The 144179-nt window shown below is 46.1% G+C and overlaps 2 protein-coding genes, 1 long non-coding RNA gene and 3 pseudogenes across 11 annotated transcripts; 1 reads left to right on the top strand and 5 right to left on the bottom strand.

The window, feature by feature from the left end:
- The first annotated feature begins 46396 nt into the window (after positions 1 to 46396).
- LOC107975629 (protein capicua homolog) lies at positions 46397 to 66318 on the top strand (annotated as a pseudogene).
- Positions 60034 to 73889, bottom strand: LOC112208115 (uncharacterized). Its single transcript, XM_063815925.1, has 3 exons — positions 73794 to 73889; positions 66697 to 72365; positions 60034 to 61303 (listed from the first exon to the last, which is right to left on the bottom strand). Exons 1-2 carry the CDS (start codon positions 73887 to 73889, stop codon positions 71061 to 71063), a joined length of 1401 nt encoding a protein of 466 aa, XP_063671995.1. The 3' UTR covers positions 60034 to 61303; positions 66697 to 71060.
- On the bottom strand, positions 68446 to 69479 carry LOC134810540 (putative uncharacterized protein FLJ44672). The gene is given in 3 exon segments (XM_063815404.1): positions 68446 to 68617; positions 68619 to 68784; positions 68948 to 69479. Coding segments are annotated over 3 exon segments (870 nt in total).
- LOC107972046 (putative uncharacterized protein FLJ44672) lies at positions 70337 to 70947 on the bottom strand (annotated as a pseudogene).
- A 172-nt stretch (positions 73890 to 74061) lies between the features above and the next one.
- LOC134810616 (putative uncharacterized protein FLJ44672) lies at positions 74062 to 75092 on the bottom strand (annotated as a pseudogene).
- A 2337-nt stretch (positions 75093 to 77429) lies between these two features.
- LOC107975830 (uncharacterized) lies at positions 77430 to 126055 on the bottom strand. Of its 9 annotated transcripts, XR_002942454.3 has the most exons (16): positions 125880 to 126055; positions 118217 to 118545; positions 114623 to 114809; positions 113465 to 113575; positions 112035 to 112127; positions 111694 to 111736; positions 106054 to 111422; positions 104565 to 104631; positions 101709 to 101766; positions 101119 to 101223; positions 95054 to 95177; positions 93375 to 93498; positions 91558 to 91622; positions 91142 to 91284; positions 79838 to 79960; positions 77430 to 79105 (listed from the first exon to the last, which is right to left on the bottom strand). It is a non-coding gene; the product is annotated as an uncharacterized LOC107975830 (long non-coding RNA). The 9 variants fall into 9 exon arrangements; XR_010158870.1 differs by lacking the exon at positions 91142 to 91284; XR_010158871.1 differs by lacking the exon at positions 91142 to 91284 and having other exon boundaries at positions 79842 to 79960.
- Between the last annotated feature and the right edge of the window lie 18124 nt (positions 126056 to 144179).

The following is a 144179-nucleotide window of genomic DNA, read 5'->3' as shown; positions in this document are numbered from 1 at the left end:
AGACAGGAGGATCGCTTGAGGCCAGAAATTTGAGACCAGTCTGGACAACATAGTGAGACTCCATCTCTACGAATCTAAAAATGAAAATAAAAGTATCTGGGTGTCATGGTGCACACCTGTATTCCCAGCTACTTGGGAGGCTGAAGTGGGATGATCACTGGAGCCCAGAAGTTGGAGGCTGCAATGAGCTATAATTGCACCACTGCACTCCATCCTGGGTGACAGAGCAAGACTCCAACTCTAAAAAAAAAAAAAAACTAAAAATAAAAAAAAAACACAAAAATTAAAAACCTCTGATCAAATTGGCTCTCAGGTCAAAACCCACTGCTGCTTTCCGCTGAGAATAAAGCTGAAGTTAGTTCCTGCAACTTCCCACATGGTCCTCCCACTCTTCCTTCTACCCCACGTCATCCTCCAATCTCATCTTCTATTCCTTTCCCATATTTCACTCTATGCAGCCACACATTCTTGTTGCTCATTAAGGACTCCAGGCTCTCTCCTGCCTCCGTCTTTTCATTTGCTGTTCCCTCTGCTTGGAATGCTGTTCCCTGCATATTCCTGACTCACTCCCTCATCTCCTTCCAGTCTTTACCCAAATGTCACTTCAGTGAGGACTTCCCTGACCACCATCTTTTAATAACTGTCTCCCACTTAGCTGTCATTCCATGTCCCCATTCCTTGCTCCACTTTTCCCCAGAAAGCACTTATTGCCACCTAATATGCTGAGTAATTTACTGACCCTTTTTTTTTTTCCTTCTGAGACGGAGTCTCACTCTGTCACACAGGCTGGAGTGCAATAGCATGATCTCAGCTCTCTGCAACCTCCGCCACCTGGGTTCAAGCAAGTCTCCTGCCTCAGCCTCCTGAGTAGCTGAGATTACAGGTGTGCACCATCACGCCTGGCTAATATTTGTATTATTAGTAGAGACGGGGTTTCACCATGTTGGTCAGGCTGGTCTCAAACTCCTGACCTTGTAATCCGCCTGCCTCGGCCTCCCAGAGTGCTGGGATTACAGGCGTGAGCCACTGCAGGTGGCCTTACTGACTCGTTTAGCATAGTTTCTTCCATGCTCACATGACTGTAAGCTCTTTGACATGATGGTTTTGTATGAACAACTTTATTGAGATATAATTTACATACCATAATATTTACCCTCTCACAGTACACAATTCCACAGCTTTGAGTATCATAACAGAGTCATGTTATCATCACCACTATCTAATTTGATTGTTTGATTGATCGACTGGACTTTGGAGATCCTTTATTGCTCCCACACAGGGAAATTGAAACCTAGAGAAATCGAGTGATTGCCCAAGGTCACCTGGCTGACTAATGACAAAAAAACTGAGCTGGAATCCAGGACTTTAGTTCTCAGTCCAGAGCTCTGCCAACCACAGCATTTCAGATTTCTACTTCGATGATGCCCTGGTTTTTTATTTAGTCCTATAAGTTAAAGACATACTTGGTTAGCCAATTTTTCTTTTTTCTTTTTTCTTTTTTTTTTTTGAGACGAAGTTTCACTCTTGTTGCCCAGGCTGGAGTGCAATGGTGTGATCTTGGCTCACCACAACCTCCGCCTCCCAGGTTCAAGTGATTCTCCAGCCTCAGCCTCCCGAATAGCTGGGATTACACCTGTGCCATCATGCCCAGCTAATTTTTTTTTTTTTTTGAGACGGAGTCTTGCTCTGTCGCCCACGCTGGAGTGCAGTGGTGTGATCTCGGCTCACTGCAAGCTCTGCCTCCTGGGTTCACGCCATTCTCCTGCCTCAGCCTCCCAAGTTGCTGGGACTACAGGCACCCGCCACCATGCCCAGCTAATTTTTTGTATTTTTAGTAGAGGTGGGGTTTCACCATGTTAGCCAGGATGGTTTTGATCTCCTGACCTCGTTATTCACCCGCCTCGGCCTCCCAAAGTGCTGGGATTACAGGCGTGAGCCACTGTGCCCAGCCGCTAATTTTGTATTTTTAATAGAGACGGGGTTTCTCCATGTTGGTCAGGCTGGTCTCGAACCGCTGACCTCAGGTGATCTGCCCACCTCGGCCTCCCAAAGTGCTGGGATTACAGGCCTGAGCCACTGTGCTAAGCTGTCAAAGATTTTTATAACCCCCATAAAGCATTCTCCCTTCTCTGGAAAACCACTTTTTTTTCTCTAACAGTTTTGTGACCCAACTTAATTTTAGAAAAACAAAAATAAAAACACTGTGCTTTGCTGTAGTTTAAAAAACTATTAAACCTATTTAAAACCTATTAAAAAATAAACTATTTAAGACCTATTTTAAAAATGCCATTGCCTTGAAAATGGTCAGTGGGTAAAGCCTGACATAAATCCTGTAAAGGGAAAAAAGGATGAAGAAGCTGAGGTCCCCAAATCACCCAGCTTCGTGACTGATGGTGCTAACATTTGTTGACTGACATGGAAGATTCTAGTAGTTGTTTGTAGACTCAGAAGCTTCTTTGAGCTGGAAGGAACCTTGGTAATTGTCTACGAGGAAACAGAGCCCCAGAAAAAGCAAGCCTTGTGACCAGAGTCATGGGGCAGAGCTAGGGCAGAAACACGTGCCTTCCGATCCTTAGCCTGATGATGTTCTAGGACAGAATGCTTTCAAGGATCCAAGGAAAAGGCTTTTCATTTAAATTGAGTGAGTGCAAATTGAGAAGTTATTAGGTTGGTGCAAAAGTAATTGCAGTTTTTGCCATTGCTTTTAATGCACCAACCTAATATGCTGAAATTACTTTTGCACCAACCTAATATGTTGAAAGTCAGAGTATATTTGCAGTGATAAACACTGTTGAACCCTTATTATGATCCAGGAACTTCTCTATGCCTTGAAATGGACTGAGCATCTTTCTCTGGGCTGTTGGTCAGCTTTCACCAGGTTATGTTGCAGCAACAACCCCGAAATCTCATTGGCTTACAGCAACAGAGGTTTCCTTCTTGTGCGTTCTATGTTGTTTGTGATGGCTTGGGATCTGCCCATATGGTTTCTTCAATGCAGGATCCAGGGCCATCATGGAATCTGGCAGTATTTGAAGGACTGTCAAACTTTTTTTTTTACTTTTTTTTTGAGATGGAGTTTCTCTCTTGTTGCCCAGGCTGGAGCGCAATGGCATGATCCCAGCTCACTGCAACCTCTGCCTTCCAGGTTCAAGAGATTCTCCTGCCTCAGCCTCCTGAGTTTCTGGGATTACAGGCACCTGCCACGACACCCAGCTAATTTTTGTATTTTTAGTAGAGACCGAGTTTCACTACGTTGGCCAGGCTGGTTTTGAACCTCTGTCTCCTGCGTTCAAGCAATTCTCCTGCCTCAGCCTCCGGAGTAGCTGGGATTACAGGCATCATAACCATGCCCGGCTAAATTTTTTTGTATTTTTATGGTTTTATTTTTATTTATTTTATTTTATTTTGAGACAGAGTTTTGCTCTTGTAGCCCAGGCTGGAGTGCAATGGTGCAATCTTGGCTCACTGCAACCTCCACCTCCCAGGTTCAAGCAGTTCTCCTGCCTCAGCCTCCCAAGTAGCTGGAATTACAGGCATGTGCCACCATGCCCAGCTAATTTTGTATTTTGAGTAGAGGCAGGGTTTCTCCATGTTGGTCAGGATGGTCTTGAACTCCCAACCTCAGGTGATCTGCCCGCCTCAGTCTCCCAAAGTGCTGGGATTTGTGGCAAGAGCAACTGCACCCAGCCTCTTTTGTATTTTTAATAGACATAGGGTTTCACCATGTTGGCCAGACTAGCTGAGTATCTTCTGATGTGCTTATTAGCCATTTGTATATCTTCTTTGGAGAAATCTCTATTCAAGTCCTCTACCTATGTTTTAAATGGATAGTCTTTTATTGTGAAGTTATAAGAATTCTTTATACATACTGGATACAAGTCCCTTACCAGATATATAATTTGCAATTATATTTTTCTATTATATGGCCACCTTTTCACTTTTTTTTTTCTTTCTCTGAGACAAGGTCTTGCTCTGTCACCCAGACCAGAGTGCAATGGTGCAATCAGGGCTCACTGTAGCCTTGACCTCCATGTGGTTGGATAACATACTGTGCATGATTTTAATCTTTTAAAAACTATGGAGACTTCCTTATGTGTTAATGTATGGCCTCTCCTGAGAATGTGCCATATGTACTTGAGAAGAATGTGTGTTCTGGTATTGTTGGGTAGAGAGTTTTAGGTGGTTTGCAATGCTGTTCCAGTTCCTATTTCTTTGCTTCTTTGATCTTCTGCCTGGTTGTTCTATTCATTATTGAAAGTGGGTAATCACATCTCGCACTTTTATTGGTAAATCTATTTTTCTCCTAGATTTTCTCAGTTTTTTGCCTCAGGTATTTCAGAACTCTGTTATTAGGTGCCTAACTGTTTATAATTGCCATATCTTCTTGATGAATTGATCCTTTTGTCATCGTAAAATGTCCTTATTTGCCCTAGTAACAACTTTTGTCTTAAAGTCTTTTTTTTTTTTTTTTTTTTGAGATGGAGTCTTGCTCTGTTACCTGGGCTGGAGTGCAGTGGCACGATCTCAGCTCACTGCAACATCTGACTCCCAGGTTCAAGCGATTCTCCTGCCTCAGCCTCCTGGGTAGCTGGGATTACAGGTGCATGCCACCACACCTGGCTAATTTTTTTTGTATTTTTAGTGGAGACAGGGTTTCACCATGTTGGCCAGGCTGGTCTTGAACTCCTGATGACCTCAGGTGACCCGCCTGCCTTGGGCTCCCTACATGCTGGGATTACAAGTGTGAGCCACTGACCTCAGCCTTAAAGTCTGTTTTGTCTGCTATCAGTGTAGCCATTCCAGACCTCTTTGGCTAGTGTTCATATAGTCTATCTTTTTCATCCTTTGACTTGCTTATTTGTGTCTTTGAGTCTAGGGTGTATCTTTTACAGACAGCATATACTTGGATCATTTTTTAAAGTCCATCAAGGGCAATGAGCTTTGTTTATTTGTTTCTTACTGTATTAATAGCACCTAAAACCGTGTGAGGCTTTTTTTTTAAGAAGTCTCGTTCTATCGCCCAGGGTGGAGTGCACTGGTGTGATCTCGGCTCAATGCAACCTCCGCCTTGCGGGTTCAAGTGATTCTCCTGCCTCAGCCTCCTAAGTAGCTAAGATTACAGGCACCTGCCCTCACCCCTGGCTAATTTTTTTATTTTTAGTAGAGACAGAGTTTCACCACGTTGGCCAGGTTGTTCTCAAACTCCTGACTTCACGTGATCTGCCCACCCTGGCCTCCCAAAGTGCTGGGATTACAGGCTTGAGCCACAGCGCCCAGCCAAGGCTCTTAATAGGTACTCTATGGCCATCTGTTGAGGAAAGGAATACATCCTCATATGTGAAATGGGATGACAGATCCCTCTCTCACTAATGTACAGAGTTATGGGGGTCATCAAATATAATCACTTAAGTTCAAGTCTCTTTAAAATGCTAATATGTTATGTAAATTTAAGTGAATAGTAAAATCCTATTTAACTCTAAGCCCTAGGCAAAGTTCCAGAACTCTAATTGGGTCATGTTTAGAAGGCAAAATTGTTTCCAGAAAGGGGTCCGGATCCATACCCCAAGAAAGCATTCTTGGATTTCACACACAAAGAATTCAGGACGAGTCCATAGAGTAAAATGAAAGCAAGTTTATTAAGGAAGTAAAGAAATAAAAGAATGGCTACTCCATATACAGAGTAGGGCGTTCCCGAAAGTAAGAGGAGGAACGCATCCACCCTAGGTACAATACTTGCTTATACACAGGATTAAAAATTTTTTAAAAAGATTATGGGGAGATGTGCTCTGCTACAAGGGTTTGTGGTAATGGATTAATTTTCTTAATGACTATATTTTGCAAGAATCGATATTATTATCTTTAAAGCAAAATTAGGAATGCTTCTGTTCTCAAGACAGTGGGATATCAGGACACCCTTATGTCTGGGTCTGTTTAGTAAACATTATCAATCTGTTCCCTTAACCATGAACATCTAGAGCCTAGGAATGCCTAACTTTTTGTTGTTGTTGTTTTTGTTTTTTAGAGACGGAGTCTCGCTCTGTCACCCAGGCTGGAGTGCAGTGGTGCAGTCTTGGCTCACTGCAACCTCCGCCTCCTGGGTTCAAGCAGTTCTCCTTCCTCAGCCTCCCGAGCAGCTGGGACTACAGGCACCTGCCACAACGCCCGGCTAATTTTTGTATTTTTAGTAGAGACAGAGTTTCTCCATGTTGGCCAGGCTGGTCTCCAACTCCTGACCTTGTAATCTGCCCACCTCGGCCTCCCAAAGTGCTGGGATTACAGGCATGACCCACATGCCTGGCCAGGAATACCTAACTTTATGGGAATGCAGTCCAGCAAGTCCCAGTCTCATTTTTTTCTAGCCCTCACTCAAGATGAAGTCACTCTGGTTCGAATGCCTCTGACAAAATTGCTATGTTTGCAAAATAACAGACAATAAAAGTTATGTCTGGGCTTGCCTCTTCCTCTCCAGTCAACTCCATCATCAACCTTTCTGGGCTCTTCTTTCTTGGGTTCAATTTCTCTGTTCCCTCTGTTCTCCCATGAAGCCAGATTCAAAGTTAGTGCAAGCGTACGGCCTTTATAAGCTCCAAGCCAGTCCTCAAATAGGTCATTCCAATCCCTTACTCTCACACACCTGCTATGGTTAGAATTGGGATAAAGGGGCTAGGAGAGACCCTGCTTGGACCTTGATCCAAAATGACAGGTTTCAGTACAGTGTTCCAGAAATTCTCTTAATGGTTTATTGGGCACCAACTCAATAAATAAGGTAGCCCTAGGATGCCTTAGCACCTCTTATTGGTTCTTGTAACCCTCCTTACTACTCTATAAATAATTACTTCATTAGATGCCTTTCAGTGTATTTGTGGAGGATTTTCTTTTCTGATTCCTGTCTCCAACTCTCACTGGGCTTCCTCTCTTTCTCTCTCAGGCTGCCGGGGATGGTAGTTTCCCACTGCTGCTACTTCCCCAGTGCACCAATAGACCCTGTTGTTCCCTTAATTCTATGTATATTTCTTGGTTTCTAATGTAACCTCATCTCCCTGTGACTTCCCTCTAAGGGAACTTCCCTCTAAGGCCAACCAGTCTTGTCATAAAAGCAGTCCACCCAGGGCCTTCTCTGGTGCCTGAAATCTGACCAAAAGGTGACTTCATCACTCATTCCTCACCCAACAGTTATTGAAGAAATAAATATGCCAGTGTTTTTTTTTTTATAACAAAACTCCTGAAAAGAGGGGTCTTTGTAGTCTCTGATTTTTTTCATCTCAACCCCATGGTAAGGTTTGGCTGTGTTCCCACCCAAATTTCATCTTCAATTGCAGCTCCCATATTTCCCACGTGTTGTGGGAGGGACCCAGTGGGAGATAATTGAATTGTGGGGGTGGTTTCTCTTAAACTGTTCTCATGGTAGTGAACAAGTCTCACAAGAGCTGATGATTTTATAAGGGGTTTCCCCTTTTGCTTGGCTCTTTCATTCCTTCTTTGCCTGCTGCCATGTAAGATGTGCCTTTCACCTTCCTCCATGATTGTGAGGTCTCTCCAGCCACGTGCAACTGTGAGTCCATTAAACTTCTTTTTTTATATATATATAAATTACCCAGTCTTAGGTATGTCTTTATCAGCAGTGTGAGAGCAGACTAATACATCCCACTGCTCCATCATATTTTCATTCCCACTCTTCCACAAATGCTATTTGTGTCAATATCATTACTGACCTCCACGTTGCTAAATGCATGGACCAATTCTCAGTCTTATTCTGACTTGATGATGGGCAGCATTGACAAAATCGATTCCTCTTTCCTCCTTGAAACACCATTCCAAGGTTTAGGGAAACCTCTAAACCATGGAAGGCCTGGGGCTCAATGGGCCTCTCTCCTTCTCCAATGATCTTCATTCATTCCCTTGGTGAATTTATCCAGCCATGTGGCTTACATACAATCTGCATACTGATCTATAATTTCCATCTGCATCCTGGGCCTCTCCCTGGAATTTCAGCTGCACATATCTACCTTTGCTATATCTTCACTTAAGTCTCTCATGGACATCTCAGGTCAAACTCCTAATTTTCCATATTTCAATAAGTGGCAACTTGATCGTCTGATGCTTAGCCTAAAAACCTTGACATTATCTTTGGCTTCTTTCTTTCTCACACCCCACATCAGTAAATCTTGTCACATCTACCTTCAAAATATATTCCAGTTCTGACCTCTTCCCACCATCTCTACTGCTACCATTGCAGGACAAGGGTACAAGCCATTGACATGTAAATATGTCCTTGTTCAAATAGATGTCCCTTGACACAAATCTCCCTCCAGCTACCACCCAAAGGATGGTTAATTTTCTCTCATTATTTTGGTCTCAGCTCTCTTATAAATTTTTATATTTTTTATTTATGAGACAGGGCCCTACTCTGTCACCCAGGCTGGAGTGCAATGGCATGATCATACCTCACTACATCCTCCAATTCCTGGGCTCAAGCGATCCTCTCATCTCAGCCTCCTGAGTAGCTGGGACTACTGGCATGTGCCACCATGCCTTGCTAATTGTTTTAATCTTTTGTAGAGGTGGGGTCTCTCTGTGTTGCCCAGGCTAGTCTTGAACTCCTGGGCTCAACTGATCCTCTTGCCTCAGTGTCCCAAAGTGCTGGGATTACAAATGTGAGTCACCATGCTCAGTCCCCACTCTCTTTAGAGAAGTCTTCACTGACACACCCATCTAAGGTTGCTCCCACTTTATCACCATCTTGCTCCAGCCATTACACAATTTTTATTGCTTCCCTTTTATCACTATGTAAAACATATATTTTACATATTTATTTTTTTTTGTTTGTTTCCCTTCAGTCTTGTAAATGTGTGTAACTTCTACGCTATGAAGTACCAAGAGCCTGGTACAGGGCTCACTCATATTATGACTGTCAACAAATATGCGTTATATTATCAAGTAAGTACTCTTTAAAGCCATTCTTTTCTAAGAATGCTATAACGAATATACTAATGTATATTAGTGGTTTCCTTCAGCCTCATGGTATTGTGGTCGGAAGGAAATGAGATGACATGTTGAAAGCACTTTGTCAACTACAAAACATTATCTGAATATAAAAAGGTGTTCGCATTAATAAACATTCAAGGTTTCCTAAAACAAATGTCTTCCCTGAAGGAGGAGGATCCTTATATTTGATATTTTTCTGGCCAAGGCAATCTCATAAACTGACAAGGACACACGTGAGCACTCAAGATTAAGGGCAAAATTTACATCCTATGTTTATGTTACATTGTTCTGTAATGCTTGTTTTGGCTTTATTGTGTGAGTTTAAAATGTCAAAGTATAAAAAACTCAGTAGGGGATGGCCCCTACTTAATGGAACAGCCAGGTTCCTCTGCTTTGACATTGTTCCCCAGAGTTTGCTGGGTGACTTCCCAGGAGCCTTATAACTGCATATGCCAATGTCAAGTGTATGGTGAAAATAGTCTTGGCTCAAATATTTTCCCCTAGGCATTCTATTTTTTTTAAATCTTAGGAAAAAGAGAAAATATACATACAAACTCTGTAGTATGAATGTATGTGGGGTTTTTCCCCCTCCTCTTTATCACTTTAAGGAAAGCTTCTCCTTTACAGACATAGTCAAGAGTAAGGTTGAGGGAACATTAAAGGGGAGAAATGCTACCTTCTTTTTGTTTTAAAATTTTATGGCTGGGTGCGGTGGCTCACGCCTGTGATCCCAGCACTTTGGGAGGCTGAGGCTAGGAGGATCACCTGAGGCTAGGAGTTCAAGACCAGCCTGGCCAACATGGTGAAACCTCATGTCTACTAAAAATACAAAAATTAGCTGGATGTGGTGGCATACGCCTGTAGTCCCATCTACTCTGGAGACTGAGGCAGCGAGACTCCTGTGTCACCGGGGCTGGAGTGCAATGGCACAATCTCGGCTCAATGCAACCTCCACATCCCAGTTCAAGTGATTCTTGGGCCTCAGCCCCCTGAGTAGCTGAGATTACAGGTGCCAGCCACCACACCCAGCTAATTTTTTGTATATTTAGTAGAGATGGGGTTTCACCATCTTGGCTAGGCTGGTCTTGAACTCCTGACCTCGTGATCCACCCACCTTGGCCTCCCAAAGTGGTGGGATTACAGGTGTGAGCCACCGCACCCAGCCAAAAAATTTTTATTCCAAGTGTTTGACCTTTGGATTTTCTGGGCTTTTTTGGTCAGCCCAGTGTATCTAGGTCAGGCATCTCAGATGTGGTTTTGTCATACACCATGGGCCGTGTCCAGGCATCCATCAGCCCACACCTCTGTTTCTGGCCCACCGAATACACTCACATCTATACACAAAGTACCTACATGGCATTCATGCTTCTCTTGTCGCCTCTCCAGTAAAATGTTCCAGCAAAAGACAGCAAGAGCCTGTGAGCACATCCCCACCACATACTTCCTTGGAATAAAGTATCCTGACTCAGAGACAGACATGATGCACAGTAAATTATGTTCAGCCATCCCGTAGGATTTCAGCCACTGTAGCTCTCTGAAAAGACAGAATTTGTGGCAAACGGTAATGAAGAGGGTATGTGTTTCCTCCCCATTTATAGAAGCTAAATCTATTTTTCCTTAAGGGTGAGGTCATAACCACAGTATTTGCAGCAATCCCTTCCATCTTAGTAGACAACATGTTTTTCTGAAAACACATTCCACAGACCATGAGAGATGCAAGGTGGTCTCTAATAGAAGGGACTGGTGGTCAAGTAAGTACAGATACTCTGCATACCATAGTGCCCTGTAGGAGATAGTCAATGCATAATAACAGAGTAAAGCCTCTGAGATTTTTCTGCAAGGGAAAAAAAATCACTTAATCTTGCATAACTCTATACTTCCTCAATTTATATCATAGAACTCTTGACACTTATTTCTCTTAAAACCAGTGTTCTATCGAATGGCCTTTGGGAAACACTGTTGTGGACTCTTAGATTTGTGAGCAAATCTAATTAACTTTATTTCAGACCTTGAAATGTGAGAAAGGGCTAATTGGTGTTGCATTTTCTTACCAAGCTGTCTCACAATGACTCTGCACCAAATTAAGCCATAAGTGCGAGCATGTTCCTAAACAGCAGGGCAGAAAGCTTCACCAAAGCCTCCTGCTCATGATGAAGAAATATCATGTTCTTAACATTAGAATTGCAGATATTTTTCACATAAGTGCATTCCAACCATATAACTTTACATTTAGGGAAACATCCTTCAGATGAACTGCATATTTTACAAATTCAACCACAGAATTAATCATGTTCTATCCTTGCTTTATTTTAAAGAGGAAAAAATGTCAGAAAGTAAAGACAGTTTTTGTTTGTTTGCTTGTTTTTTCAGATGGAGTTTCACTCTTGTCGCCCAGGCTGGAGTGCAGTGGCACAATCTCAATCTCGGCTCACTGCAACCTCCACCTCCTGGGCTCAAGCAATTCTCCTGCCTCACCCTCCCAAGTAGCTGGGATTACAGGTGCCCACCACGCCTGGCATATTTTTGTGTTTTTAGTAGAGATGGGGTTTCACCATGTTGGCCAGCTGGGCTCGAACTCCCAACCTCAGGTGATCCACTCGCCTTGGCATCCCAAAATGCTGGAATTACAGGCATGAGCCACTGAGCCCAGCCAAGGCATTTGTTTTGAAAACAAATATAAAATCAAATTTCCCCAGGAAGGAGACGATGGAGAGGAGTTTTGAGGTATCATTAGAAGAGAATAAGATGAAGTGGGAAAAGGCATTCTGAAAGGGAAGCCTGGGATGTAGTGTCCCGCTATGGCTGGAGTGGGAACTGAGGCTGGGAAGAAGGCAGCTGCTAGACCACAGGAAGATCTTGGTGCTAATTTAGGAGATTTGAACACTTTCCTATAAGAGGAGGCTTTGACAACTGTTATTAGGAGAGAAATGTGACCTGATTTCCATTTTAGAGCCGTCAACCTGGCTGCCTGCTAAGTTGAAAGTTGAGTTGGAAGAAATGCAGATTGGAATCAGGCAGACAGATTAGGAAGCTACCGCAATAGTCCATGCAAGAAATGGCAATAACCTGAACTGAGGAAGTGGCATAATGAAACTGGAGAGGAAGGGATGGATGGTAGGTGATATGGTTTCCCTGTGTCTCCACCCAAATCTCATCTTGAATTGTAATAATCCCCAGGTGTCAAGGGTGGGGCCATGTGGAGATAATTGAATCATGGGGGTGGTTTCCCCCATACTGTTCTCATGGTACTGAGTAAGTGTCATGAGATCTGATAGTTTTACAAATGGGAGTTCCCCCACACACGCTCTCTCTTGTCTGCCACCATGTAAGACGTCCCCTTGCTCGTCCTTTGTCTTCTGCCATGATTGTGAAGCCTCCCCAGCCATGTAGAACTGAGTTCATTAAACCTCTTTCCTTTGTAAATTACCCAGTCTTGGGTATGTCTTTATTAGCAGCATGAAAACAGACTAATACAGCAGGAGGTATCTGCTTGTCAGAAGGGTTGAAGGAGATATGGGCTAAATTCAGTGAGTGGATAGCTGCTATTGGCTCACTTTCCTCTGTGTGCATCAGTATAAGAGCTCTGCACTGGGATCAGGAAGCCCAGTGTCTCCTCCAGTGCTGCCACTGTTTGCCTTTTAGAACCATTCACCTCCTAGGGTCAGGCTCTGCTTGGTAAAATAAGACACAGCAGCTAACTCCCACCCCTGACATCCTGGTAACTCATTCTATGTCTTAATTAAGGTCCCTATAAAATTAGAAATTATTGTATACTTGCCATTTTCTGCCTTCTTTATACATTGCTCTGATTCTCTATCACAGTCTAAAAACATAAAAACATCACCCCCAACATATGTGGTTTAAAACAACAATTTGGCCAGGCACAGGGGCTCACGCCTGTAATCCCAGCACTTTGGGAGGCCGAGGCGGGTGGATCACGAGGTCAAGAGATCAAGACCATTCTGGACAGTACGGTAAAACCCCGTCTCCACTAAAAATACAAAAATTAGCTGGGGTGGTGGTACATGCCTGTAGTCCCAGCTACTTGGGAGGCTGAGGCAGGAGAATCGCTTGAACCTGGGGGGTGTAGACTACAGTTAGCCGAGATTGTGCCACTGCATGCCAGCCTGGTGACAGAGCAAGACTCTGTCTTAAAAAAAAAAAATTTTATTGGCTGAGCGCAGTGGCTCACACCTGTAATCCCAGCACTTTGGGAGGCTGAGGCAGGCAGATCACAAGGTCAGGAGATTGAGACCAGCCTGAACAACATGGTGAAACCCCGTCTCTACTAAAAATACAAAAATTAGCTGGGCGTGGTGGCAGGCACTTGTAATCCCAGCTACTCGGGAGGCTGAGGCAGGAGAATCACTTGAACCCGGGAGGCGGAGGTTGCAGTAAGCTGAGATCGCACCATTGCACTCCAGCCTGGGTGACAGAAGGAGACTCCATCTCAAAAAACAAAACAATTTATTGATTGTTCATGGTTCTCTGGGTTGACAGGGCTCAACTAGGGACTCTCACTTAGTTTTCTCATGTGCTGGGGCTGTAGTCATCTGAGCTGACGTGGACATCCAAGATAGCACACTCACATGGCTGGCAATTGACACTGGCCATTGGTTGAGAGTTCAACAAGAGCCACTGCCCAGTGTGCTTACATATTGCCTTTCCACATGGCTTGGGCTTCTCACAGCATTGCAGCTGGGTTCCCAAAGTGAACAACCTACAAGCAAGCTTTCAAAGAGACCCCAGCAGAATCTGCAAGGTTTATTTTGACCTATCTTTGGAAGGCCCAGAGTGTCACATTCACTGAATTGCATTGGTTAAGCAAGTAACTAAGGTCAACCAGATTTATAGGAAGGAAAATTAAACTCCACTTCTTGTTGAGAAAATGGTAAAGTCATGTTACAGGAAAACATATGGAAAAGGAAACACTGTTGCTGCCATTTTTGAAAAATACAATCTGCCATATAGATATTTGAAAACATAACCATTTTTCCCACTAACTCTTTGAGAATGGAAACATTGGCTTATTTTATTTTTATCCTCCCTCTTTGTTCTATATCCCAATCTGCATGCCTACTCCATGTCAAGACTAATATCATAAATGTTTTATTTAAAAAAATGGGTTTTGTTAAGTTTGAATAGAGAGGGTGGAAGGGTAACCTGTACTTTATTAAGTGAGGAGAACAAAGAGCATATAAATCTTTACAAGATTATGTTAGAGGTGTGAACAAACCTTTCTTTGTAATTTTATTTTTTAGAGATTGGGTCTTTCTCTGTCACCTAGGCTGGAGTGCTGTAGTGCAATCACAGCTCACTGCAACCTCAAACTCCTGGACACCAGCAATCTTCCCACCTCAGCCTTCTGAGTAGCTGGGACTACAGGCATGCACTACCGGGCTTGGCTAATTTTTATTTTTATTTTCTTGGAGATATTTTATTTCTTGCTATGTTGTCCAGACTGGTCTCAAACTCCTGGCCTCAAGTGATCCTCTCGCCTCAGCCTCCCAAAAATGCTGGAATTACAGGCTCAAGCTATGGCATCCAGCCCGAGCTTTTCTTGTCTCAGTTTATGGATTGGCTGTGTATTATCAGGGTTGTCCAGTGAAACAAAATCAATAGGAGAGATACAGAGATGATAGACAGATGGAGAGATAGCGAGATGGTCAGGAGATAGACAGACACATATCTATATAGATAGCAAAACTAAAATAAAATGTCGAGTGCAGTAGAGGAGATATGGGGGTGCTCAGAGCACAGAGTGAACAACTGCTCTGAGGTCTGACAACACCCACAATGAGAAATGGCACATGGCCTCTCAGCCCATCACTTGACAGAGCCATCTATGTGCCCTACTCCCATCAGTCCATCTGAAATACCCAAGACTCATTGTTCCATTGCTCCCTAAAGATCTCTAGGCAAGATCATCACCTCTTACTTGTTGAATCCAGTATCTATCAACCCTGGCTATATAATAGAATTACCTAGGGGAGCCTTAAGACATAATCATACTAAGCCGGGTACGATGGCTTACACCTGTAATGCCAGCACTTAGCCAAAGTGGGCAGATCACCTGAGGTTGGGAGTTCAAGACCAGCCTGACGAACATGGAGAAACCCCACGTCTACTAAAAATACAAAATTAGCCAGGCGTGGTGGCACATGCCTGTAATTCCAGCTACTCGGGAGCCTGAGGCAGGAGAATTGCTTGATCCCGGGAGGCAGAGGTTGCAGTGAGGTGAGATTGTGCCATTGCACTCCAGCCTGGGAAACAAGAGCAAAACTCCACCTCAAAAAAAAAAAAAAAAAGACATACTAGACATTCTGAGTATCCCAGGAAGTCTGCCTGGTAGAGGAAGCGGAGCCACATCAGAGAGAGGCTGTGTGAGTGCCTCATGAGAGCAGGAGCCTAAGAGATGAACAGAATGCCCTAGAGAGCATGGCCCACATCAGATGAGGGTTCAATGCTGGAATTTCTCTAATAAATGCCCATCTCAACCCTAATCTCACTGAGGAAGAACTGGAGTCTAGGCATCTGCTCTCTGAAGAGCACAATAGCAGAAACATCAGCACTATTCTTTCTTCTTCCTCTCCATGGTAGTCTGAAAAATATCTCTCACCTCTCAAAGAGATCTGGGTCCTGTTCCCTGGAACTTGCAAATGTTATTTATTTATTTATTTATTTATTTATTTATTTTTCGAGATGGAATCTCACTCTGTCACCCAGGCTGGAGTGCAGTGGCACGATCTTGGCTCACTGCAACCTCTGCCTCCGGGTTAAAATGATTCTCATGTCTCAGCCCCTCAAGTAGTTGGGACTACAGGCGTGCACCACCACACTCAGCTAATTTTTGTATTTTTAGTATAGACAGGGTTTCACCATGTTGGCCAGGACGGTCTCGATCTCCTGACCTCAAGTGATCTGCCTACCTCAGCCTCCCAAAGTGTTGGGATTACAGGCGTGAGCCACCGTGTCCGGCCTGCAAATGTTATCTTATTTGAGAAAAGTGTGGCTGGTCACGGTGGCACACAGCTGTAATCCCAGCACTTTGAGAGGCTGAAGTGGGAGGATTGCTTGAGCCCAGGGTTTCAAGACCAGCCTGGGCAACATAGCGAGACCTCGTCTACAAAAAAAAAATACATATATACACACACACACACACACACACACACATATAAATACATATACAATATAATACATATATTATATACATATACAACACACATATTATATATAAATACATACACAATACATATATTATATATAAATACATACACAATACATATAAATACATACACAATACATATATATAAATACATACACAATACATATATTATATATAAATACATATACAATACATATATTATATATAAATACATATATAATACATATATTATATATAAATACATATACAATACATATAATATATAAATACATATATAATACATATATAAATATATATAATATAATACGTATATATAAATACATATATAATACATATATAAATACATATATAATACATATATTATATAAATACATATATAATATAATACATATATAAATACATATATAATACATATATTATATAAATACATATATAATACATATATTATATAAATACATATATAATACATATATTATGTATATGTATTTTATATATATGTGTGTGTGTATGTATGTATGTATGTATTAGCTGGACATGATAGTGCATGTCTGTAGTCCCAGCTACTTGGGAGGCTGAGGTGGAAGGGTGACTTGAGCCTGGAAGTTTGAGGCTGCCATGAGCTCTGATCACACCACTGGACTCCAGCTTGGGTGACAAAGCGAGACTCTGTCTCAGACAAAAAAAAAAAAAAAAAGTCTTTGCAGATATGATTAATTTAAGGTTGTTTGAGATAAGGAGATTGTCCTGGGTTAGCCAGGTAGGGCCTAAATGCAATCACGAGTGTCCTTATCAGAAGAAAACAGAGGGACAATTACACACAGAAGAGACAGAGTCAGTGTGACCAACAGGAGCAGAGATTGAGTGATGCAGCCATAAGCCAAGGAAAGCCTGCAGCCACAGAAGCTGGAAGAGGCCAGGAATGGATAATCTCCAGAGCACTGGAAGGAGCTCAGCCCTGCTGACACATTGATTTCTGCCCAGTGCTACCGAATTCAGACTTCTGGACTCTAGAACCATTAGAAAATTCATTTCTGTTGTTTTAAGCTACTAAGTTTGTGGTCACTTGTTACAGCAGCCACAGGGAACTAATACACTCCCCTCTGCAACCCTGGAAGAGCTATGCTTCTTAAAAAGTAGAGCCAGGGCTGCGCACAGTGGCTCATGTCTGTAATCTCAGCACTTTGGGAGGCTGAATGGGGCAGATCATTCAAGGTCAGGAGTTTGAGACCAGCCTGGCAAACATGGCGAAATCGTCTCTACTGAAAATATAAAAAGTAGCCAGGTGTGGTCGTGGGCACCTGTAATCCCAGCTAGTTGGGCGGCTGAGGCAGGAGAATCACTTGATCCTGGGAGGCGGAGGCTGCAGTGAGCCAAGATCACACCACTGCACTTTGACCTGGGTGACAGAGCAAGACTCTGTCTCCAAAAAAAAAAAAAAAAAAAAAAAAAAAAAAAAAAAAATGTAGAGAAAAAGGACAGAAAGTAGCAGGGAAGAAGCAATGTATGAGTGGCACCCCTGGATCCATCCATCCTGAGCTGGTAGCAAGGAAAGTAGCTATTTGAATTACATTCAATTCATCAATATCTGGAATAAAAAATAAGGAAGTTTTTATTTAGGGCAGACTGGGCTCTTTAGATATCTAAAAGTAAGGCTGAGGGTTCTTTCTCTGGCCTCAGGTGCTCTCCTCTCATGCATGTGTAGATCAGGACTCAACCAGACTTCGAGAGACTCCACCACCTATCTCTGGAGTTCTGTGTACAACTCCTATCTCTCTGGTACTCTGCATCACAAATGATGGTGACCTTCCCTCCCCGCCAACCCCCATCTTGTCCTCTCAATTCTAAGATACCAGGCTCTATTTGGCTTCCCCATCCCTGCTCTGTAGCCTGAAAAGCAGCTCCAGATAATAAATTGGGGCAACCACAGAGCTCAGTAAGTTTGTTTCCCACCTTTCAGTGACCACAGTCTTGCATTGCCTGTTACCTAACTCCTGCAAATTGGTATTTCGTATATTGTCCAGTTTTCTAGTTGCTTAAAATAGCAAGGTAAATCCAGTCCTTGTTATTCCATCACTGCTGGACAGAATATATACTGTAAATCAAGTAACAGTTTCTCAATTTTGTATCTTGTTGTTATCGCTGTTTTGAGACAGGGTCTCACTCTCACTCAGGCTGGAGTGCAGTGGCTCATAACTCACTGCAGCCTCAAACTCCTGGGCTCAAGGCATCTTCCCACATAGGCCTCCCAAAGCGCTGAGATTACAGGCATTTGCCAGCCACTACGCCCTCAATTTAGTATCTAAAGCCTTAATCTTCATTCAGCTCTACCTCTTTATAATAGCAGACAATATTTTTCTTCCTTTTTTCTTAGAATTTGCTCTTCTTAGTTTGACACTAAACTCTTAATTTTCCTACCTCTTTGATTATGATTTCTGATTCTTGAATCCTGAAAGTTCTAGGCAAGTTTAGGCAAGTTTCCAAAATCTTATTCTTGCCACATTTTCTTCTCCATCTGTGTAGGATCTCACCCTGTATAATCTCAACAAGTCCCACAAATTCATTCATGACCTCTTTTGCTGCTAACTCTTAACAGAAGTACTATGTGACTGGCACTGGACTTCTTCATTCACAGAAGGGAAAAAAGGTGAATACCAAATATAATTTCTACCACATTTTAAAGTTTATAAATGTACTTTTTTTTTTTTTTTTTTTTTAGCAGAGTCTTGCTCTGTCACCCAGGCCGGAGTTCAGTGGCGCAATCTTGGCTCACTGCAACCTCTGCCTCCGGGGTTCAAGCGATTCTTGTGCCTCAGTCTTCTGCGTAGCTGGGACTACAGGCATGTACCACCAGGCCCAGCTCTAATTTTTGTATTTTTAGTGGAGAAGGGGTTTCACCTGTTGGCCAGGCTGGTCTCAAACTCCTCACCTTAAGTGATCTGCCAGCCTCAGCCTCCCAAAGTGCTGGGATTACAGGCGTGAGCCAACACACCCAGCTATATATGTACTTTTATACACACACAACCAGAGGAAAAAACAAAAGTTAATTCACTTAAAATGTTAAGAATGATGATCTATTTTATGGGTAACACTTTCCTGTATTTTCAATACACACACACACACACGAAGCTATTTTTTAAGTCCCCATTTCTAGCTCATAACTCCAGCTGTTTTCACAGGCCAGAATCTCACATTATTTTCAAAGCAAGTCACATATCTTCCGCCTAGAGCCTGCCTTTCTCCCTCTGTGCCAGTTAATGATACCCAGTCCTCCCATAAGCTTCAGAGTCATTTCAACTTGTTCTTCTGTTCCCACATCTTGTCAAAAAGCCTACTGGAAACAATGAATTTCATTCCATGAGAAACAATATTACTGCAGAAGGCTCTAGAATAATCATCTCAAAGCAGCACTAAAAAGCTAGCAGAATGAAAAGCCCCTTTTTTCCAGGTCAGAGATGTGAGGACACTCAGCAAAGAGGAAGCCATGCCCTTGGCATAGAAGCAGCTTGTTCCTGGGATAAAGAGGTGGATTTGGAAGAGTAGGCCAAAGTTGGACAATAAGCCAAGGGGGGAAACTGTGGAGCAGAGTCAAGAGGCTGGGGACTTGAGCCTGCATTTTGGGTGGTACCCATAGATGAGAAAAGGAGAAACATGTCATAAACCAGGCTTCAAATGGTGCTTTGGCAGAAAGTTGTTTTGCTGCCCAAACTGGCATTTAATATTGGTTGAAATGAATAAGACACACTAACCATCAACCTTTTACCATGTTAATTAACCAGCTTGGAATAAGGTCTTTTTTTTTTTTACTTTAATGCTCTTTAGTATACATATGTAACAAATCTGCACATTGTGCACATGTACCCTGAAACTTAAAGTATAATAATAATAAAATTTAAAAAAGTAATAAAAAATATTTATAAGCCTGTTAAATTATAAAATCACTAAACAAGAAAAAAAAAGAAAATGGGTAAAAAACAAAGAAAGAACAGAATTCAAAAGTCACAAAATAGTATGGACCTTGAGAACATTGTGCTAAATGAAACAAACCAGTTACAAAAGGACAAACACTATATGATTCCACTTGCATGAGCTATCCAGAGTAGTCAAATTCATAGAAACAGAAAGTAGAATGGTGACCACCAAGGGTAGGGGAGGTATTAAGTACTTGTCTAATGTCTATGAAAAAGTTTTGGAGGCTGTTTGTACAACAATATGAATATACTTAACACTACTGAACTGTACCCTTAAATATGTTTAAGATGGTAAGTATTTTATCACAATTTAAAATTTTTAAAAATTTTAAGTCACAAATTAGTATAGAAAGTGTCACCCAATTCTGCCTTCTGGCCACTCAGTTCCACTCCTCAGAGACAGCCAGTGTTAGTATATCTTCCCATCTTTCCAAATATATTCTAACTATATCTAATATATTCTAACTTTATCTCAAAAGGCATATATTTGCAAGCATATATATGCCTTTTGAGATAAAACACACCCATACACAAATAGTGACATACTACACGTACTGTTCATGCACTTTGGTCTTTTCATTTAATATAGCTTAGAGCCTTTTCTAAATTACTTCATATACAACTGCCTTACTCATTTTAAGAGCTGCTACTAATTCACTGTATGACTATATCGATTATTTTACCAGTTCCCTACTTATGGGTAATTAGGTTTTGTATGAACTTTTGTGCTTATAAACACAGTGAAGAATACCTTTGTGCTATTTTTAACCCCCACATAGACAAGAGTGTGTGTGTGTGCATATGTATGTATATATATACGTGTATGTGTGTGTATATACATATATATATATATATATATATACATATATATATATATATATATATATATATATATATACACACATGTTATATGCCTAGGATGAAACTGTTAAAATGGAAGTTAAGTGCATTCTTTATGTGTGACTGCATGTATGTACACTATTTATTTACATAAAAATGTGTATTGAAGTATAGCATACATTCAGAACAGTACATAATTCTGAAGTTCATAGCTTGATGAATTTTCCCAATATAATCCTACCTAACACACAGATTTAAAAAAACACACACACACAAGATTATAAGCCTCCAAAAGCCCCTTGTCTCAATCCAGTGTGAGCTCCCCAAGAGTAATACTACCCTGACTTCTAACATCACAATTTTGTCTGTTTTTATACTTATATTTTTGTGCATGGCTCTTTCACCCAACATTATGTTTGTGAGTCATTCATATTAGGTGAGTTGGAATTCATTCATTCCTATTGCTCTATAATATCCCATTGTGTAAATACATCACATCTTATCTAAACTTATCTATACTACACAAAATATGTGCATTATTAAATTTTAATGGATATTATCCAATTGCTCTCCATAGAGTTTAGAATCTTACCATTAATATACGGAAGTAGCTATTTTCCTACACCTTAGCCAACAGCTAATCAAACTTCTTCATCTTGGTTAATTGGATATTTCTTAAATGCTTTCAGTATAGTTTCAATTTGCTTTTCTCTTATACCGACTGAAAGAGAACCATTTCATACATTTAGGAGCCACCTGTCATTCCTTTAAACTGTCTCTGAATGTGCTCACTTGTCTACTGAGTTGTTAGTCTTTTCTATCAGCAAGTGATCCTGCTTTTTAAAGGAAATTAGCCCTTTGAACATGCTGCATGGCAACTATTTTTTCCCAGTTTGTCACTGGAGTCCCAATTTTGTTTATACTAGTTTTTGCCAAGCCTAGGTTGTCTGGCTTATGTTTTTGTTTTTGTTTTTTTGAGACGAGGAGTCTCACTCTGTTACCCAGGCTTTAGTGCAGTGCAGTGCAGTGGCAGGATCTCCGCTCACTGCAACCTCCGCCTCCCAGGTTCAAGTGATTCTCCTGCCTCAGCCTCCTAAGTAGCTGGGATTACAGGCATGTACCACCACACCCAGCTAATTTTGGTATTTTTAGTAGAGTTGGAGTTTCACCATGTTGGCCAGGCTGGTCTCGAACTCCTGGCCTCAAGTGATCCACCTGCCTCAGCCTCTCAAAGTGCTGGGATTACAGGCATGAGCCACCAAGCCCAGCAGCTTGTTGGTTTTTAGGCAAATTCATCAACATTTTTTCTGTATGCAAGGGCTCAAGTTGAATGATGAAGAATCATGAGAGAGAAGGAGGGAGGGAGGAAGGAAGGAAAATAGGAGAGGAACCTATTATACTGCTGATAGGAGTGTAGGCTGTTACAATCATTCCGGAAAACCCAATATATACCAAAACAAAACAAATATACATCCTATGACCCAGCAGTTCCACTCAATTCCAACAGAAAATGAGTATGTCCACCAAACATGTACAAAATGTTTTTAGCAGTTTTATTCATTTTAGCCAAAATACAGAATCAACCAAAATTTCCATCAACAGTAAAACAGATAAAATGTGATAATTTAACACAACATAATCCTACACAATAAAAAAGTATTGCAATATACAACATAAATAAATCTCATAGACATGTTAAGCAAAAGAAGTGAGATAGTGACTGAGTGCGGTGGCTCATGTCTGTAATCCTAGCACTTTAGGAGGCCAAGGTGGGTGGATCACTTGAGGTCAGTAGTTCAAAAACCGCCTGGCCAACATGGTGAAACCCTCATATCTACTAAAAAGACAAACAAACAAACAAAACAAAACAAAATTAGCCAAGCTTGGTGGCAGGCACCTGTAATCCCAGCTATTCAGGAGGCTGACAGGAGAATCATGGAACCCAGGAGGGAGAGGTTGCAGTGAGCCAAGGTCATGCCATTGTACTCCAGCCTGGGTGACAGAGGGAGACTCCATCTCAAAAAATAAAAAAAAAGGAAGTGAGATAGCAAGCTGGTTCTCTTTTTTCCCGTTTTCCTGAATAGCCACAGAGTTCATCCAATACGGTTTACTGAAGAATTCCCTATTTTCATCACATATAACACTGTTTACCACACAAAACATTTCTATAGATGAGGCTACTTCAGTGCTCTCAATTCTGTGCCAGTGATCCAAGGCTCAAATTGGTTTGCCTTCAACATACCCTTTAATATTTGACAGCACTAATACCCCCTTCATGAACAGATTTTCATAATTTTGGTGAAAATTTTCATTTTTGCTCTTTCATATAAACTTAAGAATCAAGTTTTGAAAAGCCTATTGAGATATTAATTGGGATTACTTTAAATTCACAAATTTTGTGTGTGTGTGTGTGTGTGTGTGTGTGTGTATATATATATTTTTTTATTTTTTTCCAGAGATGGCTTCTCACTATATTGCCCAGGCTGGTCTCCAACTCCTGGCCTCAAGTGATCCTCCCACCTTGGCCTCCCAAAGTGCTGAATTATAGGCATGAGCCACTCTGCCTGGCCTGTTTCACTAAATTTAAGACATTTTCAATGTAAGATGCACAGATATTTCAGGCCAATTGAAAGAGCTTAAAACTTAAATGCTTCTGTTTTCATATCACATCTGACTTGTGCTCATAATGAAAGTTATGTAAAATAAATTGGTTAAGATGCTCCTAATCTAACTTCATAATTACCACATGGCCAGAAGTACCAAGAAAATGTCATCAGTTTTAAGGCACACTTACCTTTAGAAATCGTAAAAGATTTTAAAAAATTGTCTTTCTAACAATATAAAATACAGCAACTTAGAGGGAATACTGACATCTTATAAATGTGAGTGTTATCCTACTGAAGGACAAAATATGTTTTAGCATTTTTTAAATTCTTTTATGAGCTTCAGTGAAGTTTTGCAATATTTTTCAGGAATATCTTTCATTTTCTTGCTAATTCTTAAGTTTCTCTTACTTTTTCTTTGTAGAGATAGGGTCTCACCATGTTGCCCAAGCTGGTCTCAAACTCCTGGGCTCAAGTGATCCTCCTGCCTTGGCCTCCCAATGTGCTGGGATTACAGGCATGAGCCGCTGTGCCTGACCAGTTTATTTCTAAGTAGAATTTTTTCCTTCAAAAATTCTGTTGGGAAAATATGCAAATATAATTTATACAGAAAATTATATAACAATATTGAGAAAAAAAATTAAAGACCAAAACACATGGAGAAATAATGTTTATAATCAGAGGATTCAATGGTATAAAGATTTCAAATTCCCATTATAGTAGGTGTAGCAAAAAAAAAAAAAAATCAATTCTTCCCAGACCGATTCAACACAATTCCAATCAAAATCCTAACAGGTATTCTTGTGGAACATCACAGCTGATTCTAAAATATATGTGGAAATGGACAGGGCCCAGGATATCAAGACATAAAACTAGATGAGTGATTCTCAAACTTTTTGGTTTGACATTCCTGGAAAATACTGAGACTCTAAAATGCTTTTGTTAACATGGGTAATAGCTATTATATTTATTACATGAGAAATTAAAACAGGAATTATTTATTTATTTTTTGAGATAGAGTCTCCCTCTGTCACCCAGGCTGGAGTGCAGTGGCATTATCTCAGCTGACTGCAACCTCTGCCTCCCAGCTTCAAGTGATTATCCTGCCTCAGCCTCCCAAGTAGCGGGATTACAGGCATGCGCCACCACATTTGGCTAATTTTGTATTTTTAGTAGAGACGGGGTTTCACTATGTTGCCCAGGCTGGTCTCAAACTCCTGACCTCAGGTGATCCACCTGCCTCAGCCTCCCAAATTGCTGAGATTACAGGTGTGAGCCACTGTGCCCGGCCAAAACAGGAAAGTTTTAAATATTAATTCATTCATTTAAAAATAACAAGAAATCTATTATATGCTAACATAACACTTCAATGAAAAATAACTTTTGCAAAACAAATTTAAAAAATGAGTGAGAAGAGTAGGACTGTTTGACATTTTTGGAAATCTCCTTAATGTCTGGCTTGATGGGAGACAGCTGGGTTCTCTTATCTACTTCTATATACAATCTGTTGCAACACTGCATTTCATGTGGCCTCTGGAAAAATCGTACACCTGTGAGAGAATGAGTGTGAGGCAAAAAACAACCAAATGTTACTATAAAAATAGTTTTGACCTGGCCAAGACCCCACTCTGAGAGGGTCTCAGGAAACGCCCATAGTCCTGTGACCACACTTTGAGAACTGCTAAAATACAGTACTTAAGACAATGGGTGACTGGCAAAGGACAGACAAATAGAAGACAGGAATAGAAGAGACAGGCAAATCCTTGTATACACAATCACCTGATTTATGACCAAGGTAGCTCTACTGAGCAGGAGGAGACGGCCTTTTCAATAAATGGAACTAAACATCATCATCATCATGTCATCTAGGAAAACAAACTGACCCCATCTCACAACACACACAAAAATTCCAGAGATTGTTGATCTAAATGTGAAAGGCAAAACAGTAACAGAAAATAATATAGATTATCTTCACACCAGGATACAAAAACGTCTAATTACAAAGGAAAAGACAGAAACATTCAACTACATTAAAATTAAGAATTTCTGTTAATCAGAGAAATGCAAACCAAAACTACAATGAGATATCATCTCACTCCAGTTTAAATGGCTTTTATCAAAAAGACAGGTAACGCACTTTGGGAGGCTGAGACAGGTGGATCACGAGGTCAAGAGAGTGAGACCTTCCTGGCCAAAATGGTGAAACCTCATCTCTATTAAAGTACAAAAATTAGCTGAGTGTGGTGGTGGGTGCCCGTAGTCCCAGTTCCTTGGGAGGCTGAGGCGGGTGGATCACGAGGTCAAGAGATCGAGACCATCCTGGCCAAAATGGTGAAACCCCGTCTCTACTAAAAGTACAAAAATTAGCTGAGCATGGTGGTGGGTGCCTGTAGTCCCAGCTCCTTGGGAGGCTGAGGCAGGAGAATCACTTGAACCCAGGAGAGGAAGGCTGCAGTAAGCCGAGATCGCGCCACTGCACTCCAGCCTGGTGACAGAGCGAGACCCCATCTCAAAAACCAACAAGCAAACAAACAAAAAGACTGGTAATGACAGATGACGGCAAGGATGTGGAAAAAGGGGAACCCTCATACACTGTTGTTGGGAATGTAAATTAGTACAATCACTATGTGGAGGGTCCTCAAGAAAACTGAAAATAGAACTACCATGTGATCCAGCAATCCCACTGCTGGGTACACACCAAAAAGAAAGGAAATCAGTGTATCAAAGACATTTCTGCACTCCTATGTTTATTGCAGCACTATTCACAATAGCCAAAATATGGAATTAACCTAAATGTCCATCAACAGATGAATGGATAAAGAAAATGTGGCACTTACACACAATGCAGTACTATTCAGCCATCAAAATGAATGCAGTCCTGTCATTTGCAACAACATAGATAAAACTGGAGGACATTATGTTAAGTGAAATAAGCCAGACACAGAAAGACAAACATTGCATGTTCTCACCCATATGTGGAAGCTAAAGAAAAAAAATTGAACCCATGTAGATAGAGGACAGGAAAGGAAGTGGGAAGAGAAGTGGGAAACAAAGAGTGATTGGTGAATGGGTACAAAAATATAGTTTAAAAAAATGAGTAAGTCTAGTGTTCAGCAGCACAATAGGGCAACTATAGTTAACAATAATTTTATATTTCAAGATGACTAAAAGACTAGAATTAGAATATCCCTAACATGAAGAAATGATAAATGCTGGCTGGGCACGGTGGCTCACATCTGTAATCCCAGCACTTTAAGAGGCTGAGGCAAGCAGATCACCTGAGGTCGGATGTTCGAGACCAGTCTGACCAACACGGAGAAACTCCATCTCTACTAAAAATACAATATTAGCCAGGCGTGGTGGTGCACGCTTGTAATCCCAGCTACTTGGGAGGCTGAGGCAGGAAAATATCTTGAACCCGGGAGGCGGAGGTTGTGGTGAGCCAAGACTGCACCATTGCACTCCAGCCTCGGCAACAAGAGCGAAACTCCATCTCAAAAAAAAAAAAAAAAAAAAAAAAGACAAATGCTTCAGGTGGTGGGGTAATCTACCCTAATTTGATAATTATGCATTGTATGCTTGCATCAAAATCACATCTACCCCATAAATATGTATGTCTATTGTGTAACCATAATAATTACAAATAAAAATTTTAAAAAGTTTCTGTTAGTGAAGAGATACCTCTAAGAGAATAAAAAGGAAAGGCTAGCCACTAGCTAGTAATAGGTATCTGCAACACAGATATGTGGCAGGGAGGGGAGGGGATCAATATATTTATCCCTTATACAAACCAATAAAACAAAGAACACCTACCAGAAAATTAGCCAAAAGACTTAAATGAGCTCTTCATACAGAAGACATCCAAATGGCCAAAAAACATATAAAAGGCTGCTCAACCTCATTAGTAACCAGGGAAGTGCTTAAAACCAAAGTGGAGTGTTAACTAGTACAACCACTTTGGGAAACTGTTGACATTTCTAATAAACACTCACCTACCCCAAGACCCAAAAATCCACTCCTAGATATATACCCAAGAGAAATGAGTATATATGAGAATGTTCATAGCAGCTTAATTCACAATAGCCAAAACCTAGAAACAATCAGTAAGAAAATGAATAAACAAAGAGTAATATAATCATACAACAGAACTCAGCAAGAAAAAAAGAGTAACTGATACAGCCAACAACTTGGATAAAGTGCAAAAAAAAAAAAAAAAATTATGCTGGGCAAAAGAAGCCAGACACAGGAGAGTCCATACTCTCTGAGCCCAATTATATGAAGTTCAAAAACAGGCAAAATGCATGTATAGTGGCCAAAATCAAAACAGTGTGGTTAGAATAGCAGCTTCTTTCTGGAAAGGAACATGAGAGAACTCTCTGGAGTGATGGAAATATTCTATATCTTCATCTGGGTAGTGATTAGATATTTATATGTAAAATATTTTTCAGGCTATACATTTTTACATTTTATTGTGTATTACACCTACCTCAATTACACCCAAAAACCCATTATGTACCTACCAGAATGGTTAATAAAATTTAACTGATTGACAATTCTAAGCCTTGGCAAAGAGGTGGATAAACAGGAATGCTCACATATTGTTGGCAGGAATTTAAACTAGTGCAACCACTTTGGAAAATAATCTGGCATTACTGAGTAAAACTGAAGATACACAAAAATGTTTATAGCAGCAGTATTCACAATTGCTGCAAACTGGAGACAAATATCCATCAAAAAGAGAATGAAGGCTGGGCGTGATGGCTCACTTCTGTAATCCCAGCACTTTGGGAGGCTGAGGCAGGTGGATCACCTGAAGTGAGGAGTTTGAGACCAGCCTGGCCAACATGGTGAAACCCCATCTCTACTAAAAATACAGTAATTAGCTGGACATGGTGGTGCGCACCTGTAGTCCCAGCTACTTGGGAGGCTGAGGCAGGAGGATCACTTGAACCTGGGAGGCGGAGGTTGCAGTGAGCTGAGATCACGCCATTGCACTCCAGCCTGGGTGACAATAGTGAAACTCAGTCTCCAAAAAAAAGAGAGTGAATACATCAATTGTGTTATATTCATAAGAGTATCATTCAGCAATGACTAATGTACAAACTACAGCTCCATAAAACACAGGTGAGACCAGGCACAGTGGCTCACACCTGTAATCCCAGCACTTTGGGAGGCCGAGGCGGGTGGATCACAAGGTCCGGAGATCGAGACCATCCTGGCTAACACGGTGAAACCCCATCTCTACTAAAAATACAAAAACTTAGCCGGGCATGGTGGCAGGCACCTGTGGTCCCAGATACTTGGGAGGCTGAGGCAGGAGAATGTCGTGAACCTGGGAGGTGGGGCTTGCAGTGAGCCGAGATTGTGCCACTGCACTCCAGCCTGTCTCAAAAAAAACAAAACAAAACACAGGTGAATCTCACAAAATGACACTGAGTGAAAGCAGCTGAGTAAAGAAAACAAACTAAATGGTTCCATTTACACGAAGTTCAAATAGCAAAACTAAACTACCAAGTTTGGGTGCGATGTTAGAAAAGTAAGAAAATGATTCTCATAAAAGTCAGGACAGATGTCACTTTTGAGAAGGAGGATGCATATAGTTGATTGGGGGAAGTTAAGGGAGGGCTTTCTGGAATGCTGGCATTGGTCTATTTAATGACCTGAATGTTCGTGACAGGGTTATGCTTTGTGGATTACAACAACAAAAAGATGCACCGCTCAATGATTTTTCTGTGTGTATGTTACAGCTCACAATAAAAGAAGGTTAAAAACAAACACTGGTACCTGGTGGTTGATTGAATTTGGTGGGGGAGGGGAGGAGAGAGAAAGAATCATGGACAAGTCCCAGGTTTCTGACTTGCACAACTGCTTGGGTGGTGATGCCTTTCACTGAGATAGCAAACAGCATTTTCGGAGGAAGAGTATGAAATAAATCTTGGAAATGCTGAATTTAGAATACTTTTGAGACATCCAAGTAGAGATGTCCAGTAGGCAATTAGATATTAGCAGATGGAGTACTCAACAGCAGAGGTTGGGGTAGAGATACATGTTGGATTCACCCATGAGTGAGGCCACGGACATGGCTGTGACTGTTTAGGGAAAGAAGAATGACAGAAGGCCCTAGGGCTGATTGGTGGAACATCAATATTTAATGGCCAGATACAGGAGAATAAGCCAGTAAAAAAAATAAAATAAAATAAAATAAAAAATAAAAATAAAAAAACAGAGTAATAGGAGGAAAATGAAGAATTGTCATGAACCACTAAGCAAGAGGAAAGAGCGTCTCAAGAGTAAGAAGTCACTCTCTGCAGGTTGATGCGTAGTTAAGGGGGAAGGACATGAATTATGTGTACTACTCAGCAGGCCAGGTTTTACTCCACCTCTTTCTGGCTGACTTGACACAATCAACAACCCAACAGAAAACCAATACTTCTGAGAAAGGCTGCAAGTTTTTATGTGCTGTCTTCTGTGGTGAGAAGTCAAGGCTGAGCTCTTCCTTCTCCTGATTCTCAAGAAGGAGGAAGGCAGATGTGAGAACACTGATTGGGTCTGTGCGCTACTGGGCAGCATCACTGTTAAAAGTCAGCACACAGATGCAAGCTCACTTTTTGTGCTTCCATGTGACAGAAGTGGTTGAGAAGGCTGTACTCCCCCCCTGCACCCCTTATACCCTCACAGTAAGGGACAGCCAAGGCCAAACCTACAGCTTGGGCAGAAGAAGCCAGGGCAGGTGTCCAAGGCCAGATCAGCAGTCAGCCAGGGCAAATGGGCTCGCTCTGGTTACATGACTTGGGGCAACTGACAGAAAGGAGTGAAATGTGGGGAAGATCTCAGTGTGTTTGAGAACTGGGGAGATGAAAAGGCTTCATCTCATGGCCTGCTTTAGTTTGAAACAATGTAAGCTTAACTAGATTCCAAAAAAACAGTATTTCCACCTGAACCAGCTGGGTTCATTCCAGTCCTCTACACTGGAGTTTGGTGCCTGAGTCCTAGTTAAGAATAAAATGTAGAGTCCTTTTGTTTTCCATTTGTCAGTGCAAATATTTCATACAAATCTTTCTCCCAGGGACCCTGTAGACTTGAAAAGAGTGGCTATAGATTGGAGACAATTCTGATATTCCAGGGATCCCTGATCAGAATAAGAAATTACCGTAAGTTCTCAATTTCTAGCACCACACACATAAATTGCATCTCTCTCTCTCTCTCTCTCACACACACACACACACATACACAAGCAGGCTTACCTACCTCTCAGAAAATTGCACAGATTCAACAAGAAACAATAAATAGTAATCAATGTGTTCCTTAATGGCTGGTGAATAATAAATGTTAACTAAAACAAAAACAATTTTTATTTTTAAATCCACTATCACCTCCCACCAAATATTTAAAGGATAAAGTCTAAACTGACAGAACAGCAAATTAGTACGGTCCTTTGGGAGGGAAATCTGGTGATACATATTAGGAACCAATCCTGTTATTTGTTGCTTTTCTTTTTTATGACAGAAAAAAAAAACAAAATTTAAAAAAGGCTAAGTTTTGTAAATCATAGTACATTCTTAAAATTAACACTATAGTCCAGGTGCAGTGGCTCACGCCTGTAATCCCAGCACTTTGGGAGGCCGAGGCGGGCAGATTACGATGTCAGGAGATCGAGACCATCCTGGCTAACATGGTGAAACCCCGTCTCCTTACTAAAAAAATACAAAAAAATTAGCCGGGCGTGGTGGCGGGCGCGGTGGCGGGCGCCTCTAGCCCCAGCTACTCGGGAGGCTGAGGCAGGAGAATGGCGTGGACCCAGGAGTCAGAGCTTGCAGTGAGCCAAGATCGCACCACTGCACTCCAGCCTGGGTGACAGAGCGAGACTCTGTCTCAAAAAAAAAAAAAAAAAAAGAATACTATGTAAACACTTTAAAAATGAGATGCTTGTGTGAGAACCAACTTTGAAGGAGATGAAAAGTATTTACAAATTATTCTATTGAGTGATAGCTAGTATTTGTCGAAAACCTGTGTACTAGGGCTGTGCTGACTGCTTGTACAACTGCTGTTTAACTTTACAATAACCTTACAATGCAGGTGGCATACTAACCTCATTTAACAAATAAAACAGAAGTGGAGGCTTAGGTTTATTATCTAGTATCACTGAGGGAGGACATAGCAGAATTAGGATTTAAAACCATCAAACCTTGATTTCAGAAACTACACTTCCACTCACTGTGCCAGTGTGTCATAAAGCATACATACTTTTGAAAAAATTATTTAATACACATCAGTGTTATATTTCTTTAATATACAGCAATGTACATAATATCAATGTTATGTATTTATCTAATATATATCAATGTATGAGTTCACAGCTCTTATCACTAAGGATTTTTGGGTTTCTTTCGTAAATTTTAAGAAAACTGTTATGAATTAACAGTACAGATGATACAAACATATGGCAAAAGTAACAAGGAGGCACTCCAGTGACTGAAAGTTTGGAGAACAAAACTCTCACCTTCTCAAAAGGCACTTTCTTCTTTATATGCTGCAATATTGCATGAAATTTTCACAACAATTACACATTACCTCAAAGAGGTTTTAAAAAAAAAAAAAAACAACCCCTCCTGCAACATTTTTTTTTTTTTTGAGACAGAGTCTTGCTCTGTTGCCCAGGCTGGAGTACAGTGGTGTGATTTCGGCTCACTGCAAGTTCCACCTCCCAGGTTCACGCCATTCTCCTGCCTCAGCCTCCTGAGTAGCTGGGACTACAGGTGCCCGCCACCACACCCAGCTAATTTTTTGTATTTTTAGTAGAGACAAGGTTTCACCATGTTAGCCAGGATGGTCTCAATCTCCTGACCTCATGATCTGCCTGCCTTGGCCACCCAAAGTGCTGGGATTACAGGCATGAGGCACTGTGCCCAGCCACATTTTTCAAATAAAACAAGAGTAAAAGCACTATCTTAATGTGTACTCTCAGAAACTGGAAACATCCTTCATATCTAACAATAAGAGTTAATTACAGTTATCAGCCTGATTAAATGGTCCTTAATTATTAAATTAATGACTATAAGAAAAAGAGATAACATACTGCCAATTATTACAAGAGCCTGAGTATACATATACCATATACCATGATAAAGTCTCCTTAGACCAAAATTAAAGATGAAAAGAGAAATAAAAACAGACATAGATGATAGGAAGCTTTTCCCTCAACTAATTTACTCTAACACTATCTTTGTAACAAAACAATGCCAAAATGAGCATCGAGGTTAAAACTGTTTATCAGAGAGGCAACTCCAGAATAAGCAGATACAATATGCTCCTTGATGGAAAGACCTGCTAGTGAGAACTGACTTTCTCATATTCATCTATAAATTTAGCACAGTTGTAATCAAAATCTCAATGGGATGTGTCTTAGAACTCATTAGAATAATTCTAAAATTCACCAGAAACAGTAAATTCATGAGAATAGCTAAGAAAAATTTGAAAATGAGCATATTTGCCCTACCAGATATCAAACATCTATAAAAAGCCATGGGGGAGAGGAGGTAATAGAATAAACACAGACAGACCTGTCACTGGAACAGAATGGAGAATACAAGAAAAGGCCTTATGTATGCAGGAAAGCCTTGTGGCATTTGAAATATGAACAAGTGAGTGAACTGAGAGAGGCAAAAGTCTATGCATTTAGGAAAAATTTAGATCCCTACCCTTACACTAGACACAAAAGGAAATTCCAAACAAACCTACAGAGCTCAGTGTGAAAAAAAATTTTCACATAAAATACATGAAAATTTTTAAAAGATAATCTTGGGATGAAGAATTTTTTTATGTGAAAGATCTGACCACGTAAGTTAAAACCTCTATATAAAGACACTATAAACAAAATTAAAAGACAAGTAACAAATGAGGAGAAAAATATGTGTAACACATATAACAAAAGATTAACCATTGTGATATCTAAAAAAGCTCCTATAAAGCAAGAAGAAGAAAAGGTAAACAACCCAGAAGGGGAAAAAATGGGCAAAGGTATAAACAGGCAATATCCAGAAGAAATGCAAAATTTTTGCCTGTACAAAAATTATATTGTAGACTCATGTAACACCTAGTATGCTACATTCTAGGGAAATAAAGAAGTCATGTTTTTCAAAACTAACAAATTGCACATATTTACACGATATCAGAATGGGAAATGCCCATCTGAACTTGAATCTACAGAAAAAATTACCAAGAAAAATCATTAAAATTGTCACAGACTTAAAAAAAAACCTTGGTACTAGCATTTGTCTAAACCAATGTGAAATATTCTAAGATTTATCCAGGCAGGAAAAGAAACGCAGTTAATAAAAACATGAAAACTTCATTATCAAACAAGGTGATTATAAATTAAAAAATGAATTTTTTAAATGTGAAAACCATTAAATCTTGCTGATACTTGGGAAAAATGCAAATCAAAACAATAACAGGACAGTTTTCATATATCATATTGGCGAATATCTAAAAAATGAGAATGCCCAATATTGGCAAGGGCACAGGGAACCCAATATTCTCTTCCATTACTGGTGGAATTTTTAATAACATGGGAAAATAGTTGTGATATGTTTTTGGTTTTTGGTTTTTGGTTTTTTTGAGCCAGATTCTCACTCTGTCACCCAGGCTGGAGCACAATGGCATGATCTTGGCTCACTGCAACCTCCACCTCCCCAGCTCAAGCAATTCTCCTGCCTCAGCCTCCCAAGTAGCTGGGACTATGGGTGTGCATCATCACGCCTGGCTAATTTTTGTATTTTGAGTAGAGACAGGGTTTCATCATGTTGGCCAAGCTGGTCTCAAACTCCTGACCTCAGATGATCCACCTGCCTCAGCCTCCCAAAGTGCGGGGATTATGGCCACCATGCTCAGCCGTGATATGTTAAGTGAGGAAAAGACATATTAAACATACATTAAGATCTCATCCATGTTCTAAAACAATAATAACTATGTTTTATGAGTACCTTTATACCAGGCACCAGGTCTGTTTACATGTACTGGCCCACTTCATATTCACAATAATCCTATGAGTTAACATTATTATTACCCTCATTTTATGGAGGAAGAAACTGAGACAACAAGAGATCAAGTGATGGAGCCAAGATTTCAACTCAGGTTGACTCTAGAGTTCCAGACCTTAACCACTAACACAATGTACAGGAATTAATCAAACTCTTTAAACACAGTGGAGTTGAGTATACTGTCTACTTTAATTCCCTATTTTGTCATAGATTTTCTACTACTTTACTTCTCAAATACAATGAATTTTTAAAAGGATCAATAATCACAAGACAGCAACAGTGTCCCTGAAATTTTCCTAGAGATGCTAACTACAAAATAAAACTTATAAATCATAATCCAATTGCTTTAAATATTTTAGCACAGGAACATTTTTCTCAATGAAATTTTATGTGGATCTATAACATAAGAAACAGATAAGGGCGTGGTGGCTCACGCCTGTAATCCCAGCACTTTGGGAGGCCGAGGCAGGCAGAGCACGAGGTCAGGAGTTCGAGACCAGCTTGGCCAACATGGTGAAACCCCATCTCTACTAAAAATACAAAAATTAGCCAGTCATGGTGGTGTGCGCCTGTAATCCCAGCTACTTGGGAGACTGAGGCAGGAGAATCGCTTGAAACCGGAAGGCAGAGGTTGCAGTGAGCCGAGATCCGGCCACCGCACTCCAGCCTGGGTGAAAGAGTGAAACTCAGTCTCAAAAAGAAACAGATTAAAGCAGTATTATATCAATGTATTTTGAAGCTCAAATGTGGCCAGGTGCAGTGGGTCGCCCCTGTAATCTCAGCACTTTGGGAGGCCAAGGTGGGTGGATCATTTGAGGTCAGGAGTTCAAGACCAGTGTGACCAACATGGTGAAACCCCATCTCTACTAAAAATACACACAAACACAAAAATTAGCCGGGAATGGTGGCACATGCCTGTAGTTCCAGCTACTTGGGAGGCTGAGACAGGAGAATCGCTTGAAGCTGGGAGATGGAGGTTGCAGTGAGCTGAGATTGCACCACTGCATTCTAGCCTGGGCGACAGAGTGAGACTCTATCTTAAAAAAATAAAAAAAAACTCAAATGTACGACATGTATAATGAGAACAATAAAATTATTCTGATGAACACAAACTTTAAATTATGGATGATTGGGCAGTCTTATGTTAAATTTGTTTTGTTTTGATTGCATGGTATCAAGAAAAACCTGATTCACAAACATGAATAGATGATAAAGCATATTTTACAAATGATAATGTTTTGTGTGTTTTTTTAAATAGTACATTAACACTATCTAAGGATTTAATTACATCTGTCCAGAAGTTTTAAAAGTAGAACATTTCTAAATTAATTCTGTAATAGTGTTAAGGAATGAATACTTGGTAGTCATAAACTTTTTGGTAAAAAATAACAACTTTACAATATGTACTAGTCTTGATATATGCATAAGGCAGTCACATTATTGCCTAATGCAATTAGTTCTAATAGTACTGACTGTGCTTACATAATGTTACATGAAAAAACAAGCACTAGCCTAAAATTTCAAAATATCAACATAAAGCTACAGTCTCACTGATCAATAACATTTTTATCCTTTCTAACTCTGAGGAGGGAAAAAGAAGAAAAGAGAAATTTTTAATTAAAAAATAAAATAGTATTTTAAAAGTTTCAAGTCTATACATAAAGTGAGACACTGTTCCAAGGATTGTTGTCCTGGGTATGGGCATTACAGATAATTTACATTTTCTTCCTTTCGCTTATTTTCTCTTTTCTCTCAAATATTCTAAATGCATTGCTATTTTTTTTTTTTTTTGATGGAATTTTGCTCTGTCGCCCAGGCTGGAGTGCAGTGGCGTGATCTCAGCTTACTGCAACCTCTGCCTCCCAGGTTCAAGCGATTCTCATGCCTCAGCTTCCCAGGTAATTAAGACTACAGGCACCCACCACCACGCCTGGCTAATTTTTGTATTTTTAGTAGAGATGGTGGTTCACCATGTTGCCAGGCTGGCCTTGAACTCCTAATCTCAGGTCATCCATCCACCTTGGCCTCCCAAAGTGCTGGGATTACAGGTGTGAGCCACTGCACCTGGCCAACTTTTTATTTTAAAATTACTGTAATTATAAATCATAGGAATTTGCAAAAAAGTACACAGGGAGGTCCCAAGTACCCTCGCCCAAATTCCTCCAATGTTATTGACGTAACTCTAGTACATGGTCACCATCAGGAAACTGACCTTGGTACAATCCCGAGTTTATTCAGGTTTCACCAGTTTTGTAAGCAAAGGGGGACTTGAGTATGCTAGGATTTGTATGCAGTATGTGTGTGTGTGGTTGTATGAAATTTCATCACATTTGCAGCTTTATATAATCACACCTGAGATACAGAACTGTTCCATCCCTACACAGCTCCCTCATACTACCACTTTATAACCACACCACCTCTCACCTCCCATCCCTAACTCCTAGCAACCACTAAGTCTGTTCTCCATCTCTGCAGGTTTGTTATTTCAATAATGTTACATGAATGCAATCAAACAGTATGTAACCTTTTAGGGTTCTCACTGGTTTTCACTCAGTATAACTCTCTTGAGATAACTGGGTAGTACAAACCAGTTGTGTCTAATACATTACAAAGTAGCATGAGATGCATTTGACTGTGTATAAACATTTATAATATTTTAAAGTTTAAAACATTAAAATGTGAATCAAAGGTGTATGATATCCCTGTTTCATTGACACAGAACAAGGATTCTGAGGTACAAATTTTGAAAACTGGTAATCTAATGCAAGTCTAGTACAATGTAGTACAGGTTGAGTATTCTTTATCTGAAATGCTCTGAAGCAGAAATACTTTGGATTTGGGATTTTTCAGATTTGGGAATATGTGCTTTATATACCAGTTGAGCATCCCAAATCTGAAAGTCCAAAATCCAAAATGTTCCAAAATCCAAAACTTTGAGTGCCAATATGACACTCAACAGAAATGCTCACTGGGGCATTTCAGATTTTGCATTTTCAGATCCTCAGCCTGTACAAGTACTTTACAGAAGAAAAGCCCAGGACTCAGTGCTGTGTCTTATCAGTGTTTACAAGACTACATGGTTTACAGGAACACCTGGTTTTGCACTTTTTATGGCCAATCTCTAGATTTTGGTTCTTTCCCAACCCAGTTGAGTACGTTACATTCAAATAGACCACTTGCTATTCTTCTCAAATGACCACAGTTTGCTACCCTTTCAAGTTCTTTCTAATGATTGAGGAAATAAACTCCACTTAAATTCCCATATCTGTGTGGTGCATTAGCTAGCACCACACCTCAGGCCCAATTCTCCCGTCTCTATATGCAGCAGGTCCACATGAAAAGGCCTCCCTCAGAAAGAGCTACCCTAACCTGGGACAGATTCAAACAAACTCCTTTCCCTCCCCCTCCCTTCAGGTGCCCAGATCCCCTTTCTTCTTTCTCCCTAGGCTAATCTGCTAAGTCTCTGGATAGCTCACTCCACTGCCTATCTGTTTGTTAACTGGGTGTGACAAACCACGTCCTCACACCTTCAGGCTTAGAAGGCAAACACTCCAGGAACTTACTTCTCAAATACCACAATACCTTCACAGTAATTTCCCTGCCTTTCTCAAGAGTGCTCTAAACAGATAAAAGCTATAATACAAACTCTATATATTTTTGTCGTACAGATACAAAAAATGGCACCATTGTTTGCATATTTTAAAAATCTGGTTGATATGGTTATCATTCTATCAATATTAGATCTAAATGGAATTTAAAGTAGTGGTAAAAGGCTGGGTGTGGTGGCTCACACCTATAATCTCAGCACTTTGGGAGGTGAAGGTGGGAGGATTGCTTGAGGTCAGGAGTTTGAGACCAGCCCAGACAACAAAGCGAGACCTTGTCACTATGAAAAATAGAAAAAATTAGCCAGGCATGGTGGTGTGCACCTGTAGACCCAGCTACTCAGGAAGCTGAGGTGAGAGGATCACTTGACCCAGGGAGGTTGAGGCTGCAGTGAGCCGTGACTGCACCACTGCACTCAGCCTGGGTAGACAGAGTGAGCCAATGTCTCAAAAAAATGAAAGAAAGAAAAGGAAAGGAAGGAGAAAGAAAAGAAAAAAAGAAAGGAGGGAGGGAAGGAAAAGAAAGGAAGGGAAGAAAGAAAGGAGGGAGGGAGGGAAAGAAAGAAAAAAGAAGAGAAGAAAGGAAGACAGAAAGAGTGGTGGTAAAGAGCTTGGACTCTTGAGCCAGACTGCCTGGGTTAGAATCAGGCCTCTGCCACTGTACTACCTGGATCAAGTGTTAGTCTGCGTTGCTCAGTTTTCTCACGTGTAAAATGGTGATAAAAGCTACCTGCCTCATGGGACTGTTGTGAGACTTCAATAATATATGTAAAACATTTAGAACACTGCCTAGCACATAGTAAGCATTATCTGTAAGTATTAACATTTATCTCTACTACAGTCCGGATTCACTTCCTTGTGATATTTCTCTATTCCTCTTGGACCTTTTTCAGTTCAACCTGCTTCTGAAATTTCCATACCAAGAAACTATGATAATGTTAAGAATTTTATTTCTGAAATTCATCTTGGTTAGTCAAAATTACTAGAAGAAACTCTCTTTTATGTACTAGCAGTTATTAACATTTCATTAAATATGAATACAAGCATTTAAAGTATGGGAGTAATGGAACAAATGCCAAGCAAAAAGCAGGCTATCAATCAGGATGCATATGTGACACTCCCATGTTAAAAAAAAGGGAGGAATCATATGGTCACATGGATGTTTGTCTATGCGTCAAATGGCTCTGAAAAGTTTCAAAGCGGTCTACTGAGACGGAGAACTGTCTGGTGGAAGGGATATGAAGGAAACTTCACTGTACATGCTTTGTTATCTTTCAAATCTGAAGCAGCAAACGTGTTATCTAGACAAGAATTTAAATTTTTTTTTTTTTTTTTTTTGAGATGGAGTCTCAGTCTGTCACCCAGGCTAGAGTGCAGTTGCGCGATCTTAGCTCACAGCAACCTCTGCCTCCCGGGTTCAAGCGATTCTCCTGCCTCAACCTCCTGAGTAGCTGGGACTACAGGCATGTGCCACCACACCCAGCTAACTTTTTTTGTATTTTTAGTAGAGGTGTTTCACCATGTTAGCCAGGATGGTCTTGATCTCCCGACCTCATGATCCGCCGGCCTTGGCCTCCCAAAGTGCTGAGATTACAGGCGTGAGCCACCGCGTCCAGCCAAGAATTTAATTTTTAAAATGGGGCTGCAAAAAGGGACTCTAAATAAGTACCAGGTGTCAAATAAGCCAGGTGTCAAGTCTCAGTTTACTACTAGCTGTGTTATCTTGGGCAAGTCACTTAACCTCTGAATCTCAGACAAAGCAAGGAGCAATAAATACTTCTAGGTTCTTTTTTTTTTTGGAGACGAGTTTTCTCTTGTTGTCCAGGCTGGAGCCCAATGGTGCAATCTCGGCTAACTGCTGCCTCTGCCTCCCGTGTTCAAGTGATCTTCCTGCCTCAGCTTCCTGAGTAGCTGGGATTACACGTGCCTGCCACCATACCCGGCAATTTTATTTTTATTTTTTTTGGAAGACAGAATTTTGCTCTTGTTGCCCAGGCTAGAGTGTAGCGGCGTGATCTCAGCTCACTGCAACCTCTGTGTCCTGGGTTCAAGCGATTCTCCTGCTTCAGCCTCCCGAGTAGCTGGGATTACAGGCACTCACCACTACACCCAGCTAATTTTTTGCATTTTTAGTAGCGAGGGGGTTTCACCATGTTGGCCAGGCTGGTCTGCAACTCCTGAACTTAAGTGATCCACCCACCTCAGCCTCCCAAAGTGCTGGGACTACAGGCGTGAACCACCATGTCCGGCCCTAGGTTCTATTCTAATTCTAAAAGTTTCATTATCTCAGAGGGGTAGTAAATAGATTGTACTTTTTTTTAAGATATGGGGGAGGTAGTAATCCAACATTTTGATATGGGAGAGGTAGTAATCCAACATTTTGTAAAACACGGCAACTTTTTTGTGGACTTGATTTTCTTCTTTTTTTTTTTTTGAGACGGAGTCTCACTCTGTCGCCCAGGCTGGAGTGCAGTGGTGCGATCCCAGCTCACTGCAAGCTTCGTCTCCTGGTCTCACGCCATTCTCCTGCCTCAGCCTCCCTAGTAGCTGGGACTACAGGCACCTGCCACCACGCCTGGCTAATTTTTTTGTATTTCTTTTTTTTAGTAGAGATGGGGTTTTGCCATGTTAGCCAGGATAGTCTCGATCTCCTGACCTCAGGTAATCCGCCCGCCTCGGACTCCCAAAGTGCTGGGATTGCAGGTGTGAGCCACCGTGCCCGACCGTGGACTTGATTTTCAAATGCAGTGGACCCTTGAACAACACAGGTTTAAGCTGCGTGGGCCCACTTATATGTGGATCTTTTTCAACCAAATGCAGACCGAAACCTGCATATATGGAGGCCCAACTTTTCATATATCCAGGTTCTGCAGGGCCTACAGTGGGGACTTGACTATGCCAGGATTTTGATAGAAATAGGGGTCCTGGAACAAATCCCCTATGGTATATGTCCTATACATATGTCCTATACATATACCATAAGACAACCAGACTATTTTTACAGTTTTAAGAAACATAGATTTGTCAAGCCTATTAGCCCTTCCAGATCATTTGTACTATTCTTACATAGAAACCCTTCTTAGAGGGGGTCTAATATATAGGAAATACTTACATAGAATATTCTGCATGTTAGGGCTGGGCACAGTGGCTGACGCCTATAATCTCAGCACTTTGGGAGGCTGAGGCGGGCGAAATCACCTGAGGTCGGGAGTTCAAGACCAGCCTGGCCAACATGGCGAGACCCTGTCTCTACTAAAAATACAAAAGTTAACCAGGCATGGTGGCGTGCGCCTGTAATCCCAGCTATTCAGGAGGTTGAGGTAGGAGAATCGCTTGAACCCAGGAGGCGGAGGTTGCAGTGAGCTGTGATCGTGCCACTGCACTCTACCCTGGGTGACAGAGCAAGACTCCATCTCAAAAAAAAAAAAAAAAATTCTGCATATTAGTTTATCTTGCACAACTTCAAAATTGTTTTAAATGAACACGTCTTTAGGTCAGCAATAAACTACATTAAAACAATATTCAAAAAAATACACAAGTATATACAAGAAACTTATACTTAAAGGCACTTGTTATCAAACACTGAAAAAAATAAGAACATCTCCAATCAATGGTAACAGCTATAACTGAGGACAGACTTTATTTCTGGAACATACATGTATCACTTTTCATCTTAACACTCATCTAGCAAAGTAGGGTTTTTTGGTTTATTTGTTTGTTTTTTGAGACAGGGTCTCTCTCTACCACCCAGGCTGGAGGGCAGTGGCACCATCATGGACCTCGGCCTCCCAGGCTTAAGTGATCCTCACACCTCAGCCTCCCAAGAACCTGGAAATACAGGCAGGCACCACCATGCCCAGTTAACTTTTGTATGTTTTGTAGAGACAGGGTTTTGCCCTGTTGCCCAAGCTAGTCTGAAACCTAAGCTCAAGAGATCTGCCAGGTGTCAGACTCCCAAAGTGCTGAGATTACAGGTGTGAGCCACTGCACCAGGCTCTAAGTAGGTGTTAAAATCTCTATTTAACATAAGAAACTAAGGCATCATGAAGATAAGGCCACAAGCTAAGAACTCAGAGGGCTGGAAGCCCACACAGACTCCTTAGATTTGAGTTCAGTGTACCAAACCAAGGGGACAGGGAGTGCTAACTTAATGTTAGCTGGCAGGCTGGTGCAGGTTTGTAGCAGAGTTTTCACTGATTTATGGGAAAATGGGGAATAGTAAGAACATGAAAGTAAACTTTTTTTTTTTTTTTTTTGAGACGGAGTCTCGCTCTGTTACCCAGGCTGGCGTGCAATGGTGCGAGCTTAATGCAACCTCCGCCTCCTGGGTTCAAGCGATTCTCCTGCCTCAGCCTCCAGAGTAGCTGGGATTACAGGTGTATGCCACCACACCCAGCTAATTTTGTATTTTTGCTAGAGACGGGGTTTCAGCATGTTGGCCAGGCTGGTCTGAAAGTAAACTTCCACATAGCTAATTGATTCCATTTAAAGATCTTTTATTCTAAGAGATTCTGTTCTTTCAAATTGTTTGAATGGAAATATCCTTTTGTTAAATGAAATGATGATAGTGGTGTGTTACTGTTTTCATTGGCTGTACCTGGTAGAAGTAAAAAATCAGCATTTCTATTGTAGCCTCCTAACTGGGGGGAAAGATTTCTTTAGAAATCTAAAAGTCTGGAACTTTCCATCATTATGCCTCCCCAGAATAATAGAGGACTTTACACACAGATTACACACGCCCCTCAAGATTCTCTCATTAATCTCTACCTTATTCTGTTTGGATTAAGACATTTAGGGATTGTGAAATGAGAATAAAGTGAATTTAAGCAATCCAAAACCACATGCTGACTCTGGGTCCTCGAAGATTGCTTTCTTCAGAATCTTTTTCATGTGTTAACTTTCCTCTGGGCTCAAACTTTCTTTTCCTAAAACAGTCTCATCTTTGAGTATTACTGCTACATGGCAATCACTATCAAAATAAACTAACTTGAGGCATCCAATAATCAGCTTTCATTTAAAGTCTCTTTCAGCTTGACAAAATAAAAACTTTCAATGATGTTGTGTCTACCACTTCCAAAAGAAAATTAGTCTATATCCGTACATATATATGTGATTATATATGTATACGTACATATGTGATTTTGATCAGCCTGTTTATAAACTACTTGCAAAACAAGCTGATTTGTAAATTCATTTATTAAATGAGTAGTTTATAAACTACTTGATTTTTGCAAGTAGTTTATAAACAGGCTGATCAAACTGAACAAATGTCTTAATTTCACTGTATAGATAGCAAATAAATTATTTACTCTTATTGGCATATCTTATTTTTACCCACCCTCCTTTTGCAAGCTTCTAAGTTAAACTATTTTATGTCCACAGCTACACAATGAAACATCACTTTCAGTCACAACATATTAAATTCACATTTAAAACTATAAAGAGATCCAGTTACCTTTAGTCTTACATGTACTTATATATATTTTTAATATACTACTTGATGTTTTATGGTGCAAAAACATGCAGCTCTTGCACGATGCATAACTATGAAAATATTTAGAGTGTATGCTTATTAAATGGTTCAAAACTCTCTTTTTAAAAGAAAAGTCCTTTTTTTTTTATTTTTTGAGATGGAGTCTCACTCTTGTCGCCTGGGCTGGAGTGCAATGGTGCAATCTTGGCTCACTGCAACCTCTGCCTCCTGGGTTCAAGCAATTCTCCTGCCTCAGCCTCCCGAGTAGCTGGGGCTACAGGCATGTGCCACCACGCCCGGCTAATTTTTGTATTTTTAGTAGAGATGGGTTTCACCATGTTGGCAAGGCTGGTCTCGAACTCCTGACCTCGGTTGATCTGCCCGCCTCAGCCTCCCAAAGTGCTGGCCTCCCAAAGTGCTGGGATTGCGGTGTGAGCCACCGCGCCCGGCCAAGAAAAGTCAATTTTAAGAACTTAAGCAGGCCGGGCTCAGTGGTTCACGGCTGTAATCCCAGCACTTTGGGAGGCCGAGGCAGGCAGATCAACCGAGGTCAGGAGTTTGAGACCAGCCTGGCCAACATGGAGAAACCCCGTCTCTACTAAAAATACAAAAATTAGTGGGGCTTGATGGTGGGAGTCTGTAATCCCAGCTACTCCGGAGGCTGAGGCAGGAGAATCACTTGAATCCTGAAGGCAGAGGTTGCAGCGAGCCAAGATCGCGCCATTGCACTCCAGCCTGGGTGACAAAAGCAAGACTCCATCTCAAAAAATAAAACAACTTAAGCATATAGTAAAGTACTCTTTCCATGCCCCAATGTTAAAAGGTCCATCTATTATAGACTACTTGTTTCAAATAAAAATCTAAAACTGGTAATAATTCTGCTTAAATTCCATATTAAACTAGGATCAAAAGTTATTTTTAGTTCCTCTTGTTTCTTAAATACTTGAAAAGTGCTGCTACATGTTTTCCTTATATATTTATTTATTCAACTAACTTTGGGTGGAAGGTACTTGCAAGTTTAAAAGTCCTTTCCAAAAGTGGAAATAACATAAAAATGTTTGCATAAAAGACACTCAATGGTTCTCAAAGTGTATCTGAGAGTCTAATCAGCCTATTAACTTTGTTCTGAATAACCAACAACAAATGTGAGCTTTTTGTCACATCTATGTATTTTCCCCTGTAAACTGATATCTACATTTTAAATGCATTTTTAAAATGTTCCATTTGGCCCTATGATAATTATTTCTCCTGTAAAAAGCTACAGGATTTTTGTTTAAGAGCAAATGAGATAGAGTATCTGGTCCATGAAAAAGGCTAAGTGGAAAGATCCGCTCCCTAAAGTTTGTAACCAATAACAAGACAAACTCCAATGCTACTTGTTCATATAATCAACAATATGTGAGTCGAAATAAACTAGTGAGCTATATATTTCTGATACATACAAATTTACCAATCAACAGGAGAGGAAGAAATCGCTCAAATGTGACTACTGTTAACAAACATCTAAATATCAGACATAGTCTCTATCAAAATCGTAACCTATCAATTTTGAAATCATTCCTTCGACTTTTGTTATGCTTTTAATCCCCCCATTAAAGAAAGAAAGAAAACACGCATCCACTTTTAAAATGTAAATTCTCCCTTTCTCAAAGTAACTTGCCTAGGGAAATTCAATGCATTAAAATAAAATGTAACAGACAAATCAATTACAACATTTAAAAAAAACTAAAATGATCAGTAACACAAACCAATCACTCCAGTTTAGCAAAGCGTGTGTTTTTAATCTGTTGTGGGTATCGTATTATGCTAATAAGCAACAATGTCTAAAAGTCATCCCAATGCCTATAACACCGCCATCTACATAACATACTTGTCCTTTACTCCAATGAAGCTTAAACTAGACTCGAACTCAGACCATTTCCCCCTCCTGGCACACCGAAATATACGAGGGGGAATCCAAGAAATCAGATATGTTAAGTGCCTGTATCTTCTTCCAAAGTAGGGTCAAATTCGTGTTTGCCCGCAAATGTCACCGTCCTAGTAAGTCTGCAAATTCTCACTAGCGCTGGAGTACAAAGAGGCCTGACCACGGAAACACCTGTCCTAGCACCAGGAAGACAGTGGGAAATATAACCCTCCCTGGGTCCGAGCCCGCCCCAAAGACTCAGCAGCAGCGATGGTGGGGACAAGAGGCGGCCGCTGGTCTCGCGGGTGCTGCGGACAGGGTCCCACACCCCCGGCCCGCCTCCCGAGAACGAGGAAACCTGTCAAGCCGGCCGGGACCCACACTCCGCAGCCCCCTCGCGCTCCTGCCCAGCCCAGCCCCAGCGCGCCCGACCGCTCCCCATCTGCCCCAGCCTCCGGGCTGCACTCGGCCACCTCATTCTTCCCCGGCGACCTCGCGGCCCTGCCACCTCCTCCCCGCTACCTGGGCTCGGATTGCCCCCGGGCAGGAGCGCCCGACCGCCGCCTCAGGCCCAGCCCCGACCCAGTCAGTTCCCCCGCGGCCCGGTCCCCTCCGCCTCCAGGCCCGAGCTCCCACCGCGCGCTCCCCAGCCCCAGCCTCTGCCCTCGCCCCGCTTGGCAGCTCCCGGCCCACACCCCCACGCCGGCTATCTGGAGCCAAGCGCAGCGGAGCGCTTCACCCAGGGTCCCAGGTCGCAGAGGGCCCGGTGCTCGGCGTCCCGCTCCTTCTCCAGCTCCACGTGGTAGGCGTAGATGGAGAGCAGGATCCCGGCGGCAGCGAACACTGCGTATCAGGTCACCTTCTCCCAACGGCGGCACCTACACTCAGCAAGACGTGCGCCGCCGACTGCCTCCCTCCGCCCCCGCCCCCGCCGCCGCCGCCGCCCCACTGGCTCGGTCGCCTGCTCCGGGCCCCGCCCCGACAGGCGCGCGGCCCAACCGCCCCGACAGGAGGGAGGAGGGAGGAGGGAGGCGGGCGGGGCGGGGAAGGCGCGCGCGGGCGCCGAGGGAGTGGACAGAGAGCGCAACTACCCTGGGAGGCCCGATCGGCGGCGGAAACTGAGGCAGCGCTCCACGGCGCCCGCGAGGCTTGGGGCCCGGGGAGAGAGGGGCGGGGCCGGGAGGGACGGGGCCAGGCGGGCCAGCGCGGGGAGGGACTTCGGGGAGCGGTGCAAGGATGCCTTGCTTCTCTGTAAGCTGAATTTGAGGTGGCTTGTCGTAAATCGTAGAATACAGAAAAATATAAAGATAAGCTAATATAATCAGGACGAAGAAAATGAAAAGTCAGAATAAAATGAAAGGCCAGGAATAAGAACACAGATAAGCAGGCCATAGGGACTTACACAATTTTGAAAATTGCATCATAAATTTGGCTCTGAGCTTCCTGGTGGCCAAAACTAAAAGGAAAACAGATGTATGTGCTTTTCTCACTGTCTTTAAGAAGAAACACAGTGTTCTTGGAGATTTTCAGTGTTTCCCTGGTTGCAGCTTCCATTTTTTCAGGGGCTTTATATAGTGATGTTGAGTAATAAGCAATATCCTTGTATTCGTTATCTATTGTTGGATAAAAATCGCCCCAAATTCAGCAGCTTTATAAACAATAAACTTTTTTTTCCTCACAGTTTCCATGGGCTAGGAATCTGGGTGAGGTTAGCTGTGTCCTCTGGCTCAGGGTCTCACGAGGATACAATCAGGGTGTCAGCCAGGGCTGCAGCTCTCTCAAGGCTTCAGAATCCTCTTTGAAACTCACTTCGACGGCTGCTGGCAGGCCTCAGGTCCTCTCTGGCTGTGTGCTGGAGACATCAGTTCTTGTCTACTTGCACCTCTTCATAAGAAGCAGCTGGCTTACCCCAGGGCTAGGGAGGGGAAAGAGGAAGAGACAGAAAAAGAAAATGAGAGGCAGTTTCACAGTCCTTTTTGAAACCTAATCCCAGAAGTGACATCCCAAGATAAATAAGTATAATACATATTAAGTCATATGGTGGTAAATGCTAAGAAAATAATCAAAATTCTCCATGTGGTATTAGTTCATAGCACAGAAGTTAAGAGCTTGGGTCCAGGAGGTAGACTTGGAGTTTGAATTCTAGTTCTCTGACTTATTACCCATGTGATTTTGGGCCGGGCTATATTGCCTCTCCAAGCCTCAGTTTCCTTATTTCATTATTGTCAGTACAGAGAAAATGCTCATTTTTATAAACCTGGAGGAGTGGACCAGTAAACATCATTTGTACAGACAGGACCTGCTGACCCACCAGGCAAAAAAGAGGCCTCCACTGAGCAAGTCTACCTGCCAGATGCTATGTCATATTTAAACTTCATGAGATCTGGCCAGGCACAGTAACTCATGCCTGTAAATCCCTGTAGATCAAGGCGGGAGGATTGCTTGAGGCCGGGAGTTCAAGGCTGTAGTGAGCCATGATTGTGCCACTGCACTCCAGCCTGGGCAACAGAGTGAGACCCTGTCTCCACAAATAAATAAACATCTTGTGATCTGTACCAGGGTACAGGCAGGTGTGTATTATCCCCACTTTTCATCCTCAACTCTGAGTTGAGTCATACATCAACTCTGATGACCTTTGCTTCCACTCCCCTTAAGCCATCCACAGGAATAGCTACTTTACATAGAAAAGTCAATCTGAGAGGGTTGAGTGACTTGCCCAATTACTGTAAAAGGTAGAGCTTCAATTAGCACCAAAGCCCATCTGATGCTAGTATTCCCTCTCCACCCATCCACGTGGCTTCCTGGTACTTATTTTAATTTTTTTTTTTTTTTTTTTTGAGGTGGAGTTTCACTCTTGTTGTCCAGACTCAAGTGCAATGGTGCTGTGGCTCACTGCAACCTCCATGTCATGGGTTCAAGCGATTCTCCTGCCTTAGGCACCCGAGTAGCTGGGATTACAGGTGCCTGCCACCATGTCCAGCTAATTTTTTTTTTTTTTTGAGATGGAGTCTTGCTCTGTTGCCCAGACTAGAGTGCAGTGGTCCAATATTGGCTCACTGCAACATCCATCTCCTGCTTTCAAGCAATTCTTCTACCTCAGCCTGCCGAGTAGCTGGGATTACAGGCGCCCACCACCACACCCAGCTAATTTTTGCATTTTCAGTAAAGACAGGGTTTCACCATGTTAGCCAGGCTGGTCTCGAACTCCTGACCTCAGGCAATCCACCCACCTCAGCCTCCCAAAGGTGCTGGGATTACAGGTGCTAGCCACCGCGCTGGGCCCATTTTTTGTATTTTTAGTAGAGATGGGGTTTCACCATGTTGACCAGACTGGTCTTGAGCTCCTGACCTCAGATGATCCACCCACCTCGGCCTCCCAAAGTCCTGGGATTACAGGCATGAGCCACCGTGCCTGGCCTTGGCTTCCCTTTAATAAATCACCACTCAATTTGATGTGGAGGCTCTGTTCTTTCCCAGAATATAATGAATGGAATATTTCCCAACCCACTTCCTCCGTTTTATCAGTGTAATCAAGGGCTAGGGTGTTCCCTTCTTCTTGCCTCAAGGTGAAACAGAGGGGGCTCCCCTGTGCTCTGTAGCAGGCTAGACCTAGGCTTAAATCCTAAAGTGTGCAGAGACTCCGCTGCACACTGCCATCCCAAGGCCCCTGTGATGTGTCTCGACTGGGGTCCTCTCCCTCCAAGCTCTGTGAACCTCAATGCTGGGACCCTGAAAATAATTTAAGACAGGCATAAACAAGACCCTGGCTGCCAACCTAAACTTAGTCTCAGAGCTCAGGTACATTCAGGAACCCTGAAGCCCATGACTTCTCACACCCCTGCCATCCTATTCTTAGTTCTTTGTCTAAAATAATTTAAACATTTTATTTATTTTAATTTTTTATTTGTTTTTTTGAGACAGAGTCCTGCTCTGTCACCCAGGCTGGAGTGCAGTGGCATGATTTCGGCTCACTGCAACCTCTGTCTCCTGGGTTCAAGTGATTCTCCTGCCTCAGCCTCCTGAGTAGCTGGGATTACAGATGCCTGCCACCATGCCTGGCTAATTTTTGTATTTTTAGTAGAGACAGGGTTTTACCATGTTGCCCAGGCTGGTCTCGAACTCCTGACCTCAGGTGATCCGGCCTCCCAAAGTGCTGGGATTAAAGGTGTGAGCCACCACACCTGGCTGAGACTATATTTTTTTTAATTAAAAAATGTTTTTTGAGGCTAGGCACAGTGGCTCATGCCTGTAATCCCAGTACTTGGGGATGCTGAGGCAGGCAGATTATTTGAGGTCAGGAGTTTGAAACCAGCCTAACCAACATAGTTAAATCCGGTCTCTACTAAAAATACAAAAATTAGTGGGGTATGGCGGTGGGTGCTTGTAATCCCAGCTACTCATGAGGCTGAGGCAGGAGTATCGCTTGAGCCTGAGAGGCGGAGGTTGCAGTGAGCAGAGATCACACCACAGCACGATCATAGCTCACTGCTGCCTCAGATTCCTGGGCTCCAGCCATCTGCCTGCCTCAGCCTCCTGAGTAGCTGAGATTACACGCATGCACCACCACACCCAGTGTGAGAAACAAATGCACCCGTCCAAACCCAAAGAATGGACTCAGAGACCCAGAGCACAGAGAAAGTGAGACTTTTAATGATAGTCTTGCAGGATCGGGTGTCTGGCACCAGGCACACATAGCACAGTTTCAACAAGCAATGTATCCCTTCGTCTGCATGTACCTCCCCTGGTTCCTCATAGGCTGAGTACTATGGGGTCACAATCTTCCTGGATGTTGCCTATTGGTTGTTGGGTAGGGGCTGCAGGTGTTTTCTTTAGGGTTGTTAGAAATACCAGAATTGTTAGAAATAGATAATTGGTGCCATGAAGAAAAGTCAGCATGAAGACAAAAGATCTCTCAGCAAGGCAATCTTTACTTTCTGCGGAAAGGGTGCTCAATCACAGATGGAACAATGGCAAGAGCACACCTGAGCAAAGGAAAAGCAGATCTATTTACCCTTATGCATTTGGGTCGTCCTTACTGCTGTATCCTGCATCCACTGGCTGGAGTTGAACCTCACAATCTTAAACTGATACCCGATTTGCTAATAGCCTAAAACTTCCCTAAATAGGTAAGTGCAGGGAAGAACAAAGAAAGAGAGGAAGTTGCTTATGAAAGGCTTAAGGAAGTAATAACATTTCCAAATAAGGAAGGGACATAAACTATGAGCTAAGACTTGCCTGGGCCTGTGCAGACATGCCTGAGTAAGCCAAGCAACTCAGTGGGCTAAAGTGTAAGAACTAATAGTTGATAGGAGGCTTTAGAGTAAGGAGCTATTATTCCTGGTGTCTATTATTTTATGTTTAAACCAAGATGAGCTTTGAAGAGGAACTTTTCTACTTCCTACAGTTGTCCTGCTGCATTTTGTTGCAGCCCACAATGCATTGCAATCCTAGTTAGCTTAGAGCCTCTTCAAGTATTTGACTTATGACCCAAGTAGCTAGGCAGGCTGATAAGAACAGACAAAACCAGCTATTTTGTGGGCTAGTAAACTTTCATCTTAGACTAAACTTCTTTGGTTCAGGTGGGGGCAACTAAAAAGGTGGGGGTGGTGACAAGCAGGCATTGAGTGTCCAAGCAGAAACCTAGTATGTACTGTTTCTTTTGTAGTTTGCTGGCCTAACCTGATTTAAGCCACTTTGTCTTGGAAATGGACCACTGTATACATTATTTCCTTCACCCAGCTAATTTTAAATTTTTTTGTAGAGATGAGGCCTCATTCTGTTGCCCGTTGGTCTTGAACTCTTGGCCTAAAGTGATCCTCCTGCCTCAGCCTCCCAAAGTGCTTGGATTACAGACATGAGCTACCTGTTCAGTCATCTTTGTTTAAAAAAGAGAGTTTGGAGGACTCCAACTAGGAACTATTGGAGGAATCTTGGCCAGATATGATTATAACTGGGTTGAAACAATGAAAACAAAACAATGAAACAAGATAAAAAGGAGGAAGACGGGGAAAGGCTGGGAAGGTTACAACCAACAGGACTTGCAAGTAAGCAGATCTGGTGGCAAAGGTCAGGGAAAACCAAAGACTTCCAGGTCTCCAGGTGACAAGGCCAGATACGGCACATGGTAGTGCCGGCAGATGGAGGGGGAGTGCATACCACCACACAGTTGGCCCACACACTCTGGCTGCAAAGGGCCAGGGACCACATGGTCTTTAGCTTGCTGCCTGAATTTGGACAACTCACTCCCTCTCACTCCCTGTCTTCACATTTCCAAAATGAAGCTAAAACAAACCCTTCTCCAGCTTATTTTGTTTCTGTTTTGTTATTTTCGGAGATGGAGTCTTGCTCTATTGCCCAGGCTGGAGTGCGGTGGTGCGATCTTGGCTCACTGCAACCTCCGACTCCAGGGTTCCTGCCATTCTCCTGCCTCAGCCTCCCAAGTAGCTGGGATTACAGGTGCCGACCACCATGCCCGGCTAATTTTTTTGTATTTTTTTTAGTAAAGACAGGGGTTTCACCATGTTGGCCAGGTTGGTCTCGAACTCCTGACCTCAGGTGATCCACCTGCCTCAGCCTCCCAAAGTGTTAGGATTACAGGTGTGAGCCACTGTGCCCGGTCTCCAGCTTGTTTTAAGAATCGAGTAACATCGCCATGTTTAATTGGCTTAGATATTCAGAAGCTGTTGATGTGAACATTTAATGAACTTTATGAGTAAACAAATTAGATCAAAGTAAGTGGACTCCATGAAGCCGAGTATTATGCCTTCTGGATATGCCACCTGGTAACCCCTCCTTCAGCACACTGTGCCCCTTGACAGGCATCATGGGAGCAGGGACAGAGAAGGTGGGTGGGGAGCACAGGGACAGAGACACAGTGACATCCGCCCCTGCCTTGCCCCCATCCCATCCACCCTTTTTTTTTTTTTTTGAGATGGAGTTTCACTCCTGTTACCCACGCTGGAGTGCAATGGCGCAATCTCAGCTCACTGCAACCTCTGCCTCCCAGGTGCAAGCAATTCTCCTGTCTCAGCTTCCCAAGTAGCTGGGATTACAGGCATGCACCACCACACCCGGCTAATTTTGTATTTTTAGTAGAGATGGGGTTTCACCATGTTGGCCAGGCTGGTTTCGAACCCCTGACCTCAGGTGATCCACCCGCCTCAGCCTCCCAAAGTGCTAGGAATACAGGCGTGAGCCACCATGCCCAGCCCCCATCCACCCCTTTCTATAACAAAATCATTTAATAATGGTTTCCCATGTGTAAAAGATTTGCTTCATTCAATCACAGAATAGACACTTGAGATTCAAATTTACTGAGGAAGAAACTATTCACATGCCAAGTAGGAACTTAAAAAAAAAAAAAACCCTTAATCACTGTATCATTGAAGGAAAACCAATTTAAGGGATGTAGTGTTTATCCAGGCAAGACTGGTTGGCTTCTTGGTTTTCTGTCTTACTCATTTCTTTCTCCTTCTCAAAGAGTAGATTTTATTTTCAAACCTGGGGAAAGAGGTGTTCAAGGTGGGAGGGAGATGGAGGTAGGAGGATGGCTTTAGATCAGGAGTTCAAGACCAGCCTGGTCAATATAGCGAGACCTTGTCTGTAGAAAAAAAATTTTTTTTTTACTTAGCTAGATGTGGTTGGTGGTGCATGCCTGTGGTCCCAGCTTCTCAGGAGGCTGAGGGAGGAGGATCACTTGAGCCCAGGAATTTGAAGCTGCAGTGAGCTGTAATCATGCCACTGCACTCCAGCCTGCATGACAAAGCAAGACCCTGTCTAAAAACAACAACAAAGGGCCAGGCTCAGTGGCTCACACCTGTAATCCCAGCACTTGGGGAGGCTGAGGCAGGAGGATCTCTTGAGGCCAGGAGTTCGAGACCAGCCTGGGCAACATAGTGAGACCCTGTCTCTCTCTGTCTCTCTCTTTTTTTTTTTTTTAAAGAAGTGTTTGGGATGTTCCACTACGTAGACGTCCACTGCCGAACGGTCATAACCAAGACACATGGCCTGACAGCCTGTGATGGTTATTTGTGTTTGTGCAAACTCCAGAGCAGCCCAAGCTCCTGGACAAAGAGACATTCCACTGTGTTTTTAACTGTCTTGATCAGACATATGAGGAGAGACAAGTCATTGTCTCCAGCATCAAAGGAATGAACCAAGATGTTGATTTTGAAGAGCCAGCACTTTCCCAAGAAGCCTCCACAGTGTGACATCACAGGGCCTCTACCGGCACTGAGTGTCAGAATTGAGGCATGTGAAGCTGGGCCACATTCTAGCAGAGGCCCTGCTCAAAATGTGGCCTGGAGTAATCAAAAGATGTTGACGTGGCAGCTCCTCACCAGATGTCCTGCTCCCTTTATTGCCCATCTATGTCCAGTCTCTTGACAAGCAGCTAGAATGTTCTTTTTAGTGTTTTTGTTTTGTTTTGCTTTGTTTTCTTTGAGTCTTGCTCTGTCACCCAGGATGGAGTGCAGTGGCGTGATCTCTGCTCACTGTAACCTCCACCTCCCGGGTTCAAGCAATTCTTGTGCCTCAGCCTCCTGATTAGCTGGGATTACAGGCACCTGCCACCATGCCCGGCTAATTTTTGTATTTTTTAGTAGAGACAGTGTTTCATCATGTTGGCCAAGCTGGACTTGAACTCCTGACCTCAGGTGATCCACCTGCCTCGGCCTCCCAAAGTCCTGGAATTACAGGCATGAGCCACTGCGCCTGGTTTTTTTGTTTTGTTTTTAGCTATAAGGTCTAGCTCTGACCCTCAAGCTGGAGTGCAGTGGTTCAATCATGGCTCATTGCAGCCTCTATCTCCTAGGCTGAAGAGATTCTCTCCCCTCAGCCTCCCGAGGAGCTAGGACTACAGGCATGTGCCACCACATCTGATGAAGTTTACTCTTGCTACCCAGGCTGGAGTGTAATGGCCTGATCTCAGCTCACTACAAATCTGCCTCCCAGGTTCAAGCAATTCTCCTGTCTCAGCCTCCCAAGTAGCTGGGACTACAGGCATTCGCCACCACACTGGCTAATTTTTGTATTTTTAGTAGGGATGGGGTTTCACCATGCTGGCCAGACTGGTCTTGAACTCCTGACTTCAGGTGATCCACCTGCCTTAACCTCCCAAAGTGCTGAGATTACAGGCATGAACCCTGCACCTGGCACACCTGGTTCATTTTTTTAAATGTTATTTTTGCAGAGACAGGGATCTCTGTATGTTGCCCAGGCTGGTCTCAAAATGTTACTCTCAAATGATCCTGCCCCTTCAGCCTCCCAAAGTGCTGGGATTAGAGGCATGAATCACCGTGCCCAGCCTCATTCTCTTTTAATTAGCTCAGTTTCAGTTTCTTATTATACAAATACCATCAAATAGAAAATGTCAATGTTAAGCAGGATTTCCATGTAAAGGTGGCAAATCACAAAATCTCCCTTCCTTGATACTTATTTATTCTTTTTTTGTTCTTTTTATTTATTTTTTGAGATGCAGTCTCACTCTGTCACCCAGGCTGGAGTGTGGTGGCACAATCTTGGCTCACTGCAACCTCCGCCTCCCAGATTCAAGTGGTTCTCCTGCCTCAGGCTCCCGTGTAGCTGGGATTACAGGTGTGTACAACCATGCCCAGGTAATTTGTGTATTTTTAGCAGAGATGAGGTTTCACCATGTTGGCCAGTCTGGTCTGGAACTCCTAACCCAAGGTGATCCACCTGCCTCGGCCTCCCAATGTCCTGGGATTACAGGCATGAGCCACTGCACCCGGGCCCTTGATACTTATTCATTCTAATGACATTTAGTGTGCTCCTACTATGTGCCAAGTACTATATTAGGTTCTGAGAATGACTAAGATGGGACTCCTGCTGCAGGGAGCCTTTGTTCTGATTTGGTGTGAGTTTGGGAGGAGGATATGTAGGCAAGCAATTCAGTAAATAGCAAGCTGATTTTTGAGTGTGATATCTGCTTTGAGAGAACCAGGCAGAATGAGGCAATGAATCCTCCCTCTCCACAGGATGAGGGAGGATTTCTCTGCCAAGGTGATGTGTGAGCTGAGGTCTGGAAAATCTAGTAAGGAATGACTGGCCTCGAGCCAACCCTGGCTAAGCTACTGAGCTTCAATGATAAAGAAAGTACTCCACTGGCCTTTGGGCAGGAAAACATAAGTACATGTGAGAAGAACCTCCAGCCAGCCTCAGAGCTTCCCATAACCCCAGCTAGAGCTAGATGACAATAAAGTCAGAACTTAAAGGAAGAACAAAGAAAAGGAAAATGAATCAAGAATATTCTCCCAGGCCAGTTGTGGTGGCTCACGCCTGTAATCCCAGCACTTTGGGAGGCCAAGGAGGGTGGATCACTTGAGGTCAGGAGTTCGAGACCAGCCTGGCCAAAATGGTGAAATTCTGTCTCTACTAAAAATACAAAAATCAGCTGGGCATAGTAGCGTGCATCTATAATCCCAGCTACTCAGGAGGCTGAGGCAGGAGAATCACTTGAACCCGGGAGGCAGAAGTTGCAGTGAGCACCACTGCACTCCAGCCTGGGTGACAGAGCAAGACTCTGTCTCAACTAATAATAATAATAATAGAATAGTTATTCAAGTATAAACGCATTAAACAGAAACTCTCAAACATGCATCAATTCCAAAAATATAGCAGCTGTAGGTGAAAATAGAAACTGCAGGTTAAAAAGAATCATGATACTTTTGTATCTTTTTTTATAATTTTAATGAATGTTGAATAAAAAGATATGACCTTCATGTAGACTTTTATCTGAAGTTCAGAAATTCTCCCACCTTACTTTAGTTTCTTCAGCTTCTGTTGTATCAAGCAAAATAAATATTATATATATTTGAACTAAAACACATATAAAATATGTAAAGTTTTTTTTTTTTTGAGACAGTGTCTCTCTGTTGCCAGGCTGGAGTGCAGTGGTGCAATTTTGGCTCACTGCAACCTACGCCTCCTCCCAGGTTCAAGTGATTCTCCTGCCTCACCCTTCCAAGTAGCCGGGATTACAGGCACCCGCCACCATGCCCAGCTAATTTTTCTATTTTTAGTAGAAACAGGGTTTCACCATGTTGGCCAGGATTGTCTCGATCTCCTGACCTCGTGATCTGCCCAATTCAGCGTCTGAAAGTGCTGGGATTACAGGCGTGAGCCACTGCACCAGGCAAAGTTATTTTTAATCCATTAATACATCTACTTACTTAACTACCTATTTGCACAAAAAGAGGTGTGAATTATCACTTTTTTTTTTTTTTCGACACAGAGTCTCTCTCTGTTGCCCAGGCTGGAGTGGAATGGTGTAATCTTGGCTCACTGCAACCTCTGCCTCCGAGACTTAAGCGATTCTCATGCCTCAGCCAGGCATGAGCTATCAGGCCTGGTCATATCACGTAATGTTAAGTTATTTTTTGGTGGTTGAAAATTTCATGATTTATTACTTGCTTCTTTGTACTTTTCTTGTTTTGCTTTCTCTTCTCTCTCTCGCTCTCCCTCTCTGACAGGGTCTCACTCTGTTACCCAGGTTGCAATCTCAAACCCCTGGGTTCTAGTGACCCACCTGCCTCAGCCTCCCAAGTAGCTGGGACTACAGGTGTACATTACTATAACTGGTTTTCAATTTTTTATAGAGATGGGATCTTGCTATGTTCCTCATGCTGGTCTCATACTCCTGGCCTTGAGCAATCCTTCTACCCTGCCTTCCCAAAGTGCTGGGATTACAGGTGTGAGCTATAGCACACGGCCTGCTTTGTACTTTTCTACAGGACTTAGATTTTATATAATAATTAAAAATATTTTTTACAAAAGCAGTAGTCACTCTAAACTTTTTAAAATTAAGCAATGATTAAGAATGAGGTACAGAAAGTAGTATTAATTCAGCACCTATTATATACCAGATATTTTGCATATAGCAGATCACCTAGTCCACATATCAAGGCAGGAATTATAATCTTTATTTATTTTTTTATTTTGTTTTATTTTTGAGATGGAGTCTCGCTCTGTCACCCAGGCTGGAGTGCAGTGGCATCATCTCGGCTCACTGCAACCTTCACCTCCCAGGTTCAGGCCATTCTCCTGCCTCAGCCTCCTGAGTAGCTGGGACTACAGGCACCTGACACCAAGCCCGGCTAATTTTTTTTTTTTTTTTTTTTTGAGGCAGAGTCTCGCTCCATCGCCCAGGCTGGAGTGCAGTGGTGCAATCTTGGCTCACTGCAAGCTCTGCCTCCCAGGTTCACGCCACTCTCCTGCCTCAGCCTCCCGAGTAGCTGGGACTAAAGGCACCCGCCACCACGCCCAGCTAATTTTTTGTATGTTTAGTAGAAACAGGGTTTCACCGTGTTAGCCAGGATGGTCTCGATCTCCTGACCTCGTGATCCACCCGCCTCTGCCTCCCAAAGTGCCGGGATTACAGGCGTGAGCCACCGCGCCCGGCCAATTTTTGTATTTTTAATAGAGACTGGGTTTCACCATGTTAGCCAGGATAGTCTCAATCTCCTGATCTCGTGATCCACCTGCCTTGGCCTCCCAAAGTGCTAGGATTACAGGCATATGCCACCGCGCCTGGCCCTTATAATCTTTATTTTCCAGGAGACAAAAATGTGGATTACAAGCATTTCCTGGTTCTAGAGATACACAGCTGCTGCCAAAACAATTTCCCCCTTTCCAGCAGCCTGCCCCCTGCTGGTTTTATCAAATTCAATCCCCCCACTTCCACCCCCACATCTGTGCGCAAGAATGTTCACACACACACACACACACACACATTTCTGCTATATTCCATCTGCCTAGGCCAGGAGCTTGTCATGACAAACCAAATGCAATACCTATTTCTTGACCAACGCTGTTATTCAGTATCTCTATGATTTGAGAAATAGTATGATTTCACCCTGACAAGGATCACACTGAGTTTTTAATAGAAATAATAATTACAAACCATCCTAGTCTGTGTGAAAGCATGTGATGTTCAGATATATCCAGCCCTTTGAGATGCTCTGCTGGAAGGTGGTTGAGGTACAAAGTACTATTGACTCATGGTCATCTTGGTCCATGGTCATTAATAATGATAGTTTGTACTTCTTTCGTGTTTGTGCTAAGGGTGGTTTCAAAACCTGGAAGAAGCTTATCAATTTCTAGGTATTCAAATATATCTTTCACAATGTATATGTGTGTGTGTGTGTGTGTGTGTGTGTGTATACTGTGAAGATACATACACACATATATTCACATATGAATATATACACACATTTATGTATTTACATTATACTAATAAAAAAATAAATTCTTTTTTTTTCTTTTGAGATAGAGTCTCACTCTGTCACCCAGGCTGGAGTACAGTGGCATGATCTCAGCTCACTGCCACCTCTGCCTCCCATGTTCAAGCAATTCTCCTGCCTCACCCTCTGGAGTAGCTAGGACTACAGGCGCCTGCCACCACACCAGCCTAATTTTCATATTTTTGGTAGAGACGGGGTTTCACCATCTTGGCCAGGCTGGTCTTGAACTCCTGACCTCGTAATCCACCCACCTCATCCTCCTAAAGTGCTGGGATTACAGGCATGAGTCACCGTGCTGGTATAAAGTAAATTCCTAATGATCCACGAAAAGAAAATGGTAGGCCAGGTGTGGTGGCTCCCACCTGTAATCCCAGCACTGCAAGAGGCTGAGGGGGAAGGATCACTTGAGACTTGGAGTTTGAAACCAGCCTTGGAAACATGGTGAGACCCCCTCTCTACAAGAAATATAAAAATTACCTGGGCATGGCGGCTTGTACCTGGGGTCAAAGTTACTCAGGAGGCTGAGATGGGAGGATAACTTAAGCCAAGAAAGAAGATGTTGCAGTGAGCCGGGGTCATACCACCGCACTCCATCCTTAATGACAAAGTCATACCTTGCCTCAAAAAAAGGGAAAAAATTGGTATCCATGAAAAATGTAAAATATCTATATATACATAAATCTATATAGAAATAGTATATTAATGAAAAAGTAAATTCTTAATAGTTCATGACAAGCAAATAGCAGGCCAGGCATGGTGGCTCGTGCTTGTGATCACAGCACTTTGGGAGGCTCAGGCAAAACGATTGCTTGTGTCCAAAAGTCTGGGAACAGCCTGGGCAACAAAGTGAGAACCAACTTCTCAGAAAAAATTAGAAATTAGCCAGGCATTGTGGCATGTGCCTGTAGCATCAGCTACTCAAGAGGCTGAGTTGGGAGAATCACTTCAGGCCAAACGGCCAAGGCTGCAGTGAGCCATGATCACACGACTACACTCCAGCCTGGGTGACAGAGCAAGACCCTAACAAAACAAAAAAAGATAACTGTAAAAAAATATAAATATAGAAAACATGAAGTGAGAAGCTACCATGTCCAGAGCAAAGAAAAAGGGCCCAAGCAGAGGCTCATTCTGACTCCCACCCAAAGAAGACAAGAAAAACTATGAGACACTAAATAAAACAAACATCACTATGAAACCACGCAGGCAGAATTTATTATAAATTTGTCAGAAATCCACTGTCAAGGTTAAAAGAAGAGACAGGTGTTTTGCTAAGGCACTCTGCTGTGCAGTGAAGTTACCAACAAATAAGAGTCCAGGGAAGCTTTAGGCTCCTTGATGCTGTTGACCATTAAAGACTAAAAAGCGGGATCTGGAAAAGGTGACTGCGAAGCAAAAGCAAAGCCAGAAGAGGCCATGATGAGGCAGATGATGGGTTCCAGTGGCCACTATGAGGCCAAAGATGGGCCAGAAGAGGCCATCATGGGTTCGACTGGCCACTATGAGGCCGAAGATGGGCCAGAAGAGGCCATCATGAGAAAGGAGCTGGTATAACTGAGACAACTGTGAGACAGGAACTGGGACTTGGGAGGCAGATGTGAGGAAAGAGATGAGCCAGGTGAGGACAGTGAGAGGCAGCAGCTGGGCTTAGAGAGGCCAGCGTGAGGCAAGAGCTGGGTCTGTTGAGGCAGCCTGGAGAAGCAATTGTCAGGCAAAAGCTGGGCCTGTTCAGGGAGCCACCAGGAAGGCAGTGGAACCGGAGGACTCAACTTGAGAAAGATTTGAGTCTACAAAGGCGAGGAGCTGCACAGGAGCTAATCCAAAGAGGATGTTGTGAGGCAAAAGCTGAACCTTTAGACACAAAATGTAGGAAGAAAAGGGGAAGAAGTGGATGCCTGGAGACAGCAACTGGACCTGGAGAGGCAGACTTGAGAAAGTTCTGGGCCTACAGAAGCTGCAAAAATGAAAAAACTCGACCTCGAGAGGCTGTTGAGAGGAATGAGGTAAGCCTAAAGAGGCCATTTGAAGGCAGGAGCTGGTCCTGTCAAACTTGCTGAAACGCAAGAATTTGGACTGGGAAGGTCACAGTGAGGCAAGAGCTCAGTGTGGAGAGTCAGCTGTGAGGCGGAGGCAGGGTCTGTATGGGCCTTCAGGATGCAGGAGGCTGGGCCAGGAGAGGCCGACAGGAAGTCCAGTTCTGGGCGTGATGAGGCAGACAAAAGTCAAAAGCTGGGCCTGGGAAGGCTGCCGAGAGGCATGAGCTGGGCTAGGCCTAAAGAGGCCATTGGGAGGCAGGAGAAGCTGAGCTTGGAGAGGCCGACTTGATGAAGTTGTGCACCTGGAGCGGCCGCCAAGAGGCAAGAGCTGGGCCCGGGGTGGGCGACTTGAGGACGACTTGTGCCTGCAGGGGCTGCTGGAAGGAAAAGCTGGGCCTGGAGATGCCGACTAGAGGAAGTTCAGGACCTGGAGAGGATGCAAAGGAGCAAACGCTAGGCCTGGAAAGGCTGCTGTGAGGCATGAGCTTGGCGTATGGAGGCCACTGGGAGGCAGGAGCTGGGTCTGCAGAGGCTGCCGAAAGGCAGGAGGCTTGCCCTGAGTAGGCCACGGTGAAGAAGGAGGTGGGCCAGGAGGGCCCACTGCGAGGTAGAGGCTGGGCCTCTAGACGCCACCAACAGGCAGGGCCTGGCCCTGGAGAGGCCAGGAGAGGCATGAGCTGGGCCTCGACAGGCCAGCATAAGGGAGGACCTCGGCCTACAGAGGCCAGCGTGAGGCAGGAGCTCACACCTCTGGGAAGGTGGCCAGAGGCATAAGTTGGGCCTGAACAGGCCACTCTGAGGGAGGAGCTGGGCCTGTCGAGGCTGCCGGGAGGCAGGCAGGAACTAGGTCCCGGGAAGCCACAGTGAGGTGAGAGCTGGAGCTGGAGAGGCCCCTCAGAGGCAAGAGCAGGGCCTGCAGAGGCTGTTCTCAAGCCACAGCTGGGTCTGTACAGGCCACCGCGAGGCAGAAGGTGGGCCTAAATAGCTTGGCGGGAGAAAGTTTTGGGCCTACAAAGGCTTAGGACAGCTGGACAGGAGCTGAGTCAAAAGAGGTGTGTTGTGAGGCAGGAGTTGGGCCTGTAGATGGACCTGGGAGGAAGAGCTGGGCCTGGAGAGGCAGCCATGAGGGAGGCAGAGGCTGGGCCTGTAGAGACCAATGGGAGGCAGGAGATGGCCCTGAAGGGGCCACTTGGAGGATGTGCTGTGCCTGGAGAGGCCGTGGGGAGGCCGGAGCTGGAAATGGAGAGGACTTCAGGACGATTTGAGCCTGCAGAGGCCGCCGGGAGTCCCAAGCTGGGCCTCGAGAAGCTAACTGGAGAAAGTCTGGGGCCTGGAGATGCCACCAGAGGGCAGGAGCCAAGCCTGGAGAGGCCACAGTGAGGCCCGAGCTGGGCCTCGAGAGCTTTGCTTGAAGTTTTTGGCCTACAAAGGCCGCCAGGAGCTGGGCAGGAGCTGGGCCTGGAGGTGCCCACCATGAGGTAGAGGCTGGGCCTGTAGAGGCCGCCGACAGGCAGGAGCTGGGCCTACAGAGGCCCCGAGAGGCATGATCTGGGCCTCAACAGGCCAGTGTAAGGGAGGACCTCGGCCTAGAGAGGCCAGTGTGAGGCATGAGCTGACATCAGGGCGGGATGCAAGAAGCATGAGTTGGACCTAAAGAGGCCACCGTGAGGGAGGAGCTCGGCCTGTCGGGGCTGCCGGGAGGCAGGCAGGAACTGGGCCCTGGGAAGGCACCGTGAGGCGAGAGCTGGGCCTGGACAGTCCCCTGGGAGGCAGGAGTGGGGCCTGCAGAGGCTCTTCTCAAGCCAGAGCTGGGTCTGTGCAGGCCACCACGAGGCAGGAGGTGGGCCTAAAGAGCTTGACTGGAGAAAGTTTTGGCCCTACAAAGGCTGGAAGGAGCTGAGCCAAAAGAGGTCGTTGGTTGTGAGGCAGGATTTGGGCCTGGAGACATAGCCGGGAGGAAGAGTTGGGCCTGGAGAGGCAGCCAGGAGGGAGACAGAGGCTCCTCTGCCACAGTCAGAGGAGTGGGGCCCCATCCTCTCCAGGCCCTGAATTTACTCCATTCAGCCTCTCCGGGCCCAGCTGTTCCTCCCAGCTGCGTCTCCAGACCCGACTGCTGCCTCCCAACAACCTCTTTGGACTCAGCTCCTGCCCAGCTCCTGGAGGCCTTGGTAGGCCCACAGCTTCCTCAAGCCAAGCTCCCCAGGCCCAGCTCAGGCCTCACAGTAGCCTCTCCAGGCTCAGCTCCTGCCCTCCGATGGCGTCTCCAGGCCCCAAACGGCCTCCAGTCGGTGGGCTCCTCCAGGCCCAGCTTGGGCCTCCCAGCGGCCTCTGCAGACCCAAGTCGTCCTGAAGTCGGTCTCTCCAGGCCCAGCTCCGGCCTCCCGGTGGCCTCTCCAGGTGCAATGCGTCCTCAATGAGGGCCCCTCCAGGGTCAGCTCCTGCCTCCCATCGGCCTCTAGAGGCCCAGCCTCTGCCTCCCGCCTGGCGGCCTCTCCAGGCCCAGCTGTTCCTCCTGGCTGTGTCTCCCGGCCCAGCTCCTGCCTCCCAGCAAGCAACCTGTTTTGGCTCAGCTCCTGCCCAGCTCCCGCTGGCCTTTGGAGGCCCCAAACTTTCTCCAGCCAAGCTCTTCAGGCCTACCTCCTGCCTCCCAGTGGCCTGTACGGGCCCAGCTCTGGCTGGAGAACAGCCTCTGCAGGCCCCGCTCTTGCCTCCCAGGGGCCTCTCCAGGCCCAACTCTCGCCCCACGGTGGCCTCCTGGGGCCAAGTCCCTGCCTGCCTCCCGGCAGCCCGCGAGCGGCCCAGCTCCTCCCTCACGGTGGCCTGTTTAGGCCCAACTCGTGTCTCTGGCACCCTGTCCAGAGGCGTGAGCCCCTGCCTCACACTGGCCTCTCTCATGCTGAGAGAGGTCCTCCCTCACGCTGGCCTGTTGAGGCCCAGCTCATGCCTCTGGTGGCCTCTCCAGGTCCAGCCCCTGCCTGTTGGCGGCCTCTAGACGCCCAGCCTCTACCTCAACAGTGGGCCCTCCAGGCCCACCTCTTGCCTCGCCATGGCCTCCTCGGGCCAGGCTCCCGCCTCGGGGCTGCCTCCACATGCCCAGCTCGTGCCTCGCCGAGGCCCTCCGGAGGCCAAGCTCATGCGTCACGGCGGCCACCAGGACCACTAGGTCTACCTTAAAAAAATGCTTAAGGGAGTTTTTCAAGTAAAAATGAATGAAGTTGGGAGCGGTGGCTCATGCCTGTAATCCCATTTTGGGAGGCTGAGGTGGGTGGATCACCTGAGGTCAGGAGGTCAAGACCATCCTGGCCAACATGGTGAAACCCCACCTCTAATAAAAATACAAAAAATTAGCCAGGTATGAAGGCCACTGAGATTGTGCCACTGCACTCCAACCTGGGTGACAAGAGTCAAACTACATTTCAAAAACAAAAAACAAAACTTAAGGCCTGGCCTTCTGCTCCTCTCCAAACCCCCTTCTCTGGGCCCAAGACACCTTGGCTGAGGAGGGGGCTGAGGACGTGTGAGCCCCTGCCAGGAAACCCCTGCCCGGACCAAGTACTCAGCCCACAGGCCTGCGTCCAGCGAGGCCTCCCGTGGCGTCAGCATGTTCGTGTGGAGGAATGTGGAACCTCACTCTATGGCCGTGTTCCCCTGGTACTCCATCCCCTTCCTGACCCCTCCCTGGAGCCACACGAGGCCCAGCAACCTGCCAGTCACTCAGTGGCCTCCAACCAGAGCAAACAACCTGCCAAGTTGGCAGCTGTTGCTCATGAGCATCCACCAGGTGGGACAGGGAGTGTTGACCCTGGGTGGCCCCCTGGAGCCACCTTCCCTGAAAGCCCAGGGCCCAGAACCCCACACACTTTGGGGGTGGTGGAACCTGGTAAGGGCCCACCTCCCACCATGGAGGAGGAGCCCTGGGCCCCTCAGGGGAGTCCCTGCTGGACAGTGAGACAGAGAATGACCACGATGATGCTTTCCTCTCCGTCATGTCTCCTGACACCCAGTTGCCTCTACCACTCAGATGATGTCAGGCCCAGTCCCTCAGTGCCCTGCACAAGGAACAGGACTCATCTTCTGAGAAGGATGGATGCAGCCCCAACAAATGGGACAAGGACCACATCCGGTGGCCCATGAGTGGCGGTCATGATCTTCAGCAAGCGGCACCAGGCCCTGGCAGGGCGCACCAGGGTCACCCCAACCAGGACAACCGGACCGTCAGCCAGATCCTGAGAGAGTGGTGGTACACCCTGGGGCCCAATGAGATGCAGAAGTACCAAAACCTGGCCTTCCAGGTGAAGGTGGCCCACTTGCAACAAGGACCGAAAGAAGTCCAGCTCAGAGGCCAAGCCCACAAGCCAGGGGCTAGCAGGAGTGTACAAGGGCTCGTGGGAGCGGAGTATTTCAGAGATGAGCACTGCCACTGCCCCTGGGGTGCCCTCTGAACTCCTGTCAGTTGCAGCCCAGACACTCCAGAGCTCGGATACCAAGGAGCAGCTTCTGTGGGGCAGAACGGCTGCACACAGTCAGGGAACCTGGCTCAGCCTGGCCCAAGCCTTCTCCCACAGGGGTGTACACAGCCTGGACGGCAGGGAAATAGACCGTCAGGCACTACAGGAACTGACACAAGTGGTGTCTGGCACTGCATCATACTCTGGCCCAAAGCCTTCTACTCAGTATGAAGCTCCAGGCCACTTTGCAGCCCCTGGTGAGGGAGGTGACCAGTGGGCAGCCCTGCTGCTGCCCGCCTGAGCTGCTCATTCCCAGCACATGGCCAGTGATGACATAGTGAGTGATGAGGAGCACATGGTCATCCATGAGGAGGAGGGGGTGACGATGTCATTGCTGATGATGGCTTTAGCACCACTGACACTGATCTCAAGTTCAAGGAGTGGGTGACTGAGAGTGGTGACAGCTCTGGGGAGGAGCCAGAGGGCAACAAGGGCTTTGGTGGGAAGGTATTTGCACCTGTCATTCCTTCCTCCTTTACTCCTGCCGCCCCTTGCTGGATCCTGAGCCCCCAGGGTCCCCCGATCCATCTGCAGTTTTTGGCAAAGTCCATGGTCCCACCCCCTCCTCCTCCTACACACACTCGGATGCTTCCTCCTCAACCTTGGCACCCACCTCCTTCTTACTGGGCCCAGGAGCCTTCAAAGCCCAGGAGTCTGGTCAGGGCAGCAGAGTGGGCCCCCTACGGCCCCTACCCCTGGGGATGGGGGCCCAGGGATGCCTTCCAAGGTGACCTGTTTCCTCCCAATGGATCCTTCCACCTTCTGGTGCAAGAGACCTGAAAGTGTGGGCGACCTGGAGCTACCAGGCCCCTCAGTCATCGCGGTCCCTCCCAACACTAAGGCTTTCCTAGGCAGGAGCTGGGCTGAGCCACCCAGGGGGCAGAGCCTGAAGAGGAGAAACTGACTGGGCTTTGGGGGTTGGGGCAGAGGAAACCCCACGGACATGGATCCCGCACTGGACGACCCCACCATGCCCAAATGCAAGATGAGAAGATGCTCCATCTGCAGCCCAAAGCCCAACACCCCCAAGTGTGCCATGTGTGATGGGGACAGCTTCCCCTTTGCCTGTACAGGTGGAGAAGCCAAGGACGGGCTCAGGGAACCGGAGACCGAGAAGGCGCTGTCCTCTTCACTGCACGCGCCCTGGACCAGTGCCGGCCCTGATCGTGCAGCTCTTCCAGGCCCACTGCTTCTTCCTGTCCACTAGGCCACAGCCACTCTCCAGGCCCACTATGCACACATCTTCCCCTCCAAGGTTTGTTCTGCCCCTGCCCTGACTCCCAGCCCTGTGGGGGTCCTGTCCCCACCTCACCTGGCTCAGACTCTGACACTGCCCTGGCTGCCCCACCACTGCCTCTGCCCAAGAGTCACGTGAGGCTGAGAGTAGGGGCAGGGGCAGCAGTGGTGCCAGTTGGGGGGCGGTCCAGTGGGAGGAGCCTCAGCCTCGCGGGCTGCTCCGTGGAACTGATGACTGCATGATCTTCTGGGCACCTCACGGATCTTCAACTGCAGGTGAAACGGATGCTGGTGGTGGGTGCAGGGCCGCTGGGAGCCGCTGCATGGGTCCCAGGGGCTGGACTGGGGCAGGTGCCAACTGAAGCTGCTGGGGCAGCATGGGCAGGATGCTCTGCACACAAACCTTGGAGAAAAAGATGTGTGCATAGTGGGTCCACTGCTGCTGCCCCTGCCCTGACTCCCAGCCCTGCCTGACCCCACTTCACCCTGCTCAGGCTCTGGCGCAACCCTGGCTGCCCTGCCACTGCCTCTGCCCCAGAGCTGGGGCCTCGACAACCTGGCTGGAAGGGGACACCCCAGCCCTGCCTCAACACCTGGGTCCCTCCATAACTACCACAGGCAGGTGGGCGACCCCAAAGAAGATCCCAGGACTCACAGTACCCCCTGAGAACATGGACACTATGTGGGGGTAGCAATGGAAGGCAGGATGGTTATCTTCTCCAGGGTAAAGCCATTTAATCCTTTCAGTTTGGGAAGGAATAAGGCCTTTTTTTCCTTTTGAGACGGAGTCTTGCTCTGTCACCCAGGCTGGAGTGCAGTGGTGAGATCTTGGCTCACTGCAACCTCTTACTGCCGGGTTCACACCATTCTCCTGCCTCAGCCTTCCGGGTAGCTGGGATTACAGGTGCACGCTACCACGTCCAGCTAATTTTTGTATTTTTAGAACAGACGGGGCTTCACCATCTTGGCCAGGCTGATTTCGATCTCCTGAAATCGTGATCCACCGGCCTCCACCTCCCAAAGTGCTGCGATTACAGGTGTGAGCCACCACGCCTGGCCAAGGCCTGCTCCTCTTATATATACCCCCTACCCCTGCAGCTGTGCCGGGGGAAAGCTGGGCAGTTTCCCTCCTCTGAGCCCCTGTACATACCATGAAGTGTGGGACCGTCAGAGTTTTTCACTTTTCGGAAAATAGCTCCTGCTGGGGCTACAAGATGGAGCGTGAAGAGGGCCTTGGGCCACAGGGAGGTGCCTGTGGAATAGGGGGAGTTCATGCACCCCTTCTTTCTCCAGAGGGGCTGGACTCAGGTGAGTATGGGGGTGGGGGCTCCTGCACTTCGACACAGGCAGCAGGAGGGTTTTCTCCCGATTCCCTCTGCACTCCCAACTTGAGTTGTACTTTTTAAGAAAGTGATTCACCCTGCCTTTGCCCCCTTCCCCAGAACAGAACACGTTGATCATGGGCGATATTTTCTATTGTGCCAAAAAGATGCCATGACTGTCATTAAACCTGTTTAACACCAAATAATAAGAAAAATAAAATAAAAAATTCGGGCTTGGTGCAGAAACTCACTCCAAATAAATTACCTACCAAAATATTTATATAATGGTGGAAATATTCCAAAATTCCATATTTTGGGATTTATACACAAAAGATAAAAAAATTAGAGGCCAAGAGGCTGCCAGAAGGGAAAAACGGGGCCTGGAAAGGCCATTGTGAGGAATGAGCTGGGCCTAAAGAGGCCACTGGCAGGCGGGAGCTGGGCCTGCTGAAGCGGCCGAGAGGCAGGAGCTTTGGACTGGGGAGGCCACAGTGAGGCGAGAGCTAGCTGGGCGTGGAGAGTCCGCTGTGAGGCCGAGGCCTGGCCCGTGCAGGCCTTCGGGAGGCAGGATGCCGGGCCTGCAAAAGCTGACTGGAGATCAAGTTCTGGGCCTGAAGAGGCCGCCAAAAGTCAAAAGCAGGGCCTGGGAAGGCTGCCTACAGCCACGAGCTGGGCTGGGCTGAAAGAGGCCACTGGGAGGCAGGAGGAGCTGGACCTGGAGAGGCTGACTCGAGGAAGTTTTGCACCTGGAGAGGCCGCCGAGAGGACGGAGCTGGGCCCGGGGAGGCCAACGTGCAGCTCTTCCAGGCCCACTTCCAGGCCGACTTGAGGATGACTTGGGCCTGCAGAGTCTGCCGGGAGGCTGGAGCTGGCCCTGGAGAGCCTGACTCAAGGGCAGTCTGGGCCTACAGAGGCCGCCATGCGGGAGGCAGAGGCTGGGCCTCTAGAGGCCGACGAGAGGCAGGAGCTGGCCCTGGAGGGGCCCTCGTTGACGACGCGTTGCGCCTGGAGAGGCCGCCGGGAGGCCGGAGCTGGGCCTGGAGAGGACAACTTCAGGACGATTTGGGCCAGCAGAGGCCGCCGGGAGGCCCAAGCTGGGCATAGAAGAGCCCACCGACTGGAGGCTGTTCAGGGCCTGGAGACGCCATCGGAGGGCAGGAGCTGAGCCTGGAGAGGCCACTGTGAGGCCTGAGCTGGGACTGGGGAGCTTGGCTTCAGGAAGTTGTGGGCCAACCAGGGCCGCCGGGAGCTGGGCGGGAGCTGAGTCCAAAGAGGTTGTTTGGAGGCCGGAGTCGGGCCTGGAGACGCAGCCAGGAGGAAAAGCTGAGCCCGGAGAGGATGCCGGGAGGCTGCAAGTGGGTCTGGAGAGGCCAACTTCAGGAGGCCCAGCCTCTGCCTCCCACATGGCAGCTTCTGCAAGCCCAGCTGTTCCTCCTGGCTGCATCTCCTCAAGTGGGCCCAGAGGTTCTGGGTCCAGAGAGGCAGTCGGAAGGGAAAAAATGGGCCTGGAAAGGCCGTTGTGAGGAATGAGCCCCATGGGCCTGAAGAGGCCACTGGCAGGTGGGAGCTGGGCCTGCCAAAGTGGCCGAGAGGCAGGAGCTTTGGACTCGGGAGGCTGCAGTGAGGCAAGAGCTAGCTGGGCGTGGAGAGTCCGCTGTGAGGCAGAGACTGGGCCTGTGCAGGCCTTCGGAAGGCAGGAGGCCGGGCCTGGAGAGGCCGACTGGAGGTCAAGTTCGGAATCTGCAGAGGCCACGGAAAGTCAAAAGCGGGGCCTGGGAAGGCCGCCGGGAGGCATGAACTGGGCTGGGCCGAAAGAGGCCACTGGGAAACAGGAGGAGCTGGGCCTGGAGAGACTGACTCGAGGAACTTTTGCACCTGGAGAGGCCGCCGAGAGGCCGGAGCTGGGCCTGGGGAGGACGATTTGGGCCTGCAGAGGCCACCAAGAGGCAGGAGCTGTCCCTGGACAGGCCTACTTGATGACAGTCTGGGCCTACAGATGCTGCCAGGAGGCAGGAGCTGTCCCTGGACAGGCCTACTTGACGACAGTCTGGTCCTGCAGAGGCTGCTGGGAAGAAGAGCTGGGCCTGGAGAGGCCGACTGGAGGAAGTGCAGGGTCTGGAGCCCATGCAAAGGAGCAAACGCCAGGCCGGGAGAGGCCGCCTCGACGCATGAGCTTGGCCTCCAGAGGGCCTCTGTGAGGCAGGAGCTGGGCCTGCAGAGGCCGCCCCGAGGTGGGAGCCTGGCCCGAGGAGGCCACGGCGAGGCAAGAAGTGGGCCTGGAGGGCACACTGTTGAGGTAGAGGCTGGGCCTCTAGTGGCTACCAACAGGCAGGAGGCCGGGCCTGGAGAGGCTGACTGGAGGACAAGTTCGGGGCCTGCAGAGGCCGCGGAAAGTCAAAAGTGGGGCCTGGGAAGGCCGCCGGGAGGCATGAGCTGGGCTGGGCCGAAAGAGGCCACTGGGAGACAGGAGGAGCTGGGCCTGGAGAGACGGACTCGAGGAACTTTTGCACTTGGAGAGGCCGCCGAGAGGCCGGAGCTGGGCCTGGGGAGGCCGACTTGAGGACGACTTGGGCCTACAGAGGCTGCCAGGAGGCAGGAGCTGTCCTTGGACAGGCCTACTTGATGACAGTCTGGGCCTACAAGGCCGCCGGGAGGCAGGAGCTGTCCCTGGACAGGCCTACTTGACGACAGTCTGGTCCTGCAGAGGCTGCCGGGAGGAAGAGCTGGGCCTGGAGAGGCCGACTGGAGGAAATGCAGGGCCTGGAGCCCATGCAAAGGAGCAAACGCCAGGCCAGGAGAGGCCACCCTGATGCATGAGCTTGGCCTCCGGAGGGCCGTGAGGCAGGAGCTGGGCCTGCGGGGGCCACCCCAAGGCGGGAGCCTGGCCCGAGGAGGCCACGGCGAGGCAAGAGGTGGGCATGGAGGGCCCACTGTTGAGGTAGAGGCTGGGCCTCTAGAGGCCGCCAACAGGCAGGGCCTGGGCCTGGAGAGGCCAACAGAGGCATGAGCTGGGCCTCAACAGGCCAGTGTGAGGGAGGACTTCTCTCAGCGTGAGAGAGGCCAGTGTGAGGCAGGGGCTCATGCCTCTGCAAAGGGTGCCAGAGGCATGAGTTGGGCCTCAACAGGCCACCGTGATGGAGGAGCTGGACTGCACGCGGGCTGCCGGGAGGCAGGCAGGGACTTGGTCCCGGGAGGCCGCCGTGAGGCAAGAACTGGGCCTGGAGACGCCCCTGGGAGGCAAGAGCGGGGCCTGCAGAGGCTGTTCTCCAGCCAGAGCTGGGCCTGTACAGGCCACCGGGAGGCAGGAGGTAGGCCTGAGGAGCTTCGCTGGAGAAAGTTCAGGGTCTACAAAGGCCGGCGGGAGCTGGGCAGGAGCTGAGCCAAAAGAGCTTGCTTGCTGGGAGGCCGGAGCTGGGCCTGGAGAGGCTGACTTCAGGACCACTTGGGCCTGCAGAGGCCGCCGGGAGGCCCAAGCTGGGCCTGGAGGAGCCCACCGACCGGAGGCCGTTTGGGGCCTGGAGACGCCGTTGGAGGGCAGGAGCTGAGCCTGGAGAGGCCACCGTGAGGCCTGAGCTGGGCCTGGGGAGCTTGGCTTGAGGAAGCTGTGGGCCGACCAAGGCCACCAGGAGCTGGGCAGGCGCTGAGTCCAAAGAGGTTGTTGGGAGGCAGGAGTCGGGCCTGCAGACGCAGCCGGGAGGAAGAGCTGGGCCCGGAGAGGACGCCGGGAGGCTGCAAGTGGGTCTGGAGAGGCCGACTTGAGGAGCTTCTGGGCCCGGAGAGGCCGCCGGAAGGGAAAAACTGGGCCTGGAAAGGCCGTTGTGAGGAATGAGCCCCATGGGCCTGAAGAGGCCACTGGCAGGCGGGAGCTGGGCCTGCCGAAGCGGCCGAGAGGCAGGAGCTTTGGACTCGGGAGGCCGCAGTGAGGCGAGAGCGAGCTATTCGTGGAGAGTCCACTGTGAGGCAGAGGCTGGACCTGTGCAAGCCTTTGGGAGGCAGGAGGCCGAGCCTGGAGAGGCTGACTGGACGTCAAGTTCGGGGCCTGCAGAGGCCGCCGAAAGTCAAAAGCGGGGCCTGGAAAGGCCGCCGGGAGGCATGAGCTGGGCTGGGCCGAAAGAGGCCACTGGGAGACAGGAGGAGCTGGGCCTGGAGAGGCTGACTCGAGGAACTTTTGCAACTGGAGAGGCCGCCGAGAGGCCGGAGTTAGGCCTAGGGAGGCCGACTTGAGGATGACTTGGGCCTGCAGAGCCTGCCAGGAGGCAGGAGTTGGCTCTGGACAGGCTGACTTGACAGTCTGGGCCTGCAGAGGCCGCCGGGAGGAAGAGCTCGGCCTGGAGAGGCCGACTGGAGGAAGTCCAGGGCCTGGAGAGGATGCAAAGCAGCAAATGCTAGGCCTGGAAAGGCTGCCCTGAGGCACAGGCTTCGCCTACAGAGGCCACTGGGAGGCAGGAGCTGGGCCCGCAGAGGCTCCTGAGAGGGAGGAGCATTGCCCCAGGAGGCCACAGTTAGGAAGAGATGGGCCTGGAGAGCCCACTGTGAGGTAGACTCCGGGCCTGTAGAGGCCACCGTCAGGCAGGGGCTGTGCCCGTTGAGGCCACAAGAGGCATGAGCTGGGCCTCAACAGGCCAGTGTGAGGCAGGAACTGACAGTTGGGTAGGTTGCAAGAGGCATGAGTTGGGCCGAAAGAGACCACCGTGACGGAGGAGCTGGGCCTGTACAAGCTGCCTAAAGGCAGGAACAGCTTTGGACTGGAGAGGCCACAGACAGGGAAGAGCTGGGCGTGGAGAGTCTGCTGTGAGGCAGAGGCTGGGCCTGTACATGCCCTCGGGAAGCAGGAGGCTGGGCCTGGAGAGGCCGACTTGAAGTTTTGCTCCTGCAGAGGTCACTTAGAGGCAAGAGCTGGGTGTGGAGAGGCTGACTTGAGGTCGATTTTGGTGTGCAGAAGCCACCGGTAGCTAGGAGTTGGCCCTGGAGAGGCTGATTTGAGAACAATTTTGGCCTGTAGAGGCCACTGGGAGGGAGAGCTTGGCCTGGAGAGGCCAACTAGAGTAAGTTCAGGGCTTGGAGAGTATGCACAAAAGGAAATGCTCAGCCTGGAAAGTGTGCTGTGAGGCATTAGCTTGGCCTACACAGCACTTGGAGGCAGGAGCTGGGCCTGCAGAGGGTGACTTCAGAATGATTTTGGCCTGCAGAAGCCTTTGGGAGGAAGAGCTTGGCCTGGACTGGCTGACTGGAGGAAGTTTTGGGACTGGAGTATGCGTCAAAAAGCAAAAGTTAGGCTAGGAAAGGCCACTTCGCGGCACGATCTTGGCCTACAAAGGCAATTGCGAGGCAGGAGCTGGGCCTGTAGAGGCTGCTGAAAGGCAGGAGCTTGGCCTTAGGAGGCTATGCTCAGGCAAGTGGTGGGCCTGGAGGGTCTACTGTGTGGTAAGAGTCTGGGCCTGTGTAGGCCGACATGAGGCAGGAGCTGAGTTAGGAGAGGCCAACTTTTGGAGAATTTGGGCCTGCAGAGGCTGCCAGGAGGCAAGAGCTGTGCCTGGAGAGTCCATCTTCTAGCATGAGCTCGGCCTAAAGAGACCATTGTGAGGCAGCAGCTGCCTTGGAGGCAGGCAGATTCGTGGCCTGGGGAGGCCACCATGAGGCAAATGCTCAGTTTTCGGAGGATGCCGTGAGGCAGGGAGAAACTTGGCTGCAGTGAGGGAATAGTTTGATTGCTGAGGCTGCCGGGAGGCCGAAGGTGGGCCTGGAAAGCTTTACTTTAAGAAGTCTGTGGCCTACAGAGGCTGCCAGCAGCTCAGCAGGAGTTGGGCCAAAGGAGGTTGTTGTGAGGCAGGAGACGGGCCTGTAGACGCACCAGGAGGATGAGCTTGTCCTGGCGATGCCGAGTTAAGCACATTCTGGGCCTGGACAGGCTGCAAAAGGCAAAAGCTGTGCCTGGAAAAGTCGCCATGGGGCATGAGCTTGGCCTAAAGAGGCCATTGCAAGGCAGGAGCTGGGCCCGTAGAGGCTGCCAAAAGGCAGGAGCTTCGCCTGAGGATGCCACAGTGAGACACCATCTGGGTCTGGAGGGTCCACTGTGAGGCAGAGGCTTGCCTGTATAGTCCGACAGTACACAGAAGTTGAGCAAAAGGCTAATTTCAGGAAGTTTTGGGCTTCGAGAGTCAGCCAGGAGGCAGGCACTAGGCCTGGAAATGGCCCGACAGTCATGAGTTGGGCCTAAATGGGCCACTGTGAGGGAGGAGCTGTGCCTGTTGAGGCTGCTGGCAGGCAGGCAGAAACTTGGCCTGGGGCAGCTGCCATGAGACAAGAGCTGGGCCTGGAGAAGCCCCTGAGAGGTAAGAGCAGGGCCTGCAGAGGCTGTTCTCAAGTCAAAGCTGGGCCTGTCCATGCCACCGGGAAGCAGAAGGTGGGCCTGGAGAGTTTTACTTGAGGAAGTTTTGGGCCTACATTGGCCGCCGTGAGCTGGACAGGAACTGGGCCAAAAAAGGCTGTTGTGAGGCAGCAGTTGTGAGGCAGCAGTTGTGCCTGTAGACTCAGCCAAGAGGAAGAGCTGGGCCTGGAGAAGCCGCCATGAGACAGAGGTTGGGCCTGTAGACGCTGACAGGAAGCAGGAGCTGGGCCTGGAGAGGTCAACTTGAGGAGATTTGGGGCCTTCATAGGCCACCAGGAGGCAGCAGTTGGGACTAGAGAGGCTGACTTGAGGAAGTTTTGGGCCTGGAGATGACGTCCTGGGACAGGAGCTGGGCCTGGAGAGGCCACCGTGAGGCATGAGCTGGATGTAGAGGCCAGTGTGAGGCAAGACCTGGGCCTGTCTAGGCTGCTGGGAGACAGGCAGGAATCTGGCCAGGGAAGGTTGCCATGAGACAAAAGTTGGGCCTGGAAAGGCCCTTGTGAGGCACCAGCTTGGCCTAAAGAGGCCACTGGGTGGCAGGAGCTGGGTGTGTATAAGCTGCTGAAAGGTTGGGAGCTTGACTTGGGGGGTCCACAGTGAGGCAGATACTGGGCCTGAAGAATCTGCTGTGAGGCAGATGTTGTGACTGTAGAGGCCGACGGGAGGCAGAGGCTGGGCCTGGAGAGGCCAAGATGCAGGAGCTGGGCCTGGAGAGGCTGCCAAGAAGCATGAGCTGGGCCTAAACAGGCCAGTGTGAGGCAAGAGATGAGATCAGCCTGAAGAGAGGCCTACTTGAGGAAGATTTTGGCCTGGAGAGACTGTCAGGAGCAGGAGCTGGGCCTGTTGAGCCTGCTGGGAGGCAGGCATGAACTTGGCCAGGGATGACCTCTGTGAGGCAAGAGCTGAGCCTGGAGAGGCCACTGTCTTTCAGGAGCTGGGCCTATTCAAGCTGCCGGGAGGCAGAAGGTTGTGCTAGAAAACTTGATGTGAGAAAGTTTTGGGCCTATAAAGGCTGCCAGGAGCCGGGCAGGAGCTGAGCCGAAAGAGGTTGTTGTGAGGTAGGAGGTGGGCCTGGAGATGCAGCCGGGAGGAAGAGCTGGGCCTGGACAGGCCCACTTGAGGAAGTTCTGGGTCTGGAGATGCTGCCAAAAGGCAAAAGCTGGGCCAGAATGGCCACTGTGAGGCATAAGCTTGCCCTAGAGAGGCCATTGAGGTAGGAGTGGGGCCTGTAGAGGCTGCTGAAAGGCAGGAGCTTGGCCTAGGGGGCTGCAGTGAGGCACATGCTGGGCTGGGAAAATCTGCTGTGAGGCAGACGTTGAGCCTGTAGAGGCTGACAGAAGGCACAAATTGGGCCTGGAATGGCAGATTTGAGAAAGTTCTCGGTCTAGAGAAGCTGCTGGGATGCAGGAGCTGTGCCTGGAGAGGCCGACTTGAGGAAGTTTCTGGCACAGACAGCCTGTCGGGGGGCAGGAGCTGGGCCTGGAGAGGCCACCATGAGGCATGACCTGGGCCTAATGAGATTAGTGTGAGGCAGGATCTGGGCCTGTTGAGGCTGCTGGGAGGCAGGTAGGACCTTGTTTGGGGAAGGCCTCTGTGAGGCAAAAGCTGGGCCTGGAGAGGCCATTGTCACGCAGGAGCTGGGCCTGTCCAGGCCATTGGGAGGCAGAAGGTGGGCCTGGAAAGCTTGACTTGAGGCAGTTTCGGGCCTACAAAGGCCAGTAGGAGCTGGGCAGGAGCTGAGCCAAAAGAGGTTGTTCTGAGGCAGGAGTTGGACCTCCAGACACAGTCAGAAGAAAGAGCACAGCCTGTAGAGGCCACCTGGGGGCAGCAGCTGGGCCTAGAGATGCCAACGAAAGGCAGGAGCTAGGCCTTGAGAGGCTGACTTGTGGACATTTTGGCCCTGGATTTTGTGGCCTGGACTTGCAGACATTTGGGCCTCCTGCAAAGAGGCAGGAGCTGGGACTAAAGAGGCCATTGTAAGGCAGGAGCTGGGCCTGTACAGGCTGCCAGGAGTTGGAAGATGGGCCTCAAGAGGCCACTGTAAAACAGAAGCTGGGTCTTGGAAGGTGGCCGTGAGGCAAAAGCTGGCCCTTGGGAGGCCAATGAGTGGCAGGAGCTGGGCCTGGTGAGGTCGACTTGAGAAAGTTCAGGGCCTGGAGAGAAGGCTGGGAGGCAGGAGCTGGGTCTAAAGAGGCCATTGTAACGATGGAGCTGTGCCTGTGGAGGCTGTTGTGAGGCAGTAGCCTCATCTGCGGAGACTGTCGTGAGGTATGGTATGGGCCTAAATAGGCCATTGTGAGTCATGAGCTTGGTCTGTAGAGGCTGAGTGGAGAAAGTTCTGGGCCTGAAGAGGCCACTGGGAGGCAGGAGCTGGGCCAAAAGAGTCAAGCACATTACATTTATTAGGTACTTTATTTCCCCTATTATGTTGTAAGATATAATGAAATTATAGAATTCACCATAATGTAGAATCAGTGGCCGTGTTAAGCCTGTTTTCCTGCGACTAGATGGTCCCATCCTCTCAGTGTGATGGGAGAAAGTGACAGATCATCAGGCATTAGATTCTCATAGGGACAGCGCAACCTAGATCCCTCACATGCATGGTTCACAAATAGGGTGTGAGCTCCTATGAGAATCTAATGCTGCTGCTGATCTGAGAGGAGGAAAAGCTCAGGCAGGAATGTGAGCAAAGGGGAGTGGCTGTACATACAGATGAAGCTTCCCTCACTCGACACCACTCACCTCCTGCTGTGTGGCTCCTTACAGCTCCATGGCTCAGGGGTTGGGGACCCCTGCTCAAGTGCATCCAAAAGGACCCTTCCCACAGCAGTCTTCCTAGTGGTCAAGTGCAGCAACCACTTAACTCCCAAGGCATGTGCCTCAGCTGGCATTTCATCACAATCAACAGTAAGTGGTAGCTTGAGTCATTGTGAGGTCACTTCCTGGAAATCACCAGCATTCCATTTCCCATTGGCAAGGAGCTCAGCACTGCCCCTTGGATAACCAAACCTATGCCCAAATCCCATCTGTGTGGGTTTATCTCCTGGGACCCTTCCTAGCATATTAGTCAGAGTCCAATCAGGAGACATAAACCACTCAAAGGTTTAAAGTGGTAAAATTTAATACAGAGAATTATTCATTATAACGGGAACAGCATAATGAGAGATTGGCTAGCACAAAGTAAAGAGAACTCTGGAAAATAAAAGACTAGCACAGGCCAGACATCATGGCTCATGCCTGAAATTCCAGCAATTTCAGAAGCCAACGCAGGAGGATTGCTTGAGGCCAGGAGCTAGAGACCGGCCTGGACAGCACAGCAAGACCCTGTCTCTAACCAAAAAAAGAAAAAAATTAGCTGGGAGTGCTGGTGCACACTTGCAGTCCCAGCTACTTGGGAAGCTGACATGGGAGGGTAGTTTGAGCATGGGAGGTCAAGGCTGCAGTGAGTCATGATTATGCCATTACAGTCATCAAGCCTGGGTGACAGAGCAAGACCCTGTCTCAAAGAACAAAACAACAACAACCATTTACAGACAGAAAAGAAATAGAGCTAATAAGCTAAGGAAAGATGTTAAAATGTGACAAAGTAACATGAGGTCTTTTATCTACTTAAAATAATGAAAAAAACTTATTAAATTATAATACCCTGTGCTGGCGGAGGTGCAGTGAAATGGACACTTTCTTATACTATGAGGGGTGTTTAAGTAGTACATAGCCTTCCAGGGTAAAGCTTGGCAATTTTTTAAAATAATAGAGACAGGGTCTCACCTTACTGCCTCCTCCAACTCTTGGCCTCAAGCAATCGTCCTGTCTTAGCCTCCAAAGGGCTGGGATTATAGCTGGGAGGCACCCAAAACCTTGTCAGTTTACATCAAGGGCAATGAGAATGTCCATTCACCATTACTCACAGTAGTCTTACTTCTGGAAATACCTTGGGGAGACAATTCAATCTAAACAAAAGGTCAACTGTACAAACACAGTGAAAATCTAGGAGTAATTGAAGACAGAGTAGTTAAATGGAATAAACAGTTATAAGAAATTAAACTATGATATTTATAGGCACCTGGTAAAAGGTCACTTCATGTTAGCTGCTACTTTTTTAAGACAGGGTGTCACTCTGTCACCCAGACTGGAGTGCAGAGGCCTGATCATGACTCACTGAAGTCTCAGCTTCCCTGGGCTCAAGTGATCTTCCCACCTCAGCCTCCCAAGTAGCTGTGACTACAGGAACACATCACCACACTAGGCTAATTCATGTATTTTTCTGTAGAGATGGTGACTCCCTTTCTTTCCGAGACCTGTCTCAAACTCTTGACCTCAACCATCCTCCTGCCTCAGCCTCCCAAAGTATTGTGATTAATGGTGTGAGCCACCACACTTGGCCAGTTGCTACTTTTATCAATATTATTATTCCACTCTATTAAAAATTATTTGTCATTACAAATTATTATTTTAAAGACTATGGAACAATATGTGTCCCACAGCATAATTGTAAAACCACATACAGTTGTCCCTTGGTATACAGAGAGAATTAGTTCCAGCCACCTATCTCTGCATATATCAAAATCCATGCATACTCACGTTTCGCAGTCATCCCTCTGGAACCCACATATAGAAAAAGTCCAAATATGAGTTGGGCATAGAGGCAAGCACCTATAGTCTCAGCAACTTGGGAGGCTGAGGTGGGAGGATTGCTTGAGCCTGGGAGGTTGAGACTTCAGACAGCTGTGATAGCACCACCACACTCCAGCCTGGACAACCGAGCAAGACCTTGTCTTGGGGAAAAAAAAAAAACAGGTTAGAAATTCTAATGAGATCTGTTGGGTAAAATTCCATATAAGCAAAAAATAAATGAAGCAAATTGTGATAAATCAGTACAATGGACTTTTTGGAGTCTCTGACAATAAAGGTAATAAAAATGCAAAACACAGAGATAGATGGTAAAAAAAAGAAATTAGGGAAGCATTGTGTATGTTTAATAAGAAGACACTGGCCATGTTTGTGCAGCAGCAGTATGTCACAATACGATATACCTTGGAGAGCAGTTAACCGATGAGGAGGAAGTTGATAAAAATGATCAGAGAAGCAAAATACTGATAGCGATAGTCAAGTAAACCATGAAGAATTTCCATAACTGATGTCAGCAAAGTGGGAATATTGTACAGTGTGTGTTGAAGTTCTTATACAACAGTTTATTTGCCTTTTGTTTTTTTGTAAGGAACATATATACTAAAAGTTCTTCTTGCTGTCAAAAGAATATGTGTGAGTAAGTTATTTGAACTTTTCTGTTTTTCTACTTTTCCTGCCATCATCCCACAGCCTTTAGACATTTTTTATTTTTTTAGAAAATTGAACAAGTGCTTGTTGTCATGGCTCATACCTCTAGGATGGGAGGCAGGGGTAGAAGGGTCACCTGAGGCCAGGAGTTTGACAACAGCCTGGCCAATAAAGTGAGACCCCATGTCTACAAAACAATTTAAAAATTAGCCAGGTGTCATCATGTATACCTACAGTCCCAGCTACTCAGGAAGCTGAGGCAGGAGGATCCTTAGCCCAGGAGTTCAAAGCTGCAGCGAGCTGTGATGGCACCACTGTACTCCAGCCTGGGTGACAGGGTGAGACCCCATCTCCTAAAAGAAAAAAGAAAGAAAGAAAATAGATTAAGTAGCAAGTTGTATGTGGCTTACTTGGAATATTTCTGAACTAGAAGTTCTCAATCTTTCGGGGTCTAGCATCCTTTTACATTTTTTAACTTTATTGAAGATCTCTTGAGACTTTTTCTTTACATAAATATATTAAAATTAGAAAATGACTAAATTTTAAAAATATTATCACATATTAATAAAACCATTACATGTTGATATAATACAAGTTTTTAAAAATATTTAATATACATTACATATTAATAATAAAATTACATGTTAATACTTTTTTTTTTTTTGGAGATGGAGTCTCGCTCTTTCGCCCAGGCTGGAGTGAAGTGGCGCGATTTCGGCTCACTGCAACCTCTGCCCCCAGGCTCAAGTGATTCTCCTGCCTCTGCCTCTCAAGTAGCTGGGCAGGTGCCCACCACCATGCCCGGCTAATTTTTGTGTTTTTTTTAGTAGAAACGGGGTTTCACCATGTTGGCCAGGCTGGTCTCGAACTCTTGACCTCAGGTGATCCATCCCCTTGGGTCTCCCAAAGTGCGGGGATTACAGGCATGAGCCACTGCACCCACCCCAATTAATACATTTTTAAAAACACTGATTAGTCAGGCAACAACACTGGGCAGGGGTCTCCTCATTCCCAGAGACAAACCCCACTGCACAGCTCCGGGGTTGCAAGGGCTGCAGAGACAAAAGGTTCTAACTTGAGATTTCATTATTTTATTTGTATTTCTATTTGTACTGTGAGACAGGTCGTGCTCTGTCACCTAGACTGGAGTGCAGTTGTGTACTTAGAGCTCACTGCAGCCACAATCTCCTGGGCTCAAGCCATCTTTCTGTCTCAGCTCCCCAGTAGCTGGTACTACAGTTGAGTGCCACCATACCTGGCTATTTTTTTAATTTTTTGTAGAGTGAGGGGTCTTGCTATATTGCCCAAGCTGGCCTCAAACTCCTGACCTCAAGAGATCTGCCCACCTCAGCCTCCTGAGTAGCTGGGACTACAAGTATACATCACCATGCCTACCTACATTTATTTTATTAAATTTTGAAAAACATTTTTGTAGAGAGGAGGTCTTGCTATGTTGCCAACACTGGTCTTGAACTCCTGTCCTTAAAAGATACTCCCATCTCTGCTTCCCAAACAGCTGGGACTACAGGCATGAGCCACTGCACTGAAAATGAAGAGATTTCTTTAATCTAGCATCCCATACTTGGTAGGATTGAGAAAGGCAGTAGTGTTTTTTTAAAATTACTTAATAATTCAGTGAGAATCAAACTCAACCTTGACCCCTGCCTTCTCTCACACCCCACATCCAGTCTGTCAGGAAATCCTGTTGACTGTCTTCACCACGTACTGGACTCCCACCCAGCAACTCCCTGGCCTCCTCCCCTACTTCTCTCCTCTGACCATCTCTCACCACCACGACCGTGGTCAAGACCACTAACATCTCCTGCCTGGATGTTGCCACAGCTTGGCCCCCATGCTTCTACCCAAATCTTCCCACAGCCTTTCTAAAATGAGCAGCCAGAAAATGCTTTCAAATCAGGAGACAGATCATGTTGCCTCTCTGCTCAGAACCCTCCCACAGTTCCCATCTCAGTCAGAGTAAAAGCCAAAGCCCAAGCCCCAGCAATAACCTCCCAGGGCTTATGTGATATGTACTGATCCCTTCCCCTAATTCCTTCTATCTTTCTGCTCCACTGGCCTCCTTCCAGAGCCTCAGACACACCTCAGACACTTTATCCTGTTTTTCTGCCTATAATCCTCTTCCCTCAGCACCTTGGCCAACTCCTTCCCCTCCTTCAAGTCTTTGCTCAATTTTCACTTAGGAGGACACCCCTGACCATTCTATTTAACATTGCCATCTGTCCCCATGCCCGCCATGCTCATATCTTCTTTCTCTTTTTTCTTTCTTTTTCTGTTTCTTCTCTCTTTTGGTCTTTCATAAGATCTCACTCTGTCACCAAGGCTGGAGTGCAGTGGTGCAATCACAACTCACTGTAACCTCAAATTCACAGGCTCAAGCAGTCCTCCCACTTCAGCCTCCCTAGTAGCTGGGACTACAGGTATATGCTATCATCCCTGGCTCATTTTTTTTATTATTTATTTTATTTTACTTATTTTATTTTTTTATATATTTTATTTTATTATTATACTTTAAGTTTTAGGGTACATGTGCACAATGTGCACGTTAGTTACATATGTATACATGTGCCATGCTGGTGTGCTACACCCATTAACTCGTCATTTAGCATTAGGTGTATCTCCTAATGCTATCCCTCCACCCTCCCCCCACCCCACAACAGTCCCCAGAGTGTGATGTTCCCCTTCCTGTGTCCACGTGTTCCCATTGTTCAATTCCCACCTATGAGTGAGAATATGCAGTGTTTGGTTTTTTGTCCTTGCGATAGTTTGCTGAGAATGATGATTTCCAATTTCATCCACGTCCCTACAAAGGACATGAACTCATCATTTTTTATGGCTGCATAGTATTCCATGGTGTATATGTGCCACATTTTCTTAATCCAGTCTATCATTGTTGGACATTTGGGTTGGTTCCAAGTCTTTGCTATTGTGAATAGTGCCGCAATAAACATATGTGTGCATGTGTCTTTATAGCAGCATGATTTATAGTCCTTTGGGTATATACCCAGTAATGGGATGGCTGGGTCAAATGGTATTTCTAGTTCTAGATCCCTGAGGAATCGCCACACTGACTTCCACAATGGTTGAACTAGTTTACAGTCCCACCAACAGTGTAAAAGTGTTCCTATTTCTCCACATCCCCTCCAGCACCTGTTGTTTCCTGACTTTTTAATGATTGCCATTCTAACTGGTATGAGATGGTATCTCATTGTGGTTTTGATTTGCATTTCTCTGATGGCCAGTGATGGTGAGCATTTTTTCATGTGTTTTTTTGGCTGCATAAATGTCTTCTTTTGAGAAGTGTATGTTCATGTCCTTTGCCCACTTTTTGATGGGGTTGTTTTTTTCTTGTAAATTTGAGTTCATTGTAGATTCTGGATATTAGCCCTTTGTCAGATGAGTAGGTTACGAAAATTTTCTCCCATGTTGTAGGTTGCCTGTTCACTCTGATGGTAGTTTCTTTTGCTGTGCAGAAGCTCTTTAGTTTAATTAGATCCCATTTGTCAATTTTGGCTTTTGTTGCCATTGCTTTTGGTGTTTTAGACATGAAGTCCTTGCCCATGCCTATGTCCTGAATGGTAATGCCTAGGTTTTCTTCTAGGGTTTTTATGGTTTTAGGTCTAATGTTTAAGTCTTTAATCCATCTTGAATTAATTTGTGTATAAGGTGTAAGGAAGGGATCCAGTTTCAGCTTTCTACATATGGCTAGCCAGTTTTCCCAGCACCATTTATTAAATAGGGAATCCTTTCGCCATTGCTTGTTTTTCTCAGGTTTGTCAAATATCAGATAGTTGTAGATATGTGGTGTTATTTCTGAGGGCTCTGTTCTGTTCCATTGATCTATCTCTCTTGTTTTGTTACCAGTACCATGCTGTTTTGGTTACTGTAGCCTTGTAGTATAGTTTGAAGTCAGGTAGTGTGATGCCTCCAGCTTTGTTCTTTTGGCTTAGGATTGACTTGGCAATGCGGGCTCTTTTTTGGTTCCATATGAACTTTAAAGTAGTTTTTTCCAATTCTGTGAAGAAAGTCACTGGTAGCTTGATGGGGATGGCATTGAATCTATAAATTACCTTGGGCAGTATGGCCATTTTCACGATATTGATTCTTTCTACCCATGAACATGGATTGTTCTTCCATTTGTTTGTATCCTCTTTTATTTCCTTGAGCAGTGGTTTGTAGTTCTCCTTGAAGAGGTCCTTCACATCCCTTGTAAGTTGGATTCCTAGGTATTTTATTCTCTTTGAAGCAATTGTGAAAGGGAGTTCACTCGTGATTTGGCTCTGTTTCTCTGTTATTGGTGTATAAGAATGCTTGTGATTTTTGTACATTGATTTTGTATCCTGAGACTTTGCTGAAGTTGCTTATCAGCTTAAGGAGATTTTGGGTTGAGACAATGGGGTTTTCTAGATATACAATCATGTCGTCTGTAAACAGGGACAATTTGACTTCCTCTTTTCCTAATTGAATACCCTTTATTCCCTTCTCCTGCCTAATTGCCCTGGCCAGAACTTCCAACACTTTGTTGAATAGGAGTGGTGAGAGAGGGCATCCCTGTCTTGTGCCAGTTTTCAAAGGGAATGCTTCCAGTTTTTGCCCATTCAGTATGGTATTGGCTGTGGGTCTGTCATAGATAGCTCTTACTATTTTGAGATACATCCCATCAATACCTAATTTATTGAGAGTTTTTAGCATAAAGCGTTGTTGAATTTTGTCAAAGGCCTTTTCTGCATCTATTGAGATAATCATGTGGTTTTTGTCTTTGGTTGTGTTTATATGCTGGATTACATTTATTGATTTGTGTATACTGAACCAGCCTTGCATCCCAGGGATGAAGCCCACTTGATCATGGTGGATAAGCTTTTTGATGTGTTGCTGGATTCAGTCTGCCAGTATTTTCTTGAGGATTTTTGCATCAATGTTCATCAAGGATATTGGTCTAAAATTCTCTTTTTTGGTTGTGTCTCTGCCCATCTTTGGTATCAGGATGATGCTGGCCTCAGAAAATGAGTTAGGGAGGATTCCCTCTTTCTGTTGATTGGAATAGTTTCAGAAGGAATGGTACCAGTTCCTCCTTGTACCTCTGGTAGAATTCGGCTGTGAATCCATCTGGTCCTGGACTCTTTTTGGTTGGTAAGCTATTGATTATTGCCACAATTTCAGATCCTGTTATTGGTCTATTCAGAGATTCAACTTCTTCCTGGTTTCGTCTTGGGAGGGTGTATGTGTTGAGGAATTTATCCATTTCTTCTAGATTTCCTAGTTTATTTGCGTAGAGGTGTTTGTAGTATTCTCTGATGGTAGTTTGTATTTCTGTGGGATTGGTGGTGATATCCCCTTTATCATTTTTTATTGCGTCTATTTGATTCTTCTCTCTTTTCTTCTTTATTAGTCTTGCTAGCAGTCTATCAATTTTGTTGATCCTTTCAAAAAACCACCTCCTGGATTCATTCATTTTTTGAAGGGTTTTTTGTGTCTCTATTTCCTTCAGTGCTGCTCTGATTTTAGTTATTTATTGCCTTCTGCTGGCTTTTGAATGTGTTTGCTCTTGCTTTTCTAGTTCTTTTAATTGTGATGTTAGGGTTTCAATTTTGGATCTTTCCTGCTTTCTCTTGTGGGCATTTAGTGCTATAAATTTCCCTCTGCACACTGCTTTGAATGTGTCCCAGAGATTCTGGTATGTTGTCTCTTTGTTCTCGTTGGTTTCAAAGAACATCTTTATTTCTGCCTTCATTTTGTTATGTACCCAGTAGTCATTCAGGAGCAGGTTGTTCAGTTTCCATGTAGTTGAGCGGTTTTGAGTGAGTTTCTTAATCCTGAGTTCTAGTTTGATTGCACTGTGGTCTGAGAGACAGTTTGTTATAATTTCTGTTCTTTTACATTTGCTGAGGAGAGCTTTACTTCCAACTATGTGGTCAATTTTGGAATAGATGTGGTGTGGTGCTGAAAAAAATGTATATTCTGTTGACTTGGAGTGGAGAGTTCTGTAGATGTCTATTAGGTCCGCTTGGTGCAGAGCTGAGTTCAATTCCTGAGTATCCTTGTTAACTTTCTGTCTCGTTGATCTGTCTAATGTTGACAGTGGGGTGTTAAAATCTCCCATTATTGTTGTGTGGGAGTCTAAGTCTCTTTGTAGGTCTCTCAGGACTTGCTTTATGAATCTGGGTGCTCTTGTATCGGGTGCATATACATTTAAGATAGTTAGCTCCTCTTGTTGAATTGATCCCTTTACCATTATGTAATGGCCTTGTCTCTTTTGATTTCTATTGGTTTAAAGTCTGTTTTATCAGAGACTAGGATTGCAACCCTGCCTTATTTTTGTTTTCCATTTGCTTGGTAGATCTTCCTCCATCCTTTTATTTTGAGCCTATGTGTGTCTCTGCACGTGAAATGGGTTTCCTGAATACAGCTCACTGATGGGTCTTGACTATGCAATTTGCCAGTCTGTGTCTTTTAATTGGAGCATTTAGTCCATTTACATTTAAAGTTAATATTGTTATGTGTGAATTTGATCCTGTCATTATGATGTTAGCTGGTTATTTTGCTCGTTAGTTGATGCAGTTTCTTCCTAGCCTCGAAGGTCTTTACAATTTGGCATGATTTTGCAGTGGCTGGTACTGGTTTTCCTTTCCATGTTTAGTGCTTCCTTCAGGAGCTCTTTTAGGACAGGCCTGGTGGTGACAAAATCTCTCAGCATTTGCTTGTCTGTAAAGTATTTTATTTCTCCTTCACTTATGAAGCTTAGTTTGGCTGGATATGAAATTCTGGGTTGAAAATTCTTTTCTTTAAGAATGTTGAATATTGGCCCCCACTCTCTTCTGGTTTGTAGAGTTTCTGCCAAGAGATCCACTGTTAGTCTGATGGGCTTCCCTTTCTGGGTAATCCGACCTTTCTCTCTAGCTGCCATTAACATTTTTTCCTTCATTTCAACTTTGGTGAATCTGACAATTATGTGTCTTGGAGTTGCTCTTCTCGAGGAGTATCTTTGTGGCGTTCTCTGTATTTCCTGAATCTGAATGTTGGCCTGCTTTGCTAGATTGGGGAAGTTCTCCTGGATAATATCCTGCAGAGTTTTTTCCAACTTGGTTCCATTCTCCCCGTCACTTTCAGGTACCCCAATCAGACGTAGATTTGGTCTTTTCACATAGTCCTATATTTCTTGGAGGCTTTGTTCATTTCTTTTTATTCTTTTTTCTCTAAACTTCCCTTCTCACTTCATTTCATTCATTTCATCTTCCATCACTGATACCCTTTCTTCCAGTTGATCGCATCGGCTCCTAAGGCTTCTGCATTCTTCACGTAGTTCTCGAGCCTTGGCTTTCAGCTCCATCAGCTTCTTTAAGCACTTCTCTGTATTGGTTATTCTAGTTATACATTCTTCTAAACTTTTTTCAAAGTTTTTAACTTCTTTGCCTTTGGTTTGAATTTCCTCCTGTAACTCAGAGTAGTTTGATCATCTGAAGCCTTCTTCTCTCAACTCGTCAAAGTCATTCTCCAACCAGCTTTGTTCCATTGCTGGTGAGGAACTGCATTCCTTTGGAGGAGGAGACGTGCTCTGCTTTTTAGAGTTTCCAGTTTTTCTGCTCTGTTTTTTCCCCATCTTTGTGGTTTTATCTACTTTTGGTCTTTGATGATGGTGATGTACAGATGGGTTTTTGGTGTGGATGTCCTTCCTGTTTGTTAGTTTTCCTTCTAACAGACAGGACCCTCAGTTGCAGGTCTGTTGGAGGTTGCTAGAGGTCCACTCCAGACCCTGTTTGCCTGGGTATCAGCAGCGGTGGCTGCAGAAGAGCGGATTTTTGTGAACCGCGAATGCTGCTGTCTGATCGTTCCTCTGGAAGTTTTGTCTCAGAGGAGTACCCGGCCGTGTGAGGTGTCAGTCTGCCCCTACTGGGGGGTGCCTCCCAGTTAGGCTGCTCAGGGGTCAGGGGTCAGGGACCCACTTGAGGAGGCAGTCTGCCCGTTCTCAGATCTCCAGCTGCGTGCTGGGAGAACCACTGCTCTCTTCAAAGCTGTCAGACAGGGACATTTAAGTCTGCAGAGGTTACTGCTGTCTTTTTGTTTGTCTGTGCCCTGCCCCCAGAGGTGGAGCCCACAGAGGCAGGCAGGCCTCCTTGAGCTGTGGTGGGCTCCACCCACTTCCAGCTTCCCGGCTGCTTTGTTTACCTAAGCGAGCCTGGGCAATGGCGGGCGGCCCTCCCCCAGCCTCGCTGCTGCCTTGCAGTTTGATCTCAGACTGCTGTGCTAGCAATCAGCGAGACTCCATGGGCGTAGGACCCTCCAAGCCATGTGCGGGATATAATCTCCTGGTGCGTCTTTTAAGCCCATCAGAAAAGCGCAGTATTAGGGTGGGAGTGACCTGATTTTCCAGGTGCCGTCTGTCACCCCTTTCTTTGACTAGGAAAGGGAACTCCCTGACCCCTTGTGCTTCCTGAGTGAGGCAATGCCTTGCCCTGCTTTGGCTCGCGCACGGTGCACTGCACCCACTGTCCTGCGCCCACTGTCTGGCATTCCCTAGTGAGATGAACCTGGTACCTCAGATGGAAATGCAGAAATCACCTGTCTTCTGCGTCGCTCATGCTGGGAGATGTAGACCGGAGCTGTTCCTATTCGGCCATCTTGGCTGCCAGACCTATTTTATTTTTTTTTAAATTTTGAGATGGAGTTTTACTCTTCTTGCCCAGGCTGGAGTGCAATGGTGCAATCCCAGCTTACTGCAACTTCCACCTCCTGGATTCAAGTGATTCTCCTGCCTCAGCCTCCCAAGTAGTGGGGATTACAGGTGCTTGCCACCATGCCTGGCTAATTTTTGTATTTCTAGTAGAGACAAGGTTTTGCAATGTTGGCCAGGCTGGTCTCGAACTCCTGACCTCAGGTGACTCACCCACCTCGGCCTCCCAAAGTGCTGAAATTTCAGGCATGAGCCACTGTGCCCAGCCAATTGTTTTATTTTTCATAGAGACAAGGTCTCACCATGTTGCCCAGGTTGGTCTTGAATTCCTGGCCTCATGTGATCCTCCTGTCTAAATTCCTGAAGTGCTGGGATTGCTGTTATTAGCCACCATGACTGGCTTCATGTTCTTCTTCCTGCTGCAACAGTTTGCAGTTTCTTACATTTAGTGGCTTAAAACACCACAAATCTACCATCTTACAGTTCTGGGACCCAGAAGCCCAAAATAGGTCTATTAAGGCTAAAGTCAAGGTGTCAGCAGGGCTGCATTCCTTCTGGAGACTCTAAAGTGTTCCTTTAGCTTTTCCCGCTTCTAGAAGCCACCGACATTCCTTGGATCATGGCCCTTGACTCCGTCTTCAAAGCTAGAAGTGAAGCATCTTCAAATCTCCCTCTCTGATCTCTGCTTCCATCACCACATCTCCTGCTCCAATTCTAACTGTCCTACCCTCTTTCTTTCATAAAGATCCTTGTGATTGCTGGGCATGGTGGCTCCCACCCATAATCCCAACACTGGGAGATCAAGGCAGGAGAAACACTTGAAGCCCAAAATTTGAAAGTAGCCTGAACAACATAGTGAGATCCCACCTCTAGAAAAAAATTAAAATAAATATTAGCCAGACATGGTGGTGTGCACCTGTAGTCCCAGCTACTTGAGAGGCTGAGGTGAGATGATTAGTTTAGCCCAGGAGTTTGAGATCAGCCTGGGTGACATAACTAAATCTCATCTCTACGAAAACGAGCTGGGTGTGGGTGACATGCATGTGTAGTCCCAGCTACTTGGGAGGCTGAGGAGGGAGAATGGCTTGATCTCAGGAGGTCAGAGCTATAGTGAGCTATGATCACATTACTGCATTCCAGTCTGGATGACACGGGGAGATTCTGTCTCAAAAAAAGAAAATAAATACATATTTAATCTCTGTCCCTGGTTCCTGGCACAGAGCTTCCAAAGCTCTTACAAAGACCTCAGTGATAGACATGATAGGAGCATCTTTTGTTTTTAATATTTAGTCTTGGTCCCAGGTTTCTAACACAAGAGCCTCTAAGAACTTTGGGGTCAATCACATGATTAGAGGCTTGGAACTTTCAGCCTCATGCACTGAACTCCAGGAGAAAGAGGGGCTGAAGATTGACTTAATCACCAACGGCCAAAGATTTTACCAATCATGCTTCCATAATATAGCCTCCATAAACACCCTGAATGGGGATTGCAGAGCTTCTGGGGTTGCTGAACACAGGAGATGTTGGCAAGGTGGCATGTTCAACAGAGGACATGGGAGCTCTGTGCCCCTCCTAACTTACCTTGCCCTGGGCATCTTTCTTTTCTTTTGAGACAGGGTCTGGCTCTTTTGTCCAGGCTGGAGTGCAGTGGCACAATCTCAGCTCACAGCAACCTAAGCCTCCCCAGTCCCCAGCTCAAGGCATCCTCTCGGCTCACCTTCCCTAGTAGCTGGAATAATAGATGCACAACACTGCACCCGGTTATTTATTTTTATTTTTCTAATTTTTTGTAGAGATGGGTTTTCACCATGTTGCCCAGGCTGATCTCAAACTCCTGAGTTTAAGTAATCCTCCCACCTCAGCCTCCCAAAGTGCTGGAATTACAGACATGAGCCACCGCATCCGGAAAGTACGTCTCTTTCATTGGCTGTTTCTGAGATGTATCCTTTACAATGAACCAGTAACAGGAAATGAACTGGCCAGATACGGTGGCTCACATCTGTAATCCCAGCACTTTAAGAGGCTGAGGTGGGAGGATCACTTGAGCCCAGGAATTTGTGGCCAGCCTGGGCAACACAACAAGACCCCATCTCTACAAAAAAAAAATAAAAGAAATTAGCCAGATGTGGTGGTGCAAGCATGTAGTCTCAGCTACTACGGAGGCTGAGGTGGGAGGACCACTGGAGACCAGGCAGTTGATGCTGCAATGAGCTATGACTGCACCATTGCGCACCAGCCTGTGCAACAAAATGAGAACCTGTTTCTCAGAAAAAAGAAAATAAACTGTTTTTCTGAGTTCTGTAAACCATTCTAGCAAATCATTAAACCCAAGAAGAGGGTCATTGGAAACCCTGATTTGTAACAGGTTGGACAAAAGTACAGGTGACAACCTAGGACTTGCCACTGGCATCTGAAGTGAGGATAGTCTTGTGGGACTAAGCCCCTAACCTGTGGAGTCTGTGCTAACTCCACGTAGTGTCAGAATAAAATTGTGGGATACCCAGTTAATATCCAGAACACTGGAAAACTTGGTATACAAACTCCACACACACCTTCAGTCAAAAGTGCATGAGCAGAGACAAACATAGGCTTTTCTTTGACCTGTCTACCTGCTTAACTGCATAGGAGAGGCAATACCCATGTGGTGCTCATGAACAAAGCAAACATTAAAGTCAGACCAGACCGAACATTTGACTCAGTCTTAATATCCAGGTGAGCTTGGGCAAATCATTCGTTATCCCTAAGTCTTCATCACTTCATTCATAAAATGAGGATAACTGTGGCACCTACCTGTCATTTTGTGAGAATTAATGAGATATTATGCTTGGTGTTATTGTGATCATCATACCTATTCCAAACTATTTGACAAGGACAGGGACGGATGATAACATCAAAAGATTAGAAACTGTAGTGAGGTCTCTCAGGCAAAATTCCATACAAGCAAATTACTGTCACTACAAAGTATTCCTGCCACACTTAATTCACCACTTCCTGAAAAAAAAAATGTGCCATCTTCATTGTTCAGGTCGTTACAGTACTGGTTTCCCTGCCTGGGCAGCTCACGCCAACCCACCCCAGCCCATTCCCCTCCACCTCCCCCTTCCCACCCCATTCTCATACAACTCTTCCTCATCTTTCAGGACTTGGCTTCAAAAGTCACCTTAACTGGAAGCTTCTCTCACCCTCCAGAAGAGCCTCCCATTGCACTTGATGCATGAACTATTATTTGATCATTTTTGAGTTTTATTCCAAGTCTTTTTGTACCTGAATAACATGTTGCCCAGTCAGTCTCTCTTCCTGGACTCTGAAGTCTTTCATGGTAGATCCAGCTGGAAGTGACAAAAAGACATTCTTTTGAAATAGAACGGTGACACAGACAGACAGACATAAGTTCTTAAATGTTTTAAATGGTATGTGAAACTTTAACTAAATTCATAGCCTTTTGGGGAACACTTAGGAGGGAAACTTACTGGGAATGTCATAAAGGATTAATTTGTATTTTATTTTATTTTATTTTTTGAGACAGAATCTCATTCTGTCACCTAGGTTGGAGTGCAGTGCTGCAATCAGGGCTCACTGCAGCCTTGACCACCTGGGCTCAGGTAATCTCATTTAATTTTTATTTGGTTTAAAAAACTCAGTCTTGGTTGAGCGTGGTGGCTTCTGCCTGTAATCTCAACACTTTGGGAGGCTGAGAGAGGTATATTACTCGAGGCCAGCAGTTTGATATCAGCCTGGAAAACATATTAAGGCCCTGTCTCTACCAAAAAATAACACAGTGAATGTGTGGAAGACAATTTTTCCAAAGACCTGGGGTGAAGGAAATGATTTCAGGATGATTCAAGTGCATTATGTATATTGCGCACTTTATTTCTATTATTATTACATTGTAATATATAATGAAATAATTCTACAACTCACTAAAATGTAGAATCAGTGGGATCGGTGAGCTTGTTTTCCTGCAACTAGACTGTCCATCTGGGGTGATGGGAGACAGTCACCCCAGGCATTATATCATCAGGCATTAGATTCTCATAAGGAGCACGAAACCTAGATCCCTCACGTGCACATAACAGGGTTCGTGCTCCTAGGAGAATCTAATGCTGCTGCTGATGTGACAGGACATCATGCTTAGGTGGTCATGCAAGTGATGGGAGGGCTAGAAATACAGATGAAGTTTTCCCTCACTCGCCTACTGTTCACCTCCGGCTCTGTGGCCCTGTGGTTGGAGACCCCTGCTAAAGTACATCTGAAAGGATCCATCCCATGCCCTTCTTCAGAGTCATATTTACTGCCACAGTGGTCAAGTGTAGCACTCCTAAGCTCGCAGGGCCTATGGCTCAGCTGGCATTTCATCACAATCAACAGTAAGTGGTAGCTTGAGTCATTGTGAGGTCACTTCCTGGAAATGACCAGCATCCCATGTCCCATTGGAAAGGAGCTGAGCACTGCTCCTTGGATAACCAAACCTATGCCCAAATCCCATCTGTGTGCATCTATCTCCTGGAATCCTTCCTATCATCAATTCTGTATTTGTAGGAGTCCAATCAGGAGACACAAACCACTCAAAAGTTTAAACTAGAATGAGCAAAGTGGCTCACACCTATAATCCCAGCATCTTGGGAGGCCAAGGCGGGTGGATCGCTTTGAGCTCAGGAGTTTGAGACCAGCCTGGGAAACATGGTGAAACCCCATCTCTACAAAAAACACAAAAACTAGCCAGGTGTGGTGGCATATATCTGTAATCCCACCTACTCAGGAGGCTGAGGCAGGAGAACTGCTTAAGCCTGGCAGGTGGAGGTTGCAGTGAGCAGAGATTGTGCCACTGCACTCCAGCCTGGGTGATAGCATGAGACCCGGTATTAAAAAAAAAAAAGAAGAAGAAAAACAATATATGTAAATTTAATATAAGAAGTATTAATTTTGGCCAGGTGCAGTGGCTCACGTCTGTAATCCCAGCAGTTTGGGAGGTAGAGGCAGGTGGATCACCTGAGGTCAGGAGTTTGAGACCAGCCTGACCAAGATGGAGAAACCCCGTTTCTACTAAAAATATAAAATTAGCCAGGTGTGATGGCACATACCTGTTAATCCCAGCTACTTGGGAGGCTGAGGCAGGAAAATCGCTTGAACCCGGCAGGCGGATGTTGCGGTGAGCCAAGATCGTGCCATTGCACTTCAGCCTGGGCAATAAGAGCTACACTCCATCTCAAAACAAAAAATATTAATTTTAACAGAGGATCAGCATAATGAGGGACACACTAGCACAAATTAAAGACAACTCTACAGAATACAGAACTAGCAGAGGCCAGGCATGGTGACTCAAGCCTACTGTAATCCCAGCAATTTGGGAAGCCTAGGCAGGAGGATCACTTGAGGCCAGGAGTTGGAGACCAGTCTGACAAACATAATGAGACCCTGTGTCTACCAAGAAAAGAGAAAAATTAGCCAGGTGTGGTAGTGGTACACACCTGTAGTTCCAGCTACTTGGGAGTCTAGGGTGGGAGGGTCCCTTGAGCCTGGGAAGTCTAGGCTACAGTGAGCCAAGATCCTGCCACTGCACTCCAGCCTGGACGACAGAGACCCTGTCTTAGAAAGAAAATGAAAAGAAAAGAAAGTGCTAATCCCCCTATAGGAATCTCCTCTTCTCCTTCCCTCTCTGGAACCTCAGTTGTCAGTTCTTCCTCCCACTTCCCTGTATCTTTAACCTATCCCCCTCTTTTAGCTCCTTCCCACCATCATCTAAATTACTCAAACTTCTTCTATTTTAAAAACCTCTCCCTAAACTCAGTGTGTCCCCTGCTTTAGGTCTCCTGCACACCCACTGAGCCATCTGCTCCCCATGGTGCCTTCTCCACACAGCAGCCTGAGCCATGTCTCTAATCCATTAATCTCATCACATTACTCCCCCATTTACATCACTTCTCCTTGTCTCGGGGATTAAGTCCAAACTCCTTAAAAGCCCCTGCTCTGCCCTGCCTTGCAAAGCAGCCTCACTGCTTGCCCCTCTCCATTTTACCTGCTGTGGAGTCCAACTGAGTCTCATCTGCCCCCTGAATCAGGAATTAGATTCTCATAAGGAGCTGAATCCTGAATCCACACTCTTTCCCCTCTGGGAGTCTCTGAAGTAGGTGATGCCCTCTGCTTAAAGAGTACACTTCCCCTTAAACCTCTACTCTCTTCCTGGCTAGCTTTGGCTCCTGTCACTTGTCCGCTTTGGCATCACCTCCTCCTGGAAGCCTTCCTTGACTCTCCAGATTCTCAGGAGCATGGGAGGTGAAATGCTCCTCCCATGAATGGATGGAGATTAGTGAGTATGTATTATTCATGCTTAATTCACCAGGGCTTAGCTGAGTACCTGGCAAAAAAAGTTACTGTGGTGGCCAAAGTAATGACCCCCCCCACCCCACCAATTGCTCATGTCCTATGTTACACTGCACAAATACATAGGAAGGGGGAATTAAGAGTGCAGATGAAATTAATGTTGCTAATCAGCTGACCTTAAAATAATATTATCCTGGAGTATCTAGAAGAGCCCATGTAATTACAAGTGTTCTTTAAATGTGGAAGAGGGAGGCAGAAAGTTAAGAACCAGAGATGGTGGGCACAATGGCTTATCCCTGTAATACCAATACTTTGGGAGGCCAAACCAGGAAACTCCCTTGCGTGCAGAAGTTCAAGGCCAGCCCTGGCAACATAGTGAGAGGCCCCATCTCTACTAAAAATAATAATAATAATAATCACTGTGTGCCATGGTGCTTACCTGTAGTCCCAGCTACTGGGAAGGTTGAAGTGGTAGGATCGCTTGAGCCTGGGAGTTTGAGGCTACAATGAGCCGTGATAGGACCACTGAACTCCAGCCTGAGTGACACAGCAAGGTCCTGTTTCTAAAGAAAAAAAAGGACATTGGAATCAGGGTCCCCTCCATCCTAAGGTGCCTACAATGCATCTCTCTCTGCAAACAAGTAAACATCATCCTCCAACTCCTCACAGAGTGGAGCAGCAGAAAAACTCCCTCACCTCATTTCTGTGCAGTTTGGGAGGCCTGGACAGCCCAATAACCAGCTCCTTGCTGATGAAGCAATCGGGAAATGGCTCGAGTTGAGCTAAGGAGAATTTGGATCCTTCTTTTGGTTCTCAATAGGCAGGGTAGGGGTCAGGCATGGTGGCTCATACGTGTAATCCTTGCACTTTGGGAGGCCAAGGTGAGAGGATCGCTTGAGGCCAGGAGCTCAAGATCAGTCTGGGCAACATAGCGAGACCCGGGTGGCATGCACCTGTGGTTCCCACTACTTGGTAGGATGAGGTGGGAGGACTGATCACTGGATCCCAGCAGTTTCAGACTGCAGTGAGCCATGATCACACCACTGCACTCCAGCCTGTGTGACAGAAAGACAGTTTCTCAAAAAGTAAAAAAAAAAAAAAAGAGAGAGACTATAAGGCAGGCACCACCACACCACCACATCTGGCTAATTTTTAAATATTCTGCAGAGATGAGGTCTTGCTAGGTTGCCAAGGCTGGTCTAAAACTCCTGGAATCAGGCTGGGCATGAGGGCTCATGCCTGTAATCCCAGCACTTTGGGAGGCCAAGGCAGGCAGATCACCTGAGGTCAGGAGTTAGAAACCAGCCTGACCAACATGGTGAAACTCCATCTGTACTAAAAGTACAAAAATTAGCTGGGCAGTAGTGGCATGTGCCTGTAATCTCAGCTACTTAGGAGGCTGAGGCAGAAGAATCACTTGAACCTGGGAGGTGGAGGCTGCAGTGAGCCGAGGTCGCACCACTGCACTCCACCCTGGGCGACAGTGAGACTCTGTCTCAAAAAAAGAAAAATACAAACAAACAAACAAAAAAAACAAAAACAAAAAAAAAACCCCGGCATCAAGAGATCTTCCTATCTCACCCTCCCAATGCCCTTGGATTATAATTTTTGTTTAGAATAATTGAAGATACTTGTTCTTACACTGCTTTAAGGTATAAAGAAAAAAAAGATAATAACAAATGTTGGTGAAGGCCGGGCACAGTGGCTCAGCCTGTAATTCCAGAACTTTGGGAGGCTGAGGTGGGCAGATCACTTGAGGCCAGGAGTACGAGACCAGCCTAATCAACATAGTCAAACCCCATTACTACAAAAAAATATAAAAATTAGCCAGGCATGGTGGCATGCACCTATAATTCCCAGCTACTCAGGAGGCTGACATGAGGGAATCACTTGTGCCTGGGAGGTCAAGGCTATAGTGAACTGTGATGGCATTACTGTGCTGCAGCCTGAGAGACAGAGCAAGCCCCTGTCTAGAAAAAAAAAATGTCAGTGAAGATGTGGAGGAATTGGAACCCACATACATTACTGGTGGGAACATAAAATCATGTATCCACTTTGCTTGGGTATTTCTTTTCTTGTCATTTTAACTGGATTTTTAAAAAAATCAAGACAGGGTCTCACTATCTTGCCCAGGCTTGTCTTGAACTCATGGGCTCAAGCCATCTTCACAACTGAGCCTCCTGAGTAGCTAGGATTACAGCTGTGAGCCATTGCACCCAATTGGTGTAGCCACTTTAGAAAACAGTCTGGCAGTGTCTCAAAATGCTAAATGTACAGTCGTCCTATAATGCAACAATTTCACTCCTAGGCATATATCCCAGAGAAATAAAAATATATGTCCACACAAAAACTTGTACAGCAATCTTCATAGCACCATTATTCATAATGGCCAATACATGGAAAAAACCCAAATGTCCACCAACTGATGAACAGATAAACAAAATGCAGTGTGTCTCTACCACAGAATATTATTCAGCCATAGAAGTAATGAAATATTGATACACACTATGACATAAAGGAACTTTGAAAACATTGTGCTAAGAGGGAAAAAAAAGCCACAAAAGACCACATATTATACAATTCTATTTGTCCAGGTTAGGCAAATCTATAGTGACAAAAAAATGGATCAATGGTTGCCTAAGGCTGGTGGCCAAGGCAGGTGGGGGGAGTAGGAGGTAGTGGCTAAGGGGTGCGGATTTCTCTATAGAGTAATGAAAGTTTCTAAAAGTGACTGTGGTGATCGATGTACAGCTCTGGGAATACTCTAAAACCTACTGAATTGCAGATTTCAATAAATAAAGTGAATAGTATGTGAATTATATTTTAATAAAGCTATTATTTTAAATAATAATAATAAGGGGCTGGGCACAGGTAGTCATGCCTGCCTGTAATCCCAGCTCTTTGGGAGGCTGAGACAGGAGGATCACTTGAGGTCAGAAGTTTGAGCCCAGTCTGAGCAACCTAGCAAGATCCCGTCTCTATGATAAAAAAATAAAAAAATTAGCTGGGCATGGTGGCACATGTCTGTAGTCCCAGCTACCCGGGAGACTGACATGGGAGGATTGCTTGAGCCCAGGAGTTTGAAGCTACAGTGACCCATGATCATGTCACTGTACTGCAGCCTGGGTAACAGAGCAAGACTCTGTCTCTAAAAAGGAAAGAAAAGAAATGCAAGTTTTTACCACTCTGTAAGTGTAGCCAAGTTGGTGGAGAAATAGACAAGAATAAAAGGGCACTGAATAATGAGGGTGAGTGGCTGGTTAGGCTCAGTTGCTAGCTTATCAGCTTCTAAAAAATTCATTAGTAAAGTTACAGCTCTGGGGATAGCCATGCGGTCAAAGAATGAATGCTAAATTCATTACAAATGCTCATGGTCTTTCTTTACATGCCTCCTAGTGAAAAATTCCTAAGTGTCTGAATAGCAAGTCTGCAATGATAGCAGCTGTTTACTAAAGACTACAAAAAAGAAATGGAGGCCGGGCATGGTGGCTCATGCCTGTAATCCCTACACTTTGGGAGGCCTAGGCAGGCAGTTCACCTGAGGTCAAGAGTTCGAGACCAGCCTGGCCAACATGGTGAAACCGTGTCTCTACTAAAAATACAAAAATTGGCTGGGTGTGGTAACACGTGGCTGTAATCCCAGCTACTTGGGAGCCTGAGGCAGGAGAACTGGTTGAGCCCAGCAGGAGGAGGTTGCGGTGAGCCAAAATCATGCCATTGCACTCCAGCCTGGGTGACAAAAGCAAGACTCTGTCAAAAAAAAAAAATGGCATCTTCTTCAAGAATGATATAGTTTCATGATAAAAAAGTTCTAATTTTGTGTTTTGATTTGATTTAGCCAATATGACACCAATCTTGGATAAAGTGCAAACAATGCAATTTCATTTTCTCATTAATCAAAACTGATTTGGTGGTCTAATATCAATTCTGATCTTTTAAAAACCTGATCAGATAAAAAAATTATAGAATGATGGAGCCAATAAGGTGTTACAATTTCTTTCAAGGAGAATTTCAAAACCCACACATATCTGAGATGATCAAGTATGAGGAAACGTATTTGATTACTATATTTAAAAATAAACTGATTATATAGCCAACAACAACTGGAAAGAGGTCTCCTCATCCACAGCCACACAAACCCGATCACACGGCTATGCGGTTGTAAGGACTGCATAGCCTAGAAGGGACTGGTCTGACTTCAGATTTCATTTCATTTGTATTTGTATTTTGAGACAAGGTCCCAGTCTGTCACCCAGGCTGGAGTGCAGTGGTATAATCATAGCTCACTACAGCCTTCACCAACTGGGCTCCAGAGATGCTCCTGCCTCAGCTGCCCCAGTACCTGGGAATACAGGCAAGTAACACCATGTCACACTATTTTTTTCATTTTTGTGAAGAGAGAAGTCTTTCTATATTGCCCAAGCTGGCCTCAAACTCCTAGCTTCAAGAGATCTGCCTACCTCGGCCTCCTGAGTAACTGAGGCTATAGGTGCACACCACCATGCCCAGCTATATTTATTTTATTTTATTAAATTTCTTTTATTTTTGTAGAGAGGAGGTCTTGCTATGTTGCCCAGGCTGCTCTCAAACTCACGGCCTTAAAACGTACTCCCATCTCTGCCTCTCAAGCTGTTGGAACTATAGGTGTGAGACACTGCATCTGGCCTGACTTGAGACTTCTTTAATCTTGCATCCTTTACTTAGTAGGACTGAGAAAGGTAGTAGTGTTTTTTTAAATTAATAATTCAATTAGAATCAAACTCAAGCTTGACTCCCACCTTCTCTCGCAGTTCACATCCAGTCTGTCAGGAAATCCTATTGACTGACTTCAACATGTATCCGGGCTCTGACCATCTCTCACCACCACCATGACCCTGGTCAGGACCACTATCATCTCCCACCTGGATGTTGCCACAGCTTGGCCCCTGTGCTTCTACCCAAATCTTCCCACAATCTTTCTCAACTCAGCAGCCAGGGGGTGCTTTTAAATCAGGAGACAGATCGTGTTGCCTCTCTGCTCAGAACCACCCCGCAGTTCCCATTTTAGTCAGAGTAAAAGCCAAAACCCCAGCAATGGCCTCCCAGGGCTTACACGATCTGTACTGATCCCAGCCCAGCAACTCCCTGGCTCCTCCCCTACTTCTCTCCCTCTATCTGTTTGCTCCACTGGCCTCCTTCCAGAGCCTCAGACACACCAAGGAGTTTCCTCCCAATGCCTTTATCCTGTTGATTCAGCCTACAGTGCTCTTCCCTCAGCACCTTGGCCGGCTCCATCACCTGCTTCAAACTTTTGCTCAATTTTCACTTATGAGGCCAACCCTGACCACTCTACTTAACATTGCCATCTGTCCCCATTTCCATCATGCTCATTTCTTTCTTTCTTTTTGAAACAGGGTCTTTCTCTATTGCCCAGGATAAAGTACAGTGGTGCAGTCACAGCTCACAGCAACCTCAACCTCTCAGGCTTAAACAATCCTCCTGCCTTGGCCTCCCTAGGAGCTGACACGCCTGACTAATTTTTTTCAACTTTTTTTTTTTTTTTTTTTTGAGACAGAGTCTCGCTGTCACCCAGGCTGGAGTACAGTGACATGATCTCGGTTCACTGAAACTTCCACCTCCTGGGTTCAAATGATTCTCCTGCCTCAGCCTCCCGAGTAGCTGGGACTACATACAGGTGCCCGCTACCATGCCCAGCTAATTTTTGTTTTTTTAGTAGAGACGGGGTTTCACCACGTTGTTCAGGTTGGTCTTGAACCCCTGAACTCAAGTGATCCACCGCCTTGGCCTCCCAAAGTTATGGGATTACATGCTGAGACACTGCATCTGGCCCCAACCACATTTTTTGAGGCTTGGAACTTTCAGCTTCACTCGCTGAACTCCAGGAGGCAAAAGGGTCTGGAGATTTAACGACCAATGGCCAATGATTTTATCATGCCTCCATGAAAACCCTAAACAATACGGTTTGGAGAGCTTGCTTGAACACAAGGAGGTGCTGGAAGGGTAGTGTGCCCAACAGAGGGCATGGAAGTGCCCCTTCCCACTTACCTTACCCTGTGCATCTCTTTCATTGGCTGTTCCTGAGATGCAGCCTTTACATTGAGCCAGTAATAGAAAATAAACTGGCCAGATGTGGTCGCTCATGCCAATAATCCCAGCACTTTCCCAGATCTTTTTACCTTGGCCTCCAAGGTGGCTGGGACAACAGGCATGCATTAGTGTACCATCATACCTGGCTATTTTTTTTATTTTTAGTAGAAACAAGGTCTCACCATGTTTCCCAGGCTTGTTTCAAAATTCTGGGCTCAAGCAATCCTTTTGCCTCAGCATCTCAAAGTGCTGGGGTTACAAGTGTGGGCCATGGCCCAGCCTGGAACCATGCTACTTGTACAGTCTGCAGAACTGTGAGCCAAATAAACCTTTTTTCTTTATAAACTACCTAGCCTCAGGTGTTTCCTTATAGCAATGGAAAATGGACTAATATAGGAATCGTATGTCAACACTTACCAGACTGTGATGAGCACAATGACAGGAGTATAGAGTGGGACTGAAACGCTCCCAAGGGGCTTCTCGTTGCATCATAGAGAGTGAGGTGAGACATCTCAGCTGAGGCTAAAGATGAGCAAAGATGAGAGTGAAAGAGTGATGATGGGGGTAGGGAGAGGGTTTCCTCAAGGACCAGTAAAGTCCCGGAAGGAAACTGACATTCCGTGTGGCTGGAGGGTAGGTGAATTCAACTGTCATTGCAATTCAGCAACCCGCACATTTAAGTTTGTGTTTGATTTTCAATATCAGCCCTGTGGATGCAAAAAATAAGGAATTGTGTTTGGGCTATCATGGAAGCTCTCTGGATCTTAGACCGTGACTTATGCTGAGAGGTAAAGACTTGAACTTTTTGTTTTTCTCTCTGTAAGTGCTCAAGTGCAGCGGTCCCCAATTTTTTTGGCACCAGGGACTGGTTTTGTGGAAGACAATTTTTCCACAGACTGGGGGCAGCAGGTCAGTTTTGGAATATTTCAAGTAAATTACATTTATTGTGTACGTTATTTCTATTATTATTATATTGTAGTATATAATGAAATAATTATGTAACTCACCATAATGTAAAATCAGTGGGAGTCCTGAGCTTGTTTTTCTGCAACTAGACGGTCCCATCTGGGGGTGATATGAGACAGTCATAGATTATCAGGCATTAGATTCTCATAAGAACAGAGCAAGGTAGATCCCTCACATGCACAGTTCACAATAGGATTCGTGCTCCTATGAGAATCTAAAGCTGCCGCTCATCTGACAGGAGCCTGAGATCAGGCAGTAATGTGGGGAGTAGCTGTAAATACAGATGAAGCTTCACTCACCCACCCGCTGCTCACCTCCTGCTGTGTGGCCCAATACAGGCCTGTGACCCACGGATTAGGGGCCCCTGCTCAAGTGCATCCAAAAGGACCCTTCCCACACCAATCTTCATAGTGGTCAAGTGCAGCAACTACTTAGCTCCCAAGGTATATGCCTCAGCTGGCAATTCATCACAATCAACAGTAAGTGGTAGCTTGAGTCATTGTGAGGTCACTTCCTGGAAATGACCAGCACCCCATATCCCATTGGCAAGGAGCTCAGCACTGCCCCTTGGATAACCAAACCTACGCCCAAATCCCATCTGTGTGGGTCTATCTCCTGGTACCCTTCCTAGCATCAATTCTTTATTTGTAGGAGTCCAATCAGGAGACACAAACCACTCGAAAATTTAAAGTGGTAAAATTCAAAACAAAAAGGTATTAATTATAACAAGGCAACAGCATAATGAGAGATTGGCTACCAAAAAGCAAAGAGAAGGCTAGAGAACATAGGAGGCCAGGTATTGTACCCCCTGCTTATAATTCCAGCAATTTCAGAAGCCAAGGCAGGAGGATTGCTTGAGGCCAGGAGTTTGAGACCAGCCTGGGAAGCACAGTGAGGCCCTGTCTTTAAAAAAAAAAAAAAAACAAAAAGAAAAACAAAAACAAAAACCTCCATCTCAAAAACAAATAAAAATAAATAAACAAATAAAATAAAAAATAAAAAATTTAGCTTTGCATGCTGTTGCACGTCTATAGTCCCAGCTCCTTGGGAAGCTGAGGTGGGAGTATTACTTGATCCCAGGAGTATGACGCTACAGCAAGCCATGATCACACCACTGCACTGCAGCCTGAGTAACAGAGCAAGACCCTGTCTCTACAAAGGAAAGAAAAGAAATGCAAGTTTTTATCACTTTGTGAGAGTAATAAAGTTTGAGGAGAAACAGAGAAGAACAACAGAGCACTGAATGGTGAGGGTGGGTGTCTGGTTAGGCTCAGTTACTAGCTAAGTGGCTTCTGAAAAATTCTTTAATAAAATCATATCTCTGGGGGTCAGTCATGCAGTCAAATGATGAATGCTAAATCCATTACAAATGCCCATCGTCTTTCTTTACATGCCTTCTAGTAAAAAATTCCTAAGTGCCTAAATAGCAAGTGGTCTGAAATGATAGCAGTTGTTTATTAAAGAAATATCTCGGCCAGGTGCAGTGGCTCATGCCTGTAATCCCAGCACTTTGGGAGACTGAGGTGGGCAGACCACCTGAGGTCAGGAGTTGGAGAACAGCCTGGCCAACATGGTGAAACCCCCATCTCTACTCAAAATACAAAAACTTAGCTGGGTATGGTGGTGGGCACCTTAATCCCAGCTACTCGAGAGGCTGAGGCAGGAGAATCACTTGAACCTGGGAGGCGGAGGTTGCAGTGAGCCGAGATCACACCACTGCACTCCAGCCTGAGTAACAAGAGCAAAACTCCATCTCAGAAATAAAAAAAAAAAATCTCAATTTTTAAAAACTATGAGTCAAATATTTTCTTCCTCCTCCCATTTTACAGGGTGCAATCTAAATAACAGAGAATTTAAGTAATTTTCCTAAGTGGCAGAGCACAGATTTAAATCCTATCACTTTGGCCTCAGAATTTGTGCTTTATATTATTTTACTATTTTAAAATTCATCTTTTTTAAAACCAAGAGACTTATGCAAAATTGTGCTAGGATTCAAAAAACACCTCTTGCTTTTCCTGATCATGGTTGCAGGCAGGGCTCATGCTGCATTTTCTTTACTTATTTATGTCCTGCTTGGATGGAGACATGATGACAGGAGCTCCCTCCATCACCGTGCACCAGAAAGAAAAGTGAAGAGAAGCACAGGGAAGCCAGTCTTACCATGTTTGAGCAACTGAACCAATGTCAGCCTGAGCCTACCAGCACAATTACTCTTATGTGAGAAAAACAGGCATCTCCCTATTTGGAAAATCACAGCTGACTGCAGTAGTAAACAATCCACAAGTTATTCCTGGTAACACTATTCCTATAGCCCTAATCTGTCTCAAAAAAAAAAAAAATCCTAATGCAGTTATTTCCTTTTGCATTCATGAGGAGATGGAAGAAATACCCATATTTGATGGTTGGCTGGGAACTGTCTTTGGCACTGTATGAAGTATTTTAATATTGTAAACATGAAAAGATGAGAATCCTGGACCCCGTGGGCATGGAGAAAAGGAAGTACATTAAAGGGTGTTGTAGGAAATATTTTCATTCCAGGCACTGCTGTTTAAACTACCCCTAAACTTTCTTTCCTTAAAAGAACAGAAAAAACAAAGAGGACAAAAGATCAGGAAACATTCCACGTGCCCCTCTCCATTCTTATTTGTTGTAATAAAGGAAAAGCATTTTGGAGATTTTCCTGAATGCAGTTTATGATGTGATCCAAGTTATTTATTTTCTGCTAATGATTTTCAAAATTTGAATTAAAAACTTTCAGAAATTTAGCTTTATCAAAGGCAGCTGTTCACATGTAAAACTAGTTTGGTTAACTTCATCTGCATAAACACATAGCTAGTGAATTAGCATAACTATTAAACTGAAGAATCAACAGAAACATGCCAACGACTGGCCCTTACCTTCCACAGTGACCTCAATTTCAGGAAGATTTTCATTACTCTCAGGCCTTCATGGTCTTTTTGGGGACTGAAAGTTGTAAAATAAGCACAGAATTACTTTAGTATGTTGCAGGAAAAAAATACAAAAGGAGATGTTTTATAAGAGTAGAGTATTAAAATTCATACAGTTTGACTCTTTTCGAAGAAACCTGCAGAATTAAACTTGTAGTGTAGTCCTCTACAGGCGGCTCAAAAAAGCCATGGAAACATGCATAAAGTAAGACTGCAAATGTGACATTTCCAGTGAAATGTTTTTTTAAAAAAAAAAAAGAAAAAGAGGTCCATTAAATAACATAACTTAAAAAGCTAAGAAACTAACTGCAAGTCCCACAAAGATATTGGCCAATGACTATGATTTTAAGAAATGCTGATAAAGAATGTCTTAATGCAGTGAAATATAACAGGAAGTACATGTAATCTCTTACCTTTAGTGTGGCAAGTAGGAAATAATTAGTTCAAGTCAAGAAAGAATACCAAGAAATGTTACAGTAGCCAGTACAATGGTGGTCTAACAGCTAGTAAAACAGTCCTGATATGATGAGAGTTTTTTCAAAAGGAGTTTGCGGAGTCACCCTGTAATGTAACAATAATTCCTATCATTGTGGACAAAAACCCTGACATTTCCTTCCCATGACTGGCAAGTAATTATATGAAGAATAAATTACTTCTTTCATGAAAAAGAAAATCAACACTAGTGTATTTTCTTCAGCCACTAAAATTCTGCAGGAACACAGATATAGTAAGAAACTCAATCATCACATCAGGCTGGGTATGGTGGCTCATGCCTGTCATCCCAGCACATTGAAAGGCCAAGGCGGGTGGGTCACCTGAGTTCAGGAGTTCAAGACCAGCCTGACCAACTTGGTGAAACCCCATCTCTGCTAAAAACACAAAAATTAGCCAGGTATGGTGGCGCATTTCTGTAATCCCAGCTACTCAGGAGGCTGAGGCAGGAGACTCGCCTGAACCCAGGAGGTGGAGGTTGCAGTGAGTGGAGATCACACCACTGGACTCTAGCCTGGGCAACGAGAGTAAAACTCTGTCTCAAAAAAAAAAAAAAAAAGAAAGAAAAGAAAAAAAAAGAAAAGAAAAGAAAAGAAACTCAATCATCAATATTTAGTCACTCTTAAGACTGACCCAGGAATAACAGAGCAGATAAAATCCAGCAAATTAGACTTCATTCAAGTACTTAGGTGTACTGTGAGCCACCATGGTGCCTCTAAACACCATGGAGGCAGTGGTCACTATTCTTGCACTGATGAAGATGGCTGTGTACAGGATTGGGGACTTCAGGGGCAATGGAAAGTGCCAGGACTGCAGCTCGGAGCCAGGCTTTTCCATGAAGGACTTATGGCCACACTTGTCACCTCTAGCTAGAAAAACATTTTAGTAGAAATGTCATTTTATTGTTTTAATTCCAGAAATGACTTCAGTGGCAAATAGAACTTACTTTTTTACTGTTGTTGTTGCTGTTGTTGTTGCAGAGTTTCACTCTGTTGCCCAGGCTGGAGTGCAGTGCTGTGATCTCAGTTCATAGCAGCCTCTGCCTCCCAGCTTCAAGTGATTCTCCTGCTTCAGCCTCCCGAGTAGCTGGGATTACAGGTGCCAGCCACCATGCCTGGCTAATTTTTTGTATTTTTAGTAGAGATGGGGTTTCACCATGTTGGCCAGGCTGGTCTCGAACTCCTTACCTCAGGTGATCAACCCACCTCAGGCTCCCAAAGTGCTGGGATTATAGGTGTGAGCCACTGCACCTGGCCTGCAAATACTATTTGGAAGCAGCCCTTTGCTACTAACTGCTCAAGACCGTAATAACCCTCCTCCTTTGGTTGCTGCAAACTGGCACATTTCAGGCTAAACTTTCATCTACACGGAAACAACAAGATCTTCTTTACTACCCCTTCAACCTTGTGAGCATGCTATTAAAAAAAAAATAAAAATAAAAAACTTTGCACAAAGAATTAATGGAATGGGAAATTTAAAAAGTAAGCAGAGGCCTGTTTAGATTACAAGAGGCATAACAACCAAAGTTAGCACATGAAGATTGTTTGGATCCAGATTTAAAGCAAAATTTTTCAGATAATGAGAAAATGAGATACTGTTCAGGTAAGAGTGAGGAAACTTGGCTAGGTACAGTGGCTCACACCTGTAATCCCAGCACTCTGGGAGGCCAAGGTGGGAGGATCACCTGAGGTCAGGAGTTCAAGACCAGCCTGGCCAATATGGCGAAACCCCGTCTCTACTAAAAATACAAAAATTAGCCGGGTGTGGTGGCATGCGCCTGTAATCCCAGCTCCTCAGGAGGCTGAGGCAGGAGAATTGTTGGAGCACAGGGGGCAGAGGCTGCAGTGAGCCGAGATTAGACCATTGCACTGCAGCTTGGGCGACAGTGCAAGACTCTGTCTCAAAAAAAAAAAAAAAAAGAAAGAAAAGAGTGAGGAAACTCAGCTAAGGGCTGCATATGAGCTGATACCAAAAAAATCATTGTTCATTTTGTCAGATGTGATGAGATAGTGGTTGTGTAGGAATACATAAATGCTGTTCGGGGATGCACACTGAACAGATAAAATGATGTGATGACTGATTTGCTTTACAATATTCCTGCAAAGAGAGGTAAAAGAACAGAAGAACAAAATGTGGGACAACCTTAAAGATCACAGAAATTGAGGAATGGGTATTTTAGCGGTCATTGTACTATTTTCTCTACTTCTGAATAGGTATAAAAATTGTAATTTAAAAATGTAAAATAAAACAGCCAGGCGCAGTGACTCATACCTGTAATCCCAGCACTTTGGGAGGCCGAGACAGGTGGATCACATGAGTCAGGAGTTCGAGACCAGCCTGGTCAACATGGTGAAAGCCTGTCTCTACCAAAAATACAAAAAACAAAAAAAAAGTCAGCCAGGTATGGTGGCAGGTACCTGTAGTCCCAGCTACTCAGGAGGCTGAGGCAAGAGAATCACTTGAATCCAGGAGGCAGAGGCTGAAGTGAGCTGAGATTTTGCCACTGCACTGCAACCTGGGTGACAGAGTGAGAATCCACCTCAAAAAAAAAAAAAGAAAAGAAAAAAGTATAAATAAATTGATTAATCCCTGCTCTGAAGCCACATCCAAACATAACTCTAAAAAAAAGATTAAAGCAATTTACTGTGCTGTTTATATACACATCTCCCTCACACCTCTGTAACATTTAAATTTTTTACAACATGATGGGTGGGAGTGGCTCAAAGCTGGACATGCTGGCATGTGCCTGTAGCCCCAGCTACTTAGGAGACTGAGGCAGGAGGATAACTTGAGCACAGGAGTTCTAGTCCAGCCCAGACAACATAACAAGACCCTGGTTTTTTTTTGTTTTTTTTGAGATGGAGTTTGACTCTTGTTACCCAGGCTGGAGTGCAATGGTGGGATCTCAGCTCACTGCAACCTCTGTCTCCCGGGTTCAAGTTATTCTCCTGCCTCAGCCTCCCAAGTAGCTGAGATTACAGTCACACACCACCACACCCAGCTAATTTTGTATTTTTAGTAGAGATGGGGTTTCTCCATGCTGGTCAGGCTGGTCTTGAACTCCCGACCTCAGGTGATCTGCCTTCCAAAATGCTGGGATTACAGACATGGGCCACCACACCCTGCCAATCCTGTTTCTTTAAAAAGAAAGGTTAGGGAGCTGTCAGGGAGCTCACTGATGAATTATTTTGGCAGTAACAACAATTGCTATCAAAACGCAACTATAAAATCCAAAATTGTATCTATTCCCAGATCTTTCTCCTTACTTCCAAACTCATTTATCCAACTGTCTCCTCCACCTCCACACCTCAACTTAAATGTCAACTCAAAATAAATTAACAATTAATTTCTGTGTTCTTAGACTGGCTTTCCTCTAACATCTCAAGACCTGTCTTAAATTCTTAATGTTATTAGCACCAAATCTGAAGGACTCTAGCATAGAGACTCTTTGATATAAGAAACATGTGTTTTTGAGAAACCACACAAAATGAAATAATTATTATAGCTGTAAAAACAAATATGCCCATAAACAAAAAACAGTAAAGGATTAGAGGCTTTTAGTCACACTAGAGTGATGTTAAATTAAATTATTCTGTTAATTCAAGAAAATATATAAACCTAATTCTAACAAATTTTCTATAAAATAAAAAAGAACCTATTGTTGAAGGTGAGAGTGAAAAAAGTGGAAGTTTTAGAAAGAGGTGAGGCCAACTGCAGAATGTGCTCATCACATATCATCAAGGCTGCCCCAATCACACCCTCTGCCTCCTCATCCCCTTATTCTACTTAATTCTACCCCAGACCTTAACACCTTACACTGTAAATATCTCCTACTTACTACACATTTCCCCACCAGATTGAATGCTCCAGACTGTATGGGGCAGTTCCCCTGCACCTGACTCACAGGTGCCAAATGACTGCAGGATTATGAGGCTGAAAGTAGTAAACATTTCCTCAATACTTGCAGTGGTTCACAGCCATGAAAAATCTAAGATTTCCTCTCTCTCTTTCAGGAACCTTAAAGAAAGCAGCAATACTGTCAGAAGCATTTGAAAGAGAGCAACTCGATCTTAAGTAGGAGCTGGGTAAAATGAGGCTGAGACTTACTGAGATGCATTCCCAGATGGTTAAGGCTAAGTCACAGGGTGAGGGAGGTCAGCACAATATACAGGTCATAAAGACCTTGCTGATAAAATGGGCTGCAGTAAAAAAGCCAGCCAAAACCAAGATAATGACGAGAGTGACCTCTCGTCAACTCCATGGCAGTTTACAAATGCCATGGCAATGTCAGAAAGTTGTTCTGTATGGTCTAAAAGGTGAACCATAAAATTAATCCACTCCTGGCCGTGTGCAGTGGCTCTCACCTATAATCTCAGCACTCTGGGAGGCCAAGGTGGGTGGATCACCTGAGGTCAGGAGTTTAAGACTAGCCCGGCCAACAAGGTGAAACCCCGTCTCTACAAGAAATACAAAAAAAATTAGTTGGGTGTGGTGGTACATGCCTGTGATCCCAGCTATTCAGGAGGCTGAGGAAGGAGAATCGCTTGAACCCAGGAGGCAGAGGTTGCAGTGAGCCAAGATCACACCACTGCACTCCAGCCTGGACTCCATCTCAAAAAAAAAAAAAAAACAGCAACACAGTATGAGAGGTTGGGTATTGTGGTTCATGCCTACAATCCAAGCATGTTGGGAAGCTGAGGTGGGTGGATCACCTGAGGTCAGGAGTTCGAGACCAGCCTGACCAACATGGTGAAACCCCATCTCTACTAAAAATACAAAAATTAGCTGGACATAGTGGCAGGTGCCAGTAATCCCAAGGACTTGGGAGGCTGAAGCAGGACAATCGCTTGAACCTGGGAGGTGGAGGTTTCAGTGATCTGAGACCGCACCACTGCACTCCAGCCTGCATAACATGAGCGAAACTCTGTCTCAAAAACAGAACAGTAAGAGAAAACTGAAGCTGAGTCCCACTCATTGTATTTACTTTCCTAAATAAAACAACATTATAAAAAACACTACTCAGTAATATAATTTAGTTGAAGGGGAAAAAACAGACTTATCAAATTTTTTTGCAAAAAAACTGATCCATCATTTTCCACAATTCAGTGATTCTGGCATACCATACTTCCTTCCCCATCAAAATCACAGGAATACAAGTTTTCTCAATCTAATGAATTTAATAACTTGGGTTATTAAATATCATTATAAAATAGGCAGTATTTTTCTTTCCTGTGACTATTTTTTTTTTGAGATGGAGTCTCGCTCTGTAGCACACACTGGAGTGCAGTGGCATGATCTCGGCTCACTGCAAGCTCCGCCTCCCAGGTTCATGCCATTCTCCGGCCTCAGCCTCCTGAGTAGCTGGGACTACAGGCACCCGCCACCACGCCCGGCTAATTTTTTGTATTTTTAGTAGAGACAGTGTTTCACCGTGTTAGCCAGGATGGTCTCGATCTCCTGACCTCGTGCTCCACCCGCCTCATCGTCCCAAAGTGCTGGGATTACAAGCATGAGCCACCGCATCTGGCACCTGTAACTAATATTATTTCTAAGATCCAGAATGTATTTATTACTGAAACAATGCTGACATACACTGCACAAAAAAAAAGGAAGAACCAGACATTCATTAAAGCTAGGAAAAAGCAGAACTCAGTGTGCTCAAGAACCACTAGCAGGCAGGACAGGTTGTCTCATGCCTGTAATGCCAGTACTTTGGGAGGCTGAGGTGGGCAGATCACCTGAGGTCAGGAATTCCAGACCAGCCTGGCCAACATGGTGAAACCGAAACTCTACTGCAAATAAAAAATTAGGCTGGCATGGTGGCAGGTGCCTGTAATCCCAGCTACTTGGGAGGCTGAGGCAGACAGAATTGCTGGAACCCAGGAGGTAGAGCTTGCATGAGCTGAGATCACACCACTGCACTCCAGTATGGGCAACAGAGGAAAACTCCACCTCAAAAAAAAAAAAAAAAAAAAAAAAAAGAGAACAGCAAACAGCTAGCAGGTGCCATTTGCTATGGGGAGACTAGGGATATGATCTTGCTGGCAATCCTTCCATTTTAGTAAATCTAAACAGTGTGATTCCATTCTTTTTTGTCTGCACTCCACTCTATAGCCAAAACCAGAAAATCAATTATATTTCTATTTCTTTCAAAACACATCTAACAATTAAGAGATGATATGCATGGCTCCATGCTCTAAAAGGAACTTTCTTATGTCCTGGGTATCGTAGACATTTGATGAATGCTTGTTCAGTTGGCTAGTGTAGACTTCAATAATAAACTGTTCAGTGCATAATGTCAGACAAATGTTGTATCTGAAAAGTAGGACAAATATTGTTCTTTTAGTTCTGTCTACCCATAAACGCAATACTTACATGTATTTATAATGGGTTAATAAAAAGAAAATGAGTTTATTGTTCTAGAGAGTATTAGAATTTTGACAACATGAATTCTCCTGTCCTGGAACATAATTAAAAGTAAGAGGAATATTATTTCATGTGAAAGGTACCATTAAAAAAATCATTGTTAAGCATTAAATAATTATTTCACATAATCTTCTAATCTGACTTAAGACTGAAGACCTACCACCTGAAGCTGGTCTTCACATGTTGAATTCGCAAGTTCATGTCTGAAAGGTGAGAATAAATACTTAATATTCACTAGGCAATATTCAGCAAAGTAATATTCACTGGTGCATATTTTACATTTCATAACCAAGGGTGGCTTTGAAAAAAAAAAAGACAGGCTGGTCATGGTGGCTCATGCCTGTAATCCAACACTTCGGAAGGCTGAGGCAGACAGATCATGAAGTCAGGAATTCAAGACCAGCCTGGCCAACAAGGTGAGACCCCGTCTCTACTAAGCATACAAAAATTATCCAGGCATTGTGGCAGGTGCCTGTCATCCCAGCTACTCAGGAGGCTGACCTAGGAGAATCACTTGAACCTGAGAGGCAGAGATTGCAGTGAGCCAGGACACACCATTGCACTCCAGCATGGGCGACAACAGTGAAACTCCAGCTGAGAAAAAAAAAAAAAGAAATATCCCATTACTCTAAGGCAATGTAGATACAGCCAGAATTTCAACAGAAGTCTGAACCACATTATAAAGCCAGAAAAACATACCAGCTAATATTATTTAATACATATAGCACTAAATGGAAGAGGTAATATTTTCTTTTACTTTTTTTTTTTTTTTTTTGAGACGGAGTCTCGCTGTATCACCCAGGATGGAGTGCAGTGGCAGGATCTCGGCTCACTGCAACCTCCGCCTCTCGGGTCCAAGCAATTCTCCTGTCTCAGCCTCCCGACTAGCTGGGACTATAGGCACCCGACACCATGCCTACCTAATTTATGTATTTTTGTAGAGACGGGGTTTCATCGTATTGGTCAGGCTGGTCCTGAACTCCTGACCTCAGGAGCTCCGTCCACCTCAGCCTCCCAAAGTGCTGGGATTACAGGCATGAGCCACCATGCCTTGCGGAAAAGGTAATATTTTCTAAACATATACATTAGTGTAACCTTGTTAGATTTATAAATATGATTTTTTTTAGTATCAGAAGCAGAAGATTCTCCTGAACTGTATCATTTCAGCTAACATTTATTTACTTAAGATTAAAATAATATAACAGCTATAGAAAGTCAAGAGGTAGCCAGGCACAGTGGCTCATGCCTGTAACCCAAATACTTTGAGAGACCAAGGCAGGTGAATCACCTTAGGTCAGGAGTTTGAGACCAGCCTGGCCAAAATGGTGAAACCCCACCTCTACTGAAAATACAAAAATTAGCCAGGCATGGTGGTAATCATCTATAGTCCCAGCTACTAGGGAGGCTGTGATGGGAGGATCACTTGAACCTGAGTGGTGGAGGCTGCAGTGAGCTATGATCACACCACTGCACTCCAGCCTGGGTGACAGAGCAACACTCTGTTTCAAAGAAAAAAAAAGAAAAAGTCAAGAGCATGGAGAGTATTAAATTCAGACAAAACCAATGGTCTATCATCAGAACAACTCCATTTTTTTGCTATCATTATGTGTTAAGGTCAATTTGCTAAACACGAATATTTGTACTAAAGTTTTAAGTGTACCATATAACACATTATTGCTGACTTAGGTTTAATGTCCTTTGCCGTACAATATACCTGAATATCTTACTTATATATCACAACAAAAGCATCTTTCCCTAAGGCAATTACCACTAATACTGCTTTAAAGTTATAAAATGTGGGCTGAGGGGTGGCTCACACCTGTAATCCCAGCACTTTGGGAGTCCAAGGCAGGCAGATCACAACGTCAAGAGATTAAGACCATCCCGGCCAACATGGTGAAACCCCATCTCTACTAAAGTACAAAAATTACCTGGGTGTGGTGACGCACCCCTGTAGTCCCAGCTACTTGGGAGGCTGAGGCAGGAGAATTTCTTGAATCCAGGAGGCAGAGGTTGTGGTGAGCTGAGATTGCAACTCCAGCCTGAACAACAAGTGTGAAACTTTGTCTCAAAAAAATTATAAAATGTGAGAATTGCTTTTATAATTTTACAACACCTGAGCATTACTGTCTTTAAACTAAAAAATCTAATAAATCACCATCACAACAAAAGCCCCACAAGATAATTTGTTTCACCTTATAAAAAGCACTGACATTTAGTGTGTGGTAATTTGTTGCAGTAGCCACGGGAAACTAGTATTGTACTGAAGCCTCAACACCCACCTGAAGGGGCTGGGCATGGTGGCTCATGCCTGTAATCCCAGCACTTTGTGAGGCTCAGGTGGGTGGATCACTTGAGGTCAGAAATTCAAGACCAGCCTTCCAACATGGTGAAACCTCATCTCTAAAAATTACAAAAATTAGCTGGGGGTGGTAACACATGCCTATAATCTCAGCTACAAAGGAGGCTGAGACATGGGAACTGTTTGAACCCAGGGTGGGGCGGAGGTTGCAGTGAGCCAAGATTGTGCCACTGCACCCCAGCCTGGGTGATAGAGTGGGGCTCCATCTCGACAACAAGAAAACAAAACAAAACAAAACACCACAAAACCCCACCTGAAGGTTTCCAGTTCTTTCAATAGTCCCCCACCCAACCCCTTAGAAGCACACAGTCTTTTGCTGTGGGCCATGGAGAGGAAGAAGGAAGCACCTCCTCATGGCAGAGGCCTACCCAGCAGAAACTCAAGGGAAGGCACTGCCAGGCCGGTCCTTCTGCCAAGGCCATTTTCTTTTTTTTTTTTTTTTCTGACGGAGGGACACAGTTTCACTCCGTCTCCCAGACTGCAATTCAGTGGCACAATCTCAGCTCACTTCGACCTCTGCCTCCCCAGTTCAAGCAATTCTCCTGCCTCAGCCTCCCGAGTAGCTGGGATTACAGGAGCACAGCATGTCTAGCTGATTTTTGTATTTGTAGCAGAGATGTGGTTTTGCCATGTTGCCCAGGCTGGACTCAACCTCCTCACCTCAAGTGATCCACCTATCTCAGCCTCCCAAACTGCTGAGGAGTGAGCCACCGCACCCAGCACTCACCAAGGCCTTTGATGGCAGGCTTTTTCCAGGTGACCACTCCTTGTCTGGTCTGGTTCTGCCCCACTCTCCCTCTCACGAAGTTGGAATCCCTTACTACTTTTCAGTAGAGGAGAGTTTGTACCCCAATCTCAGCTTGGTATGATTCAGATCTCCATTTAACTCATGAAATCTGGCTGATCCTCAAGCCCTGGAGAAAAAAAGGGTCTCTCTGTGAGTATGATACAGGACAGGTCTGTCCCCAGGACCCTGGGAGAGGGAAGTCCAATGGCCCACCAGGTTGGCAGGGCTGGGGAAGGGAAAGTGTTATGGTAGCCCAAGACTAAAAAGAGGCAGCAGAGGGAGCAGGACATCACTCCCATTGAACTCATGATGCTGCTGCCTGAGTGAGGTGAGGGAGGAGTGCACCCGAGTGATGTGATGGGGCAGAGAGGCACGGTTCCAGGGCGGCTTTCACCCTTACTTCCTGCCATGTTACTCTAATCCCCTGCAGGTGAGCCTGCCCACTTTTGGCTTAGGGCTGCTGCTGGGGCCCGTACTCAAATGCAGCCCCCCATTGCCATGGCTACAGGAGTGGGGCAGAGCAGGGAGTGGGACAGAGGAGAGGCCGGGGCAGGAGGGAGTGGGCCTCAAACTCCAGGAGGGGGCCCTTCTCATGGGTCCTCTTTTCCGGCCTCTTCTTCCTTACCCCTGGGCTGATCACCTGGGGAAGAACTGAGGCAAGCTTTCTCATCCTCAGGTCTGAGGGGTTCAATTACCAGGCCCATGTAGCTGGGATTACAGGCATGCACCACCACACCTGGCTAATTTTGCATTTTTAGTAGAGACAGGGTTTCTCCATGTTGGTCAGGCTGGTCTCGAGCTCCTGACCTCAGCTGATCCACCCACCTCGGCTTCCCAAAGTGCTGGGATTACAGGCGTGAGCCACCACGCCGGGCCGAACACGTTCTTATTCTATTAAATAGCATAACCCAGGCAGGGCACAGTGGCTCACGCCTGTAATCCCTACAAGTCTAAAGGCCAAGGTGAGAATATCAGTAACCCAGGAGTTTGAGACCGGCCTGGGCAACATAGCGAGACCCCCATCGCTACAAAAAATACAAAAATCAGGCCAGGTGTGCACCACCCCCAGCTAATTTTTGTACCTTTTGTAGGGACGGGGTTTTGTCATGTTGCCCAGGCTGGTCTCGAACGCCGGAGCCCAAGCCATCCTCCTGCCTCGGCCTCCCAAAGTGCTGGGATAAGTGGGCCCAACTAGCCTCATGTTTTCTTTAAGCAGTCCCTCCCTGTTGCACACTTGGATAGTTTCCTTTTTTACTTTTTTAGACAGGGGTTACCTCAGTCTCGCAGACTGGAGTGTTGTGGTGGGATCATAGCTCATTGGAGCCTTGAACCTTGCGGGGTTCAAGTAGCTGGGAAGCTGAGGTGGGACTAAAGAGATGGGGTCGCGCCAGGTTAACAGGCTGCTCTTGGCCCGAAAGGATCCTCTCGCGTCCGCCGCCACCGGACACAGTTTCCTATTTTTGACGGACATACACACTGTGCTGGGTGGGAGTTTGTCAACTACCCTTCTCCAGCCAGCAATACACATGACCTGGAGAGGAGGTCGCGGTTACCAGGCTCGACTCTGAGGAGACTGACCAGCTCCAGGTACTATATCGCCCCTGTGACGTCGCTGAAAGCGCGCGTCTGTGGCGTCGCGGAAGGCCAGCGTGTATGACGTTGCCGAAGGCGCGCCTCTGAGACGTCACCGAAGTCGCGCCCTAAGACGTCACCGAAGTCGCGCCCTAACACGTCACCGAGGGCGCGCCCCTATGGCGTCACATCGGACCGACCGCCACGCGCAGCCAATTGGAACTCGAGGTGGGGCTGCTGGGTCTTCCTGGAGCGCGCATGCGCTGGCGAGCTGCCCCAAGGTTTACACTTTCCCCCATCTTCCTCTGTGCTTTTGGGGATGGTGGATGAATCAATACAGGCAAAGACAGGTGATTTGCCCAGAGCTGATGACTAACAGGCCTGCTCTCAGGCCTTATGACTCCTAGTTTAGGGCTTTTTTTTTTTTTTTTTTTGAGAGAAAGTCTCACTCTTGTCACCCAGGCTGCAGTGCAGTGGCATGATCTCCGCTCACTGCAACCTCCACCTCCTGGGTTCAAGCGATTCTCCTGCCTCAGCCTCCCGAGTAGCTGTGACTACCGGTGCCTACCACCACAGACGTCTAATTTTTGTATTTTTATTGGAGACGGAGTTTCACCATGTTGTCTAGGCTAGTCTGGAACTCCTGACCTCAGGTGATCCTCCCGCCTCAGCCTCCCAAAGTGCTGAGATTACAGGTGTGAACCACTGTGCTGCGCCGGTATTTTTTTTTTTTTTTTTTTGATAGAGATGGTTAGCCAGATGTGGTCGCACACACCTGTTGTCCCTCCTACTAGGGAGGCTGAGGTGAGAGGATCACTTGAGCCTAGGAGGCAGAGACTGTAGTGAGTCAAGATCATACCACTGCACGCCAACTTGGAGGCAGGAGGATTGCCTGAGGCCAGGAGTTCGAGCCAGCCTCGGCAGCATAATGAGATTCCATCTCTGTGAAAAATAAAATTTAGCCAAGTGTGGTAGCGTGCACCTGTGGTCCCAGCTACTCGGAAGGCAAAGGTGAGGATTGCTTGAGTCCTGGAGGTTGAGGCTGCAGTGAGCTATAATTGCGCCATTCCAGCCTGGGAGACAGGGTGAGATTCTGTCTCAAAAAAAGAAAAAATAATAATAAAACTGTGGGGGAAGGACACTCAAACCCCCTACTGGAAGCAAGGCTTCCTCATTCCATCATATTCTGCTCATCCTCCAAGGCTCGGCTCAGGGGCCTGCCTCTCCAAGAAACTTCCCAGCCCTCAGCCCCCTTCCTTCCTGTTTTCGCAGCACTGGTGTCACCTCGTCCTGCCCAACTATGTAGCGTGCAGGCCTCCATCTTCCACATGACTGCAGAACCAGAGAGCTCTGGTGCTATCTGGTTCCATGTGTCCCCACTGGCACCTCGCCTGGGACGTTGTCTGCACTGACCAGTGCTAGCAATCAAAATAGCAGGCATGCCTGACCATGTGCTGAGGCTCAGTATGCAGCACTGGTCAGCTATGATTTCAGCTCAGCCTCTAGCATCCCGCTGGGGTAGCTTAATAATCCCTGGATTTCACAGGTGGAAAATGTTAGGAAAGTCTCTAAGCCCCCATGGAAGGTCCCAGAGCCCAAATTCAAACCCAAGTGGAACGTTCCTCTGCTTCACTGTGATCTGGTGTGAATTTTAACCTAAGGTCCTGGCATTTAAGAGCTCGAAGTCACCACGGAGGTGGAGAGCTCAGCCCTGACATTGGATGGAAGCTGAGACTGGTGAGGTTCTCACCGGGACTTTTGCAGGGAGTTGGGGAGAATTCTGAAGGCGGTACAGATGTACTGACCCCAAGACCGTCTCCTCCAGCTGGACCACACGCTTGTTTCCTGCTCCTACACCTGTCCATCCCACCCCTTGGATTCTAGGTGTACAGAGGGGTGGGCACATGCTAAGGTCACCCCTGTTAGCCTCATGGACAAGGTGGGCCTGGAGCAGGAACCCACCTGATAGAAGACACCTGAAGTCTGTCCATACACACTCAGTGTGGGCATCACTTGCACATAGGTGCAGCTTTTGCTCTGGGAAACCACTTCAAATGAATTGATGGCCTCACCACGGTGGAGACATGGCTTGACTCCGGAGAGACTCCATTGTAGATAAATATTTGAGTAAAAGGTTTCATGTTAGAATAGCATCTGCATGCAAATGACAGGCAATGGGCGGGTGCAATGGCTCACACCTGTAATCCCAGCTACTTGAGAGGCAGAGGCAAGAGGATCGCTTGAGTCCACGAGTTTGAGACCAGCCTGGATGACATGGTAAGACCCCATCTCTGAAAAACAAAACAAAAAAAAATGTTTAAATTAGCAGGGCATGGTAGTCCCTGTAGAGGAAGCTACTCAGGAAGCTGAGGCGAGAGGATTGCTTGAGCCCAGGAGTTGAAGGCAGTAGTGAGCTATGATTGTGCCACTGCATTCCAGCCTGGGCAACAGAGCCAGACCCCATCTCCATCTCTTTTTTTGGAGATGGAATCTCACTCATCCCCCAGGTGGAGTGCAGTGGTGAGATCCAGGTTCACTGCAACCTCCTTCTCCCAGGTTCAAGCAATTCTCCTGCCTCAGCCTCTGGAGTAGCTTGGATTACAAGTGCCCACCACCACGCCTGGCTAATGTCTGTATTTTTAGTAGAGACGGGGTTTCACCATGTTGGCCAGGCTGGTCATGAACTCCTGACCTCAAGTGACGCACTCACCTTGGCCTCCCAAAGTGCTGGGATTGCAGGCATGAGCCACTGCGCCCTACCCAGACTCCAACTCTTTAAAACAAAAAAGTACCTGAGGTAAATGGGGAAAACACTTGTGAGACAAGACCAAAACCTACAGTGGCTGCTAAATGTCAGTACTATGAGCCCAGGATTCTCCTACATCCCCTTCCATGGTCAGGGAGGACTACTGGGCTGTGTGTCTTCTGTGATTCTCCCCTGGCTCTGAGCCCTTTGCATCTGCACCTCACAGTGCTGCTCAAATCCCTGGAGGTAAAGTGCAGTGGCAGATGTTGGCCAGTTGTAGTCTGATAGGATAAAAGCCACAGGAGGGTTCTGAAATTCTCTTTTCCTCTCGAGTATGTATTTCTGCATCTTTACGGAGCCTCGTAAATGCTTTTTAAACCTACCCTGGGATTTGAACCAGCGCCCATAGACACAGAAGTCTTGTCAGGTCAGCCAGGGGCTGCTACTGAGGCAGCATCTCTCCCTAGCCCCCCACCCACAGGTTCAGAAGGGAAACCCTTCCCTCAGGCGGCTTATGAGACCCAGTACTTCTAGTTTCACTTCTTTAAAAACACCGTACAAAAGAAAAAGGCTGTCAAAACACAAGCAGTGTTTGAAACGAAGCTTTGTAGGTCCCCCTGCACTACGACCATCATGGGCAGCATAGCAGATGGGTTCTGGGACACCAGCTAAAATGTATGCAAGAGAAACCAGGGCTCATGGCAGACGTGTGTTTCTCTGTTTTGTTGACCAACTTCTGCTAGAATTCATAGCCATCTAGCCTATGTATTGGATTTTTATTTCTGTGACGTCTGCATCTTTTAAAAATATCAGTTGGGGCCAAGGTGGGTGGATCACTTGAGGTCAGGAGTTCAAGACCAACCTGGCCAACATGGCCAAACCCTGTCTACTAAAAATATAAAAATTAGCTGGGCATGGTGGTGTGTGCCTGTAATCCCAGCTACTTGGGAGGCTGAGGCAGGAGAATCACTTGAACTGGGAGCCAGAGGCTGCAGTGAGCTGAGATCGTGCTTCTGCACTCTAGCCTGGGTGGCAGAGTGAGAGTCCAAATAAATAACAATAATAATAATTTTAAAAATCTATCAGTAGCCAAGCACCATGGCATATACCTATAGTCCCAGCCACTTGGGAGGCTGGAGGATCACTTGAGTTCAGGAGTTCAAGACCAGCCTGGGCAACATAGCAAGCCCTCATCTCTACAAAAAATAAATTAGCAGGGCATGGTGGCACATGTCTGTAGTCCCAGATCCTCGGGAGGCAGGAGGATTTCTTGAGCCTAGGAGTTCAAGGCAAACCTGGGCGACATAGTGAGATTCCATTTCAAAAATATGTATCAGTAGGTTAATCCAGATGTTGTCACATGGGCCAAGCAACCAAAGTCACATCTTAGAGTTGTGGACTGTGTAATCAGATAAGTGTGGCTACAGTCACAGAAGGTCAGGGTAGAAAGAGGCTTGGAGAGGGGCACACTTCTAGCCAGAGCTTTCCTACTGAGCTCCTTAAAGCTCAGGGGAAAGTGGGACAGGGTGGGGGGGCGACCTAAATCCCACCCCCTCCCATCTTCAACCAGAGCAACCCCATTTGTACCTGCTCAGCAGTATCGTGCATCCATGTAAAATTTTATTTGAAAATGGTCTTCTGCAATTAAAACTACAAAAAAAGATTGAAAGTGGCCAACTTAAACTCCACTCTGTTTCTTTTTTCATTTGGGAGACTGGTGTGCACAGAAGGGAAGTGTCAGCTAATGAAACTGTAACCTCACCACAGATGCCTGCCCATGGCTGGTGGAGCTCCCAAGGCCTGGGCCACACCCTATGTGCCCCATGCCCAGCAAGTGGAGGGGGGTGTGGTCAGTACATGTTTGTAAGATAAAGAAAAACATGCTTCCCAATCAGCCATATTTCCCAGAGGGCGATATTGATTTAGATCTTATTTCAGCTTGGCTACAGAGGCTCAGGTGCCAGTGAGCAGAAGTCTGGCCATTGTGGTGGATTCTGGAAGATAATGTGCTATACTATTAGCAGGGGTGCAATTTGGGCTGTGAGACCACCAGAGCTTTGATTCCCCCTGCCACACTTGTATTATTTGGAGTTGTTTTGTTGTTGTTCATGGTAATTATCTATGATTAGACAACAATCTTGTTCCATTTGCAATAGGGAATAATATGTCTGTGACACTCACAGCCTCTAGACCTGGGGAACCTCTGGCCACCCCGAGGGGGCCCGGTCATCCTGCTGCTGGTCATGTCCAGCTCCGGGTGGCTGGCTAGGTGGCCTGGGTGGGAGGTCCACTCTTTGTCTTTATAAAAAGAAGGGCTTGGGCCAGGCATGGTGGCTCATGCCTGTAATCCCAGCACTTTGGGAGGCCAAGGAAGGCGGATCACCTGAGGTCGGGAGTTCAAGACCAGCCTGACCAACATAGCAAAACCCCGTCTTTACTAAAAAATACAAAAATTAGCTGGGCGTGTGGTGGGTTCCTGTAATCCGAGCTACTCGGGAGGCTGAGGCAGGAGAATTGCTTGAACCTGGGAGGCAGAGGTTGCAGTGAGCCGAGATTGCACCACCGCACTCTAGCCTGGGCAACAGAGTGAGACTCCATCTCATAAATAAACGAATAAATAAATAAGATAACAAGGTGTGCTGGAGATGGCCACAGGCCTGTGGCAGCCACGCCATCAGGGAAATGGAGTCAGAGAGAGCTGCAGCTGCTCTGATAGGGAGGTGGGTGTGTGCAGGATCCTCTGGGGGTGGCTCAGGCCTCCCAGGGGAGCACTTACCTTTTTATTTCCTAGTATGTCAGAACTGCTGATGCAGGAATAAAGCAAAGTGCCTGCCACTCCACGCGACTGCCGTTTTTTCATTCATTCATGTATTCGTTCTTCCTTTACACATGCATGGCAGATTAACAAAAGGGCCTCCACAAACTAGCCAGGTGGCGTCCATGGGTTTTTAGCCTCTCTGAGCAGGTTTGACAGGGCTGCTTTTTCCTTTCCCTAACTCTGACTTCTGTCCCAGCCTCTTCCATTTAATATCAGCCTTGTTCCTACACTACACCTCCTGATGCAGACTGGGACATTCTCAGGCTGTGTTTGAGCCACCCCTTCATCCTCTGTGCTTTTCCCTGGCATCCTCAGCTCCCCTCTCCCCATCATGGTGCTCCTGGGCTGTTCCCAGAGCTCCTGTTACTCTCTCTGTCCTCCCAACCCCAAACCCGTCCAGCTGTGTATCCACCTGCCCAGCTGCCATTCATGCTGCAGATGTAGCACTCTCAGAGCCCATCTGTCTCCACTCACTCAGGCATCCTACCTCCTACTCCTGGTGGTGGCCGCAGTGCCCACTGGGCCACCCCAGCCAAGCCCAAGAGTAGCCACATGGGAGCCCTTCCTCCATCTCCCCTTCCTCATTCACACATTACCACATCTTGCCAATTTCATCTCCTGAGGACCTCACCTTCCATCATTCTCTCCCCATCATACCACAGTTGCCACCTTTATTTCTCTCCTAGACCTCAGCTGGTGTTACTTGGACAGTCATTTCGTTGGAACCTCCTGGCCAGCTTTGCACACATTTAACTAGACTAAGATTTGAGACAAGGCATGGTGGCTTATGCCTCTAATCCCAACACTTTGGGAGGCCAAGGCAGGCAGATCCCCTGAGGTTAGGAGTTTGAGACCTACCTGGGCAACATGGTAAAACCTCGTCTCTACTAAAAATACAAAAATTAGCCAGGTGGGGTAGCACACACCTGTAATCCCACCTACTCGGGAGGCTGAGGCAAGAGAATTGAACCTGGGAGGCAGAGGCTGCCGTGAGCCAAGATCACACTACCACACTCCACCCTGGGTGACAGAGTGAGACTCCATCTCAAACAACAACAACGAAAAAGAAGATTTGAGCTCCCTTCTCAGATCCGTGCCTCTCGACCTGGGCTGAAGGCTTCTACTCTCTCTGGCGTCACCTTCAGGAACCTGCTTGTTACTTCCCTCCTAAGAATGTTCCAGAAGGTCTTGGTTTATCTTCTGGAGGGCATTCAAGAACTCAGAGTCATCTCACATGTCTAGAAGAGAAATATTAAGGCCAGGCACAGTGGCTCAAACCTGTAATTTCAGTACTTTGGAAGGCTGAGGCAGGAGGATCACTTGAGCCCAGGAGTTCAAGACCAGCTTGGACAACATAGCAAGATCTCATCTCAAAAAAAAAAAAAATTAGCCAGGCATGGTGGCACATGCCTGTAGTCTCAGCTATTTAGAAGGCTGAGACGGGAGGATCATTTGAGCCCAGGAAGTCAAGTGCAGTGAGCTGTGATAGTGCCACTGCACTCCAGCCTGGGCAACAGAACAAGATCCTGTCTCAAAATTTAAAAAGGGAGAGAGAAACAGAAACATGGCAGCTTGGAAACCTGGCTGGGGGTGATTGTGGGGAACTGCTGCTGATGGGCTCTCAGGCACACCCCCTACTCCAGCCATTTTGCCTGGCTGCCTCCTCATACTCTCCTGAGAGTCCCCTCCAGGCAGTCATGGCTCACTTATCCCTGCCACGTGAACTCCATAAAGGATTCTCGGTAGAAACCCACAGAAACTGCTCCCAGTCACAAAGCATGCCAGGTGCATCCTGTTCTTTCTGTCATTTAAAAAAAATGAATGTGTCTCTATCTCTCCTTCTTATAAAACAGTACCCTCTCAAACTGTGTGGCTTGAATTCTGGTCTTACTTATGCCTTTGGATTCAATGGCCTTCATCAAATGTCTACAAGGCAAGGGCCATTTACAATAAACATTGTCGGAACTTCACTTAACAATGTACTTGGGAAATAAATTTTGGTCACTAAATAGAGAAACAAATGCAACAAATAATCCCACAGACCATTATAACATATCTTTTAGATGGTAGTTGTCAAGGATTAGAGTTCCTCGCCCAAAACTGTTGTTGGTGTTTGGAAGCGTCCAAACATTGGCTGGCCCATGTCCCACAGGGGCATCAGCACAGCACCCTGGTGAGCAGAGAGTTGTGTGTATGGGGACTAAGCAGAGTGGTAGGCAGTTTGCAGGAAGCTTACCAATGCTTATTAATATTTACCAAAGAGATGCAGAACCGGCCGTAGTGGCTCACGATAGTCATCCCAGCACTTTGGGAGGCTGAGGTGGGCAGATCACAAGGTCAGGAGTTCGAGACCATCCTGACCAAAATTGTGAAACTCCATCTCTACTAAAAATACAAAAATTAGCCAGGCATGATGGTGCACACCTGTAGTTCCAGCTACTCAGGAGGCTAAGGCAGGAGAATCACTTGAACCCGGGCGGCGGAGGTTGCAGTGAGCTGAGATCACACCAACTGCACTCCAGCCTGGGCAACAAAGAGTGAAACTCCATCTAAAAACAAACAAAAAAAGAGATGCAGGACCATCTGCATATGTTACATTTTGGTGATAATATCTGACCTTCTGGGAGAAGAGATATGTTACATATGTTACATTTGTTACAAGAGAATGTCTTACCCCACCCCCACGGACCCAGAAAGGCATGCACATGTGGATGGCAGGAGAGTGACTGCAGATACTTCCTGTGTTGCTATCCTCTGCTCCAGGTGGGTACTGGTCACAGGCACAGGCCAGAAGGCTCCCCAGAGTCTGATCCTGTCTCAAACCCAGCTGGCTATCCTGCAACCCCCAACCCACTGGTCTTTGGGAGTGGACAACAGCCCACGTCTCCAGGTGGCCGGGCCCCCTGTGCAGGCATGTTATAGCAAGTTGTGTTTTTCTGGTTTGTCTGTGCCCAACATGGTGTGACCATGGAGGGGACACTGAACAGACCTGGGGGTGGTGGTACTGAGGCAGAGGCAGGCGCACAGTTGTTTCCAAGGGAGAAAATGAATTCATGATCTAAAATGCAAAACCTTAATTATGCTTGACTCCCCTCCCTCCCTCATTTCTCTCTCTCCCTCCCTCCATCCATCCTTCCCACGTTTCCTTCCCTCCCTCTTTTCCTTCCCTCCCTCCCTTCCTTCCTCTTCCTCCCACCCTTTATTGACCTTCTTTCATTTTGTGACTTTGTCAAATACAGCTCCAGACTGTCTTCTCTTTCTCCTCTGCTCTGGCCACACACATGCCCTTCCACCCTGTGTCTGCCCATAGAAATCTCGCGTCCCTTCCAGTATTCCTGTGCACCGTGGCCTCTGTTAGGAGATTCCTGTGCAGTCTCCTAGCAGGGCAGCCCTTCTGGGAATCGCTCCCTGGTGCTCGTGTGCACTCCATCCCAGCCCTTAGAGCTGCTTTCCTGGCTTTTGTCTCGTGTCCTCTGACCGCCTATCAGGGCCTGTCCATGGGGCTGTGTCTGCATGGGAGCAGCCCCAAACACAGTCCTTGTCAGCACCCCGATCTGGACCTGAATTGGGCCCTTGTGCTCACTACCTGTGGACCAAAGACAAATCAGGTTCTCCCCATCCCCAGAGTGGGGAAAGCAGTAGTGTGGGCCTCCCTGGGGTCCCCACAACAGTGTAATGAGTACGGGCACGGAGCCTGCTGCATGTCTCTATGGACATTTCCATAACTTTTCTTTTTTTTTCTCTCTCTGAGATGGAGCCTTGCCCTGTCACCCAGGCTGGAGTGCAGTGGCACAATCATGGCTCACTGCAACCTCCACCTCCTGGGTTCAAGAGATTCTCCTGCCCCAGCCTCTTGAGTAGCTAGGATTACAGGTGCCCACCACCAAGCCTGGCTAATTTTTGTATTTTTAGTACAGACGGGGTTTCACCAGGTTGGTGAGCCTGGTCTCAAACTCCTGAACTCAAATTATCCTCCTGCCTCAGCCTCCCAAAGTGCTGGGATTACGGGCATGAGCCACAGCGCCCAGCTAACTTTTCAGTTTATAAACACTAATACCTACTTGTGTCCCGTGGCCTCATCTCAGCCATGTGAGGCTGATGTTGTGCCCATTGTACAGATGGCAGAGCAGGCTCAGGTTCAGGAAGCTGCTGGAAGCCACCCAACCATGAGGTGCGGAGCACAACATCTGGGACAGGGTCTTCGCAACAGCTCTTGGGATCCTGTCTTCTCATGATTGTGATCTCAGAGAGCTTTCACTGTTGGATCAGAGGCTGACTCCAGACTCCACCCCAGTGTTGCTGGGCCCTGTGGGCACTGACAGAGCAGTCCTTGCTGGCCTGACTCATATTCCTGAGTCTCAGGGGTTCCTGTGCCACCAGAGAATGAGCTCCCCAAGTGTCAGTCACTTGGTTCAGTGCCTGTATCTTAAACTGGGCACCTTCAGCAAAAGTCCAGTGTGGAGCTATGTACCCTCCTGCCACAGCCCAGGATCTAGCACAGAGCTGGGTACTGTGCCATCATAAGCCTCCATAAAGACTGCTGTAGGCATCGCAGTGCAGATGGCAGGACTGTGCCTGGGCTGCAGGCGCACATTTGCTGGGTGTGTGCAGTGCAGATTGCAGGGCTGTGCCCGGGATGCAGGTACACATTTACCAGGTGTGTGCAGTGTGGATGGCAGGGCTGTGCCTGGGCTGCAGGTACACATTTACCAGGTCTGTGCAGTGTGGATGGCAGGACTGTGCCCAGGCTGCAGGTACACATTTACCAGGTGCGTGCAGTGTGAATGGCAGGGCTGTCATGGGCCGCAGCTGCACATGTACTGGGTGTGCGCAGTGTGGATGGCAGGGCTGTGCCTGGGCTGCAGTTGCACATTTACCGGGTGTGTGCAGTGCGGATGGCAGGGCTGTGCCTGGGCTGCAGGTGCACATTTACCAGGTGCGTGCAGTGTGGATTGCAGGGCTGTGCCTGAGCTGCAGGTGCACATTTGCCAGGTGTGTGCAGTGTAGATTTCAAGACTCAGAGAGGAGACAGCCAGTTCCTGTCCTGCCTGAGGGTCGGGCAGGGGTAACCATCTAAGACCCTGGGCATCTTCCCCAGCCTGGGCGGTTCTCCAAGCCATCGCTTTTCAGCAGGACTGCCAGCAGGGCATCTGTCATCTTCGTCCACCAGCATCACAGCCTGTTTTGGGGAGAAGTAGTATTTCCACACCCCACTCAGGCTGATAGCATTTGAGGAAGAAGAGAAAGAGGGGCTTTTGGGTTTTCTGGTTTCCTTTCTGAAGGTGAACCTGTCACTGGTGAAAAAAATGGTGTTTTTTTTTTTGGACCAAGAAAGCGGCCTTGGCCTCCAGTGCCAGAGCAGGCTCTGGCTGGGGCAGAGGATCCTGGAGAGGATGCTATGCTGTGTTGGGCGGGAAGTCGCTTCCTCCCTCCAAACATAGGTGTCCAGTTCTCTCTTCCTCCCTTTGTCAAGTAGGAGCTGTTATGCCAAGGGCAGGCAAGAAACAGGCCCCTGAGTGCTCAGGTTCATGGCCGGGCTTTGAAGCAGGAGTTTCCTCTTGGCCCTCGGGCCACACTTCTGTAGGGTGCCTCTGCAGCATTTCCCTCCTTGGGCAGGAGCCTGGCTTGCAGAGGACAGACAGCAGGAAGAATGCTGGCCTCCCCCATGCCACCAGATCCTGTCCCAAGGCCAGGAGGAGGGGAGGGGAAGCAATCTGATCACTGGAGCAGGAGGGGCCAGCTCTGGAGTCCACATGGCTGTGGCTGGGCTGTGCTTCTAGAAGCAGCAGCTCTTGCCGCCTCTCTCTACGGATTTTTGTCTTTCTTTTAAAAACTTTTTTTTTAACCTTCTTTTTTAAGACAGGGTCTTGCTATGTTGCGCAGGCTGGTCTCAAATTCCTAGGCTCAAACGATTCTCCTGCCTCAGCCTCCCAAAGTGATGGGATTGCAGGCATGAGCCAGTACACCTGGCTGAATTTTATCTTTCCTACCAGCCTTTTCATATGAGCTGAGCCTGCAGGCTGTGCCTAAGCATAGCCCTTTGAACTTGATAGACTGTGAGCTTGGAAAGACTCCTTTGCAGTCTGAGTCCTCTGGCAAATACACTAGCTTGGTTAAGTGGACTTTTCTTTGATTGATGTTGGCTGCATCTAGAAAGCAGGATTGCCACCACTCCGTGAAGCACCCTATGATTAGAGTGTCTGAGTGCTGCTTCTGCTCTGCTGAGGCTGTTGACAAATTGCCTGAAAAGACCCCCTGTCAGAGGATGATGGGCTCGTCTGCAGCAGGGCCACTTGCAGCCCAATTGCTTCCAAGATTAAACCTTTCCAAAGCAGTCTGCACTGCCCGGTACACAGTTGGGCCACTTGGTTTAAGATTACAGTTGAAGGTACTGAATTGGATCTCATTTAAAAATATATAGGTTTTAAAGTTTGAGGGCTCAGGAAGAAAATGAAATCCTTTGTCCCAAACCAGGGCCTGGTTTTGTCAGTGGTGCGTGCACGTGTGTGTGTGTGTGTGTGTGTGTGTGTGCGTGTGTTCTAAAGAGACCCTAGTGGCCGGACACCATGGCTCACATCTGTAATCCCAGCATTTTGGGAGGCTGAGGCAGGAGGATCACCTGAGGTCAGGAGCTCAAGGCCAGCCTGGCCAACATGGTGAAACCCGTTGTCTACTAAAAATACAAAAATTAGCTGGGTGTGGTATCAGGCAACTGTAATTCCAGCTACTTGGAAGGCTGAGGCAGGAGAATCGCTTGAACCTGGGAGGCAGAGGTTGCAGTGAGCCGAGATTGCACCATTGCACTCCAGCCAGGCTGACAAGAGTGAAACTCTGTCTCAAAAAAAAAAAAAAAAAAGAGAGAGAGAGAGAGACCCTAGTTTAGCTCTTTTGGAAAGCAACTGCCCTGCATTAGGCTTGTTTCTGGATGCTAGCACTAAAATAGCAATCAGACTCTGCATGCCTCTCACAGGCAACTTGTCCACAAAACCACTTCCAAATGTTTTCCCAAGTGCATGTGTCTGACCCAGGCTTCTTTCTCATCCACCTCCTGTGGAAGGAAGATTGCATCTTGAGTTCTAAAGATTTTTAAACAATTTCATACTTGCAGACCAATGTGTATATTTTATGTCCACTGACATTGGAAAACATTCTTGTCTAATCAATCACTCTGGCCCAGCTTTAGATTTCTCCAGAAATAGCCAGATCCTGTGGGCACCTTGAGGCTGCAGCCCATTGTGCAGAATTGCTTAATGTGTACCTCATCTGGTTTTTGACTTCATGCTATTGTTGGTCCCTCAGTAAAATGTTCATTTGGTTGGGTTTTATGTGCAAGAATGCTGGTGGGTTGGGTGAGTGTTAGTATTTAAGGGAAGGCCTGTTTTGTTTTCTTTTGTTTTGTTTTGTTTTGTTTTTAAGAGTTAGGATCTCACTTTGTCACCTAGGCTGAAGTGCAGTGGTGCAATCATAGCTCACTGCAGCCTCAAACTCTTGGGCTCAGGGGACCCTCTCACCTCACCCTCCCTGATTAGATGGGACTACAGTGGGTGCACATCACCATGTCCAGCTAATACTTTTTATTTTTATTTTTGTAGAGGTGGGGTCTTGCTTTGTTGCCCAGGCTGGTCTTGAACTCATGGGCCTCAAGTAATCATCTCACCTTGGCCTCCCAAAGCATTAGGATTACAGGCATGAGTCACCATGCCTGGCCTGATTTGCTTCTGACTAGTGTCCTGCATTTATTAAAGACCCTAGATCACTCCTGGTGTTCTAAAAATAACCAAGCCCACCTATCTGCCTTCTAGACATGGGCTGGAGGGCCTGCCACGAGCATCCTTGGGTATTCCCAATAGCCCTAGTTAACCCAGGCTGACTTACAATTCCTCCCTCTCTTAACCAAAATTATGTTGAATTTTTGTGTTCCTTGTCTTTTAACTGAAAAGCTCTTGTTTATTTGTTATTTAATGTAATTTTATTTTTTTGAGACAGACTCTCGCTCTGTTGCCCAGGGTGGAGTGCAGTGGCATGATCTTGGCTGACTGCAACCTCCTCCTCCCGGATTCCAGCGATTCTCCTGCCTCTGCCTCTAGAATAGCTGGTGCTACAGGAGCCTGCCACCACACCAAGCTAATTTTTTGTATTTTTAGTAGACACGGGGTTACACCATGTTGGCCAGGCTGGTCTCGAACTCCTGACCCCAGGTGATCCACTCGCCTCAGCCTCCCAAAGTGCTGGGATTACAGGCATGAGCCAACACGCCCGGCCCTGTTTGGCATTTTTAATGCCCTATTACCATTATTTGCACTAATTCTTTTGCAGAATTTCAGCACCAGGTGATCAGGATGTTCCTTCTGGCCATGCACGTGCAGGACACACAACAGGCACTTGATAAGTGTGTGCTGAGCAAAACTCACTTCTTCCTTCTGGCCACATTCATCACAGGTGTACTCAAAGCAGCAAGAGCTTGCCCCAGCTCAGAAGTGCTTAGTTGCTAATTAGCTGTTTTCACAAAGATACTGAAATTGGAGACATCAGTGTTCATCCTTTAGCCATAGCATTGGAAAAATATGAATGATTTACAACTGTGACTAAAAAGGTGTTTAGAGAACTGTTCTATGTAAAGCAAGACAGTAAGCTGGGCGTGGTGGCTCAAGCTGGTAATCCCAGCCGAGGTGGGTAGGTTGCTTGAGCTCAGGAGTTCTGGACCAGCCTGGGCAACATAATGAGACCCCATCTCTACAAAAATATTTAAAAAAAAAAAAAAAAGCTGAGTGTAGTGGTGCATGCCTGTAGTCCCGGCTACTTGGGAGGCTGAGGCAGGAGGATCTCTTCAGCCCGGGAGGTGGGGGTTGCAGTGAGCTGTGGTTGCACCACTGCACTCCAGCCTGGGCATCAGAGTGAGACCCTGTCTCAGAAAGAAACAAAAAATATATAGTGTGTGGTTGCAACTTTTGCACATCACCTGGAGTTCTGGGCAAGGGGAGAGGAACTGAGGTTGGTCACTTCTTGCATGGATGGCTTTGGGACTTGGGTGGGTTTTTTGCTCCATAGTACTTTTCACCCTGTATTTTCTTATAGGTTTTGCCCCACTAGAGCTTTATGTAGAGATTGGGGCTCTCAGGTCCCATATGGAACTTACTAGCGAGAGTTCCAAGTGGCAAGTCCCTTTCCTGCCCCGGCATTGGTACAAGGCTGCCTTGCTGTTGGACCACAATACTCCAAGAGTCCAGCTCCCCTGTTTGCTCAAGTCTGAAGCAAGGTCCCACTTGGGAGTTACAGATCAGAGTCCTTTGATGTCAGAGCATCACAGCGGAATTCTAGGCCACCCCGGCAGTGAGTGCTCTCTGCAGATCTGCGAGCGGTGCTGGTCCGCCCCGCCACCTCCACCCCTAGCACCGTATCTGTGTGATTAAAGCTGTGACCTCCCCGTTGGGTGGAAGCCTTCCAGTCCTTGGAATGAGAATCTTAGCTGCTTCTGTCTGCAGAGGATCTCTTTGTGGGATTTTTTTTTTTTTTTTTTTTGAGATGGAGTCTTATTCTGTCACCCAGGCTGGAGTGCAGTAGCGTGATCTTGGCTCACTGCAACCTCCGCCTCCTAGGTTTAAGTGATTCTCCTGCCTCTGCCACCTGAGTAGCTGGGACTACAGGCACCCACCACCACACCCGGCTCATTTTTATATTTTTGGTAGAGACACGGTTTCACCATGTTGGCCAGGCTGATCTCAAACTCCTGACCTCAGGTGATCTGCCTGCCTCAGCCTCCCAAAGTGCTGGGATTACAGGTGTGAGTCACCGTGCCTGGCCCAGAGGGACTCTTTAGAGAGGCTCCTTGATCCCACAAGGGGCAGGGGTCTCTGGCAAGGCACAGCCCATCCCACCAGGCCCAGCACCTGGTGCTGACCACCCCCCCAACCCACCCCACTGTTCTGTTGTCAGAATGTGTTGTTTTCTTGTACATAAACAATATGACAATAAAGGGAGGTTACTCAGTAAAGGGAGCTGCTCAGAAGGTGACCAGAGCAGGGCTGGAGAGCCAGCCTGGCATTCACTGTTTGCTTTCTTGCAAGGCCACTTGGAATTAGAGGGGATCTCAGATTCGAGTCTGAGCTGGAGGTAGGAAGGGGCTCCTGCACCTTGGATAGAACTCGGGCTGTCCCCGGGGTTAGGGGCCTGGGCTCTGGTGCAGCCCCACCACTTCATTAGGTCACCCAGGCAGTTTCAGCCTCAGATTTCTCATCCCCGGGATGGCATGTTTGCAGCCTCGTGGGCTGCTATGGGCATTGAATGAGATGTGTTTGTGAGGCAGTAAGGCAGCCAAGATGTCACTTACATGAAACTTACATTGCAACCCCAGTTTTAGCATGATGTGGGATATTAAGTATTACCGTCTCCTTGAATACTCCCAGTCAGCAGTTCGCTTCATGTTACAAGATGTTTAGTTCTAGGCTGGGCCTGCACTTTGGGAGGCCAAGGTGGGAGGATCACTTGAGGCCAGGGGTTCCGAACAACCCTGGGCAACATAGTGAGACCCCTGTCTCTACAAACTATAAATATTATATATATATAATATATATATAAAATATAAATATATAATATATATATAATATAAATATATAAAATATAAGGCATGACCTTCCTAAAGCAGACCCTGGTCCGGTCTCTGTACACCTTTTGCATAGTTGGTGGCCATCCAACCCCCTCTCAGGCTGTGGCTGTGTTCCTCCAGGGGCCTTGGTGGTCCAGGAGCCTGGCCGAGCTGGCTCCCTCTCCCACGTGGCTTACTCCATCAGCTTCACCTTGTTTATATCTCTGGATCTCCTCTTTTTTCTTTCTGTTTGTGTCTTGTCTCTTTCTGGAAAGCCCCTTACCTCTACTCACCCCTCTGTGTGCAAACATCACCCAGTTCAGGTGCCCCCAACCCAGCCAGGAGGGATTTTCATTCCTTAGGCTCCCATCGTAGGCTAGCTGTGCCTGTCTTTCAGCACATTTCATTTCCTGCCTGGTATTTCAGTTGTGTGTGTGTCTTCATTCTCCTCATGTAAGCCTTGAGGTGCGGAGTGCATGCCTGTTCACCTCTGCCCTCTCTAGAGGTCAGAATATGACCAGTGTTCAGCCCCCATCGGAAAGAGCCCAAGAACCCCAAGTCCCCAGCCTGTTCTGCTCTGCTGTGGGCCCACATGCCTGGAGACGAGGCACCTTTCCTTCCCTGACATTGACTAGTACAGGATACAGGGTAGAACCCAAACATTGAGCAATTGTCAAACTGCCTACTTATGATGAACAACATAGCTTTTCAGAAGGTGAGATCACAGTACGGTTATGGTGAATCCTGACTCGCACCTCAGGTCTTTCATCAGGATTTTTGTTTTTCCTGGTTGGCACAGATGTGCGTGGAGCAGATCAGAGGCCTCTCAGGTTCTTGATCACTCATGGCAAATTCAGGCCCACCAGGAGCGAGGTGAGAGATCCAGACAGCAGGGGAGAGAAGAGAGATGCAGGGAACCCTCAGCCCCACATGCTCCAGCAGGTCTGTGTGATTAACCTGAATTACAGCATTCAGAGGCTCGGCCCACCAGCCATGGCGGTTCCAGATGAAATGCAGCTTAGAAGGCAGTGTGGCATAGTAGCTTTGGTGCCAGCTGCTCCCAGAGTTTGGATTGTAGCCAAATGGCATCAGGTGCAATGTACAACCTCTGGGAGTTCCAGATTTCCTATTTACATGACAGGGATGATTCCATACCTGAAGGGCTGTTTGGAAGCATCTAGAAACAAGCACAGTGAAGTGGCTGTCATGACACTGGACGCACAAATGATGGTGTTAGGATCCCTCCACAGATGTAGCCAGGTGACACCCCTCACCTGGGCCGCACAGCACCCTAATGTACGCACTGAAGAAAGGCCGCATGGGGCTGCAAAGTAGCTCATTTCTAAGAAGGCCAAAGAAATTGCTCAGTCCAGACCAGGGAGCCCAGCCTCTCTTTTAGAGGTGGGATCTTGCTATGTTGCTCAGACTGTTCTCAAACTCCTGACCTCAAGTGATCCTCCCACCTTGGCCACCCAAAGTGCTGAGATTCCAGGCATGAGCCACTGCACCCAACCTGTAGCCTCTTTCTACAAGTAAAATGATTCAAGTGAGTTCAGGCCCATGCCAGGTCTCAAACCCTGGCACTCTGCCCATCTTCCAGCCTCCACTCCTTCTCTCTCATTACAGGATCTCCTGTCCTTCTGCACACCAGGGTGGCAGACAGCTTGGCCAACTGCCTTGGACTTCTTTATCTCTAGCACATGTTCCTGTAAATTTAAACCTCCTCAGTTAGGTAAAAGCTTTGGAAATACTAACATTCCTTTTTGCTGCCTAATGTTCCTGCCATTTAAAATATTAGCAGGCATAATTTCAGTAAGCCTTCATGACTGGCATGCGTCACTTCTTAATCTCTGGTTGGTACATGTTAAAATATAAAGACAGCCTCTCCGGGACACATGGGGAGCTTGCAAACGAAAGGTTGCTCTGACCTCTCAGAAGAGTGGACTTCTTAAAAAAGAAAGAGTGAAGTGGGCAGCCTCCCTTGCTGCCAGTGCTAGATTCTGTGATATGAAACAGCAAGGTGCAGCTGGATGCGGTGGCTCACACCTGTAATCCCAGCACTTTGGGAGGCTGGGGTGGACAGATCACCTGAGGTCAGGAGTTCGAGACCAGCCTGGCCAACATGGCGAAAACCCATCTCTACTAAAAATACAAAAAATTAGCCGGGCATGGTGGTGCATGCCTGTAGCCCCAGCTACTCAGGAGGCTGAAGCAGGAGAATCACTTGAACCCGGAGGTGGAGGTTGCAGTGACCCAAGATCATGCCACTGTACTCCAGCCTGGGCGACAGAGCAAGAAGACTCCTTCTCAAAAAAAAAGAAAAAAATGACTTGCACATGTGCTTACGTAAGAAAGTGAGATTCACTGCATGAACCATACATAGCATCTCTTAAAACTGTATCATGGAATTCATGATCAGGCATCTCCTCTATATCAGGCAACAAACAGGTGATATACACACTTGTATCTTCCCAGAAAGGGAAGGAAGGTAGTAGAGATGACATCGTCAGTTACTTGTTTGTATGTGTGTGTGCATATTTAACTTATTGTGTGTCTGCGTGCATAGGGACATGTCACTGCATGTGAGGGACATTTATAGGATCTGAGCTCAGGTGCTCCTTCCCCAAAGGAGGCTTCTCTGCTGTTTAGGGACAGGTCTGCCTCTTTATTTCTTTCTCTTTCTTTTTTTGGAAGCAGGGTCTCACTCTGTCACCAGGCTGGAGTGCAGTGACATGATCACAACTCTCTGCAGCCTTGGCCCCCCAGGCTCAAGCAGTCCTCCCACCTCAGACTCCCAAGTAGCTGAGATTATAGGCACATGCCACCATACCTGGCTAATTTTTTTTTTTTTTTGAGACAGAGTCTTGCTCTGTCGCCCAGGCTGGAGTGCAGTGGTGTGATCTCGGCTCACTGTAAGCTCTGCCTCCCGGGTTCACGCCATTCTCCTGCCTCAGCCTCCTGAGTAGCTGGGACTACAGGTGCCCGCCACCATGCCCGGCTAATTTTTTTTGTATTTTTAGTAGAGATGGGGTTTCACTGTTGTCTCGATCTCCTGACCTGGTGATCCACACACCTTGGCCAACCAAAGTGCTGGGATTACAGGCGTGAGCCACCGCGCCCGGCCCTGGCTACTTTTTAAAAATTTTTTGTAGAGATGGGATCTTGCTGTGTTGCCCAGGCTGGTCTCTACCTCCCAGGCTCAAGCGATCCTCCCTTAGCCTCCCAAGTAGCTGGGACTACAGGCACGTGTCACCACACCCAGCTAATTTGTTTGATTTTTAATAGAGATGGGGTCTTGCTATATTGCCCAGGCTGGTGTCAAGCTCCAGAGCTCAAGCAGTCCTCCCACCTCAGCCTCCCAAAGTGCTGGGATTACAAGCTCGTGCCCCTGTGACCGGCCAGGTCTGCCTCTTAAACTCCCTTCACACCATGTGCCCCTTCTGCAACACCGGCCACAGGTAAGTGTGGTGGTGATTTGACTCATGTCTCACCCGCCACTCAACAGAAGCCCAGGAGGCACAGCAGCCTGTGGTCTCTGCTCATGATTGAAAGAGCCCCTGAAACAGGGCCAGAAGGCCCAAAATAGCCACTCAACAAACATCTGTCGAATAAATGGAAGTCATATGCGTCATTCCAAGTCTTTGCTATTCTTCGAAAAGTAATCATACTGACTCCAGGCTACAGTGAGCTATGATCACGCCATTGCACTCCAGCCTGGATGACAGAGCAAGACCTTGTTTCTTAAAAAGAAAATAATTATATTGACTACCTAATATGTTATTGTATTGCTTTAGTAGAATTCTCTAATAAGTACTCCCATGGTGTCAGAATCCACATTGTTTCTAGATTTCTCTGTTCTAAACACATGCTGAACATTCTTGTGAATAAATCTCTGCCTACATCTCTGATTATTCTTATGGATAGACTCCTGAAAGTTTGAAGAGGAAGGATTCATCTGCATTCTGATTTTAAATAGCCCATTTGTCTAAATGTTAGTAGGGCCTAAGATCTGGAATAAATGACACAGTGGCAAAAGTCAGAGTCACACCTCCTGGTTGGTTTCAGAGAGTCCTGGGCTGAAATGGTGCCTTTGGGATCCATCCCTGTCTAGCACAGGAGTCCCCTTTGCAGCAGTGTCCATAAAAATATAGCTTGGGCTGGGTGTGGTAGCTCACGCCTGTAATCCCAGCACTTTGGGAGGCCAAGGTAGGTGGATCACCTGAGGTCAGGAGTTCGAGACCAGCCTGGCTAACATGGTGAAACCCCATCTACTAAAAATACAAAAATTAGCTGGGCAGGGTTGTGGGTGCCTGTAATCCTAGCTACTCCAGAGGCTGAGGCAGGAGAATCACTTGAACACAGGAGGCAGAATTTTCAGTGAGCCGAGATCACTCCACTGCACTCCGCCTGGGCAACAAGGGGAGACTCCATCTCAAAAAAAAGAAAAAAGAAGTTAGCTTGGTGATGAGTCTGGGAAGAGAATCTCTTTATTCATTCATTCAATCTGCAAGTATTCACTGAGGGTCTGCCCTGAACCTAGCACCATCCATGGCCCCAGGAATAGAATGGAGAAAAGTACATCTCCTTAAGTGTCTCCTAGAAATGGAGACCTCACCACTCTCGCTAAGACATAGCTCTCTGAGGGCAGGGACTGTGACTGTCTCATTCACTGCTCATAGTAACTGCTCAAATGGTTTTTGAATAAATTAAAACATAATACATGGGGCAGGCACAGTGGCTCATGCCTGTAATCCCAGCACTTTGGTAGGCCAAGATGGGTGGATCACCTGAGGTCAGGAGTTTGAGACTAACCGGGCCAACATGGAGAAACCCTGTCTCTTCTAAAAAAATACAAAAATTAGCCAGGTGTCATGGCACACACCTGTAATCCCAGCTACTCAGAGGCCGAGGCACGAGAATTGTTTGAGCTGGAGAGATGGAGGTTGCAGTGAGCCAAGATCTCACCATTGCACTCCAGCCTGGGCAACAGAGTGAGACTCTATCTCAGGAAAATAAAAAATAAAAATAAATAAAATATAATATGTGTAACATGTGGTTCCTCTCCTTGACAAATTCCAAATCTATTGATGTATAGATACCTCAATAAATTACAGCTGTATTTTCAAAGTTCTGAAATGTAACTAGAGATTTGTTTATTTTTGAGATAAAGTTTGCTTTGTCACCCAAGCTGGAGGGCAGTGGCATGATCATAGCTCACTGCAGCCTCAACCTACTGTGCTCAAGCAATCCTCCCACCTCACCCTCCTGAGTAGCTGGACTATAGGCGCTTGCCGCCGTGCCTGGGTAATTTTTTTATAATTTTTTTTTTTTATAGAGCAGGAGTCTCCCTATGTTGCCTAGACTGGTCTTGAATTCCTGGCCTCAAGAAATCCTCCTGTCTGGTTCTCCCAACATACTGGGATTACAGGTGTGAGCTGCTGTGCCCAGTCAGAGGTTTTGACATGAGCAGTTACTGAGAAAGGGATCTGGAAGAATATTTTGAAATCAGACATAAAGTCAAATTAGACTTATTTAAGAGAATTAACCAATGGAGCCTGAGTTTGGCTTCTCCCATTTCCCACCACTGACCCCTGGCCATGTGGAGTCCTGCAGGAAATCCCTGTGCCAGGTGGGCTAGCCCAGGACACATGGCTTTGGAGACCGGGCAGGGCAGATGCCAGCCCAGGCACTGGAGCTGGTGCTTGCATGCCCCTCTCAGTGGGATATCTGATCCCCAGATGCCAGATGCCAGTGTCCTGTCTGAGCTGCCCCTGGGGCCACACACAGGATCTCAGAGTGGACAAACAGCCTTGCCCTTGACAATGAAAAGTTCTCAGCTCTGAGACCAGAAGAAGCCTTAGTGCAAACATTGTCTCAAAGTTTCAGTCTCTTAAAATTGGGGACTCTGGAGAGCTTATGTGTGTGTGTATGTGTGTGTGTGTGTGTGTGTGTGTGTGTGTGTGTGTGTGTGTGTTGTATCTCTCAGTATTGTCTGTGTTAGACATGAAAGCTGAGGAGTCTGCAAAGCACAGGAACACACACACACACACGAGTCACTGGTGTCAGAGTGAGGCTATCATCACACATCACAGCCATCTAGAAAACTCCACGGTACACTTGCGGAAGAAGGCAAGGAAAAGGCAAGTAACAAGAGTAGTTTTGACCTTGTGTACCCTTGAAAGGATCTAGGGAGCTGGGAGTCCCCAGACCCTGCTTTGAGGATCACTGGCTTAGAGGCATTGGCATCCAGGCTCCGCCAGTGCTCCTGAGCCGTGGCCATGTGCTGCCAGATTGCGGCCTCTGTGCAGTTCAAATCTTCCTTTCTTCCAAGTCCTTTGCACCATCCTCAGCCTTTATCCTCCTCGGTCCACATTTGGGCATTACAACTTAGATAAACCCCCACTCCCATTTTTCATCATCAAAGTCTTTTTTTTTTTTGAGACATAGTTTCATTCTGTTGCCCAGGATGGAGTGCAGTGGTGCGATCTCAGCTTACTGCACCCTCCACCTCCTGGGTTCAAGCGATTCTCCTGCCTCAGCCTCCCGAGTAGCTAGTATTCCAGGTGCACACCACCACACCCAGCTAATTTTTTTCTATTTTTAGTAGAGATGGGGTTTCACCATGTTGGCCAGGCTGGTCTTGAACTCCTGACCTCAGGTGATCCACCTGCCTCAGCCTCCCAAAGTGCTGGGATTACAGGCATGAGCCACCGTGCCCGGTCTCATCATCAGACAAGTCTTGCACATTCCCTGTTGCTTGGGAACTCAAGAGGTCCCTGCCTGTGGCTTCAGGGTATCCCCTCGCTGCTTCCCAGCAGGCACCCTGTATTGAAACCCCACACCCTCATCTCAGCTCCCGATACTGCCAGTCCCCCAAAACCAGCCCTTCCCATTGTGGAGTTATACCAGGCACCACGTGAAAGCCACAGCATCAGCATTGGAGACTTTCTGCCAGGACACAGAACGTGTCTTAAATGGCACAAAGACATTTAAATGGGAAGAAATTACAGCAGGAGTGAGTTTATCCCTTTCAAGATACTCTTATTTAATAACCAAAAAACTCACAAAGATGTTCATTTTATCCAACTACAAAAACAGCATGGTGGGTTATATATTGTGGTAACTACATGTTTGGGGTTTTATTCCTCCTTTAAACCAGATTTCTATTATTTCAGAAAATCAGCCATTGTAGAAAAAGACTATTCATTTATTTCATTTCTGGGTGGCCCATACACGTAAAAATAGGTCAAGAACAGTAATCTAAATTGACTGCTGATAAATATTTAAAGCTAATAGAATTTTTCTCAGACCTGTGAACTAAAATCTTTGAGAAATTGCCAGGACATACTTACTGTCTCCTGTTGTATAGAAAGATATTTTTTTATTTAATACTTCAGTTTCAATGTCATTTAAAATTACCATTTTCTATTACAAGGACTGGAAGGAATATGTGTTCATCTATAAAAGTAACCAGAGGGACGACGCCACACTGATGGCTATATGGTTCATCTTCAGATGAGATGGGAAGTGACGGTTTTGGTATCCTGGACAAAAGAAACTTTGTTTTTCACCGAACTGCATTTTAAGTCGAGGTCTACAGTCTGCATATCACATAATATATACTGTCTTGTTTTTAAAGACTATACTTGGTCTAAGCTCTTACATTGATAAGGGAAACTTATAGCTATCTTACATGACATCCAGGAAAACAAATACTATGAACATTTTTTTTTCACCAGTAATTACTGTTCTCTCATTGGTGCTACCAGGGCCTTATAAAAAGACACTGGAAAATTAGCTGGGCGCGGTGGCGGGCGCCCGTAGTCCCAGCTACGCAGGAGGCTGAGGCAGGAGAATGGCGTGAACCAGGGAGGTGGAGCTTGCAGTAAGCCGAGATGGCGCCACTGTATTCCGGCCTGGGCGACAGAGCAAGACTCCGTCTCAAAAAAAAAAAAAAAAAAAAAAGACACTGGAGTGGGGCACATTGGCTCATGCCTGTAATCCCAGCACTTTGGGAGGCCGAGGCAGGTGGATCCCTCAAGGTCAGGAGTTCAAGACCAGCCTGGCCAACATGGTGAAACCCCATCTCTACTAAAAATACAAAAATTAGCCAGGTGTGGTGGTGGGCACCTGTAATCCCAGCTACTTGGGAAGCTGAGGCAGGAGAATCGCTTGAACCAGGGATGTGGAGGTTGGAGTAAGCTGAGATCACGCCACTGCACTCCAGCCTTGGTGACAAGAACAAAACTCCATCAGAAAAAAAGAGAGAGAGAGAGAATGTGAGCTAAGACCAGGGGAGAGGGGAGATTAGGGCATCACCCCAGGCAGGAGAGGTCTGAAACAGAAGGTGACAACTGAACAAGCCAAGCCACAGGGCCAGGTCCCTAAGGGTCCCTGCCTCTAGCATGGTTGGCAGCAACCTTGTGAGAGTCAGAATCGAGTCTTTCAGAAGTGACCCAATTCAGCCCTTCACTACCCCACCCTGCCCCAGTGCTCTTGGGAAGACTACATTGTCACCAAAGGAGAAAGGGTCCCACCCCTGAGCTGTCACTGGAGAGGATGGGGTACCACCAAGAGATGTTGCCCCTCTTAAATGCAGTTGGGCTTATTTCCCAGAAAGCATCCAAGTTACTGTACAGTGAAAAAAACATTCAGAAAAATCTCGATTATCTGATTTTTTTTTTTCAATTTAGAGACAGGGTCTTGCTCTATCACCCAGGCTGGAGTGCAGTGGCAGGGTCATAGCTCACTGCCATCCCAAACTCCTAGGTTCAAGCCATTCTCCCACCTCAGCCTCCAAAGTAGATAGGACTACAAGCCTACACCACCATGCTCGCTAATTTTTGTATCTTTTCTAGAGATGAGGTTTCACCATGTTGCCCAGGCTGGTCCTGAATGCCTGGGCTCAAGCAATCCTCCCACCTTGGCCTCCCAAAGTGCTGGGATTACATATGTGAGTCACCAAATAGTTTTTTTGTTTGTTTTTTGTTTTTGAGATGGAGTTTCACTGTTGTTGCCCACACTGGAGTCCAATGGTGCAATCTCAGCTCACTGCAACCTCCACCTTCCAGGTTCAAGTGAGTCTCCTGCCTCAGCCTCCTGAGTAGCTGGGATTATAGGCATGTGCCACCACGCCTGGCTAATTTTGTATTTTTTTAAAGTCTCTGACTCTGAGCCTCCTGCCCTTCTCTTACAAGGAGCACTAGGATTACACCGGGCCCGCCTGGATAATCCAGGATCATCTCCTGACTCATGGTCCCTAATGTAGTCCCATCTGCAAAAGCCCCTTTTACCATTGCAATCTAACGTATTCACAAGTGCCAGCTATGAGGATGTGGTTATCTCTGGAAAACTATTATTGGTGCTGACCAGAGATAGCCTTATTTATATAAAAAGAGATTGGTGACCAGGCATGGTGGCTCACACCTGTAATCCCCAGCATTTTGGGAGGCCAAGGCAGGCATATCGCTTGAGCTTGGGAGTTCAAGACCAGCCTGGGCAACATGGTGAAACACTATCTCTACAAAAACTAGCTGGGTGTGGCGGCATGTGCCTGTGGTCCCAGCTACATGGGAGATTGAGGTGAGAGGATCCCTTGAACCCGGGAGGCGGAGGTTACAGTGAGCCGAGATCATGCCACTGCACTCCAGCCTGGGTGACAGAGCCAGACCCTGTCTTAGGGGGAAAAAAAACCAGATTGGTAAAGAATCTGATTACTTTTTGTCATTTAACTTGGTGTAAAAATACAGAAAATCATCTAGTGGAGGAAGTAAAAGGACTGACTTCCCCAAGGAAATAATGGTATCACATTTAGAAATGCATCGTTTAGAACAGTATATAGTTAAAAGGGAAATTACAATGCTTCTTGACCAAATGTTTCTAAGAGATCACAATACAAAATAATGTGGGCTGGTGATATTTGTCAAAAAACTTGTGGTACAGTGGCCAGGCATGGTGGCTCACACCTGTAATTCCAGCACTTTGGGAGGTCAAGATGGACAGATCTCTTGAGTCCAGGAATTCAAGACCAGCCTGGGCAACATAGTAAGACCCTTGTCTCTACAAAACAATAAGGAAATTAGCAAGACTTGATGGTGGGTTCCTGTAGTCCCAGCTACTCGGGAGGCTGAGGTGGGAGGATCGCTTGAACCCAGAAGGTTGAGGCTGCAGTGAGCTATGATCATACCACTACACTCTACCCTAGGTGACAGAGCAAGACGCTGTCTCAAGAACACAAAAACTTGCAGTACAGGTCTGTCCTGTAGGTCCCTCTGTGATGATGGAAAAGTTCTGTATTTGCATGGTTGAAAGCAGTAGCCCCCGGTGCCAAGTGGCTACCGAATCCTTGAAATGTGGCTAGGGTAACTCAGAAACTGAATTTTCCAAATTTACTTAATTTTAACTAAGTTGTATTTAAATATAAATAAGCACATATGGCTATATGTGTTGATATAGAATAAGAAGACTTCTTCACCTGGGTTCTTGAGATAAGTCTTACTTAGGAAGGCTCTGATAAAATAATTTGCAGAGTTTTATTTCTGAGGGCAAGGTCAGTAGCTTTCCTCAAGATTCTCAGAAGGCTTCATTAATTAAAATGTAGGCCCAGTGTGGTGGCTCATGTCAGTAATTCCAACACTTTAGGAGGCTGAGTTGGGCAGGTTACCTGTGGTCAGGAGTTTGAGACCAGCCTTGCAAAACCCCGCCTCTACTGAAAATACAAAAATTAGCTGGGCATGGTGGTGGGCACCTGTAGTCCCAGATACTCAGGAGGCTGAGGCAGGAGAATCACTTGAACCCAGGAGGTGGAGGTTGCAATGCACCAAGATTGCACCACCGCACTCCCGTCTGGGCAACAGAGTGAGACTCCGTCTTAAAAAAACAAAACAAAATACAGTTTCAATGCCTAAATTTTCAGTAAATAAGATATTATCTTAGTTGAGTCTTTTCAAAATATTTGAAGCACTTTCTCAGTTACTTCATTTTAAATAAAATGCTCTGAATGAGATCATACACAAGCACCTATGGGATGTCCTGGTGTTTCAAAATGGGCACTGGTGGCTTGGGATAAAATTTATAGTGACTCTGTCAGACGTGGATTCAAAACAGGCTGTATGTCCCACTAACAGTGCATTAAAATGGCAGCTAGGGCCAGCTGTGGTGGCTCATACCTGCAATCCCAACGCTTTGTGAGACCAAGGCAGGCGGATCACCTGAGGTCAGGAGTTCGAGACCAGCCTGGCCAACATGGCGAAACCCCATCTCTACTACAAATACAAATATTAGCCGGGCTTGGTGGTGGGCGCCTGTAGTCCCAGCTACTCAGGAATCTGAGGTGAGAGAATCACTCGAACCCGGGAGGCAGAGGTTGCAGTTAGCTCTGATTGCGCCATTGCCCTCCAGCTTGGGCAACACAGCGAGACTCTGTCTCAAAATAAATAAATAAAATAAGGCAACTAAAATGCAGCACAGTGGTCCAGGTCCATTTCAGATAGAAACAGCAGTCAAACCCCCATTCCTGTCTATTTTATTCTAAGCAAATTAATTTTCTCACTTAGACTGACATCAGCAAAAGCTTTAGTCTGTAGCATGTTCAAAATGAGATATATGGCCGGGCGCGGTGGCTCACGCCTGTAATCCCAGCACTTTGGGAGGCCGAAGCGGGCGGATCACGAGGTCAGGAGATCGAGACCATCCTGGCTAACATGGTGAAACCCCGTCTCTACTAAAAATACAAAAAATTAGCCGGGCGTGGTAGCGGGCGCCTGTAGTCCCAGCTACT

Source organism: Pan troglodytes, chromosome 6, assembly GCF_028858775.2.
Source record: "Pan troglodytes isolate AG18354 chromosome 6, NHGRI_mPanTro3-v2.0_pri, whole genome shotgun sequence".
Classification (NCBI taxonomy): domain Eukaryota; kingdom Metazoa; phylum Chordata; class Mammalia; order Primates; family Hominidae; genus Pan; species Pan troglodytes.
Note: the sequence above shows the minus strand (reverse complement) of the source record. Positions and strands in the feature narration are given on the sequence as shown.

What these genes read in the sequence shown, in the direction of transcription:
- LOC112208115 (XM_063815925.1), bottom strand. Translation starts at nt 73,889, where the DNA reads ATGGCGACTTTTCCAGGCACAGCTTTTGCCTTTTGCAGCCTGTCCAGG. An exon ending in AGGACAAGCTCATCCTCCTG is followed by an intron (nt 72,366 to 73,793) that starts GTGCGTCTACAG and finishes TGGCCTCTGTAG; the next exon opens with GCGAAGCCTGTGCCTCAGGG.